Below are 105,975 nucleotides of genomic sequence, written 5' to 3' on the forward strand. Positions count from 1 at the left end.
TTGACAGAATGTTGCCATCGAGTTCGCGCATGTGTTTATACGCAGCAATGAGGATACGACTGCGAAAAGTTATAATAGGGTATTTGACTGTGTTCAGGAAATCATCGTATATTGTTAATTACGTTATTTTATGCTCATAATAAGCTGTTTTTCTTCGTGAATGTAAATATTAACAATAAGAAAAGATCGGTCACGCACCAGGGGGGGGGGGGGGGGCAATTGCCCCCTTTGCCCCCCCCCCCCTTCCCCCAGGATCCACCCCTGGACGAAGGACATGCTTGCTTGAGTATGGGAGGAATTTGAATATCGATGTGATATTGTTCGTGTCGCTGATGGAGGACATATTGAACATCTGTAATCTGAACTTGAGAGGTTCGTAAATATGTGTGTCAAGTTTCTTATTCGTATGTCTTGAAGTTTATTAAATACATGCATTCGAAATACATATATTCTTTTTGAAACACCCTGTATTACTGAAAGTGTGAGGGCCCCGAAGCAGCCCAGTAACAGCGCTGGCATCTTGTAGGTTCCCATTATGTGGCCCATCCAGCCAGTGAGCTCGGCGCTGTTTGCAGCCGTTAGGTTGGCAGCGCGTCCACTTGCTCAGTTATCAGCCGGTGGCGCGACGCTCCAGCAGCCGGCGGCCACTCATCTTCAATTGACGTCTGGCAGGCGAACGGGAGAGCAGTGTTCCCAGTGGCAGGCAGTGCGAGCGACGCAGCAACAGCAGCCGTGACATGGCGACAGCTAAGAAGGTCTTCAATTTCGGAGCCGGGCCGGCCAAACTGCCGCGAGAGGTGAGTTTGTGGCGCTCCCTGAGCGAGGCCTCGCGCCGGAGGAGAATGGGTTGCGTCCTTAGCGTGTGAGCGTAGGTCAAGTCACGCCCAAGGTCAAGGTCAGGTGTGTCGCCTGTCGCTAACGGGAGCTTGTTTACTCGTCCACCGGGCGGCAAACGGAGGCTCCTTCAATGATCCAACGCAGCAACAAATAACGAGCCGCACGTTTTTGAGTCTTATTAGTTTCCGTGTAGTTCGCGTCCATTTTTACGGTTCCGTACCTCAGTGGATAAAAACGGAACCCTTGTAGGTAGGTATCACAAGCTGCGACGTAGTCGCGAATAAACTGAGCCAGAAAGTGTACATTTTTTTTTTTAACTCCACAAAATCTCTAGGTCCTTACGGGTTTCTGCCAGCGATCACCATCTTCAGCAGAACACGGGTAAAATACAAATACAACTAGTGGATTGTTTACATCTTAAAACAATAAAGAATGCCATAATGAAAAGTGTTACTGACATGCTGTGGAAAACATACGTTTAAAATATTAAGAGGCACAGCTGTTTTAAAAACATGTTCAAGTATAGCGAAGCCGCGTCAATTCGAATTGGTGCTGCTCGAAAACCGAGAAGATTGTATTCAGACATGCAGCCGCGAAAAACTCCGAGGACACATAATGAATGAAGTCATAGTGGTATCGTCAAAAGAGAAACGCAAGATCATCGTCGCACATATTTAAAATATGGCATAAATTATGCCACAGTGTCGGCTGAATCGTCTTGTTAACAGCGTTACTGTTCATAACAAACTGCAGTACAGTAGCCACAAGAATGTGCGTGTCGTTAGCTCCGTGGATGCCGCTACTGTAGGCCTACACATATTCAGTGTACAAAATACAATAAAAAGAACAATACACTATGTAAATTCTGTAGTGGGCGTACCAGGTGTATAAGTTATTACAGTGATAAATTGCAGTAAATTAAAAAGACGACTAAAGTTAAATTTAAATTGTTAAGAAGTTTGATGTAAAGAACAGCCAAAGCAAAACAACACGCTGAAAGTCCAAGCAAAGGAACATGTTGCAGCCGGCCGCTGTGGCCGAGCGGTTCTAGGCGCTTCAGTCCGGAACCGCGCTGCTGCTACGGTCGCATGTTCGAATCCTGCCTGGGGCATGGATGCGTGTGATGTCCTCAGGTTAGTTAGGTTTAAGTAGTTCTAAGTCTAGGGGACTGATGACAGATGTTAAGTCCCATAGTGCTTGGAGCCATTTGATTTGAACATGTTGTATTAATTCACGTTCAGGATCAATTGTCAGCACCATTCATCAGTTCTCTGCAGGCGATTCTGTAAATCGATACTGTCTTCTGGCGTTGCTACTTTGTTATAGACAATCGCGAACCGCATCGTCCGCGAACGGTTTTCAAGAGCATCTGACACGTTCTGCTAGAGCATTTAGTATGTACTTCTGAAACGGGCTTGTGGCGGTTTTAGGTAAAAATATAACGACATACGCAAGAACAAGCTTACAGAGCCAACAGAATAATGTAAACACAATAAAATAAATAGGGAAAGGAGCCAAATGAATAAAATAATAAATAAGACTGTGGTAAGTAATCACGCCCTCTGTTGGCGTCGCATGGCAACTCCCAGAGGGCCTCTCGTACCGTCTGACATTCCGTTCCAAGAAAACAGTGATAAAACACAGTAACAATCAACTAAAAGGATTATCTAGTTGATGAAATGTATTATATAAACGCAGAAGGTACAAATAAACACGAGAGTAATCCGCTCAATATGATAAAGCGAAGCAAAAATGTAATGCGCTCTATACTAGGTAAAGACAAAGGCATGGCGCACATAATAAAGGCGTTCAATAATTGATGTAGGTCATGCGAAATAAAGGAAAGTAGGCATTGGGTGCAGATTCACTCTGTCTAGTATTCTTGTTGGCCCTTGCCCTTTTTCACTTTATAAATGTAAGCTCTTCTGATAACTTTATAGGATGACGCTTTTGCTTGCTGTGAATAATATGCGTGCTATTCTGAATCCTCCCTGTTATTACGACCACCATCTGATAAATTCAATTCCAAAGCAGTTTCTTACGCGGCTGTGAATGCTCTTTAAACGTTATGTAACAGAGCGGCCGGCTTGGCCGATATAATATTTGTCACATTATTACAATTAATTCTGTATACTCCAGAGGTATCACATTTGTCATGCGCACCTTTTCAATTTATGTTTTACTCGAAGCTTTAGCTTCTTATTAACTCGAAAGCCACGCCTAACATACGATTTTCTGAAACTTTTCTCTGCTGCTACATATTGCCGAGAAATTTCACTGGCACGGCTATCATACTTTTCTTTATTAGTACTGTTTTCTGGGCGAGTGTGCGTTTACTTGCTGTTTGCTTTTCAATTCTTTAGCCCAGGACATGGGCAACCTTTGGTGACCCGCGCGCCTGATTCAATACGATTTAATTAGGCAACGGCCATACAAGCATGTTTCTCACGAGCGTTTACGCCGCGATTCAAGCAACACGTGCGGCTCTGTGCTGGGCATACGGGCGCTTTTCTCAGGCAGCATCAAGCCTAGGAAAATCCTTGTCAGCAAGTGCATCGCTACAAACTACGGTGACATTCACTGTGCGCACTTATTGTCACTGTCAGCTATGAGCGGAACTTCGTTAAATAAGAATGCTGTGCTTCCGCTGTGTCATGTCCAAAGGCGTCGGTTAATCTCTAAAAACAGGTGCAGTTTTTAATTAACGGGCGATCTTTACATACAGTTTCGCTACTAACTCTGTGTAAATATCGATGACTGACTAAAATTTGCGCCCGTTTTCATACCTTACAGTAAAGAGAACAGGACAATGCAGCACCCCACACTTGGAAAACATCACGAACGAATGACATGGCACACAGAAAACGCACTTGAAAATGGGAATAATTTCCCGAAAAGCGTCGTGCAATATGGAAATAAAAAGAAAATCTGCAGACTTTCGCCAACGATTTCCGATGGATCAAGTCAAATTTTACAGGTATCTAGGGACTGGTAATTAGATGCATACTCTACATTTTGAGTTTCTTCTCAACCGATCTACGATAGGTGACATTAGTAGAGGTACATGCACGTTCATATGGCAGATGATAAAAGGGAACTATACGTAACCACCGACTACAGAAGGGCGGAAGAATATCAGCGACCAAGTAGAGAAGACAGCAAACTTCCCTCACTGATTTTGATGTTGCTGAGCAACAGTCATACAATATTTTTTAAAGGAACTCACCACCGTTTGACTGTTTTGATGTTTATTTAAGTGCGATCCAGGTTTCAGCCTTTTATGCCATTTTGAGGTATTTAATTTTATGTCTTTAATACACTCCTGGAAATTGAAATAAGAACACCGTGAATTCATTGTCCCAGGAAGGGGGTCAGATACATCACATGATCACACTGACAGAACCACAGGCACATAGACACAGGCAACAGAGCATGCACAATGTCGGCACTAGTACAGTGTATATCCACCTTTCGCAGCAATGCAGGCTGCTATTCTCCCATGGAGACGATCGTAGAGATGCTGGATGCAGTCCTGTGGAACGGCTTGCCATGCCATTTCCACCTGGCGCCTCAGTTGGACCAGCGTTCGTGCTGGACGTGCAGACCGCGTGAGACGACGCTTCATCCAGTCCCAAACATGCTCAATGGGGGACAGATCCGGAGATCTTGCTGGCCAGGGTAGTTGACTTACACCTTCTAGAGCACGTTGGGTGGCACGGGATACATGCGGATGTGCATTGTCCTGTTGGAACAGCATGTTCCCTTGCCGGTCTAGGAATGGTAGAACGATGGGTTCGATGACGGTTTGGATGTACCGTGCACTATTCAGTGTCCCCTCGACGATCACCAGTGATGTACGGCCAGTGTAGGAGATCGCTCCCCACACCATGATGCCGGGTGTTGGCCCTGTGTGCCTCGGTCGTATGCAGTCCTGATTGTGGCGCTCACCTGCACGGCGCCAAACACGCATACGACCATCATTGGCACCAAGGCAGAAGCGACTCTCATCGCTGAAGACGACATGTCTCCATTCATCCCTCCATTCACGCCTGTCGCGACACCACTGGAGGCGGGCTGCAAGATGTTGGGGCGTGAGCGGAAGACGGCCTAACGGTGTGCGGGACCGTAGCCCAGCTTCATGGAGACGGTTGCGAATGGTCCTCGCCGATACCCCAGGAGCAACAGTGTCCCTAATTTGCTGGGAAGTGGCGGTGCGGTCCCCTACGGCACTGCGTAGGATCCTACGGTCTTGGCGTGCATCCGTGCGTCGCTGCGGTCCGGTCCCAGGTCGACGGGCACGTGCACCTTCCGCCGACCAATGGCGACAACATCGATGTACTGTGGAGACCTCACGCCCCACGTGTTGAGCAATTCGGCGGTACGTCCACCCGGCCTCCCGCATGCCCACTATACGCCCTCGCTCAAAGTCCGTCAACTGCACATACGGTTCACGTCCACGCTGTCGCGGCATGCTACCAGTGTTAAAGACTGCGATGGAGCTCCGTATGCCACGGCAAACTGGCTGACACTGACGGCGGCGGTGCACAAATGCTGCGCAGCTAGCGCCATTCGACGGCCAACACCGCGGTTCCTGGTGTGTCCGCTGTGCCGTGCGTGTGATCATTGCTTGTACAGCCCTCTCGCAGTGTCCGGAGCAAGTATGGTGGGTCTGACACACCGGTGTCAATGTGTTCTTTTTTCCATTTCCAGGAGTGTATATACTGCAGGACACTTAACATGTTGTCAGGGTCAAAGTTGGTAATAAATTTAAAAAAAAATATTGGCTCCCCACGAAATGCCAGATGTGAAATCACAATCGTGTAACAGATCACTAAGTAATCCCTCATTGTGTGGGATCCATAGATGGAAACCTCGTAAGAAGCACTAAACCATGAAGATCAGGCAGCAAACATTGTAATTAGAGAGAGTAATTTTCCGTTGTACTAACGACAATAGCAGACAGAAGTTATTGTTTCAGATTTAGACGTAGGGGCGTATGGTAATCAAGGAGACTGTAATGTATTCAAAGCAACAGAATTAGGTAAAACGTTTACAATCGCACTTTGAATTTACCAGATCCAGCATCACTTTCAAACGATCCTTATGGACTGAAAATCCCTTACATGTTTGCGGCTGACGGGGCTTTTTTTGTGAGTGACAACTTAATGAGACCATTTGCGGCAAAGAACTTGATAAATAAACAAAAAGTGTTGAACTACGTGTTATCACAAGCACGGCGTTACGTAGAATGTGCATGGCGCATTTTATGTAGTAAATGGAGTATTTTCCATCGTCCAATCGATATTAATGTGGGTGTAGCGGATACTGTGATACAAGCATGTTGCACACTTCACAGTTCTGGGAGGCAATGTGACGGCTACAGTTTTGATGATACGCTGACATGCGTAATGGAAAGTATTCCTGCACATGGGGCAAGAGGAACTAAAGGTATGTCGACACGATGCCTTTTTTGTATTCAACTTTGCGCATGCGCGTAAATTTCCAACAGCGCAACATGCGTAATTTCCTGTAAATGGAGGCCGTAAGTAAAGCGCATTGTTTCCCGCCATCGGTGGGAATCTTTGCACTTTTCAGGAGATGATAGGCAGCTGGAGCCCTTATGTGATTGTGTAGTGTGTTGAAGTTATACTGTAAATCGATTTATGTGCAATGATGTCTACTGACTCCAAAGGATGCACACATAAGCTTATAGATGATTGCAGACTAAGAAGTTTGTTTGAATAAAAGTTCGAGATGTTGCCCTGAGCGTCACGTATTAGATAAAAAGTCTCCGTTCATATTTCTGTAAAGAATAAGATACTGTAAGTTTCGTAATAGGAAAGCTGAGAAGAATAAGCCAAAATTTATGAAACGTGTATATGAAAAGTGTGGACGAATATTCGTGCTATGGTTAAAAGCACAACTGAGAAGCCTGACATCAGAACAAAAGAAGTGATGGGGTATGTGTAGCTCCTGAACAGACTACTAAAAGTAGAAATGGAGCACACTGATGATGCAAAATGTACGAAAGTGAATAACAGAACTTCCGTTCTAGTGGATTCTGGCGTCTATGATTTCCAAATTTGTCGAGTCCGAGGATGTTAATCCTCATGTCGTATTTCATGATTAAATACAAATCACGCACTGAAAGTCAAATTAACATTCACACAACTACTAAGAACCTTCCTTAAGTACTTCTCAGTTTAAGGAATAATCAATTTTATTTTTGTTCCTGTATTCGTGTTCCGTTGTTAGAGTATGCAAGAGAATTGCATGAATATGTAACAAGTCATAATTATACACGAGAACAATATAGATGTTAATAGATATAAATTTTAATATTGTATGGGAACAAAATACGCTAATAATTACGGACTTAGGTATTTCCTACACTGAAACGAGGTAGAAAACAGTCAAATAACAAATTACAATTTTCCACATTACAAATTTGATAAAACTGAAATGCTCTATTTTGAAATGAGGAATAAATAATTCAAACGAGTATACAGGGTGGTCCATTGATCGTGACCGGGCCAAATATCCCACGAAATAAGGGTCAAACGAATAAACTACAAAGAACGAAACTTGACGGTTCAAAAATGGTTCAAATGGCTCTGAGCACTATGGGACTTAACATCTGAGGTCAACAGTCCCCTAGAACTTAGAACTACTTAAACCTAACTAACCTAAGGACATCACACACATCCATGCCCGAGGCAGGATCTAGCCTGAAGGGGGAAACCAGATGGCGCTATGGTTGGCCCGCTAGATGGCGCTGCCATAGGTCAAATGGATATCAAATGCATTTTTTAAATAGGAACCCCCATTTTTATTGCATATTCGTGTAGTACGTAAAGAAATATGAATGTTTTAGTTGGACCACTTTTTTCTCTTTGTGATACATGACGCTGTAATAGTCACAAACATATGGCTCACAATTTTAGACGAACAGTTGGTAACAGGTAGGTTTTTTAAATTAAAATACAGAACGTAGGTACGTTAGAACATTTTATTTCGGTTGTTCCAATGTGGTACATGTACCTTTGTGAACATATCATTTCTGAAAACGCATGCTGTTACAGCGTGATTACCTGTAAATACAACATTAATGCAATAAATGCTCAAAATGATGTCTGTCAACCTCAATGCATTTGGCAATACGTGTAACGACATTTCTCTCAACAGCGAGTAGTTCGCCTTCCGTAATGTTCGCACATGCATTGACAATGCGCTGACGCATGTTGTCAGGCCTTGTCGGTGGATCACGATAGCAAATATCCTTCAACTTTCCCCACAGAAAGAAATCCGGGGACGTCAGATCCGGTGAACGTGCGTGCCATGGTATGGTGCTTCGACGACCAATCCACCTGTCATGAAATATGCTATTCAATACCGCTTCAACCGCACGCGAGCTATGTGCCGGACATCCATCATGTTGGAAGTACATGCCATTCTGTCATGCAGTGAAACATCTTGGAATAACATCGGTAGAACATTACGTAGGAAATCAGCATACAATGCACCATTTAGATTGTCATCGATAAAGTGGGGGCCAATTATCCTTCCTCCCATAATGCCGCACCATATTTTAACCCGCCAAGGTCGCTGATGTTCCACTTGTCGCAGCCATCGTGGATTTTCCGTTGCCCAATAGTGCATATTATGCCAGTTTACGTTACCACTGTTAGCGAATGACGCTTCGCCGCTAAATAGAACGCGTGCAAAAAATCTGTCATCGTCCCGTAATTTCTCTTGTGCTCAGTGGATGAACTGTACACGACGTTCAAAGTCGTCGCCATGCAATTCCTGGTGCATAGAAATATGGTACGGGTGCAATCGATGTTGATGAAGCATTCTCAACACCGACGTTTCTGAGATTCCCGATTCTCGCGCAATTTGTGTGCTACTGATGTGCGGATTAGCCGCGACAACAGCTAAAACACCTACTTGGGCATCATCAATTGTTGTAGGTCATGGTTGACGTTTCGCACGTGGCTTAACACTTCCTGTTTCCTTAAATAACGTTAACTATCCGGCGAACGGTCCGGACACTTGGATGATGTCCAGGATACCGAGCAGCATACATAGCACACGCCCGTTGGGCATTTTGATCACATTAGCCATACATCAACACGATATCGACCTTTTCCGCAATTGATAAACGGTCAATTTTAACACAGGTAATGTATTACGTATTTATACGTTTGTGACTATTACAGCACCATCCATCACAAAGCGAAAAAAGTGGTCCAACTAAAACATTCATATTTCTTTACGTACTACACGAATATGTAATAAAAAATGGGGGTTCCTATTTAAAGAAACGCGGATGATATCCGATTGACCTACGGCAGCGCCATCTAGCGGGCCAACCATAGTGCCACCTGGTTTCCCCCTTCAAGCTAGACGAGTTTCGTTCTTTGTAGTTTTTTCGCTTGACGCTTATTTCGTGAGATGTTTGGCCCAGTCACTATCCATGGACCACCCCGGATAAGTCACCAGTTACTAGCTAACAAAATTTTATTGCCAGCCTTATCGCTGCATTTTCCCAAGCAGAAAATCCAAAATCCCGTCATGACCTTCTCCTGAAATTTACAGACCCAACGCTGTCATATCTTTACATTTCTCGTACCTTTGTTGCTTATATACTAGTTTACCTACAGTAGCTTTTTTTTTGTTTTTCTGTCGCATTTTCATCACAATAAACACAACACAAGTTCCTAGGCAAAGAACGAGATTCACAGCAGACTTGCGGAATGAGGCAACGTGTGGACACGAGAACACCCATGAATACAGGCGTTCTTTTCAGAAATTTGTGTGCGCGCCATTTTATTCGCGTGCGTCTGGGATTGCTCACGACGAAAGAGGCATCACGTGGGTATTCATTAATAGTGGCAACAGTATCAGAGATCAGTTTACTGATACCTTCTGTTACTTTCAAGGATCTGTACCATGGTTCGAAAGAGGACTAGTTTTTTTAGTCTAAAAACTGGCTCGTTGACTATTTATGAATGCATTTTAGTGTACACTGTTTATAACTATTAATGAAATATTTACTTTCATTGCTCACCAAAATCTGATTTCTGCTTGTCATCCGTTCCATCCCCATTTTTCTCCCTGAATGCCCGCTGTAACTCAACGCCACATTCTCACTTTTTATCTCTGTTTTTATACTCTTCGTCCCATGTGTTGCAGAGCCATGGTTGTATCTGCACTTCCGTAATCATTACTTCGTTGTCCAGACGCACCATTTTCATATTTTGTAAGATAAGCAAGACGGCTACAATGACAACAGTGCGAGAGTGGTACAATCTATCTTCAAACTGAGCAGCAAGCTCCAGGCCCAGCTACGTCATAAGTGATACATACACACAGACTGCTCTCCACAAAGTTAAGGCCAGCACAAATCTGTCCCGGCCGTGTCAGGACCGAACGCCTGGTTGACCAGTGATGGCTGTGCTCCTGCCTGTACCTCTACGAACCGAGGCTCGCCAGCTTTCCCGTTGTAAGTACACTACTGGCCATTAAAATTGCTACACCAAGAAGAAATGCAGATGATAAACGGGTATTCATTGGACAAATATATTATACTAGGACTGACATGTGATTACATTTACACGCAATTTGGGTGCATAGATCCTGAGACATCAGTACCCAGAACAACCACCTCTGGCCGTAATAACGGCCTTGATACGCCTGGGCATTGAGTCAAACAGAGCTTGGATGGCGTGTACAGGTACAGCTGCCCGTGCAGCTTCAACACGGTACCACAGTTCATCAAAAGTAGTGACTGGCGCATTGTGACGAGCCAGTTGCTCGGCCACCATTGACCAGACGTTTTCAGTTGGTGGGAGATCTGGAGAATGTGCTGGCCAGTGCAGCAGTCGAACATTTTCTGTATCCATAAATGCCCGTACAGGAACTGCAACATGCGGTCGTGCATTATCCTCCTTAAATGTAGGGTTTCGCAGGGATCGTATGAAGGGTAGAGCCACGGATGGTAACACATCTGAAATGTAGCGTCCACTGTTCAAAGTGCCGTCAATGCGAACAAGAGGTGACCGAGACGTCTAACCAATGGCACCCCATACCATCACGCCAGGTGATACGCCAGTATGGCCATGACGAATACACGCTTCCAATGTGCGTCCACCGCGATGTCGACAAACACGGATGGGACCATCATGATGCTGTAAACAGAACATGAATTGATCCGAAAAAATGACGTTTTGCCATTCGTGCACGCAGGTTCGTCGTTGTGTACACCATCGTAGGTGCTCCTGTCTGTGACGCAGCGTCAAGGGTAACCGCAGCCATGGTCTCCGAGCTGATAGTCCGTGCTGCTGCAAACGTCGTCGACCTGTTCGTGCAGATGGTTGTTGTCTTGCAAACGTTGCCATCGGTTGACCCAGGGATCGAGACGTGGTTGCACGACCCGTTACAGCCATGCGGATGAGATGCCTGTCATCTCGACTGCTAGTGATACGAGGCCGTTGGGATCCAGGACGGCGTTCCGTATTACCCTCCTGAACCCACCGATTCCATATTCTGCTAACAGTCACTGGATCTCGACCGACGCGAGCAGCAACGTCGCGATACGATAAACCGCAATCGCGATAGGCCACAATCCGACGTTTATCAAAGTCGGAAACGTGATGGTACGCATTTCTCCTCCTTACACGAGGCATCACAACAACGTTTCACCAGGCAACGCCGGTCAACTGCTGTTTGTGTATGCGAAATCGGTTGGAAACTTTCCTCATGTCAGCACGTTGTAGGTGTCGCCACCGGCGCCAACCTGGTGCGAATGCTCTGAAAAGCTAATCATTTGCATATCACAACATCTTCTTCCTGTCGGTTAAATTTCGCGTCTGTTGCGCGTCATCGTCGTGGTGTAGCAATTTTAATGGCCAGTAGTGTATGTTCGCTAATTTCCGTAATAGAGGGTGGAGCAAATAAAAGTGGTGCAGAGAAAAGAGTTCCAGGGTACTAAAAAAACTAAACATAGGAAAGAAAATACAGTAGTAACCCGATTATAGCAGGTGTTGAAAGTGACCACTATTCGTCTCTTGGCACTTCTGGGTCCCGGACAGCAAGTTGCTGAAGGCAGATCGAAACTGGACTGCTGGAATTGCTGCACTCTCATCCTAAATGTTCTGCTGCAGTTGTTGAAGACTATGAGGGTTGTTGCGATACACCTCCCCACGCCGAGTAATCGCACACTGGCAGATCGGGTGACCTGGGTGGCCAGCTAGAGCCGTGACCAGACTCACCTCTGCTAACAACTCTGTCAGGCGTGAAGACTGGGATCCAAGATGCGGACGGCTCCATCCTGTCGGTAGTAACTGTAGGTCTCTTTTTTTTCCTCCGTTGCCACAAATTCACGACCAATCTATCCATTCATCCGGCCCACTTTTATTTGCCCCACCCTGTAGCACTTGCTTTAGAGGAAGAAGAAAATGAAGCAAGGTCATAAAAAAGAAGAAATATGTGAATCCACAGTGCCTAGAAAACATGATCAGCACAGGGAGAGTTTCGAACATTATTTCCTCATCTCATGGATGATGAGCTAAAGTTTTATGAGTATTTTAAGATGACGCAGTACAGGTGTCAGCTCTTAAACAAACTAGAACCTAGAATGAGATTTTCACTCTGCAGCGGAGTGTGCGCTGATACGAAACTTCCTGGCAGATTAAAATTGTGTGCCGGACCGAGAGTCGAACTCGGGACCTTTGCCTTTCGCGGGCAAGTGCTCTACCAACTGAACTACCCAAGCACGACTCACGCCCCGCCCTGGCAGAAGTAAAGCTGTGAGGATGGGGTGTGAGTCGTGCTTGGGTAGCTCAGTTGGTAGAGCACTTGCCCGCGAAAGGCAAAAGTCTCGAGTTCGAGTCTCGGTCCGGCACACAGTTTTAATCTGCTAGGAAGTTTGAAACTAGAACCTAAGTTGAAAATAAATACAATTGCTGGAGACTAACAATTGCAGCCATAAAACGCCTGTTTATTTTTTTAGGTAGGTTCAAAAAGGAGTAAACAGAACTTAATCAAGAAAGAAGTTACGAAAAACTTCGTGTATTAGTCCTTCCACATCCTTTTTGTACACAGGTCTTGCACAGTTGCACAGCCTACAAAATAATTCTACCGGCGCGTCGTCGGTAACAGAACAAATTCCGCCCGGCACGGTCTTAGCTCCTTAACATTATTCGAGAACTGCCCTGTCATGTCCCGAACGCTACATTTATATTAATGTCATATTCCGTCCTAGCCAGCGGCCTTGTCGCAGTGGTAATACCTGTTCCTGTCAGATCACCGAAGTTAAGGGCTGTCGGGCTTGGCTAGCACTTGGGTGGGTGACCGTCCGGTCTGCGAACGCGAACCTTGTCGCAGTGGTAATACCTGTTCCTGTCAGATCACCGAAGTTAAGGGCTGTCGGGCTTGGCTAGCACTTGGATGGGTGACCGTCCGGTCTGCGAACGCTATTGGCTAGCGTGGTTCACTTAACCCTTTCATGGATAAAAGTCATTTTTTACAGATTTTTAAAATATTAAGGTGATAACAGTTTCTTTTCAGTTCCATTATTATATTTTCACCACTAAAATATTTTTTAAGTTCTCCATTTTTTTTTACGACGGTAAGTGGGACACACATGTCCCATGAACCAACGCAAGATACCTTTTCTGCTGACTGACTGATTTTGTAATTTTATTTTTGCAGCCATAAACAGGATTTTGCAGAGAATAAAATAACTACAAATTATACATGCATGTAATCTTTTTATTTGTTTAGAGCCAGTGTAAAAAAATATTCATTACATTTCAGTTTTCATGATACATGATCAATACTTACAAAACTTTACATGCCATGAAACTTGGAAAAACATGGTGTGGCACAGAGTGGTACACCAAAAGCAGTGCAAACAGCTTTTGTTCTCTTCTCTTTAGAGTTTGTGCTGCAGAATCTGCATCGCTTCCTAGTGCTACTGTCTTTCGGTACACGTTTGACTAAGTTCACGAGCCAGACGTCATCTGGCACACTAGAGACTCCTCTCTTTGCTGGAAAGAAAGTGGGCGTTGATCCCCTCTTTTTCCTGGATGAATACCCATTAATCAATTGTATTACTAATCTTTACAAATAATGTCTGCTGGGACACATGTGCCCCACTAATTTTATTTCGGTTATAAGATAGTAGAGTCACTGTGAAGTACATTCCACACTGTATTTGTACTAAAAAATGATTATTAAGTTAATAATAAGATGAATTACTTACTTCAGACATCGCTGGAAAGTGAGAAATGATGAAAACTGAAGAATGACACAAGTAAGTGGCGTTGCAGCGGCCATATATACACGCCAGTCAACAAAAGTAGTCACCGCTTCTCTATTGCCTTTGCAGTGCAGTCCCGATTTTTTTTTTTAGGTTCAGTACAGTCGTCCCTAGATGGCAGCACCGTGCAGAGCTGGGTGACATATATCCCGACACTCGAAGTGGCGCTCAAAGTTAGTGGGACATATATGACCCATCAACCACGAAAGGGTTAACCATTGCGAAGTACACTGAGGAGCTACGTGACTGAGAAGTAGCGGCTCCGGTCATGAAAACTGACAACGGCCAGGAGAGCGGTGTGCTGACCACATGCTCCTCCAATCCGCATCCGACGAAGCCTGTGGGCTGAGGATGACACGGTGGTCGGTCGGTGCCGTTGGGCCTTCAACGCCTGTTCGGATGGAGTTAAGTTTTTTTTTTATATAGTTCGTCCTCGAACGTGTCTCCTCACGGACATGGCCCGGACATGTGTGATGATGCCCTTATACAGACTCAGCGGCAGCGGTTTTGTCAAATCAGTGAAGACGCACTGCACAGACACATCTGGAGAGTGTTAATTTTTCACTAAACACTTTACGCTATATGAAATACAGTAACTAGTAACTAACGTAAATAATCATGTAAACTGATTCTTTCGTCGATTCTTGGTAAACAACAGTATAATAAATGAAAAGCAGTATATTGAGTTAATCCGTTTTTCGCTTACAAGGCCACCATCAGACTTTAAAGTTATACTGTTTCCAAATAAAACTGAATAGTCGCGTCACATTCATTTAGTTACAATAGTAGAGTCTTATTTAGAATTCTTGAGAGTATTTTCGTACTGTCGTTGCAACTACAAAAACTACATGTTTTTTTCACTAGACACGTTTCACTTTATTGAGGTAAAGCATCATCAGTGGTGATGATTTCCTGTTGATTTCTCGCCTACATCGGGAAATGCCGTCTGCTAGCACAATGTTGATGTTTTTTCTTCTGTAGTCACAGATAGTTTCGGTCTTATTTTCTCGATGTAGGCGAGAAATCAAGCGGAAATCACTACCACCGACGATACTTTATCTCAATTGATGAAAAAAAAACACACACACACATTTTTTGTAGTTGCAACGACAGAACGGAAATACCTCAAGAATTGTAAGCCAAATGCAGACAATATGGCCACACAAGTGACATATTTAGAATGTTTCAGGAGATTGATATGGACAAATAGATAAATAAATAAACACCAACAGGAGATACTGAACATGTGCAAAGAACGGTAGCACCAATGAATGGTCACGGGTTTGTTTGACCGACGGTGGGTGCGTCGATGAGATGTTAACAATGTTACAAGTACTACTGAACACTAAGAAATGTAGGTATTACACTATCTGATCAAAAGTATGCGGACACCCCCAAAAACATACGTTTTTCATATTAGGTGTATTGTGCTGCTACCTACTGCCAGGTACTCCTGACCTCAGTAGTCATTACACATCGTGGGAGAGCAGAATGGGGCGCTCCCCGAAACTCAAGGACTTCGAACCTGGTCAGGTGATTGGGTGCCACTTGTCTCAGACGTCTGTACGCGAGATTTCCTCACTCTTAAACATCCCTAGGTCCACTGTTTCCAATGAGATAGTGAATTGGAAATGTGAAGGGACACTTGCAGTACAAGAGCTTACAGGCCGACTTTGTCTGTTGAAGAGGGTCGTAATGTGTAATCTATCCAGACCATCACACAGGAATTCCAGATTGCATCAGGGTCCACTGCAGGTACCATGACAGTCAGGCGGTTGGTGAGAAAACTTAGATTTCATGATCGAGCGGCTGCTCATAATCCATACATCACGCCGGTAAAAGCCAAATGACGCCTCGCTTGGTGTAAAGCCCGGTCCACACGCAACGATCTGTCTGCGCAGACATCGGCGCAGATGTCTGTACACGCAAAAGATCGCTGCAAATGTGGTGTGTTCACACGACACAAATCTACTACTCGCCCGCTATCTGTCGGTGTAGAAAAAAAAATCAGTGGAAACGACTACGCTCTCTGTAAACGTCAAAAATTTAATTCAGTTATTTTGTAATATAGAAATGGAGGAAGTTCTGTTGTGGTCTGTGTTGCAAAAAACATTCAGACCAACCGCAGGAAACAGAGAAAGCGGTCAAAATGGTGTAGACAGTGGCTGCTAAAGCGAAAGCAGTTTTCTCACGTACATTTACTGCGAGAGTTGCAGGACGAACCTGTTTTGTTTTACTTACATTATCTCGTGTTCCATTTCCTGGCACATTGACACTCCAATTTCATCTTCAATTGTACTCCTGTTTGGTCTTGGCGTTTCTTGATCACTAAGAAAGCCAAGCAAATCAAAATACCATAACGTTGTATACTTGATCTACTCTTACACCAGATCTTCTAGATTTCTGAACGTTGGATAACTCATTTCGGTAAACAGTTCACTGACAGACTTAATTTACTTGACTTGCCTTCATGAACTCATCCTTCAGGACAGCGTAAATAGCTTCACATGTGTTGGGTATTGACTCAACGCTTGTTTCGATATTGCAGTTGAAAATTCCAAATCCTTGTAGCTCCTTCCTGTTGCTAGGAATCTTAATGTTACCGCCAGCCGTTCATTAGGAGAAATTGCCCTTCTCATACAAGTATTTTTTCTCATAATATGATGGGTTACAAACTTTAAGAGATAATTATAAGTTTCGACATCCATCCGCAAATAATTTCGCCAGTTCGCAACGAATTTTTTTAAAATTTTTTTTTTATTACCGTTACTCTGTTTGCCGAGGCGTCAACTGCCCGCAATTTTTCAATTAGAGCATTGTATGCTGCTGTCGTTTTGTCTCGGTCACTATATTCTTTACTTTTAATCTTCCACAAACATGGGTGGTTTCTATACATTTCAATGAATTCGCTTACAAACTCTAGAGAACACCGACGAGTATCAGCCATTTTAATGCCCTGTGCGCACAAATACAAACACTAGACTGAGCAAACAGCTGTTTCGCGCCAGATTTGCGGCGATCGCCTGCCCACATGCTCCAACTTGTCTGCGCAGATGTGGTTTGAACCCACAGATTTGAGAGTTTTCGCTCAAACCTCCAACTCCAACTTCCAGGTTTGCACACACCTCAGGTTCGTGCAGATCTTCTGTCCACACGCAACGATCTGTCTGCGCAGATGTGATGTGCGCAGACATTTGCGCAGACAGATCGTTGCGTGTGGACGGCTCTTAAGGAGCGTGACTGAACAGTGAAAAAACGTTGTATGGAGTAACGAATCACGGTACACATTGTGGCGATCCGATGGCAGGGTGTGGGTATGGCGAATGCCCGGTGAACGTCATCTGCCAGCGTGTGTAGTGCCAACAGTAAAATTCGGAGGCGGTGGTGTTATGGTGTGGTCGTGTTTTTCATGGAGGGGCCTTGCACCCCTTGTTGTTTTGCGTGACACTGTCACAGCACAGGCCTACATTGATATTTTAAGCACCTTCTTGCTTCCCACTGTTGAAGAGCAATTCGGGAATGGCGATTGCATCTTTCAACACGATCGAGCACCTGTTCATAATGCATGGCCTGTGGCGGAGTGGTTACACGACAGTCCCTGTAATGGACTGGCCTGCACATAGTCCTGACCTGAATTCTATAGAACACCTTTGGGATGTTTTGGAACGCCGACTTGGTGCCAGGCCTCACCGACCTACATCGGTACCTCCCTCAGTGCAGAACGGGATGCCATTCCCCAAGAAACCTTCCAGCACCTGATTGAACGTATGCCTGCGAGGGTGGAAGCTGTCATCAAGGCTACGGGTGGGTCAACACCGTATTGAATTCCAGCATTACCGATGGATGGCGCCAGGAACTTGTAAGTAATTTTCAGCCAAGTGTCCGGATACTTTTGATGACATAGTGTACTACAGCCTACGCGCCCCATATACGAGAATGGAGGAACGAAATGACGTGGTGTATAATGAGAAGGGTTTTTGTGATAACTCCAGACACTACATTTTGTGTATACATCTTTATTCAGAAGAACCAATCCAATGCATCCGTTACATATTTTGTGCGAAATGTATGTGGTGAAAGGGGGGGGGGGGGGTTTGTGTGGATGGAAGGAATTCACGAGTCCTTCCAAAGGTGAAGGACGACTGCTCTCAAAGGCGCCATCACATACACGTAGAAGTCCTGTTGACGCGAATGTAGGTCTCACAGCAGTTGTGGCTGCGAAAACAATTCGTACAACGCACCTATACAGAAGAACTAACTGATACCGTAATTTACATCATTTAATTCAACATTTGCGTAGTTGCACATTTTAAACATCAAATATGTGTAAAAAAACGTTCGTATGTACGTTAAATAGTATTAGCTTTTCGTACTTTCTTAGTGTACATACAGATGCGTACGATATGCTTAGTAAACGGAAATCAAAACATAGATTGAGCGTAACACATTTTGTACTAACGAAATATGTCGTATCCTAACCTAAAGAGGGAAGACAGCAACGCCATTGCCGTTTAAGCAGCATCGCATGCAATACGTTCAGAAATCAATTGTTTCTGATCATCAACTAGGGCGCTAAACAAAAAGGAACACAAGTAACTTCAGCTGTAGAGTACAAATAGCCGGTGTGTGTGTGTGTGTGTGTGTGTGTGTGTGTGTGTGTGTGTGTGAGTGGAGGCGGGGGATTTGGGGGGAGAGGGTTAGAAGAAAAAAGGATATCACGGTGGTTCAATGTGTGATAAGATGTCTGAGGTTTCTGTGTGTTTAGGAGGGGGGGGGGGGAGAGGTATAAGGGGTCATAGTAAGAATATACACTCCTGGAAATGGAAAAAAGAACACATTGACACCGGTGTGTCAGACCCACCATACTTGCTCCGGACACTGCGAGAGGGCTGTACAAGCAATGATCACACGCACGGCACAGCGGACACACCAGGAACCGCGGTGTTGGCCGTCGAATGGCGCTAGCTGCGCAGCATTTGTGCACCGCCGCCGTCAGTGTCAGCCAGTTTGCCAAGGCATACGGAGCTCCATCGCAGTCTTTAACACTGGTAGCATGCCGCGACAGCGTGGACGTGAACCGTATGTGCAGTTGACGGACTTTGAGCGAGGGCGTATAGTGGGCATGCGGGAGGCCAGGTGGACGTACCGCCGAATTGCTCAACACGTGGGGCGTGAGGTCTCCACAGTACATCGATGTTGTCGCCAGTGGTCGGCGGAAGGTGCACGTGCCCGTCGACCTGGGACCGGACCGCAGCGACGCACGGATGCACGCCAAGACCGTAGGATCCTACGCAGTGCCGTAGGGGACCGCACCGCCACTTCCCAGCAAATTAGGGACACTGTTGCTCCTGGGGTATCGGCGAGGACCATTCGCAACCGTCTCCATGAAGCTGGGCTACGGTCCCGCACACCGTTAGGCCGTCTTCCGCTCACGCCCCAACATCGTGCAGCCCGCCTCCAGTGGTGTCGCGACAGGCGTGAATGGAGGGACGAATGGAGACGTGTCGTCTTCAGCGATGAGAGTCGCTTCTGCCTCGGTGCCAATGATGGTCGTATACGTGTTTGGCGCCGTGCAGGTGAGCGCCACAATCAGGACTGCATACGACCGAGGCACTCAGGGCCAACACCCGGCATCATGGTGTGGAGAGCGATCTCCTACACTGGCCGTACACCACTGGTGATCGTCGAGGGGACACTGAATAGTGCACGGTACATCCAAACCGTCATCGAACCCATCGTTCTACCATTCCTAGACCGGCAAGGGAACTTGCTGTTCCAACAGGACAATGCACGTCCGCATGTATCCCGTGCCACCCAACGTGCTCTAGAAGGTGTAAGTCAACTACCCTGGCCAGCAAGATCTCCGGATCTGTCCCCCATTGAGCATGTTTGGGACTGGATGAAGCGTCGTCTCACGCGGTCTGCACGTCCAGCACGAACGCTGGTCCAACTGAGGCGCCAGGTGGAAATGGCATGGCAAGCCGTTCCACAGGACTACATCCAGCATCTCTACGATCGTCTCCATGGGTGAATAGCAGCCTGCATTGCTGCGAAAGGTGGATATACACTGTACTAGTGCCGACATTGTGCATGCTCTGTTGCCTGTGTCTATGTGCCTGTGTCTATGTGCCTGTGATCATGTGATGTATCTGACCCCAGGAATGTGTCAATAAAGTTTCCCCTTCCTGGGACAATGAATTCACGGTGTTCTTATTTCAATTTCCAGGAGTGTAAAATGTGTGATGAACATGTCTAAAGAGCACAGAAGAGTTCAACACTAATTCGGTGGTTGTGTAATCGGGTGTAAGTAGTGAACTGCCAAAACTGAAATAAGTAATGAGGACATCATTTTAAACGATATCCTGCGTCTTAATTACATCACTTGCTAGATCGTACGATATCATTGTGGGGTTCGTTTTCGCTCTGTAACTGATGGTACTAAGTTATTAGATATTACTACACGTGTTGTTTATTAGTGGCAAACGCGAATACGTCACACCAGCATGAGAGGCCTAACAAACACGCGGGCATCCGTGTTCTGAACGATGTGGGAGAAGGGAAGATCAAGGTCATGGAGTTGATAACGGCTCGTGTTATTCAAGAATGGATATAATATCTAACAAACAAAATATTACTTCATGTACAGATGTCATCACTCACGCTGATAATTGATACCGTTGGACCGATTACTGGAAGCATCGGTGGTTCAGTGGTAGAATGCTCGCCTGCCACGCGGGCGGCCCGGGTTCGGTTCCCGGCCGATGCAAATGTTTTAATTACGTAATTTCGTTTCCATGAAGTGTAAAATCCGTAACGATGAAGGTAGTGATGTCACCCACTAGGGCTACATAACTAACCGCTTTGACGCTATCGATTCGAGCTTCCCAGCGTGTGTCACTTACATTTTTCAGGGTGTATATCTTCAAATGGTCGGTCAAAATTTTGATGCCGCATCCTTTACTGCTTGCTCAATATACAGATTGTATAATATCGGGGAGAGGCTACAACCCTGTCTCACTCCCTTCCCAACCGCTGCTTCCCTTTCATGGCCCTCGACTCTTATAACTGCCATCTGGTTTCTGTACAAATTGTAAATAGCCTTTCGCTCCCTGTATTTTACCCCTGCCACCTTTAGAAATTGAAAGAGAGTATTCCAGTCAACGTTGTCAAAAGCTTTCCCTAAGTCTACAAATGCTAGAAACGTAGGTCTGCCTTTCCTTAATCTTTCTTCTAAGATAAGTCGTAAGGCCAGTATTGCCTCACGTGTTCCAGTATTTCTACGGAATCCAAACTGATATGTTTGTTATGTACGAGAATGTTTGTTATGTAGTATGTTATACTACGGTAACTACGAGAATGTATCATACATTGCACAAATGACTGAAGCTCTGGTACATTTTGTTAGTTTTGTCAGACTGATAATTGTTATCAAACTCTCCAAAGGGTAAAGCAGTTTATCTGTTTGTTCTGGCCATTTGCAGTAGCACTTCTTCTGTTCAATACGGTTCACTATGGCACCCTCATCGTTCACCAAAGTCCCAGTTCAGGAGGAGACTCCGTTGTCGTATAAATCTGTAGAATACTACCCAGCTGCTGATTTATCTTTAGACATTTTGTAGTGCTGGATATTGTCGTGCACAGCAGAGAAACATTCAGAGTCATCATCAGATTCTAGAACCACTGCATCGTTATTTTGGGGTTACTTTGACCCGGGCAAAGGTAATCCCATATTTTGTAAAAATGTGCACAATTTTACAAAAATGTTAAATATATTACTTAAACTGAATTTCATAGTTTCTCACCTTGTTGTCTAATCCTGCCAGAATGCAAAATTACACTCACCAATTTTTAGCTCAACTGATGTGAATCCAGCATATAGATATTTTTGGTGGGCGTGACAGCTGTCAAAATATTTACGATGAACATAGAGTTCAGAGCTGCCAAAGCAATATTACTTCATGGAAGTCACAATCTTCTAGATCATTCTCCACACACTGTAAATGCATGCTACCTTTTTTGCTCCATGCGAATGATGTAATTTAAGTGGGGAAAAAGATTTAAAACTTACGGTAATTTTACTGATGAAAAAAGACGTTCCACTGCGGCACCAGAATGAGGGAGGCTTAAGACATTCCTCACAAACTGCTATAAAAGAAGAAAGACTGCCTTAGAGCCCCGTACGTTATACGCTTAATCCTATCATAAAAGTATTGCGCACTACAATAAAATGGAACATCACTGTTGCGTATCGAACATCGAACGCCACTCCATATCAATGTGTTGAAGTCGTTCTGACTTTTACCAACTTGTGGAATGCAGTCACAAGAGGCAAAATAGATTTAAATGACTATATTTTTGTGGCTTCTAGCATTTCTCTATCTTTTATTACTTTTCCTTGAAAATCAAATACCTGGAGAATTTGCCCGACAGATTCAACGTGAATCTCCAGACACCTCGTTTTGAAAATGTTTAAGGTTTCTTCTGTTAGCTCTAATGGCAGCAGTGAAGCCTCTGTTTTTGCATCAAAGTATGAGAGCATGCTGAAAACTAATGCCTCCGAATTTTTTATTCTGTTCTCTATATTGGTTGAGGTATTACATGTCATGCATATTATTCGATCAATTTACCCGCTTCACTGACTCCCTTTACAGGTTTCAGATAGTAGCGTGTAACATAGCTGTGTGTAATCGATTATGCCGGCGCTGGTGGCCGAGCGGTTCTAGGCGCTTCAGTCCGGAACCGCGCTGCTGCTACGGTCGCAGTTTCGAATCCTGCCTCGGGCATGGATGTGTGACGTCCTTAGGTTAGTTAGGTTTAAGTAGTTCTAAGTCTAGGGGACTGATGACCTCAGATGTTAAGTCCCATAGTGCTCAGAGCCATTTGAACCATACAGTCCCGACTTGGCGCCATTCGATTTTCACCTGTCTGCAGAACTTAAAGAACACTTTGGAGACTTCACTTTGATAGTGATGAAGCAGTGCAAGCAGAGATGAGGCGGTGGCTGCATCAACGAAGTCAAACATTCTGCAGTGACAGTACCAAGAAACCGGTCTCTCGTTGCGGGAAATGTGTTTGTTGCCAGGGTGACTATGCTGAGAAATAAATGGCATGAAGATAAAAAATGTAGAATGTTAAGAGCCAAATGTGAATGTGAAGAGCCAAAGAAACCGATACACTTGCCTAATATCGTGTAGGTCCCCCGCGAGCATGCATAAGTGCCGCGACACGACGTGGCATTCACTCGAATAATGTCTGAAGTAGCGCTGGAGGGAGATGAAACTATGAATACTGCAAGGCTGTCCATAAATCCGTAAGAGCGCAAGGGGGTGGAGATCTCTTCTGAACAGAACGTTGCAAGCCATCCCAGATATGCTCAATAATGTTAGTGTCTGTGGACTTTGGTGGCCAGCGGAAGTGTTTAAACTCCACAAGAGTGTTCCTGGAGCCATTCTGTAGGAATTCTGGCCTGTGGAGTGTCGCATTGTCCTTCTGGAATTGCCCAAGTCCGACGGAATTCACAAGGGACATGAATGGATGCAGGTGATCAGACAGGATGCTTACGTACGTGTCATCTTTCAGAATCGTATCTAGACCTATCAGGGGCCCCATATCAATCCAATTGCACACGCCCCATACCATTACAGAGTGAGTTTGAACGTGGTGTTATAGTCGGCGCACGAGCGATAAGAAACTGCACCTCCGAGGTGGCAATGGAGTGGGGATTTTCCCGTGCAACCATTTCACGAATGGTTCAAATGGCTCTGAGCACTATGGGACTCAACTACTGTGGTCATAAGTCCCCTAGAACTTAGTACTACTTAAACCTAACTAACCTAAGGACAGCACACAACACCCATCCATCACGAGGCAGAGAAAATCCCTGACCCCGCCGGGAATCGAACCCGGGAACCCGGGCGTGGGAAGCGAGAACGCTACCGCACGACCACGAGATGCGGGCACCATTTCACGAGTGTACAGTGAATATCAAGAATCGGGTAAAACATCAGATCTCCGACATCGCTGCGGCAGGAAAGAGATCCTGCAACATCGAAACAAACGACGACTGAAGAGAATCGTTCAACGTGAAAGAAGCGCAGCCTTTCCGCAAACTGCTGCAGATTTCAATTCTGGGCCATCAACAAGTGTCAGCGTGCGAACCAATCAACGAAATATCATCGATATGGTCTTTCGGAGCCGAAAGCCCCCTCGTGTACCCTTGATGACTGCACGACACAAAGCTTCACGCTTCGCCTGGGCCTGTCAACACCGACATTGGACTGTTGATGACTGGAAACATGTTGCCTGGTCGGACGAGTCCCGCTTCAAATTGTTTCGAGCGGATAGACGTGTACAGGTATCGAGATAGCCTCGTGAATCCATGGATCCTGCATGTCAGGAGAGTACTATTGAAGCTGGTGGACGCTCTGTAATGGTGTGGGTCGTGTGCAGTTGGAGTGATATGGGACCCCTGATACGTCTAGATACGATGCTGACGGGTGACACGTACGTAAGCATCCTGTCTGATCACCTGCATACATTCATGTCCGTTGTGCATTCCAGCGGGACAATGCGACACCCCACACGTCCAGAATTGCTGCAGGGAGGCTCGACGAACCCTTTTCTGAGTTTAAACACTTCTGCTGGCTACCAAATTTCACAGACACGAATATCATTGAAAAAATCTGGAATGCTGCCGGCCGCTGTGGCCGAGTGGTTCTAGGCGCTTCAGTCCGGAACCGCGCGACTGCTACGGTCGCAGGTTGGAGTCCTTCCTCGGACATGGATGTGTGTGATGTCCTTAGGTTTAAGTACTTCTAAGTTCTAGGGGACTGATGACCTCAGATGTTATGTCCCACAGTGCTCAGAGCCATTTGAACCATTTGGGATGCTTTGCAACGCGCTGTGTTGAAGGTATCTCCACCCCCTTGTACTCTTACCGATTTACGGACAGTCCTGGAGGATTCATGGAGTCAGTTCCCTCCAGCACTACTTCAGACATTAGTCGAGTCCACGCCACGTCATGTTGCGGCACTTCTGCGTGCTCGCGGGTGCCCTCCACGATATTACGCAGGTGTACCAGTTTCTTTGGCTCATCAGTGTAAATGTCTGATCAGATAGTGTAGCAGCAAAATCAGTAAATAGCGGTGTGCTAAATCTGCGTAGATAAATGTTTTAATTGAAATTGTCTCGGTTGCAAAAATTAGAACCATCCTGTTTCTTACAGAATAGCGTGTCACAGTGATGGTTCTGGGTCATGATTATCACAGTGCTAGTGTTGGAGCCGGGACTGGGGTCCTAAGATGGTTCAATGGTTAAGGCGGGCTGGTAGTTTAAAGTGGGAAACCTGGCTTCGATTGTATGTCTGGTATAAATTTTCAATTATTTCGACATACTCGTCATACGAACGGTAGAAGCTTCCCATTTTAATATCGACAAACAAGTCCACAAGTGGGGCCTGTGTGTTACTGTATTCTGTCTGTTATCAACGTGAAGAGGAAATCGACAGCGATTTCATAACGCTTTGTGTAACAAACAGCCCATCGCTGGAGCGTGAATATCAGCTGTTATCTCTGACGCCAGCTGGTGTTACAAAAGCGGCAGCTCATCCCTACTTCGCCGGCCGCTGAGGCCGAGCGGTTCTAGGCGCTTCAGTCTGAAACCGCGTGACTGCTACGGTCGCGGGTTCGAATCCTGCCTCGGGCATGGATGTGTGTGATGTCCCTAGGTTAGTTAGGTTTAAGTAGTTCTAAACTCTAGCGGACTGATGACCTCAGATGTCAAGTCCCATAGTGCTCAGACCTATTTGAACCATTCATCCCTCCTTCAACGCACAACACTACTCAGCCTGTCATTGCATCATAGCTCATATCCACGTCTTAGACCTGCTCCTCTGTCAGAACCTACCGTGCCAAAAATACCCACAGAACATGTGCCTTTTCTGTTATTGTGGCCATTGCATAATTTCTTCAAGCTAGAAACGTTCGTCTTAACTTTACAAGGTCACCGTGACCCGAGAGCGACAAATTAGTGCATGCGTAGTGGAAGGCGCTTGTTATTTATTGTTTCCTAAAATGTTGAAAATGACACATTGGACGTAAAATATGAGTTGGGTCAATAAGACCGGACATTGTAGAGCATGTCTTGGCATTTCACGTAGCGACCGAAGTGCTGCAATATTCTAGATTGACGGAGACGATTCTATATACCTTTGTACTAGACATCACTCATGCATGAAAGACAGCCAAATTTCCCGTGATCTGTTTCTGAAAAAGCTCAAAAAGGTGATATCTTTTGATCTATGTCAAAACTAACAGCACTTGTAGCAGGTATGATTCCGTTTAAAATAGTTTGATTGCCTCATCTGCGAAAGTATATTCTTTCCGAAATATTCCGCACCTGACGTCGGCACGTTTGCGACTAGTGCTGACTATCGGCAAATTACCAAACTACGCTGTATATATGAAAAAAAAAAACTTTCAGGGTTTCTCTTCTAAATGACATATGTATCATATCTGTACAGTGTTTGGTTCTTGTGCAATAAATAATTGAAAGTGTTCCCCGACTTTATGTACACCCTGTACTTTCTTCGTTATACTTTGTTCATATCCGGGATTCATCATTTCATGAAGCAGTGAGAAACTTGAAGGTCAGACAGTCACTCTATTTGAAGCAGTTGATTGTGTTAGTAAGTTGAAAACTACGAGGGTCACTCCAAAAGAAATGGACACTATTTTTGTAAAAATCCATCTTTTATTCTACATGTTTGAAAGTTTTACAGTGTGTAGATACATCCTTTAGGAACAATATTTTCATTTCTCCACATAATTTCCATCCCTCTAAACTGCCTTACGCCATCTTGGAACCAGCGCCTGTATACCCGCACGGTAAAATTCTGGAGCAAACTGTTGGAGCCCCTGTTTGGCAGCGTGCACAAGGGAGTCATCATCTTCAAACCTTGTTCTTCAGTGTCGTCACATATGCATCAGAATTTATGGTGGTTCCACTTGGCACGATGTCCACAAGCAAGAGTCCTTCGGAATCGAAAAACACCGTAGCCATTTTTCCAGCAGAAGGTGTGGTTTTGAATTTTTTTTTTTTTTCGTGGATGAAATTGCATGATACCACTCCATTGATTGCCTCTTCGTCTGTGGTGAAAAATGATGGAGCCATGTTTCATCACCTGTCACAATTCTCACAAGAAATTCATCTCCACCATTCTCGTACTGTTCCAACAGTTCGCTGCATACCATTTTTCTTGTTTCTTTGTGAGCCACTGTCAACATCCTGGGAACCCACCTGGCACAAACCTTTTTTAACGCCAACACTTTCAGTATTCTGCAAACACTTCCTTCCCCTATCCCAACGTACCATGATATTCGTTCACTGTGATGTGTCTGTCAGCAGTCACCAGTTCGTTAACTCTCTGCACACTGTCTGGAGTGTGTGCAGTATGAGGCCTGCCGCTGCGAGGACAATCCTCAATATTACCGTGCCTGCTTTCATCACGTAACCCGCTTGCCCACCAACTAACTGTACTGCGATCGACAGCAGCATCTCTATACACCTTTTACAACTTCTTGCGGTTGTTTCCCACTGTCTCGTTTTCACAGCACAGACATTCTATGACAGCACGTTGCTTCTGCCGAACGTGAAGTGTAGCAGACATGCTGTGACTGCGCCACTGACGGCAACAGGTTGAACTAAGTTTGAAAACAAGCGGGAAGGATGTATCTACACACTGTAAAACTTTCACATATGCAAAATGACCCCCCCATGAACCATGGACCTTGCCGCTGGTGGGGAGGCTTGCGTGCCTCAGCTATACAGATGGCCGTACCGTAGGTGCAACCACAACGGAGGGGTATCTGTTGAGAGGCCAGACAAACATGTGGTTCCTGAAGAGGGGCAGCAGCCTTTTCAGTAGTTGCAGGGGCAACAGTCTGGATGATTGACTGATCTGGCCTTGTAACATTAACCAAAACGGCCTTGCTGTGCTGGTACTGCGAACGGCTGAAAGCAAGGGGAAACTACAGCCGTAATTTTTCCCGAGGACATGCAGCTCTACTGTATGATTAAATGATGATGGCGTCCTCTTGGGTAAAATATTCCGGAGGTAAAATAGTCCCCCATTCGGATCTCCGGGCGGGGACTACTCAGGAGGACGTCGTTATCAGGAGAAAGAAAACGGGCGTTCTACGGATCGGAGCGTGGAATGTCAGATCCCTTAATCGGGTAGGTAGGTTAGAAAATTTAAAAATGGAAATGGATAGGTTAAAGTTAGATATAGTGGGAATTAGTGAAGTTCGGTGGCAGGAGGAACAAGACTTTTGGTCAGGTGATTACAGGGTTATAAATACCAAATCAAATAGGGGTAATGCAGGAGTAGGTTTAATAATGAATAAAAAAATAGGAGTGCGGGTTAGCTACTACAAACAGCATAGTGAACGCATTATTGTGGCCAAGATAGACACAAAGCCCATGCCTACTACAGTAGTACAAGTTTATATGCCAACTACCTCTGCAGATGATGAAGAAATAGATGAAATGTATGACGAGATAAAAGAAATTATTCAGGTAGTGAAAGGAGACGAAAATTTAATAGTCATGGGTGACTGGAATTCGTCAGTAGGAAAAGGGAGAGAAGGAAACATAGTAGGTGAATATGGATTGGGGGGAAGGAATGAAAGAGGAAGCCGCCTTGTAGAATTTTGCACAGAGCATAACTTAATCATAGCCAACACTTGGTTCAAGAATCATAAAAGAAGGTTGCATACCTGGAAGAATCCTGGAGATACTAGTAGGTATCAGATAGATTATATAATGGTAAGACAGAGATTTAGGAACCAGGTTTTAAATTGTAAGACATTTCCTGGGGCAGATGTGGATTCTGACCACAATCTATTGGTTATGAACTGCAGATTGAAACTGAAGAAACTGCAAAAAGGTGGAAATTTAAGGAGATGGGACATGGATAAACTGAAAGAACCAGAGGTTGTAGAGAGTTTCAGGGAGAGCATAAGGGAACAATTGACAGGAATGGGGGAAAGAAATACAGTAGAAGAAGAATGGGTAGCTCTGAGGGATGAAGTAGTGAAGGCAGCAGAGGATCAAGTAGGTAAAAAGACGAGGGCTAATAGAAATCCTTGGGTAACAGAAGAAATATTGAATTTAATTGATGAAAGGAGAAAATACAAAAATGCAGTAAATGAAGCAGGCAAAAAGGAATACAGACGTCTCAAAAATGATATCGACAGGAAGTGCAAAATGGCTAAGCAGGGGTGGCTAGAGGACAAATGTAAGGATGTAGAGGCTTGTCTCACTAGGGGTAAGATAGATACTGCCTACAGGAAAATTAAAGAGACCTTTGGAGAGAAGAGAACCACTTGTATGAATATCAAGAGCTCAGATGGCAACCCAGTTCTAAGCAAAGAAGGGAAGGCAGAAAGGTGGAAGGAGTATATAGAGGGTTTATACAAGGGCGATGTACTTGAGGACAATATTATGGAAATGGAAGAGGATGTAGATGAAGACGAAATGGGAGATAAGATACTGCGTGAAGAGTTTGACAGAGCACTGAAAGACCTGAGTCGAAACAAGGCCCCGGGAGTAGACAACATTCCATTTGAACTACTGATGGCCTCAGGAGAGCCAGTCATGACAAAACTCTACCATCTGGTGAGCACGATGTATGAGACAGGCGAAATACCCTCAGACTTCAAGAAAAATATAATAATTCCAATCCCAAAGAAAGCAGGTGTTGACAGATGTGAAAATTACCGAACTATCAGTTTAATAAGTCACAGCTGCAAAATACTAACGCGAATTATTTACAGACGAATAGAAAAACTGGTAGAAGCCGACCTCGGGGAAGATCAGTTTGGATTCCGTAGAAATGTTGGAACACGTGAGGCAATACTGACCTTACGACTTATCTTAGAAGAAAGATTAAGAAAAGGCAAACCTACGTTTCTAGCATTTGTAGATTTAGAGAAAGCTTTTGACAATATTGACTGGAATACACTCTTTCACATTCTAAAGGTGGCAGGGGTAAAATACAGGGAGCGAAAGGCTATTTACAGTTTGTACAGAAACCAGATGGCAGTTATAAGAGTCGAGGGGCATGAAAGGGAAGCAGTGGTTGGGAAAGGAGTAAGACAGGGTTGTAGCCTCTCCCCGATGTTATTCAATCTGTATATTGAGCAAGCAGTGAAGGAAACAAAAGAAAAATTCGGAGTAGGTATTAAAATTCATGGAGAAGAAGTAAAAACTTTGAGGTTCGCCGATGACATTGTAATTCTGTCAGAGACAGCAAAGGACTTGGAAGAGCAGTTGAACGGAATGGACAGTGTCTTCAAAGGAGGATATAAGATGAACATCAACAAAAGCAAAACGAGGATAATGGAATGTAGTCAAATTAAGTCGGGTGATGCTGAGGGAATTAGATTAGGAAATGAGACACTTCGAGTAGTAAAGGAGTTTTGCTATTTAGGGAGTAAAATAACCGATGATGGTCGAAGTAGAGAGGATATAAAATGTAGACTGGCAATGGCAAGGAAAGCGTTTCTCAAGAAGAGGAATTTGTTAACATCGAGTATAGATTTAAGTGTCAGGAAGTCGTTTCTGAAAGTATTTGTATGGAGTGTAGCCATGTATGGAAGTGAAACATGGACGATAACTAGTTTGGACAAGAAGAGAATAGAAGCTTTCGAAATGTGGTGCTACAGAAGAATGCTGAAGATAAGGTGGGTAGATCACGTAACTAATGAGGAGGTATTGAATAGGATTGGGGAGAAGAGAAGTTTGTGGCACAACTTGACTAGAAGAAGGGATCGGTTGGTAGGACATGTTTTGAGGCATCAAGGGATCACAAATTTAGCATTGGAGGGCAGTGTGGAGGGTAAAAATCGTAGAGGGAGACCAAGAGATGAATACACTAAGCAGATTCAGAAGGATGTAGGTTGCAGTAGATACTGGGAGATGAAGAAGCTTGCACAGGATAGAGTAGCATGGAGAGCTGCATCAAACCAGTCTCAGGACTGAAGACCACAACAACAACAACATGCAAAATGAAAACTGTATTTTTACAAAAATAGTGTGTATTTCTTTTGGAGTGACCCTCGTACCTTGGAGTCGAAAATTGGAGAGAAATTTCTTGCTGGAGGTGTTAACACAGTTCTCGAAAAGCTTGAACTGGGGAAGGCCTGCTTCCGTCATTTCTAACAGCACTTCGCCAACTCAAATCTTAAAATGCCTAGAGCACGTGTGGGATGCGTTGGGGAGGCATACTGCACCACGCCCACATGGACCAACGACCACCCAGCAATTGTCAACCGCTCTGGTGGAAGAACGGAAAGCCCTGCCACAAGAACGCCATACCAAACCTTGGGCCAACATGGGACAACATATCAGAGCATGCACTACCGTCCGTGGTAATCACACACAATATTATAAACCGTGTCCCACCTACTGTAATGTCCAGGAGATTGTCCTGTATCGCGGTGACTTTAGAGTAATTATTGTCTTTAACAGAAGTGCCATTTCTGTTCGTCTCATTGCGTATTTCATTCAGTTACCTTCTGTACTATACTGTAGTAGTTCTTTCTGTGTATGGTCCAAATTTCATCGAGCTTTGTTACTTGTTCGTCAAACATCAGGTGAAACTCACTTCCGTCCTTAAGTTTTGGACACCAATATACAATATATGAAAGCCATTTTTGAGAGGCGTTGTTTTTATGCTGCCTATGTACATTTAGAAACTGATACATGCAAAAATCGGTATGCTTATAGCAAAATGCTCTTTGTGAGGGTTGGATCATGACCCCCAGCCCTTGCAATTAGTCTTTAGAACTGCTTCATATTCCAGGCGCTAAAACTAAGAAGGATGTTTGTAGGATGAATAAATTGCAGAAACAAAACGTAATAATGGAAGTGGTGTTGTTGTTGTGGTCTTCAGTCCTGAGACTAGTTTGATGCAGCTCTCTATGCTACTCTATCCTGTACAAGCTTCTTCATCTCTTCTCCCCAATTCTGTTCAATAACTCCACATTAGTTATGTGATCTACCCATCTAATCTTCAGCATTCTTCTGTAGCACCACATTTCGAAAGCTTCTATTCTCTTCTTGTCTAAACTATTTATCGTCCACGTTTCACTTCCGTACATGCCTACACTCCATACAAATACTTTCAGAATCGACTTCCTGACACTTAAATCTATACTCGATGTTAACAAACTTCTCTTCTTCGGAAATGCTTTTCTTGGCGTTGCCAGTCTACATTTTATATCCTCTCTACTTCGACTATCATCAGTGATTTTGCTCCCCAAACAACAAAACTCATTTACTACTTTAAGCGTCTCATTTCCTAATCTAATTCCCTCAGCATCACCCGATTTAATTCGACTACAGAAACCAGATGGCAATTATAAGAGTCGAGGGGCATGAAAGGGAAGCAGTAGTTGGGAAGGGAGTGAGACAGGGTTGTAGCCTCTCCCCGATGTTATTCAATCTGTATATTGAACAAGCAGTAAAGGAAACAAAAGAAAAATTTGGAGTAGGTATTAAAATCCATGGAGAAGAAATAAAAACCTTGAGGTTCGCCGATGACATTGTAATTCTGTCAGAGACAGCAAAGGACTTGCAAGAGCACTTCAACGGATGGACAGTGTCTTGAAAGGAGGATATAAGATCCACATCAACAAAAGCAAAACGAGGATAATGGAATGTAGTCGAATTAAGTCGTATGATGCTGAGGGAATTAGATTAGGAAATGAGACACTTAAAGTAGTAAAGGAGTTTTGCTATTTGGGGAGGAAAATAACTGATGATGGTCGAAGTAGAGTGTATATAAAATGTAGACTAGCAACGCCAAGGAAAGTGTTTCCGAAGAAGAGAAATTTGTTAACATCGAGTATAGATTTAAGTGTCAGGAAGTCATTTCCGAAAGTGTTTGTATGGAGTGTAGCCATGTATGGAAGTGAAACATGGACGATAAATAGTTTGGACGAGAAGAGAATAGAAGCTTTCGAAATGTGGTGCTACAGAAGAATGCTGAATATTAGATGGGTAGATAACATAACTATTGAGAAGGTATTGAATAAAATTGGGGAGAAGAGGAGCTTGTGGCACAACTTGACAAGAAGAAGGTACAGGTTGGTAGGACATGTTCTGAGGCATCAAGGGATCACAAATTTAGCATTGGAGGGCAGCGTGGAGGGTAAAAATCGTAGAGGGAGACCAAGAGATGAATACACAAAGCAGATTCAGAAGGCTGTAGGTTGCAGTAAGTGCTGGGGGATGAAGAAGCTTGCACAGGATAGAGTAGCATGGAGAGCTGCATCAAATCAGTCTCAGGACTGAAGACCACGACAACGACATTCCATTATCCTCGTTTTGCTTTTGTTGATGTTCATCTTATGTTCTACTTTCAAGACACTGTCCATTCCGTTCAGCTGCTCTTCCAAGTCTTTTGCTGTCTCTGACAGAATTACAATTTCATCGGCGACCCTCAAAGTATTTATTTCTTCTTCGTGGATTTTAATACCAACTCCGAATTTTTCTTTTGTTTCCTTTACTGCTTGCTCAATATACAGATTGAATAACATACAGAAAATGTTCGACTGCTGCCCTGGCCAGCACATTCTCCAGATCTCTCCCCAATTGAAAACGTGTGGTCAATGGTGGCTGAGCAACTGGCTCGTCCCAACACGCCAGTCAGTACTCTTGATGAACTGTGGTATCGTGTTGAAGCTGCATGGGCAGCTGTACCTGTACACGCCATCCAAGCTCTGTTTGACTCAATGCCCAGGCGTATCAAGGCCGTTATTACGGCTAGAGGTGGTTGTTCTGGGTATTGATTTCTCAGGTCCCGTACAGGACCTGCAACATGCGGTCGTACATTATCCTGCTGAAATGTAGGGTTTCGCAGGGATCGAATGAAGGGTAGAGCAACGGGTCGTAACACATCTGAAATGTAACGTCCACTGTTCAAAGTGCCGTCAATGCGAACAAGAGGTGACCGAGACGTGTAACCAGTGGCACCCCATACCGTCACGCCAGGTGATACGCCAGCATGGCGATGACGAATACACGCTTCCAATGTGCGTTCACCGCGTTGTCGCCAAACATGGATGCGACCATCATGATGCTGTAAACAGAACCTGGATTCATCCGAAAAAATAACTTTTTGCCATTCGCGCACCCAGGTTCGTCGTTGAGTACACCATCGCAGGCGCTCCTGTCTGTCATGCAGCGTCGAGGGTAACCGCAGCCATAGTGTCCGATCTGATAGTCCATGCTGCTGCAATCGTCATCGAACTGTTCGTGCAGGTGGTTGTTGTCGTGCAAACGTCCCCATATGTTGACTCAGGGATCGAGACGTGGCTGCACGATCCGTTACAGCCATGCGGATAAGATGCCTGTCATCTCGACTGTTAGTGATACGAGGCCGTTGGGATCCAGCACGGCGCTCCGTATTACCCTCCTGAACCCACCGATTCCATATTCTGCTAACAGTCATTGGATCTCGACCAACGCGAGCAGCAATGTCGCGATACGATAAACCGCAATCGCGATAGACAACAATCCGACCTTTATGGAAGTCAGAAACACATTTCTCCTCCTTACACGAGGCATCACAACAACTTTTCACCAGGTAACGCCGGTCAGCTGCTGTTTGTGTTTGAGAAATCGGTTGGAAACTTTCCTCATGTCAGCACATTGTGAATGCTCTGAAAAGCTAATCATTTGCATATCACAGCATCTTCTTCCTGTCGGTTAAATTTCGCATCTGTAGCACGTCATCTTCGTGGTGTAGCAATTTTAATGGCCAGTAGTGTATTTTGTTCCTCGTAACTACAGCGTTTTAAGGAGTGTATTCTAGTCTGCATCGCCAAAATATACAAATACTATAAATGAGTAATAACTTTTTGATAATCTGGGGCCACAGTCATAATGTATTTCTTTAAAGTCAGTACCGCCATTAGACTGTTGTTTATTTACAGATTTACATTTACACAATCATGATTTCGGCTTCAAAGTGCCATTATCAAATGTTTTAAGTGTTATAAATTGCCTAAGATGGCACACTGTCGTATTAAAATACGCTATTAGACACATTGTCTAAGAGTCAATGTATCGACTCTTGCCTGGCTTGCTTCTACATTTTTCCAGAACCCAAACTCATCTTCCTCTAAGTCTACATCACTCGCTCGATTCCTCTCTAGATGATACGTGTCTGTTTTTTGCAATCATGACTTGTTAACCTGATGTGAGATACGGCAGTGAAAAATAAAACACTTGAGAGCAAAATACGAAATGTAATTTAACAACACATTAGTACTGCAGATAATAAGCAACTGCACAAATATGATAACAGAAAAACGCGGATCTTTTCTAATTATGTTAGGGGAAAGCAACCTGATATCAACACTAATAAATTATATAAGTAGAGAGACTAAAATAAAAAAGTACACGCGAGACAGTCATATCTCGTTGCAAACAGAGAGAAAAAGTGTGGTGCAAAAGTGATGATCATTGAGAACGAAACCGTGACATCAGGTTCTATACTTCTAAACCGCCATCCCGGAACCAAAAACTAGTTACAGGTTACCTATTTAACGGTTTGCAGGGGTGACAAATAATTTTATTTTCAACATTTCGCTTAAATATGGAGCGATTTTCTCTGGTGAGTTCATCAGCCCGATTCCGATGAATTTCGTCGGTTGCCGGTACGACGGGAGCTCTGCCACACACGTTGGGTTAGCACCACCATTTCATCCAATGTTTTACGCGAAAACTCTTAAAGCTTTTTTAAATAAAACAAACGTTATCAACATTCTCCATTTTTCTTCTTCATTTCTACATATTTATTTCTCAACATAGTCTACCAAAGAGAGTCCAGTTTGTTGATACCTTCACTGTAGAATTTATGACTGTTGACGGAGCCACAATCTCACCTCTGCTTGCGCCGTTTCATCGCTATCAGAGTGACATCGTCAAAGATGTTCTTTAAGGGGAGGTTTACTATCTTTTGGTTCAAAAAATCGATTTTTTTAATTACATTTTTGGATCCATAAAAGTGTTTAGAATCCACCCCTGAAACGGTTTTTCCGAATACGGAACGGAAATGTTTGTTATTCGCTGTTGAACAAAAAAATACAACTGCCTTAAATCGGCCTTTTTCATGCACCAGTTTTTTTCGGGAATTTCGACTTTGTAGTCGCGAAAAATTATTCTATGTGCTTGCCCATGACTAAAACTGATAAAGTGATCAAGGAGATTACGACGTACTATGGCTTGGCAATCCGAAGGCATTCCAATTCGGTGGATCAGATGAAGGCAATTTGGACAACGTATTTCCACACGTGTTCGACGGATGACCACCCACAACACCGAAATTGTCCGGCTGGGGAAACCAGTTGGCGCAAGTGGCGCATTGCAGAGGCTACCGGACATCTGGGCGAATATCAACACGACCAGTCGCTCTCCAAAGAAGTTCAAGAAGTGATTCATCCGATCTACGAGGCCCTTTCAGAGGACGAGCTGTTGTACCGGTACTTGAGAGGAAACACACAAAATTCAAATGAAAGTTTGAACGCGTATGTTTGGAAGTTAGCCCCCAAGCATTTGCATTCTGGTGTGGAGACTGTGGAGATTGAGACTTTCCTGGCAGTGACCAGCTTCAACGACGGGTACTCAGCAATTCTGAAGACCGTGACGACGATGCACGTCGCCCTGGGACACTATTCGACGCAGTTCGTCAAGCATTCGGACGACCACCGGATTCAAGCGGCCGAAAACCACTTGTCACCGGCCGTGCGAGCGGCTCTGGAGCAGCGCAGGATGGCCCATATCGAGCATAACGCCCTCTATGAGGAAGAGGAAGGACTAGTTTATCGATCCGGAATAGCAGATTGAACATAAGGTGCATAATATTGCATTTATATGTAATCAAAACTTCACACGCGTTTTTCTCGAAATGACTTTTTTTTATCGCGCGGTTTGGTAACTTCAAATCTACTGAACCGATTGGCATGATTCTTTGTTTCCGACGAAGCTAACTAAATTGTCTAGGAGTTGTACCACTTTTATTCCGATCCATCATCGTCATCATCATCATCATCATCATTTAAGACTGATTATGCCTTTCAGCGTTCAGTCTGGAGCATAGCCCCCCTTATACAGTTCCTCCATGATCCCCTATTCAGTGCTAACATTGGTGCCTCTTCTGATGTTAAGCCTATTACTTCAAAATCATTCTTAACCGAATCCAGGTACCTTCTCCTCGGTCTGCCCCGACTCCTCCTACCCTCTACTGCTGAACCCATGAGTCTCTTGGGTAACCTTGCTTCTCCCATGCGTGTAACATGACCCCACCATCTAAGCCTGTTCGCCCTGACTGCTACATCTATCGAGTTCATTCCCAGTTTTTCTTTGATTTCCTCATTGTGGACACCCTCCTTCCATTGTTCCCATCTACTAGTACCTGCAATCATCCTAGCTACTTTCATATCCGTAACCTCAACCTTGTTGATAAGGTAACCTGAATCCACCCAGCTTTCGCTCCCATACAACAAAGTTGGTCGAAAGATTGAACGGTGCACAGATAACTTAGTCTTGGTATTGACTTCCTTCTTGCAGAAGAGAGTAGATCGTAGCTGAGCGCTCACTGCATTAGCTTTGCTACACCTCGCTTCCAGTTCCTTCACTATGTTGCCATCATGTGAGAATATGCATCCTAAGTACTTGAAACCGTCCACCTGTTCTAACTTTGTTCCTCCTATTTGGCACTCAATCCGTTTATATTTCTTTCCCACTGACATTACTTTCGTTTTGGAGATGCTAATCTTCATACTATAGTCCTTACATTTCTGATCTAGCTCTGAAATATTACTTTGCAAACTTTCAATCGAATCTGTCATCACAACTAAGTCATCCGCATATGCAAGACTGCTTATTTTGTGTTCACATATCTTAATCTCACCCAGCCAGTCTATTGTTTTCAACATATGATCCATAAATAATATGAACAACAGTGGAGACAGATTGCAGCCTTGTCTTACCCCTGAAACTACTCTGAACCATGAACTCAATTTACCGTCAACTCTAACTGCTGCCTGACTATCCAAAGACCTTTAATTGCTTGCAAAAGTTTGCCTCCTATTCCATAATCTTGTAGAACAGACAATAACTTCCTCCTAGGAATGATGCTGGCAACAATCAGAGCAAAATGCTTCGGATCCATCAACTATAAATATTTTTACTTGGCCGACGAAGTCGGAAAATGGATGAAAAAAAAAACCTATTTTTTTTAAATGGCCACCATTTTGTTTCCTATGCTCCAAATACCTAAGCGAGTTACAACTCCTAAAGAATACTATATACTTCGCTAACGTCAACTCAGTTTTGATTTCAGACGAGCCGGCTGACCTGTGACATACTGCGCATGGAGGTCTACATCGAAATTTTGTTTCGTTCCGACGGTACTTCCGCCTTTCCTCTTCGACATTTCCAGTCGAAAAAATTCCAGTTTGTAGAGGAAATATCAATAAACATATTAATCAAATCTGAGATTGATATCTATAACACATCCCGAGAAAAAAAAAAAAGTTCTCAAAGAACATGCATTTTTCGGGCCAAAGATAGTAAACCTCCCCTTAAGTTTTGGAAACAGATGAAAATGCGATGGTGCCAAGTCAGAGATGTATGGAGGATGATCGGTAACAGTGAACCCCAGGCATCCGATTATCACAGATGTCGCGGCGCTCGTGTGTGGTGTGGCATTGTTGTGCTGAAGGTGGGGGTGTTCCGTGTGCAGACGAACTCTTTGTATCCATGCTTTCAGTTTCCTGAGGGTCTCCCAGTACCTTTCAGAGGTTATGGTGGTGCCTTTAGGCGTGAATTCCAAAGGTACCACACCTTGAACCTGTGAGTATGGTTTCGCCTGATTGAAGGCATGACCTTGAATTTTTTTTGCGCATGACCTTGAATTTTTTTTTGCCACAGTAATCCTTTGTGGTGGAACTCTATTGGTGCTGTCTTGTTTTCGGGATCAAATGGTGATCCCATACGTCCAATTACCTTTGTTTCAGGTCAGGAGTGAGCATTCGAGGCTCACGTGAGGAACGAACATTCAGTGCGTGCACCGTGCACACGAGTCTTCTGTATCTTAGTTCTGCAATGATGGCCAGTACACGCTCTCCTGATTTGCCACACACAACCTGAGAGCTGTGGCAGCGTTATCCAACGATTTTCTCTGACGAGTTCATAAACCTCATTCCGATGAGTCTCCTCAGTTGCCATATGCTGTCGTCCACTCAGAGCTCTGCCAGACAGTTTGAGGTTAGGACCAAACATTACGAGCACAAACAACACGATGTCACACATTAATGATGTCAATACAGTCATTACCATACACGACTTCCATTTTTTTATGGACTTCAATTGGAGGCACATTTTCTACTGTTAGAAACACAATTAAAGCACGCACTGATGTACTTATATTAAACACTGTCACATTACATGCTACAGTTCGGAGCCCCCTAGCGACAGAGGGTTGCAACTTGTGTCAGCAAAGCAGGAAAGTTGACTGTGTAATATGCTTAACATGTAATACCGTGACCGATACTGAGAACACAATACAAAATTCAGAGGCATTACTTTTCAGTATGTAGGTAGTGGAGAGCAGGCGTGGTAATTACGACGATAAATAATCACTCGCACTTCTGTCACTCACTACGAATACTTTTATTCTTGCAGCATATAAACAGTGCGTGTAGCATAGAGCGCGTACTACAGAGAACTGATCTGGCATGCGATATTATTGGGGGATAGAGCCCGTGGTTCTACGTCCCCACAAGTACATTCTCATACACAACAATGACAGCCAGCTGATGGTTGGCTACATCTATACTGCTGTGCATAGCATAGCACCTCATATCATAACCATCATTGTTGCATGGGCTGCAATGAGACAATTTTTCATCATAGTTGTCTGCATGCGTGTGGTATGTGTTTTACGAGCATTGAAGCCTGTGTTATACAGCAAAGTCCTTTAAAGGAACCGCATACTGAATCACAGAACCATTACTGGTAGTTAGTGGCTAGCGTTGCTGCCTCTGGATCACAGGGTCCCAGGTTCGATTCCCAGCTGGGTTGGGGAATTTCTCTGCCCAGGGACTGGATGTTTGTGTTTTCCTCATCATTTCATCATCATAATCATCATTATCATCATTCTTGACAGTGGCTAGATTAGATCATGAAAAAAGTGGACTGTGTAAAAATTGGGACTTTGTACAGGCGCTGATGACGGCGCAGTTGAGCGCCCCACAAATCAAATACCAAACATCATTACTGGCAGCTCTTGCTTTATGCATATACATTCTAAGACTAAAAAACAAAAACAATGCACCAAGAAATATGAAATTGGTTACCAACTGATATTCATACAAGTATCGACGGAAAATGCAAAATTGTAGGCTTTGGCAATCGTCGTATGAATGTGTGATGCTGCAGTGCAGTTTCACCATGCAACTGGCAATGATACTAAATAGGGGACATGTCAATACCAGGGCATAAAGTGATTGTGAATATTGTTCCGTAACTGTGCCTCGCAGACAGGCATGTGAACAATATACGCATATGTCAGCATTTGAGAGAGGAAGAGTGATAGGGCTCAAAGAAACTGATTGAAGTAACTGGAAAATTGCTCAGCATTTGAATAGGAGCAATGCCACTATTCATCACTGTTGGCAGCAATGGGTGAACCATGGCCAAACACAGTGACCTGGATAGACAACAGAATGTGATGGACAAGCAGTCATCAAGAGAGGCATTCAGGGCCCTGGATTCATCATTGTCATCGATCCGACGTGCAACTGGTGCTTCAGTGACCACAAGAACTGTAAACGGGCAGCTCAGAGAAAGGGGGCTCGGCACACAGCACCCACTGTGCCAACTACCGGTGAGCTCATTGCACCAGCAAGCTTGTTTTCAGTGGTGTCAGGCACATTCAGCCTGGAATCTCATTGCCTGGGGTAGAACTGTCGCCGGTGATTATTCCAGCTTCAAACTGAGCCCTCATGACCATTATACTTCTTTTGATGATGTATCAAAAAATATCTTTAGTATATTTATGTACTCAGTGTTTTCAACACACACATGGTTTCCAGATTTTGTTGCAGCTGATTGATCATGTCCTTGAAGCTACCTATGTTAGTTTTCTCCACTTCAGCAGTGATTGGAGAGGAAAAGTATGTCGTTTTGGGTTTGCAGATGGAACTACCTTGGTTTTTTTTAATATATAAAAAAAATAAGAACTGTGACTCCAGGCATCTTGAAAGGTAGCTTTTCTTTTATTAGACTGTTAGCAGTGGTATTGAAATTGTACACATGCCAATCCGTACCCAGAACAACCATACACATAATGTGGTTGCTCAGAACCTGATGACAGTGTGATGGTAAGGTTATGGTTTCAAGTTTTCTCAATTCCTTTTTTGATGGTATCAAAATGTAACTGTGTCCACTGATTAAGGAGCAGGGTAGTGAGCTACTTTGTTGAAAACTAACAATAAATGTCTACCACAAGCAGTAGATGTTCACATTTGGCAAAACTTGTTTTTCTGCATGTCGAGCTTAGAAAATTTCACAGTTCTGTTTTCAAGATTAAACAGGCAAATACAAGGTGTGTATAACACATTTTTTTCTGGGAGCAGGTAGGTTTTATTCAGGATTCCAATACATCATATTATTCCCCACTGCTTTGACTACAAAACCCTATTTTTCAATGTAATATTTGTTCAATGTGACCGCCTTAATGCCACATTACTGGAAAAGCCTGTATGCCCACAAGGTACCACTCTACTGGCCAATATCAAAGCCAATGTCTTGATTGTTTTTCAATTTTCTGGTGGGTAGCGCAATACACTTCAGAGTTGATTATAGCACCATGAAGGGAAGGAGATCGAACAGAATACCCTCTTCAGAGTCCCAGAAAGACTGTCACCATGACTTTAGTGACGGAGGTTGCGACCTTGAACTTTTTCTTGGGAGGAGAGGTGGTATGGTACCACTCTATGGATTGCCATTTTGTTTTTGGTTTAAAGTGATGAACACATTTTCATTGCCTGTGATGATCGTAAAAAAATTGTCACAATCAGCCTCATAAGGTGCAGGCAGTTCCTCGCAGATTGTCCTTTGTTGCTCTTAACAGTTCTCTGTTGGGCGGCGGGAAACCCGGCAGGCACATACTTTTGAGTATTCCATCCGGTGGCCGAGTGTGTCAGCACAACCAACAGAGATGTCCAGTTGTGTTGTGAGGTGTTCGATTGTGACCCGTCGATCATCTCGAATAAGAGTACCTGCATGTTGTGCAGCATCGCAGGAGTTGCAGCTGTGTGCAGCAGGCTAGCACGTGGCAGATCGGCTGAGTTCGCTCGACCTTATTGCGACGATGACAGATGGCTCTACCGATGACTCACCGTGCTTTTGTTCACTGCCAAGTCCCTGTAAAAATTCTGCAGGCACCTAAGAACATCTGTGATGCTCCAGTTTTCTGGCAAAAGAAACTCAATGTCAGCTGTCTGCTTGGAATGAATCTCAATTACAGACACCATTTTGAAGACTACACATAGTGGCCAAGAAAAAACAATTGTTGGATTACTTATTGAATGCTCAGAGCAGTAAGTTTTCATGAAATCTATGTACAGCCATGGATTCATCTCATTTAGAAGTACACGAATGCAAGTACAGTGTAACTCATTTTTTGAAATTTTATGGTTTTTTAGTTTTTTTGAAATTTGTCCTCAATCGTTGTGGTAACAGTTCGGCCTGGACCTAGTGGTAAAGCCATTATGGCCAAATCGCTAGCTTGTGAGACAGGAAGGATAACCAGACTTGGGCGAATCCACATGGCAGATTAATGATCACGTCTGTTACAGACTGAGAGTGCCTAGTAGGCAGACACCAACACTTATTTAGGTAAATGCTGGGCTGGTCCTCAATTCTCACATCAGAAAATGCGGTACACAAACATCTGAAGTGGCATCAGATGCTAGACAAAGTTTATACAGCTCCAGTAGATTTTGGGCATTCAGTCACATAAATTCCACTTCTTCTCCTTCTTCTTCTTCCAATATTTTGACTGAGCAACTCTAATATTAGAAGAAGAAGAAGAAGAAGAAGAAGAAGAAGATGTGCAATGCATGTTGCTGCACACCTGAAATTTAATGGTAATTGGTAGTCACTGCTTCACAAAAATGTGAAGATGTGCAAAATTTATACAATTCACAGACAGCACAAGACTTCCTTCATTTATTTAACTAACGATTGCAGCAACAAGAAGCCCATCCAGCCATGAAGTTAATAAAATGAATTTGCTAAATTCTGAGTTAGTGGATCCCACACTAGGCAGGATTACCAGTAAAAAGAGGATGAAGGAGAACAAATTGAAGTGTAGTGCAGCTTGATGTCTACGTTCGTGCCATATCTAACACAGTTTGCCATATATAACACTTTTTGCTGTGACGACTGAACCTGACAAGTAAATACAGAAAATCTATATTAAATAATGGACAAATCTCCAATAAGAACGTTTATGCATATTACATACATCAACACGATTGAAAGTTTTATATTGATCTTGTATTGCTCCTTTGATCTACCTTTTTTGTTTAGCTGTATTTGTAACTAGTTGGGATGTTTACTGCAACCAGCTACCAGGTTAATGGCACTTAATGCTTTAGATACATGCATTTCACAAATTTAAGCATATTTATGTTTGGGGTGCAGATATATGAACAACATTTCAGAAGTTTGTGTCTTTCTTCCAGATATTGCTTCAGGCTCAACGTGAGCTCTTGGACTACGACAACACTGGCATGAGCATCATGGAGATGAGCCACCGGTCTGCCAAATACACAGAACTCAACAACAGAGTCCAGCAGGACATGCGAGACCTCTTGTGAGTTTTGCTTTGTGATCCTACTGGGAAAGGAAATTGCTGATTATAATTTAAGTAACTTACTTCTGTTCAGTTTTATGTCAAAAGCACAATATTTAAACAAGAGGAATTGTTGGAAAGTTGAACAGGCATAAATTAGAAATCGGGTTTTAATCTGTAGCCCAAAGAGTTAGAAGAAATGGGAGGTAAGTAACGATGAAACAGATGTGACAACATTGAAGTAGCACGAGACTAAAATTCCAGAATCATCATCATCATCATATATGACAGGACTTCAAGCAGTAAGATATATGTCATTATGCGAGGCCAAGTAACTTTTATTAAATGCTGCACTACACGTCAAAGTGCCATATATGCATGATAGAAATTTTCAACATAGTCACTAAGTAGCTCAGTCTACATCTACATCTACATCTACATTTATACTCCGCAAGCCACCCAACGGTGTGTGGCGGAGGGCACTTCACGTGCCACTGTCATTACCTCCCTTTCCTGTTCCAGTCGCGTATGGTTCGCGGGAAGAACGACTGTCTGAAAGCCTCTGTGCGCGCTCTAATCTCTCTAATTTTACATTCGTGATCTCCTCGGGAGGTATAAGTAGGGGGAAGCAATATATTCGATACCTCATCCAGAAACGCACCCTCTCGAAACCTGGCGAGCAAGCTACACTGCAATGCAGAGCGCCTCTCTTGCAGAGTCTGCCACTTGAGTTTGTTAAACATCTCCGTAACGCTATCACGGTTACCAAATAACCCTGTGACGAAACGCGCCGCTCTTCTTTGGATCTTCTCTATCTCCTCCGTCAACCCGATCTGGTACGGATCCCACACTGATGGAGCCATTCAAGAACTGCTGTCCTGAATTACCTGATCAGTGGAAATTGCACCCCCCCCCCCCACCCCACCCCCTCAGATGTTCCTTCAGCCTGCCAAAAAGATGGATGTCATGCAATGAAAGATCTGGGCTTCCCAGTCAGTATCACCCATGTCTAAGTGGCCTTGGTCAAATTGTTGGCACCATTTCACTACTGATGGATGCGACATTGAATATCGTCCACACACTGCCTGATTTAGCAGCAAATCTGTGTGAAATTTAGATTTTTTGCCTACAACAATCGTTCGTGCCCCACATACTTCAACTTTGGAGCACATTTTAAGATGCAGCACCACCTAAGTCACACACAATGTTGCACTTATTTTACACTACAGAACCAGACCAGGTGATTGAGGATGTTTTTCATGGCTTTCCACAGATTATGCAAACAGATCACCTAAAAGACAGCTCAAGAACCTCAGGTGAAACGTGCAGACACGGGCAAGGATGGACTCCTTCTGGTGGTCATTGTGACAGACAACTCCACCATTCGGAAGTTGCTACTGAGGAGGACTCGAAGTGATTGTGTGGGTCACTGCAGTGCTTCAGACGTCTGCTTGTCAAGCGTATAGCCTGCCACTGCTCAATGCCCCACATCTGTGTGAAGTATGCTGGTGGCCATCCGAGCCAACAGTGCGCCCCAAAGAGAGAAGATGAGCCAATTTGTACAAACTGTGAAGGGATACACGTGGCAGATTATCACAGTTCGAATCTCTGTTAGCTTGCCGACACTGAATACCCGACAGGATGCCACAGAATTTCACAGCAGTATGCTCTGACTGCCACCCGTGCTCCCGGCCTAGGATGAGAGCCAGCAACACGAGAACATTTGCACGCACATCCCAGAGTGTGAGCAGGATGGCAGATTTCGCCGGTGCATTGCAGATATATACACTGGCCGCTGACACAGTAGCCGTAGCCACTCCGCACAATCGGAAACTGACATGCGTGCACCAAAATGTACATCTTGCAGCCACAGATGGGCAGCCCGCGAGAGCTGGACGTGCGGAGTGGTCCGTACGTAGCAGTGAATACAGGCTCCGTCCTCACTGCGCAGAAGAAGACTGGGGAGAAGTTGACGCCACAGAAGGCACTGGCGGTGGCCACGCTGTAGTCACTGACCTCATCTCAGCACCACTGAGCAACTGTTCCGATGCTGCAGGAAATGGCAACATTGTCGTGCTCACAAATGTGTCCAGTTATGAGCACAGTTCAGCAAAAGACGCAGCTGATGGGTGCTCTTATGAAGATAGCTACAGAAGCAGCCATGCCATCAGGTGGCAAATCCCAGATACTAAAATATAACTTACTATCTATATTTTATCTTAGAAGAAAGATTAAGGAAAGGCAAACCTACGTTTCTAGCATTTGTAGACTTAGAGAAAGCTTTTGACAATGTTGACTGGAATACTCTCTTTCAAATTCTAAAGGTGGCAGGGGTAAAATACAGGGAGTGAAAGGCTATTTACAATTTGTACAGAAACCAGGTGGCAGTTATAAGAGTCGAGGGACATGAAAGGCAAGCAGTGGTTGGGAAGGGAGTGAGACAGGGTTGTAGCCTCTCCCCGATGTTATTCTATCTGTATATTGAGCAAGCAGTAAAGGAAACAAAAGAAAAATTTGGAGTAGGTATTAAAATCCATGGAGAAGAAATAAAAACCTTGAGGTTTTCCGATGACATTGTAATTCTGTCAGAGACAGCAAAGGACCTGGAAGAGCATTTGAACGGAATGGACAGTGTCTTGAAAGGAGGATATAAGATGAACATCAACAAAAGCAAAACGAGGATAATGGAATGTAGTCTAATTAAGTCGGGTGATGCTGAGGGAATTAGATTAGGAAATGAGACACTTAAAGTAGTAAAGGAGTTTTGCTATTTGGGGAGCAAAATAACTGATGATGGTCGAAGTAGAGAGGATATAAAATGTAGACTGGCAATGGCAAGGAAAGCGTTTCTGAAGAAGACAAATTTGTTAACATCGAGTATAGATTTAAGTGTCAGGAAGTCATTACTGAAAGTATTTGTATGGAGTGTAGCCATGTATGGAAGTGAAACATGGACGGTAAATAGTTTGGACAAGAAGAGAATAGAATCTTTCGAAATGTGGTGCTACAGAAGAATGCTGAAGATTAGATGGGTAGATCACATAACTAATGAGGAAGTATTGAATAGGATTGGGGAGAAGAGAAGTTTGTGGCACAACTTGACCAGAAGAAGGGATTGGTTGGTAGGACATGTTCTGAGGCATCAAGGGATCACCAATTTAATATTGGAGGGCAGCGTGGAGGGTAAAAATCGTAGGGGGAGACCAAGAGATGAATACACTAAGCAGATTCAGAAGGATGTAGGTTGCAGTAGGTATTGGGAGATGAAGAAGCTTGCACAGGATAGAGTAGCATGGAGAGCTGCATCAAACCAGTCTCAGGACTGAAGACCACAACAACAACAATCTATATTTTACTTGAAAGAATGTTAAATCTTGTTAAATAGAGAGAATATTTTATAATTGAGATGACTTCTATTGACAATAAATAGTAATTTTTATAAGTTAAGTTAGTAACATTCAGTGGTAAATATATTGTTTTTTGGCTGGTATACCGGCTAGCTTTTAAAGAGCAGGGTAAAACTTTCCTACAAAAAATATTTTTTTGTATTAGTGTCCAGAAGTGGGGTCAACTAACGATGAAATATAGAATATCTGAGACTCTGGAAATCTAAGTAATAAATAATTTTGTGTGAAAACCATCCCATTTTTATTTTACAGTAATTCAGATTATTATTTAGAAAAATTGTTTCGTACATTTACAAGTTTCATGGCAGACATCTTCTGCAAAGAAAACACAATGGAATTTGCCAACTTACAGCGAAAATTAGTTATCGTTTACAAAGTTTAGTCCTGTTTAGAAATAAGATTGCTCATCAGCAGAAGAAATCATAGTGGAAAATAATAATATTGCAGTAATTGCAATGCATGATATGTCATAAGACCGCTAAAGTGGAGTTATTGAACGCAGTTTTCCGAAATTCCTTCACCAGGGAAGATGAATGGAATATTCCAGAATTTGAAACACGAACAGCTGCTAGCATGAGTTTCTTAGAAGTAGATACCTTAGGGGTTGTGAAGCAACTCAAATCGCTTGATATGGGCAAGTCTTCAGGTCCAGATTCTATATCGATAAGGTTTCTTTCAGATTACGCTGATACAATAGCTCCCTACTTAGCACTCATATACAACTGCTCGCTCATCGATAGATCTGTACCTACGGATTGGAAAATTGCGCAGGTCGCACCAGTGTTTAAGAAGGGTAGTAGGAGTAATCCATCAAACTACAGACCTATATCATTGACGTCGGTTTGAAGTAGGGTTTTGGAGCATATACTGTATTCAAACATTATGAATCACCTCGAAGGGAATGGTCTATTGATACGTAATCAGCATGATTTCAGAAAACATCGTTCTTGTGCAACGCAGCTAGCTCTTTATTCGCACGAAGTAATGGCCGCTATCAACAGGGGATCTCAAGTTGATTCCGTATTTCTAGATTTCCAGAAAGCTTTTGACACCGTTCCTCATAAGCGACTTCTAATCAAGCTGCGGGCCTACGGGGTATCGTCTCAGTTGTGCGACTGGATTCGTGATTTCTTGTCAGGAAGGTCGCAGTTCATAGTAATAGACCGAGTAAAACTGAAGTGATATCAGGTGTTCCTCAGGGAAGCGTCCTGGGACCTCTGCTGCTTCTGATCTATATAAATGACCTGGGTGACAATCTGAGCAATTCTCTTAGGTTGTTCGCAGATGATGCTGTAATTTACCGTCTAGTAAGGTCATCCGAAGACCAGTATCAGTTGCAAAGTGATTTAGAAAAGATTGCTGTATGGTGTGGCAGGTGGCAGTTCACGCTAAATAATGAAAAGTGTGAGGTGATCCACATGAGTTCCAAAAGAAATCCGTTGGAATTTGATTATTCGACAAATAGTACAATTCTCAAGGCTGTCAATTCAACTAAGTACCTGGGTGTTAAAATTACAAACAACTTCAGTTGGAAAGATCACATAGGTAATATTGTGGGGAAGGTGAGCCAAAGGTTGCGTTTCATTGGCACGACACTTAGAAGATGCAACAAGTCCTCTAAAGAGACAGCTTACACTACACCCGTTCGTCTTCTGTTAGAATATTGCTGCGTGATGTGGGATCCTTACCAGGTGGGATTGACGGAGGACATCGAAAGGGTGCAAAAAAGGGCAGCTCGTTTTGTATTATCACGTAGTAGGGGAGAGAGTGTGGCAGATATGATACACGAATTGGGATGGAAGTCATTACAGCAAAGACGTTTTTCGTCGCGGCAAGATCTATTTACGAAATTTCAGTCACCAACTTTCTCTTCCGAATGCGAAAATATTTTGTTGAGCCCAACCTACATAGGTAGGAATGACCATCAAAATAAAATAAGAGAAATCAGAGCTTGAACAGAAAGGTTTAGGTGATCGTTTTTCCCGCGCGCTGTTCGGGAGTGGAATGGTAGAGAGATAGTATGATTGTGGTTCGACGAACCCTCTGCCAAGCACTTAAATGTGAATTGCAGAGTAGTCATGTAGATGTAGATGTAGATTACAATATTAAGAAATAGAACTCACCAGAACTAAAATGTCTGACAAGATAGAATCTGATAGTTCGTGAGGCTCACAGAGAGGCGCTAGAACAATAGACAGCACAAAATCGGTCACCCATTGTAATTTATAGTAGTAACAGAGATGTTAATGCCGCGCCGATCACAGTATGCTTGGCATTAACACTCAGACAATCAGCGTTACATGATCACTGCAGTTAATGCAAAATATGTCTTTCCTCAGACATAAATAATTAATTATTTCTACCGGGTCATGGGAGGTGTTATTTCACAGCACTCTGTGCACCGAGGTGCACAAGCAGTTTGATTACTTGGCCCACCGAATATCTCCATGCCACTGCGCCGGAACTGGCAGATCACCCTCTGAAAAGGGATCAAATGAAGGCAAACACAACCACAATCAGTCACACACGTGGAAAGCAAAGGACCTCAGAGTTCCTAAACTCCACCAATCCCGGAGGCAGGAGGTGATCTCTATGAAGACAACCAAAGTTGTAGTCACAGCAGAACCGTGTACAGGGAACTGGAACATATGCTCTTCTTCTTCTTCTTTTCCCCAATGCACCACTCTAGTTGAGCAATGGCTTTAATATAGAACAACATATGTAACTTGCATTCTGACGTCCTACATAAATGTGTAAGAATACAAAGTGCTTTATACTCTGGGCAGCCATGGCCATGGAAATAACATCTTGATAAATGAAGAACCATGACAACTGTTAAACAACTGTGGAAACAACTGATTCACAGCTTATAGCTACATCCTCAGGTACACATCTGAGTAGAGAAATGGGGGAAAAATAAGATAAACAATTTTGTCTATTTCCCAAGTTAAAAGGTCTAGTAAATAATGGATGAGAGTTTCACAATGAGTTCAAATAAAATCCATAGCAAGGTTAAATGGACAACACAACATTCTCAATCAAATAAAAATAAAATGTCTGTTGAACAATAATAGTCAGGTAATAAAATCAGCAGAATGATGGAGTCAACTACCCAGATAGCCAGGAATCCTACAATAAAAAACGTGAAGAGAACTGGTTGGATCTAAAATTAAAAGGTTGAAAATGTGGAATTAAAATTAAACATTTTCTTGCCATGCTCTGTCCAGTGGCATTACCTCATAAACAGCACAAATCTTTCTGGCTGGCTTCACTGCTGTCACCCACTTATTGAACTCAAACAGAAGAATATGTTGGAATTGTCTACATTTTTGCACTTGGCACTGTTTTCAAACATGTACAGCTATAGTCATTGTCTCCAAATGACAATAAATAAATTCAGATAGCAGCAGTGAACTACAAATAAAAAATGACAATTGATAAATAAACCCATAGCAGCCAGAATACCGACACTTAAGCCTCCCCCCCCCCCCCCCCCCCCCGCCCCGCCCCCTCACACACACACACACACACACACACACGCACACCTTTGCAGCTACATCAAACCAGCTGAACACAAAGTACCTGAAAATAGAATTCTTCTTTTAAACTAATGGAGAAGATCATGAGGAAAAGTTCCACCCCATGCCTGCTCTGTTACACCCTCAACATGTATTTTTTTTTTTTTTTTTTTTTTTTTTTTACTATATGACAATGTGTAATTACATTAGTTAGTTCAAGTGTAGGACAATGGAACAAAACATTAAGGTTTTAGAGTGGCTTGATTTTTCGCTTGGGAAAATTCTCAGATTGTTGCTTGTTATGACTTCACATTTAAGACCACCTTTTTCTTGTTCTTCAACTGTTTCTTTTTCCTAAAGGCTTGTAATTGTTTACAATTACTGGAATTCTGTCTTCTTCCACACATTTAAGATGTTTCCTCCATTTCTCCCTATATTCTTACAATTTGTTATTAAGTTAAATATTTCTAGTTCTTCTTGTATATTCTGATTTCTTGTAAGAGCCGTCCTTGACAGACCTTAAAGAGATCTGTGAGCTGCTTTTATTATTCTTTTGCTCAATTCAAGATTCACTGCAATAGAGCAAGACAGGTACAGTCATTTCTTTGTAAACCTACTTTTGGGTCTTTCCTCATCTTGTTCTTTAAGGATTTATGTATAGCTCCACATACGTGCTGAAATTTAGGGATTTTATTCCACACATCATTATCATTACATATGTTGATATCACACCACAAGTATGTAAAACTAGAGGCTTGTTCTAGTGCTCTGTCTTCAGTAATAATTTTTGATCAGACTGGGTGTTTTCCATAGTGACTCACAAAGGTTGTGAGGGCCTCCCAGAAAGTAAAGAATGTTTTGCAACAACAAGACATTTTTTAACCCTCAAGCAGGTGTTCCACTCTTTATAACATGAGCGAGTGTGTGGTGTACTTTGTACACACGTAAGGAATGATTGTCTTCTGGCATCAGTGCAGGCAGTTCCTACATCAGTGTAAGAGGCACAGCTGTCACTGCAGGAAGAGCGTGCATCATCGTGGGAGGAGGACATGACTAGGCACATGCTTCAGGAGAGTAGGCACATACATTAGTGCAGGAGGTGCCTGGTGGCATACGAGTTGGAGCAGAAGGCATCTGTGTCAGTGTGAGAGGCAGCTGTGTCATTACAGGAGATGTCTGCGTCACAGTGGGAGGCACTCCTGCCGGCACAGGAGGCATCTGTGTCAGTACAAGAGGTGTCTGCATCGGGGTGGAAGGCATCTGTGTCATGCAGGAGGAGTCTGCATACGGGTCTGAGCCATCCGAGTTGGCAGCACCCGATGTGATGCAGATACCTCCTTCAGAGACACGGGCACCTTCCACCCTGACACAGACACCTCCTGCACTGATGCAGGTGCCTCCTGAACTGACACGGATGCCTCTGGGAACCTTTTGCACTGATGTGGGTGCCCGGTATCTCGATGCAGGTGCCTCCTGTGATGAAGCTGGCTCTCCCACACTGATGCGGGCACTTCCTGCAGTGACGCTTGTGCCTCCTACACTGATGTAGGCACCACCTGCACTGATGTAGGCACCGCCTTCACTGACACCGGTGCCTGCCGCCCTCCTGCCGGTGTCACCTATCTTCCCTTCGGACACCGTAGCTCCCCACCTCACTGCACCCGGAGACTCGTCCGGCGTCGACCTGGCCCCTGCCTACACGGTGCCGAGGTCATCTCCCAGCTTTCCTAAAGGGAGAGGAAAGCACAGGTCCGCACTCACAGCACTTCTGCCCTCACTCACCGGTTAGCATCGACACGGAACTGTGCACACCCAGGACAACTCCTTCAGCCACTACACGTGTGTCACCTGCGGGCACAGTGTGGAGGAACAGGCATCTGGTTGCTTTGCCCCCAGGATATGAGGGGTGTAGTAAATCGTACGTTATCACACCTTCTCTGCCAATACTGCATTGCGTGTCACACAGTTTGAGCAAACCGCCATTCAGCTGCATCGGGGCACTGAGCACATGTTGCTGATTGTGGCCCAGTCCATTAAGGTGAGAGGCGCAGGAGGCATATGTATCAAGGTAGGAGGCCCCCGTGTCGATGCAGGAAGCACCTCCATCAGAGTAGGAGGTGCCCGTGTCACTGCAAGAAACATCTGCATCAGGGTGAGAGGTACCACAGTCGGTGCAGGAGGAGTTTGCATCAGGGTGGGAGGCCCGTGAGTCAGTGCATGAGGTACCTGTGTCAGGGTGGGTGGTGCCCTTGTCGGTGCAGAGGGCATCTGTGTCTGGGTAGGAGGCACCTGCGTCATTGCAGGAGACGTATGCGCCAGAATGAGAGGTGCCCAAGTCAGTGCAGGAGGCATCTGCATCAGGATGGGAGGTGTCCAACTCAGTGCAGGAGGCATCTGCATCAGGATGGGAGGTGTCCAAGCCAGTGCAGAAGGCATCTGCGTCAAGATGGAAATGACCGAGTTGGTGCTGGACGCATCTGCATCAGGATGGGAGGTGTCCGAGTCAGTGCAGAAGGCATCTGCATAAAGGTGAAAATGCCTGAGTTGGTGCAGGAGGCATCTGCATCAGGACAGGGGGCACCCATGTCAGTGCAGAAGGTGACTGTGTCAGGGTGTGAAGTAGCTGAGTCGGTGCAGGGTAGGAGGCCCCTACATCAGTGGTGCATGCGTTTCTGGACGAAGCATATGCGTCAAGTTGAGAGGTGGCCCGTTGCCAGCTGCATCCCTCGATATACACTCTTGCTCATAAATTAAGGATAATGCTGATACATGGTGAAACAATGATCCGGTGGGCGGTTTGCATCAGTGCAAGATGTGTGTGCCTCGGAGTAGGAAGCCCCTGCGTTGGTGCAGGGGCATCTGTGTGTGGGTAGGAGACACCTGTGTCATTGCAGGAGACATATGCGTCAGAATGGGAGGTGCCCAAGTCAGTGCAGAAGGCATCTGCATCAGGATGGGAGGTGTCCAAGTCAGTGCAGAAGGCATCTGCGTCAAGATGGAAATACCCCAGTTGGTGCCGGAGGCATCTGCATCAGGATGGAAGGTGTCCGAGTCAGTGCAGAAGGCATCTGCATAAAGGTGAAAATGCCTGAGTTGGTGCAGGAGGCATCTGCATCAGGACAGGGGGCACCCATGTCAGTGCAGAAGGTGACTGTGTCAGGGTGTGAAGTAGCTGAGTCGGTGCAGGGTAGGAGGCCCCTACATCAGTGGTGCATGCGTTTCTGGACGAAGCATATGCGTCAAGTTGAGAGGTGGCCCGTTGCCAGCTGCATCCCTCGATATACACTCTTGCTCATAAATTAAGGATAATGCTGATACATGGTGAAACAATGATCTAGTGGGCGGTTTGCATCAGTGCAAGATGTTTGTGCATCGGAGTAGGAAGCCCCTGCGTTGGTGCAGGGGCATCTGTGTATGGGTAGGAGACACCTGTGTCATTGCAGGAGACGTATGCGTCAGAATGGGAGGTGTCCAAGTCAGTGCAGAAGGCATCTGCATCAGGATGGGAGGTGTCCAAGTCAGTGCAGAAGGCATCTGCGTCAAGATGGAAATACCCCAGTTGGTGCCGGAGGCATCTGCATCAGGATGGAAGGTGTTCGAGTCAGTGCAGAAGGCATCTGCATAAAGGTGAAAATGCCTGAGTTGGTGCAGGAGGCATCTGCATCAGGACAGGGGGCACCCATGTCAGTGCAGAAGGTGACTGCGTCAGGGTGTGAAGTAGCTGAGTCGGTGCAGGGTAGGAGGCCCCTACATCAGTGGTGCATGCGTTTCTGGACGAAGCATATGCGTCAAGTTGAGAGGTGGCCCGTTGCCAGCTGCATCCCTCGATATACACTCTTGCTCATAAATTAAGGATAATGCTGATACATGGTGAAACAATGATCCGGTGGGCGGTTTGCATCAGTGCAAGATGTATGTGCATCGGAGTAGGAAGCCCCTGCGTTGGTGCAGGGGCATCTGTGTGTGGGTAGGAGACACCTGTGTCATTGCAGGAGACGTATGCGTCAGAATGGGAGGTGTCCAAGTCAGTGCAGAAGGCATCTGCATCAGGATGGGAGGTGTCCAAGTCAGTGCAGGAGGCATCTGCATCAGGATGGGAGATGTCCAAGTCAGTGCAGAAGGCATCTGCGTCAAGGTGGGAGATGCCCAAGTTGGTGCAGGAGACATCTGCATCAGGATGGGAGGTGTCTGAGTCAGTGTAGAAGGCATCTGCGTCGAGGTGGGAGGCGCCCGAGTTTGTGCAGGAGGCATCTGCATCAGGATGGGAGGTGTCCAAGTCAGTGCAGAAGGCATCTGCATCAAGGTGGGAGGCACCCGAGTTGGTGCAAGAGGCATCTGCATCAGAATGGGAGATGTCCAAGTCAGTGCAGAAGGCAACTGCATCAAGATGGGAGGTGCCCAAGTTGGTGCAGGAGACATCTGCATCAGGATGGGAGGTGTCCAAGTCAGTGCAGCAGGCATCTGTATCAGGATGGGAGGTGTCCAAGTCAGTGCAGGAGGCATCTGCATCAGGATGGGAGGTGTCCAAGTCAGTGCAGAAGGCATCTGCATCAAGGTGGGAGGCACCCGAGTTGGTGCAAGAGGCATCTGCATCAGAATGGGAGATGTCCAAGTCAGTGCAGAAGGCATCTGCATCAAGATGGGAGGTGCCCAAGTTGGTGCAGGAGACATCTGCATCAGGATGGGAGGTGTCCAAATCAGTGCAGAAGGCATCTGCATCATGGTGGGAGGTGTCCAAGTCAGTGCAGGAGGCATCTGCATCAGGATGGGAGGTGTCCAAGTCAGTGCAGAAGGCATCTGCATCAAGATGGGAGGTGCCCAAGTTGTTGCAGGAGACATCTGCATCAGGATGGGAGGTGTCTGAGTCTGTGTAGAAGGCATCTGCGTCGAGGTGGGAGGCACCCGAGTTTGTGCAGGAGACATCTGCATCAGGATGGGAGGTGTCCAAGTCAGTGCAGGAGGCATCTGCATCAGGATGGGAGATGTCCAAGTCAGTGCAGAAGGCATCTGCGTCAAGGTGGGAGGTGCCCAAGTTGGTGCAGGAGACATCTGCATCAGGATGGGAGGTGTCTGAGTCAGTGTAGAAGGCATCTGCGTCGAGGTGGGAGGCGCCCGAGTTTGTGCAGGAGGCATCTGCATCAGGATGGGAGGTGTCCAAGTCAATGCAGAAGGCATCTGCATCAAGGTGGGAGGCACCCGAGTTGGTGCAAGAGGCATCTGCATCAGAATGGGAGATGTCCAAGTCAGTGCAGAAGGCATCTGCATCAAGATGGGAGGTGCCCAAGTTGGTGCAGGAGACATCTGCATCAGGATGGGAGGTGTCCAAGTCAGTGCAGCAGGCATCTGTATCAGGATGGGAGGTGTCCAAATCAGTGCAGAAGGCATCTGCATCATGGTGGGAGGTGTCCAAGTCAGTGCAGGAGGCATCTGCATCAGGATGGGAGGTGTCCAAGTCAGTGCAGAAGGCATCTGCATCAAATTGGGAGGTGCCCAAGTTGTTGCAGGAGACATCTGCATCAGGATGGGAGGTGTCTGAGTCTGTGTAGAAGGCATCTGCGTCGAGGTGGGAGGCACCCGAGTTTGTGCAGGAGGCATCTGCATCAGGATGGGAGGTGTCCAAGTCAGTGCAGGAGGCATCTGCATCAGGATGGGAGATGTCCAAGTCAGTGCAGAAGGCATCTGCGTCAAGGTGGGAGGTGCCCAAGTTGGTGCAGGAGACATCTGCATCAGGATGGGAGGTGTCTGAGTCAGTGTAGAAGGCATCTGCGTCGAGGTGGGAGGCGCCCGAGTTTGTGCAGGAGGCATCTGCATCAGGATGGGAGGTGTCCAAGTCAGTGCAGAAGGCATCTGCATCAGGATGGGAGGTGTCCAAGTCAGTGCAGGAGGCATCTGCATCAGGATGGGAGGTGTCTGAGTCAGTGTAGAAGGCATCTGCGTCGAGGTGGGAGGCGCCCGAGTTTGTGCAGGAGGCATCTGCATCAGGATGGGAGGTGTCCAAGTCAGTGCAGAAGGCATCTGCATCAAGGTGGGAGGCACCCGAGTTGGTGCAAGAGGCATCTGCATCAGAATGGGAGATGTCCAAGTCAGTGCAGAAGGCAACTGCATCAAGATGGGAGGTGCCCAAGTTGGTGCAGGAGACATCTGCATCAGGATGGGAGGTGTCCAAGTCAGTGCAGCAGGCATCTGTATCAGGATGGGAGGTGTCCAAGTCAGTGCAGGAGGCATCTGCATCAGGATGGGAGGTGTCCAAGTCAGTGCAGAAGGCATCTGCATCAAGGTGGGAGGCACCCGAGTTGGTGCAAGAGGCATCTGCATCAGAATGGGAGATGTCCAAGTCAGTGCAGAAGGCATCTGCATCAAGATGGGAGGTGCCCAAGTTGGTGCAGGAGACATCTGCATCAGGATGGGAGGTGTCCAAATCAGTGCAGAAGGCATCTGCATCATGGTGGGAGGTGTCCAAGTCAGTGCAGGAGGCATCTGCATCAGGATGGGAGGTGTCCAAGTCAGTGCAGAAGGCATCTGCATCAAGATGGGAGGTGCCCAAGTTGTTGCAGGAGACATCTGCATCAGGATGGGAGGTGTCTGAGTCTGTGTAGAAGGCATCTGCGTCGAGGTGGGAGGCACCCGAGTTTGTGCAGGAGGCATCTGCATCAGGATGGGAGGTGTCCAAGTCAGTGCAGGAGGCATCTGCATCAGGATGGGAGATGTCCAAGTCAGTGCAGAAGGCATCTGCGTCAAGGTGGGAGGTGCCCAAGTTGGTGCAGGAGACATCTGCATCAGGATGGGAGGTGTCTGAGTCAGTGTAGAAGGCATCTGCGTCGAGGTGGGAGGCGCCCGAGTTTGTGCAGGAGGCATCTGCATCAGGATGGGAGGTGTCCAAGTCAGTGCAGAAGGCATCTGCATCAAGGTGGGAGGCACCCGAGTTGGTGCAAGAGGCATCTGCATCAGAATGGGAGATGTCCAAGTCAGTGCAGAAGGCATCTGCATCAAGATGGGAGGTGCCCAAGTTGGTGCAGGAGACATCTGCATCAGGATGGGAGGTGTCCAAGTCAGTGCAGCAGGCATCTGTATCAGGATGGGAGGTGTCCAAATCAGTGCAGAAGGCATCTGCATCATGGTGGGAGGTGTCCAAGTCAGTGCAGGAGGCATCTGCATCAGGATGGGAGGTGTCCAAGTCAGTGCAGAAGGCATCTGCATCAAGATGGGAGGTGCCCAAGTTGTTGCAGGAGACATCTGCATCAGGATGGGAGGTGTCTGAGTCTGTGTAGAAGGCATCTGCGTCGAGGTGGGAGGCACCCGAGTTTGTGCAGGAGGCATCTGCATCAGGATGGGAGGTGTCCAAGTCAGTGCAGGAGGCATCTGCATCAGGATGGGAGATGTCCAAGTCAGTGCAGAAGGCATCTGCGTCAAGGTGGGAGGTGCCCAAGTTGGTGCAGGAGACATCTGCATCAGGATGGGAGGTGTCTGAGTCAGTGTAGAAGGCATCTGCGTCGAGGTGGGAGGCGCCCGAGTTTGTGCAGGAGGCATCTGCATCAGGATGGGAGGTGTCCAAGTCAGTGCAGAAGGCATCTGCATCAAGGTGGGAGGCACCCGAGTTGGTGCAAGAGGCATCTGCATCAGAATGGGAGATGTCCAAGTCAGTGCAGAAGGCATCTGCATCAAGATGGGAGGTGCCCAAGTTGGTGCAGGATACATCTGCATCAGGATGGGAGGTGTCCAAGTCAGTGCAGCAGGCATCTGTATCAGGATGGGAGGTGTCCAAATCAGTGCAGAAGGCATCTGCATCATGGTGGGAGGTGTCCAAGTCAGTGCAGGAGGCATCTGCATCAGGATGGGAGGTGTCCAAGTCAGTGCAGAAGGCATCTGCATCAAGATGGGAGGTGCCCAAGTTGTTGCAGGAGACATCTGCATCAGGATGGGAGGTGTCTGAGTCTGGGTATAAGGCATCTGCGTCGAGGTGGGAGGCACCCGAGTTTGTGCAGGAGGCATCTGCATCAGGATGGGAGGTGTCCAAGTCAGTGCAGAAGGCATCTGCATCAGGATGGGAGGTGTCCAAGTCAGTGCAGGAGGCATCTGCATCAGGATGGGAGGTGTCTGAGTCAGTGTAGAAGGCATCTGCGTCGAGGTGGGAAGTGCCCGAGTTTGTGCAGGAGGCATCTGCATCAGGATGGGAGGTGTCCAAGTCAGTGCAGAAGGCATCTGCATCAAGGTGGGAGGCACCCGAGTTGGTGCAGGAGGCATCTGAATCAGGATGAGAGATGTCCAAGTCAGTGCAGAAGGCATCTGCATCAAGATGGGAGGTGCTCAAGTTGGTGCAGGAGACATCTGCATCAGGATGGGAGGTGTCCAAGTCAGTGCAGAAGGCATTTTCATCAAGTTGGGAGGCTTCTGAGTGGGTGCAGGAGGCATTTGTCAGGGCGGGAGGCACCCGTGTCGGTACAGGAGGTGTCTGTGTCGATGGAAGGCACCCTTGTCGGTGCAGGAGGCTCTGCCTCAGGGTGGGACACGTCTGTGTCAGTGCAGTAGGCATATTCAGCAGGGTAAGGGGTGCCCGTGTTCAAAATTGCCGTTCTATCAGTTTCTCTTCAATTTTGGTGCAAGTCTTCTGACTCTTCCTAGCAACCACAGACTGACATACCAACTTCTGTCTCATTACCAGTTACCATAGGAACTGCGTCAATAATCTAAATCTCCTACACTCCATCTGTCATCCAAAAACATTAGCATAGCAAATTACTCACATCACTCTTCTTTGCTTCACTCACTCTACTGTATGGTGATTTAAATTGATAGTCCTTTTTTATTTTATTTTGCCTCTTTTGGCTTCCTCTTGAATTACCACCTACAGCAGTTTCTTCCTCCATCAACAAAAGAGCTGTTCTCTTACAAACAACTCACAAGTGAAAGATAACTGACATTATTGAACATGTAGCATTGTCGAGAAAAATGCACTCTTTGACAGTACAATCAGCTCAGCAAAGAAACTAATCAGCTTTGTGAACAGTAAATGTTGGACACAACACAACTTGAAACACACACTATGCAGGGCTGAGTACAATTTGAAAAAAAAAAAAGAACAAAAACAAAAAACTGCAGTTTTCAGCAGCTATTTACTCTGTGAATATGATTTGTTACAATCTGATTTCACAGCATGGAAACCACTTTGGAAACTATACAAAAAAGTATTGAAGTTAGTTTTGTTCATTGATAGATATAATATTTTTGAAATGATATTCCTCATTTGTTGCAGTGGTTTTATTGTACCATAATTTTTTATTGTTCTTTACTGATTACATTAATTCTAGTGTTGAACATTGAACATAATGTACATGGAAGGTAGAGTGTTCCCTATAAAATGTTGAAAAACTTAAATCAGTTGGAAAGAGACAACACCAGAGTAAATGTAATCGACAAAGAACAATATAATGAACTTAAATGAACAAAATAAGAAAATAAATACATTTCCGATAAATTAACTACAGAAACAAAAGTAATATATTAGTAGAGAATAGGAAAGAGATGCCTTGTGATTATGTTCAGTTTTCTTAATTGCATTGATAATGTGTATTACTAGGATGATGTTTTGTTTCTTTGCAGAAAAGTACCAGATAATTACAAAATACTTTTCCTGCAAGGTGGCGCAACAGGTATATTTTCAGCAGTTCCAATGAACCTCATGCCATCCGGTGGAAGTGCTGATTACATTGTGACTGGTAAGTTAGAAGAATAGTATTGTGTAATGTGACATGAACATTCCAAATTCAGAACTTATTTCCTTATTTATATTTCACTGTAGCACTATCACCAGTCTCATAGTCAAAAGGAGTCATGAACTTTACAAGTATTACATCCATGAAAGTCTATTACTCTGATGGAATATTGTCAGGAATTGTTAATATTTGAGATACATTTTTTCCATGTATTAATGTATGTGGTATTATTACACAAGGTTGTAGGTTTACTGTACAATATTCAAACCTCCACGAGCAGCTTTCAGTGTATAAATTAAGATACAACATGTGTTGTCAAAATCAGGCTAGTGAGAAAAGGTGATGGTTTTCCCCACTGTGTCATATATGCAATAACATATGAACGATGTGTTGCTTACAAATGTTAGGATTTATGATATTATGTGCTGTGATCTGATTATCTCAGACTGATGATACAGAGAGGTGGAGGAGTTGTCTTAGACAAATGTATCATTACATTTATTAGTCCCTCTCTAATTTATTGGCAAAGAATATTGTCATTCATTCATCGGTTCAATCATTCATTGTATTTTCAAGGTCGTACTAAGAAGCGGAACCTTCAGTTACGTGGAATGGGCAAGTCATACAGTAACAAAAGAAGCATGACAGTATTAACAATACACAATCACTCTACTTCTTATCACTATTTGTGCTTATACCATTTAATTTGTATATATTATAAGAATAGATGTACTTATGTATGTATGTAAGTATGTATTTTTGTTCTACATCTCCTAAACCAATAGACCAATTCCAACCAAACTTGATATACATATAACTTACTGTCTGGAAAGAATTTGTGTGGGGTTGAGAACCACTTACGTATCAAATGTGCAGGGTTGAAAAGGCAGCATAGCCCATGACATGTGAATGTGATGATGATGATGATGGTGATGATGATGTTCTAGATTGTGGAGCACATAACTGCGTGGTCATCAGTGCCCGTACGAAGTCCCAATTTTTACACAGTCCAATTTTTTTTCAGTCCAGTGTAGCCACTGCCACAGATGATGATGATGATGATGATGAAATGATATGATGAGGACAACATATACACCCAGTCCCTGGGAAGAGAAAATCCCCAACCCGGACAGAAATCGAACCTGGGACCGCGTGATCCAGAGGTGGCAAAACTAGCCACTATACCACAAGCTGCAGACGTGACTTACTTTAGACATTCAGTATTTGAGAATGAGAGCACAAACTTTCCACATAATGTAAAGCCTCTACAAAACTGACAACCCCCAAAAAATGAAAAAAGGAAAAAGATGTGTTGCTTACTACATTTTAGCTATTCATGCAGTAGAACTGTTGCATGAAGCATGCTGCTTTAGTTTATTACTTCTTTACTACTCACTCATGTTTACTATGCTACAGATATAGCACCATTCTTATCCATCATCTATCAGAGATCATTGGAACAGCGGAAGGTTACACAGACTGGAAGAAGGCCCAGGTCATAGCAATCTATAAAAAGGGTAGAAAATCAGGTGCACATAATTCCTGGCCAATTTCACTGACATCGATTTGTTGTAGAATCATGGGACATATTTTGTGTTCAGACATAATGACCTTCCTAGACTCTGAGAAGTTAATCTGCTGAAACCAGCACGGTTTTAGGAAACAGCAGTCATGAGAGACACAGCTGGCTCTCTTTGTGATATACAACATGCTCTAGATACCGGCTGCCAGGTTGATGCCATATTTCTCGACTTTTGAAAGGCGTTCAACTCAGTTCTGCACTATCAATTGGTCCAAAAAGTGCTCGCTTACTGTCTATCTGATGACATATGTGGTTAGATAGAAAGTTTTCTAACTGACAGGGAGCATTATGTCTTCCTGAAAGGAGTGACTTCAACATAAACAAGTGTAACTTCAGTGTGCCCCAGGACAGTATAATAGATCCACTGCTTTTTACGATTTACATAAACGATCTGGTTGATGGTATTGACAGCAGCATTAGATTTTTTGCCAATGATGCTGTAGTCTACAGGAAAGTAGTATGACATGAAAGTTGTGAAAAAATCAATGAGGATTTGCAGAAAATAAATGCGTGGTGTAATGACTGGCAGTTATCTCTCAATATTAGTAAGTGTAACCTACTGCGTATAACAAGATGAAGATCCACATTAATGTACGAGTACAAAATCAATGCACAGTCTTTGGAAGCGGTTATTGTTGTTGTTGTTGTTGTGGTCTTCAGTCCTGAGACTGGTTTGATGCAGCTCTCCATGCTACTCTATCCTGTACAACCTTCTTCATCTCCCAGTACTTACTGCAACCTACATCCTTCTGAATCTGCTTAGTGTATTCATCTCTTGGTCTCCCTCTACAATTTTTACCTTCCACGCTGCCCTCCAATGCTAAATTTGTGATCCCTTGATGCCTCAGAACATGTCCTACCAACTGGTCCCTTCTTCTTGTAAAATTGTGCCACAAACTCCTTTTCTCCCCAAGGCGAACTCTAGATTGTGGTTTTTTGGTAGAATCCTAACGTGATGCAGTCCTTCAACAAAGGAAATTGCTTACAATACATTAGTTCATCCAGTATTAGAGTACTGTTCGTCTGTATGGGACACTTACCAGTTGGGTCTGATTTAAGAGATTGAGAAGGTCCAAAGAAGAGTGGCAAGATTGGTGACTGATACATTTAGCCATCATGAGAGTGTTACAAATCTCATAGAAAGTTTGAAGTGGGACACACTTGCAGATAGACAACACGCTAAACGGAAGGGGCTGCTCACTAAATTCCGAAATCCGATCTTTGCCGAGGATGTATTATTACCACCTACTTTCAAATCATGCAATGATCACCATTCAAAGGTAAGGGAAATTAGAGCTTGTACTGAGGCGTTCAGACAATTGTTTTTCCCTTTTGCGATCTGTGAGTGGAACAGAGGAGGGGAAATACGACTTTGCTGCAAACTGTGCACTCCACAAAACATCGCTTGGGGGCTACAGAGTATATATGTAGATGTAGATGTAGACTGTATTCATGACTCATTTTGCAGATAGTATTCAAATATACCACTGAATGAATGAGTAAAATTTATCATTGTACAACTCATATTTCTGAATGTATTATGTCATAAATTCTGAGATGCCTGAGAAACTGCCACATCGTGTGTGACGCATAAATGTATTACTACTTTGCTACTAACTCTATTTAAAATATGTTTTGCAGCAGTATCCATATATGTTGTTGGAAGAAGTTACAAAAATATATCAACATACGATACACGGTTCAGGAGATATATATAAAATACCGAGATGCCTGAAAAACTGCTGCATTATACATTATGTTTGAATTTATGACTATTTTGCTTCTTACTCTAGTTGCAACACATTTCACAGACAGTAGCCACATATACCACAGGATGTACCTGCAAAATTATATCATTGTACAGCACATAATTTAGAAAATGTGATGCCACAAACGTTCAGCAGCATGAAAGTGAAACTGCAGGCAAAATTCGCTAGAGATATAGGTGAAATGTATGTACAAATATGAGTGAAATATGTGTGAATTATGTTTGAAATTTGCATGTGAAGGCAAAGCCATGGGTGAAAATCACATCCTAAATGCTTGGAGTGATTTCAATCAAATTTGCTACATATGTTAGTTACAATTTGGGAAGAAATGCTATCAGAGCAAGAATCACCAGCTTCCTAATATGCTGAGGGTGATAATGTGGAAGAGGGAAGGGGGAGGAGGAGAACAACAGAGAGAATGGGAAGGGAGTGGAGGAAATGGACAGAGACAGAGGGGAGAAGAGGAGGTGGACAGAGAAAGGAAAGAGGAGGAGAGGGACAGAAATGGAGTTGGGGGGGGGGGGGGAAGATAGGCAGAGAGGGGGAAGGAGCAGATGAATGGAGATGGAAGAGCAGATGGACAGAGAGAGGAGGGAAGACCAGATGACCAGAGAGAGGGATAGGAGGAGATGGAGAGAGAGTGGGGGATGGAGGAGGTAGACAGAGTGAGGAGTGGAGGAGATGGACAGAGAGGGGCTGATGGAGAAGATGGCCTGGTAGAAGGTTGCAGTATATACATGTCCAGGCAATGCTGGAAATTAGTTGAATGCAATATTAATGTACTTGGAAGTGAGAGCACTATGATCAACTTATTCTGAGATTTTATCTTGACATTTCACGAGTATGCGCTGAAATACTTAATAGAATGAGAGTTGATCCAGAAATAAAGTACCCTTCATTTTTACAAATAGACAACATTCTTTATTCACATAGAAATTGACATAATTGGAAGGAAGAAACTTAGCTCTATTTTTCTACATAATCATCATCTTTCTCTATGCGTTTTTGTAAGATGGCCCTTCAATTTCTGTATCCCCGTGTCATAGAACTCCACCGCCAACCTGCTGAGGAATTGTTTCACCTCTTCCTTGACTTCATTGCTGCTCTGGGAGCATTGGCCACTCGAGTGTTCCTTTGACTTGGGGAACAAGTGATAATCACTATGTGTGAGGTCTGGACTGTAAGGTGGTAGGGGCATGACAGTACAACCAAAATTTGTCAAAACTTCCTAGGTTTGGCTTGAGACATGAGGTGGAGTGTTACTGTGAAGTAGCATTAGACCTTCTGTCAGTCTTCTCTGGCAACTCTGGAGAGCTCATTTGAGTTTTTGTAGTGTTTCACAATGACTGTCTGAGAGGTTGTTGTCCCAGGGTCCATGAAATCAAACACTATTGTCCCCTATGATCCCAAAACATAGTGGCCATGACATTGTCAGCAGAAGGAGTTTGTTTGAACTTCTTTGTGACTGATGACCCTGAGTGATGCCATTGTTTAGATTTTTCTTGTATTTTGGGAGTGAAATGAAACACCCAAATTTCGTCTCTTGTAATAATGGAGTCCAAAAACCCTTCCTTATCTTCTTGACAATCTTGAAGAAACTGGTGAGCAGAGTGAAAGCATTTCTCCTTGTGTTCTGCTGTCAGCATGCACGGTACCCATCAAGGTGATACCCCAATTTTTCTGTCAAAGCTCTTTCAACTGTACTGTAAGAACTCTCAGGAATCTGAGCAACAGACTCACAGGTGGTGATCCTCCTGTTTTGAAGCACTTCACATTGGACCATCTTGATAACCGCCTCCAAAACTGAAGGTCTTCCACTCCATTCCTCATCATGGACCGCTTTTTGACTGGCACTAAATTCCTTACATAATTTTTGGACTTGTTGAACAGACATAAACTTGTTGCCATACACATGTGTCAACAGACAGTGAATATCCATGAGTGGAGCTCCTTTTACTTGCAAAAACCAAATTATGGACTGAATCTCGCCCTTGGCGTGTTCAAAAATGGGCACCTCCATCAACGGACACTTGCTGAGCCAATACTGAACAGAGCAGCAAAGCGCGGCCATGCGGAATCGAGAGTGGGGGAACAGCTGCGCACAGCAATGTTGACGGATTTCTGTAACAACTTCCCATGCAGTTGGAGCTCTTTGGGAATCTTACTTTTGGATCAACCCTCGTACATGCACAGCTACCTTTAAATCATTCACACTGCAATGCATTTTCCTTAGTTAAGACTGTACTTGTTTACTGTAATGTGACCGTGTGTTTCTGACAATGACCACAGGAGGACAAGTGAATAATATCATGGTTGGATAGTATTCATAGACATTTTAACGAAGGATGCCTGTATGCGTGTGCATTATGTTCCACATCTCCTCGTAAACAGCTGAACCGATTTCAGTGAAACTTGGTACACATAGCCATTACTGTCAAGCAGCAATTGGTGTGATGGTAAGAACCACCTACTTATTTTAGTTCAGGAGATGTGACATCATTAGCAATGAGATGCATGAGAAACTACTGAATTGTGCATGATGTTTAAATTTATCACTTATTGCTATTAACTCTATTTGCAACACATATTGCAGACAGTATCCATACATGCCACTGAAGGTACCTAAAATATTTTGTCATTGTATGACACAAAGATCAGGAGATATGAGTCATAAACATTGAGATGTGTGAACAAATGCCACATGATGCATGAAGTTTCAATATAATTATTCTCTACTACTAGGGCACTACTAGAGTTGAGTAAACTTAAGGAAATCCATGACACCTGATGGTACTTTTGACCGCTCTTAACTGCAAAGTGCAAATGGCTGCAGGCAAAAACAATAAAACAATAGCTGTCTTCAGAGCTATGAAGAGGGGTTGCTATGGCAGCGATTACAAAAGTGTGTTGGAGACAAGCGAAGCAGCTGTGCACAGCATACAGAAATTGTTTCAAAATTTAGAATGAGTTTACATGAAATGAAATGAAATTTTTCAGTATTATACTACAAACATAGCTTATTTTTCATTTCTAATATAAAGTTGGCGAAATGAATACCTGCTGGGCAATGGTGGGGATGTCAGCTAGAGAAAGAGATAGATAGATAGATAGAGAGTGAGTGAGTGTTACTCAATTACATATGGTATTGTTCTAAGAAGACAGTTACCAGCATCTGTACCAACGGATGCTTGTTTACAGTACATCTTATTTGCCATTTATTCATTGTGTTTTGTAGTTCCAGCAAGAAGGAAAACTGTCAGGGATGTGGAATGAGTCAAGGTCTACATTAACAAAAGACAAAGATGTCACAGAAACTTAGCCTGTATACCATATTAACAGAAAACAATAAATATATTGTTTAATGCAATTTGTGTTTACATCTGCTAAATGTGAGTAAAATCAAAAGAAAGCTTCAGCCTCCTCAATTATACTATATTGACTGGTTTTGCTAAATGAGGACAAACTGCAAGAAACAATCAGTGGGTAAGGTCATATGGACAAAGACCAAAAATGCTTTTGAAGAGAGGTACAACCACTTGAAAATGAAGGTAAAAGATAGTTGCCAATGTTGCTTTCAGTGACTTAAAGCACACATGAGAACACACCAGGCAACTAGGAATGTTCTGTCTGTACCAGTGTTTTAGGTATCGCTACTGCATGCTATGCTCTTAGAATTCTGACTGCAGTGTGTGATACTACATGTGTCAGATCTGTATATTTTTCTTATAGCCACTCTGTTATTACCTATGGAATAGTATTTTGGGGAGTCAACTGTAAAAAATATTCAAATAGTTTTCAAATTACAGAAAAGAGCAATTCGTATAATAACCAAGAATGGCAGTAGGGCTCACTGCCCTGAACATTTCCAAAAGCTGGAAATCCTAACTGTCCCCTGTGAATACATTTTTCAAAGTATTATGTATGTAAAAAAAAAAAAAAAAAAAAAAAAAAAAAAAAAAAAAAAAAAAAAAAAAAAAAAAAAAAAAAAATTGACTGCTATGTTAAAAATTCTTTAGTACACAGCTATGAAACTTGAAACCAATACAATTTGCACCTAGAGAGGGAAAATAAAGTTAAAACTCAGCAGAGCATGTTTACAATGCCATTAAATTATATAATAAATTACCCCAAAATATAAAAGATATTGACACAATTGGAAAGTTCAAAACAAAACTAAAAAAAATTTTATTAAATAAAAGTTATTACACAGTAATGGACTAACTGAATTAAAACATGTAGTGTGATTAAAGTAGCCTGCATTGTAATACACAAGGAAAAAATTATAATATGAAATCCAGAATTGTTCAGTACTATAAGGAAATTACATAAGGATATAAAACTAATGTAAGATACCTTAAAATGTGTGTAAATATTAATTTTATGTGTATAAATTATAGGTATATTGTATTGTATACGATTTTGCTGACGAAATCCACACAATGTAAATTGTTACATGGATTAATAAAGAAATCAATCAATCAATCAATCAATCAGGTCCTTGCTCAAGAGGTAAGTAATGTCCAGGATGGCAACACACATATCAGTGCAAGGGGGTGAAATGGATGCCCCCATGGACATGCGGCTGTGACAGGACTGCCTATTGATTACTGAGAGCCATTGCCTGGGTAGATGGAAGTGGGGAGGGGTTAGGGAAGGCTGCATGAGGCATGTTGGGTGTACCAGCGTATAGTGAGAGGCAGATCTTTTGACAGATGACTCAGTGACTGCACAACAACAGAAAAGGAGTTCAGACGGTAGACACATAAGAGATAGAGGGAGGGAGTGGGGGAGTGAGGGAAGGGAAGGATAGGGAGGTGGAAATGAAGGGATGGACATGGGAGAAAGAGAAAAGAGGAGGGTGGAAAAAGGGGGAGGGAGAGAGAGAGAGAGAGAGAGAGAGAGAGAGAGAGAGAGAGAGAATGCCAGTCTGGACAGGGAAGGAGCGAACTGCGAGATTGCAAGATATGCTGGAGCAACAATTCTGACCAACGTAGTCCAGAGAAACTTGTGCTGGAAGGGAGTATCCAGATGGCCCGCATAGTGAAGCAGCTATTGAAGTTATTGCTGTTGTGGTGCACAGAATTTTCGGCAACTGGACATTGAAGTTTGCAGTTGCCACAACTTGGCGTTGGCCATTCATTCAGGTAGTAGTTGTTTACAGTAAAAGATTCAATTTCTGTAATTTCCTTATCTTTTGTTAGTATATTCCATGACTCATTCCACATCCCTGAAGTTTCCATTCTTGATGAGACCTACAGAATATGATGAGTGAATGTATATCATTTCTCTGCATAGCCCTCTATCTTTACAGAGGAAAGAACTAACAGCTACGATTAGTTTTTGTTGCAAATTGTTTTTCTTTTGATCTTTGTTTGAGGATTAAAAAAGTAATGGAAAATACATTTTGAATCAATTTTGTAGGGCAAAAGTTTGGGCATTGTGCTTAATAATTCTGATTTGAAACAAATGTATCTTTCTTTTCTCTTGTGCAGGAAGCTGGTCAAGCAAAGCAGCTAAAGAGGCAGCCAAGTATGGAAAGGTGAATATGGTATTGCCAAAGATGGATGCGTACAACGACATCCCTAACCAATCTACGTGGAAGCTCAGTCCAGATGCATCATATGTTTATTATTGTGCCAATGAGACAATACATGGTTAGTGTGAGATGAAAATTTAATTATTGGAAAAGTATCATCAGTTTAGAAACTGTAGCCATACTCTTTAAGTTTCTAATTAATGAGTGAAATCTGTAGTTTGCATTCATTTTTGTAACTATTGTATCTGCCATTTTTAGAAGTGTTGATATTCTTCCAAATTTATTTATTTCTTCCATTATTAAATTTATACAGACTACACTATTATAAGCTTACTGTCAACAAACAGAATAAAGTAATATGCCTTTGAGACTCCCGTATCTTAGCCTGCAAAATTACACATTCTACAGCATTCCTACCTCTGGTGTGTCTAATGTGTGAAACATAGTTCAGCTGAGGAAAGAAAATCTACAAGATACCGGCTTTGCTGTGTTCTGCTTCATTTTGGAAATATGCCACTGTTACTGTGAAGAGAAGAGGATACCCGTTAAAATTTACAACTGGGCCTCATATTTTAGAACATGCATATAAAGGTATTATGTATGCAAGTCTTCAGAGCCAATGGCTCCTTCATCTGGCAGAAGGGGAAGGAAGAGGGGTGACGTAAAAGGACTGGTGAGCTTTAGGAAAAGTGGTAGAATTTGGAAAACTCACCCAGCACCCGGGATCAGGGGAGACATACTGGATGAGATGAGAAGTTATTTATTTATCCAAGGTTTTTTTTAACAACCACTAAACCACAATATGACTCTAAAACTATAGTCTAAAATTATTGATTGTGAGAATTTCATGCTTTGTGAGTCCAATGTTCAGTAGTCAGACTGGCACTATTGTTTGCTGCAAACAAGTCTTCCATATCACAGGCTTTGCTCAGATTACTGAAAACCAAATGTTGAGAGTCCTGCCTTGCCCCACATTCACAAAGCTCAGCATCATTGACACCCCACTTCTTCAAATTAGTCTTTCATCTTTTCACCCCTGTTCTCAATCTGCTGAAGGTCCACCAAGTCTCATATTGGAGATGGCAACCTGAGCATTGCTTCTATTTACACACATCGAAAAAAAGTTTCGCATCACCTCGGTTCCGAGAATTCTAACCTGTGCTGGAAATTGGAATAAAGATCAACATAAACATCATTTCTGCCTGTTCTATTCTTCATGAAAACCACACATTGCATCCTCTACCACTATACAGCAACACCTTCAGAGGGAGTGGTCCAGATTACTGTACACACCGGTACCTATAATACTCTGACGTACGTCCTCTTGCATTCATACATGCCTGTATTCGTCGTGGCATACTATCCACAAGTTCATCAAGTTTGTCCAGATTGCCCCACTCCTCAACAGTGATTTGGCATGGATCCCTTAGAGTGGTTGGTGGGTCACATCATCCATAAACAGCCCTGTTCAATCTGTGTTTGATAGGGTTCGTGTCTGGAGAACATGCTGGCCACTCTAGTTGAGTAATGTTGTTATCCTGAAGGAAGTCATTCACAAGATATGCATGATGGGGGTGCGAATTGTCATCCATGAAGACGAATGCCTCGCCAGTATGGTTGCACTATTGGCCAGAGGATGGCATTCATGTATCGTACAGCCACTATGGCACCCTTTTTTTTTACCACCAGCGGCGTACGATGGCCCCACATAATGCCACCCCAAAACTGCAGGGAACCTCCACTTTGCTGCACTTGCTCGACATTGTGTCTAAGGCATTCAGCCCCACCGTGTTGCCTCCAAACATGTCTCCGAAAGTTGTCTGGTTGAAGGCATATGTGACACTCATCATTAAAGAGAATGTGATGCTAATCCTGAGCGATCCAGTTGGCATATTGTTGGGCCCATCTGTACCGTGCTGCATGGTGTCATGGTTACAAAGATGGACCTCACCATGGACGTCTGGAGTGAAGTTGCGCATTGTGCAGCCTATTGTGCTCATTCTGAGTCATAACATGATGTCCTGTGGCTTCACAAAAAGAGTTATTCAACATGGCATTGCTGTCAGGGTTCCTCCGAGCCATAACGTAGGTAGAGGTCATTCACTGCAGTAGTAGCCCTTGGGCGGCCTGAGCGAGGCATGTGATTGACAGTTCCTGTCTCTCTGTATCTCCTCCATGTCTGAATAACATCACTTTGGTTCACTCCAAGACACCAGGACACGTCCATTGTTGAGAGCCCTTCCTGGCACAAAGTAACAATGCGGAGGTGATCAAACCGTTGTATTGACCGCCTAGGCGTGGTTGAACAACAGACAACACGAGCCATGTACCTCCTTCCTGGTGGAATGACTGGAACTGATCGGCTGTCGGACCCCCTCCGTACATTGTTGTACATGGTTGTTTACATCTTTGGGCAGGTTTAGTGACATCTCTGAACAGTCAAAGGGACTGTGTCTATGATACAATATCCACAGTCAATGTCTAACTTCAGGAGCTCTGGAAACTGGGGTGATGCAAAACTTTTTTTGATGTGTGTAGAAGTGAAACACATTTCAAATAATGGAAAATCCAGGTTGGAATAATGACAATACTATGAAAAGGATAGTTGCTACTCATCGTATAGTGGAGATGCTGAGTTGCAGATAAGCAGAACAAAAAGGCAGTCAGATGAACCTCCCGGCTAAACAGGCCTTTATCAGAATTAGACAACACACACACACTCATGCAAATGCGACTCACACACATGTGACAACAGTCTCTGGCTGCCAAGTGTGAATGTGGTGCTCCAAGGAGACGCCACACACCCAAATTGGAAGAAGCTGCACTAAATCATGTTGAAGAAAACCCGCCAATAAGTACAGGAGCAATTTTTTTGGCTGTTGGTGAGTGGAATAGTAAAACAAGTAATGTACTGGATCATGCCTAATCAATTACTTGTAAAAGTGGTTGTGTTACCAACATGGTTTCAAATGGCTGTAGCACAGAAAAGTTACATTTCTGGACATGGGCTCCAATTCAAAATATTATATACTCATTCCTCTCTACAACTCCCAGAAGTTTGTATGGGAATTTCTGAACACCCTGTATGTGAAGACCAAAGCCAGTCATGGAGTTACATGAAGTATGTATCAGCAACTGGAGCGGCCTTTCATTAATTAAATATGTGTATGTTTAGCCCAAATTCATTGAATGGAAACAAAACAGAATGGCAAAACATGAAACTGTGACAATGCACAATGGAAATACCAATTAAAACTATAACAATATATTAGAATTTGTTAAGGGATTGTCATAGTGTTAGCTCCAAGTCATTTAGATAGACCATAGAAATACAAAATCTTGGTGGCTGGACAGAGATTTGAACCTGGATTACTCCAGATTTGAGTGCAATCTAAACCACAGCCCCATCTTGCTCAGTCATTGTGCTTCATTCCCAATTATTTATATTTTACTTGCAGTCTATTACAGCTGCATTTCTGCCTAATTTTAGTACTTTTGTTGGTCTTATCATTTTTTGTACAACCATAATTTTTTACAATAAACTTTATTACTTAACCGTCTCTTTCCTTGGCTTTCAGGTGTCGAATTCAGGTACATTCCAGACACAAAAGGTGTCCCACTTGTCTGTGATATGTCTTCAAACTTCCTTTCAGAAGAATTTGATGTGTCTAAGGTAAAAAAATGATAAATGATTGTGAAATATGTTTTCATATGATGGTGTAACATGTCAAATGAATGCGTACGAATGGCAATGACTGACAGAAACATTATTATTATCCATGTAGGAACTTTCTCATAGTGAGAATTAATTATGAACTTAATAACCACAGAATAAAAATTAAGTAATATTTTAAACTACTATTTTTGTGTTTGCAACAGTTTGGGGTGGTATTTGCCTGTGCCCAGAAGAATGTTGGAACATCAGGAGTAACAGTGGTGATAATCCGTGAAGATCTCATAGGAAAGGCACAGCCAATAGTGCCAACAATCCTGGACTTCAAAATCAATGCACAGGACAATTCAGTGCACAATACTCCCCCAATGTATCCGTAAGTTTATATTTATTGAATATAATAGAGGGAAACATTCCACGTGGGAAAAATATATATATAAAACAAAGATGCTTTAACTTACCAAATGAGAAAGTGCTGGTATGTTGATAGACACAATAAAATAAAAAACACACAAACACATACACAAATATTCAAGCTTTCGCAACCCATGGTTGCTTCATCAGGAAAGAGGGAAGGAGAGGGAAAGACGAAAGGATGTGGCTTTTAAGGGAGAGGGTAAGGAGTCATTCCAATCCTGGGAGCGGGAAGACTTACCTTAGGGGGAAAAAAGGACAAGTATACACTCGCACACACACACATCCATCCGCACATATACAGACACAGGCAGACATATGTAAATGCAAAGAGGTTGAGCAGAGATGTCAGTTGAGGTGGAAGTACAGAGGCAGAGATGTTGTTGAATGACAGGTGAGGTACGAGGGGCGGCAACTTGAAATTAGCGGAGGTTGAAGCCTGGTGGGTAACGGGAGGAGGGAATATATTGAAGGGCAAGTTCCCATCTCCGGAATTCTGATAGGTTGGTGTCAGTGGGAAGTATCCAGATAACCCAGACGGTGTAACACTGTGCTAAGATGTGCCGGCCGTGCACCAAGGCATGTTTAGCCACAGGGTGATCCTCATTACCAACAAACACTGTATGCCTGTGTCCATTCATGAAAATGGACAGTTTGTGCTGGTCATTCCCACATAGAAGGCTTCACAGTGTAGGCATGTCAGTTACTTGGCACAGTGTTACACCGTCCGGGTTATCTGGATACTTCCCACTGACACCGACCAATCAGAACTCTGGAGATAGGAACTTGCCCTTCAATATATTCTCTCTTCCCATTACCCACCAGGCCTCAACCTCCGCTAATTTCAAGTTGCCGCCCCTCGTACCTCACCTGTCATTCAACAACATCTTTGCCTCTGTGCTTCCGCCTCAACTGACATGTCAACCTCTTTGCATTTAGATATGTGTGCCTGTGTCTGTATATGTGTGGATGGATGTGTGTGTGTGTGTGTGTGCGAGTGTATACTTGTCCTTTTTTCCCCCTAAGGTAAGTCTTTCCGCTCCCGGAATTGGAATGACTCCTTACCCTCTTCCTTAAAACCCACATCCTTTCGTCTTTCCCTCTCCTTCCCTCTTTCCTGATGAAGCAACCATGGGTCGCGAAAGCTTGAATATTTGTGTGTGTGTTTTTTTATTTTATTGTGTCTGTCAACATACCAGTGCTTTCTCATTTGGTAAATTAAAGCATCTTTATTTTTTATATATAAGTTTATATTTATTGATATATCATCCTTCTGGGAATGGGAGCATTTATTGTTTGAGTTTTAAATAAGTATTAATTTTAGTAGCATTCCAGCATATGTATAACTGTTCAAAAACACAGATATAAAGCTTGTTGACAGGGCAGAAATTTGCTGTTATGATACCAGAGTTAAAGCAGATTTGGTTACAGTAAAGCACAGGCTGGCAATAATGGGAAACTCATAAAATAAATACAAGGGGTGTTCAGTTTCCTGAAAGCAGCATGGTTTTATTCAGGGTTCCAGCACACCACAATACTCCCCGCTCTTTTGGTTACAAAATCCTATTTTACAACATAATCTCTGTGTAATTTGATGGCTTTACACTACGTTACTAGGAGGGCCTGCATACCCGTATATACCAATCTACTGGTCAGTGTCAGAGCTGACATCTTGCTACATCAGTAACCTCCTCAGCAGACTTTCAATGGGGATGCTTTCTTGATGTTTTGAAGTATTCCAAAGTTAGACCTCTGTTCAAGAAAGGATCAAAGGATGATGTGGGAAACTATAGGCCTATTTCTATTCTTCCAGTCCTGTCAAAAGTGGTAGAGAAAGTAGCTGCAATCAGATCAGAAACTTCATTGTAAAATATGATATTAGTATAAGTAACCAATTTGGATTTCAGCAAGGAAAAACACTGTGGATGCAGTGAATAAATTTATTGAAAAGATAGGCAAATCATTGGATTAGAGGAGTAAAGTTGCAGGTATCTCCTGTGATCTCACAAAAGCATTTGACTCTGTGAACCACGACTTGCTTATCTACGAGTTAGACAAATTGGCTAACATCATACTTACACAACGCAAAATGAAGGGTATCTGTCACATCAGATGCAGTGAATTATTATTCTAAATGGAGTATAGTATCACAAAGTGTGCTTCAAGGCTCCATTTTGGGGCCAATCCTGTTCCTATTGTATGTAAATGACTTATCTATAAATATAAATTCCCTATCAATTCTGTTTGCAGATTATACTTCTGTTTTAATTGGAGATGATGATTCAGAAAAAATTCTGAGCTCCATCGTAAGCACACTGGATACCTTAGAAAACTGGTTCCAGTTAAATGGGTTGAAACTGAACACTACAAAAATCCATATAGTACATTTCAAAACCAAACATTCAAAATGTGTAGAACTTAAAATACAACATAACAAATGGAGACCTACAATGAGGCCCCTTTCAAACTCTGTTGGGTTGTGGTAATGCTGTCTCTTGTGAACAAGAGACATCTGTGTGCTCTTCAGAGTGATCATTGAATGTCTAATGCTGTTCAGGTCCCTTGTATCCCCCACTAGGCATGGTAACAACTCTACATATGAATAACACGAGTGAATTTTGGTAGCAGTTCCACCTGCCACACAGAATTGAAAGAAGAAAAGGATGTGTTAGATGACAGCCAGTTTGGCTTGAGGAAACCTAAAGGCACCAGAGGGGCAATTTTGATGTTGCAGATGATAATGGAAGCAAGACTAAAGAAAAATGAAGACTTGTTCACAAGATTTGTCAACCTGGAAAAAGCGTTCCACAGTGTGAAATGGTGCAAGATGTTTGAAATTCTGAGAAAAATTGAGGTAAACTACAGGGAAATATGGGTAATATACAATATGTACAAGAACTGAGAGGCAATAATAAGAGTGAACGACCAAGAACAAAGTGCTCGGTTTAAAAGGGTGTAAGACAGGGATGTAGTCTTTTGCTCCTATTGTTCAGTCAGTACATCGAAGAAGCAACGATGGAAATAAAAGAAAGCTTCAGGAGTGGGATTAAAATTCAAGGTGAAACAATATAAATGATGTGATTCGCTGATGACATTGCTATCGTGAGTGAAAGTGAAGAAGAATTAGATGATCTGCTGAATGGAATGAACGGTCTAATAAGTACAGAATATGAATTTGGAGTAAATCAAAGAAAGACGAAAGTAATGAGAAGTAGTAGAAATGAGAACAGTGAGAAACCTAACATCACCATTGATGGTCATGAAGTAGATGAAGTTAAGGAACTGTACTACCTATGCAGCAAAATAACCAGTGAAGACAGGGCAAGGAGGACGTCAAAGGCAGACTAGCACTGGCAGAAAGGGCATTTCTGGCCAAGAGAAGTCTACTAGTATCAAACATAGGCCTTAATTTCAGGAAGAAATTTGTGAGAATGTACATTTGGCGCACAGCGTTGTATGGTAGTGAAACATGGATTGCGGGAAAACTGGAACAGTAGAGAATCAAAGCATTGTGATGTGATGCTACAGATGAATGTTGAAAATTAGGTGGACTTATAAGAGAAGGAATGGGGAGGTTCTGCATAGAATCAGAAAGGAAATGAATATGTGGAAGGAGAAGGGACAAGGTGATAGGACATCTGTTAAGACATCAAGGAATGACTTCCATGGTACTAAAGGGAGCTGTAGAGAGCCAAAACTGTAGAGGAAGACAGAGATTGCAATACATCCAGCAAATAATTGAGGACCCGCTGATGGTGTGTATATGCACAAAGTTTCATTGATACCTGACTATGTATAATGGGTTCTTTACTTTTTTGTCAGGCAGCATATACATGTTACCATCAACCCACATTTTCTGTGGGTAAAAATTAGGAGACTGGGCAAGTCAGCCAATGATTAATCCATTCATCAGTGCATTTGTGATGGGAGCTGTCATGTGGGGAGGGGTCTTGCATTATACTGGTGGAATATGCCATTTGATATGCTAGTCATGAGGTATACAACAGGTTTACCATTTCCACAACATGCTGGCAAGCACTAAGTCTTCCTTGAACAATTACTATATCTTTGTTGTTGTCATATTCAAGAGCTGCCAACACCGTGACTCCAGAAATTGGAGAGGAGCGGATCTCAAAAACTGCTACTCGCTGTCATCTTTCACGAAATCCGCATCGAGCTGACAACCACGGACATTAGTGAGGACCATTGCTGAACACCACAGAATACCACTTGATGTCGCAGCTGTCTCTGGTTCTATGCCACATGAGTGTCTGTTGGCTGTTGTACAGTGTCAGCCATAAACAACACACGGCAACGTGAGATCCCAACCCAGCTCCAGTGATCCGTTCCGTAAGGTTTGTGGTGGCACTACATCTATACTGTACTCCACAAACTATCTACTGCTGTGTGGCAGATGATACTTCTGATACAACTCACTGATTCCCCCTTCCCTGTTCTATTCACAAATGTCACACGCAAAGGATGATTGTTAGTAAGCCTCTGTATTAGCTCATTATCTTTAATTTCTTGAATTTTCTTGTTCTGGTCATTTTGGGAAATGTATGTGGGTGGAAGTAATGTGTTGCCTCAAACTTCAATAGTAAACCTCCCCATGATGCATAACTTCACTGTTGTAGTGTCTGCCACTGGTATTTGTTGGACATCTCTGTAACACTCTCACGCTGACAAAACGATCCCATAACAAAATGTGCCACTCTTCAGTGGATCTTCTCTATCTCTTCTATCAGTCTTACCTCGTAATGATCCGAGATTGATGACAAATTTTCAAGACCTGGTTATGCAAGCACATCGTTAGCCATTTCGTTTGTGCCTGAGTTGCATACCCTTAAGATTCTACCTATGAATCTCAGGCTGGCATCTGCCTTTCCTACTATTTGTTTTATGCATTCATTCCACTTAAGATTGTTCTGGATAGTTACTCCTAGATATTTTACAATTTCCAGCAATTTGTCATCAATAGTGTAGTTGTACAGTAAGTGATTCCTTTTCCTAAGTATGAGCAATATGTTACATTTATTTACTTTCAGGGTTGACTGCCACATTCTATACTATTCATCAGTCCTCTGCAGGTCATTCTGCGGATTAGTACCACCTTCTGGCATTGCTACTTTCATACACACAACCGCATCTGTGAACGGTCTTAAAGAGCAGCTGATGGTTTCTACTAGGTCATTTATACTGATCACCCACAACATTATGACTACCAACCTACTATCAATATAAACCCATCCAGGCAATAGCATCATCACCTGGGGAGGAATGACTTCTAGCAAGGCACATGCTCAGTGCATGTAGCATCAGTGAACATGTTGTCCATGTGTAGACTGGGGAAAGTACATGATATATCCAAGTTTGGCAAAGGCTTGGCATGAGCATTTTGGAAACACCAACTCGCCAGATCTCAACCAGAAACTACCTTTACAGCTGTCGATCTTGTTCCTTTAAGAGCAAATTGTTAAGTTCTATCTGCAGGCCAACCTTGAATCCAGTTGAAAATCTGCTCCAACACTCAGTAAGCTGGTATTTTCTTCACTAAAGAGCAGTGCGGGACAGTGTCACATGCCTTCCTGATGTTTCATAACACAGCATCAATCTGAGTGCCCTTGTCTACAGTGCTATGCATCTCACAGAGGAACAGAGTGAGCTGAGTTTTGGAAGATCTCTATTTGAAGAATCCTTGTTGAATTTTACAGGGGAGATTTTTGTCCTCTAAAAAGTCATAATTCTTGAGCATAAGACATGTTCCATAATTCTGCAACAGATCACCATCAATGATATAGGCCTGTAATTATGTGCACCTGTCCTATGGATGTTCTTAAAAATGGGAATGACCTGTGCTTTTTTCTATTTGCTAGGTACCCTTCATTGCTCCAGCGATCTCTGCCTGTAACCGCTGCCCAGATTTCAGCCGCTTCATCTGTTTATTTGTATGAGCCAATTGAGCAATCCTATGATCTCCTCATGGTCTCATGGTCTTGGAATGACCTGTGCCTTCTCATCTTTCCACACTGTATTCCTGAGTCCATCTCATCACCACTGATTCTGCAATAATTGCACTACAACCAACTGTTTGTTCAGTCTGTCCAGATGCCACTCCTAAATCCTTTGTACCAAGGATTCCAACTGTATCAAAGTCTGGAAGATAGACATAAGCTGCATGTGCACTTCCTCTGAACATATTGTGTAGCAGAGCAGACACCCCCTGAACACTAACAAGAAGAAGGGATAGGACAGAGGACATATGGTAAAACATCAGAGAATAACTTCCTTGGTAGTGGAGAGAGCTGTAGAGTGTAAAAACTGTAGAGGAAGACAGAGAATGGAATACATTCAGCAAATTATTGAGGATGTCGGTTGAAATTGGTACTCTGAGATGAAGAGGTTGCCGTAAGAGAAGAATTTGTGACGGGTCACCTCAAACGAGTCATAAGACTGTTAAGTTGTAAAGGGAATGAGACAGGTCATCTGAACCTCAGGTTGAGTGTGAAAAATCTGTTTAAGGTCAACCGGAGACAAAGATGAAGGAATTGGCATCACAGACTTCGACAGATGAGTACGGGACAGTGAATGGTCAATAAAAAATAATGCTGCTGGTAAGAGACAGGAATTTCTAGACACAGTTACAATGTGGAAGTGAGGCAAGGCTCAAGATGAAAGCAAGAATTGACAGGTAAAATTTGCATTAGTGTGCATGAACAGTACAAGAAAAAGAATAATCAGAAAGGCAGTTTATTGTACGATGTGTGATTGAAAACTGACAGGATTATTTTAATTTCAAAGACTTTATACATCCAATTTTCGTAATCTTTTATCTTTTTGGTACACATGTTTATGGTGTACATTTGCATTTTCAATGGTTTTGTTGCATTTTCAGCTGTTTTGAATATTTTGTTTATTGTTGACAGTTGAAAAGATTATATGTGTTTTTGAGTGCTTGGCAGATATTTACTTTGAAAGGAGATGGGTCAAAGAATCTACATTAAATTTTGCGTGAAAAATGGAATAAAGTGCAGCACTGTATTTGAAATATTGACTGCAGCTTTTGGTGAATCTACTATGAGTAAGACAAGAATTTACGAGCGGTTTGAATGTTTCAAAGAGGGTTGAGAAGATATTAAAGATGATGACCACCCTGCACACCCTAGCACATCAATTACTGATGACAATGTGGAAGAAGTAAAGAAACTGGTTCTGAAAAATCACCATCAGACGGTCCGCCCCCGGTAGCTGAGTGGTGAGCGCGACAAACTGTCGTACCAATGGGCCTGGGTTCGATGCCCAGCTGGGTCAAACATTTTCTCTGCTCAGGGACTGGGTGTTGTGTTGTCCTTATCATCATCATCATCATCATCATCATCTCATCCCCATTGACAAACAAGTTGCCGCAGTGGCATCAACTCAGAAGACTTGCACCAGGCGACTGGTCTACGCGACGGGCATTTATTTACCATGATTATAATGGGATATTGCATCATGAGTTCCTGTATTATAGTTGGACAGTCAATAAGAACCACTACCTGGAAGTTATGCCCAATTTGCATGAAGCAATCCAAAGAAAACAATCAGAATTGTGTCAAACAACTCATGGAAATTGCTCATGGTCCTGCTCAAAACACAATGCATGGTTTTTTGTTTTTTTCCCCCCAGAAAACAAAACTGTTGTGTTGTCTCAGCCACCATATTTGCCGGACATGGCTCCCTCTGACTTCTTTGTATTTCTGAGGCTGAAGAGGACCAAGGAAGGGAGTTGTTTTTCCACCAATGATTAGATAAAAACAGAATTGCTGAAGGAGCTGAACACCATAACAAAATGTGAGTTTCAGAAATGCTTCCAAGTTGGAAAAAGCAGTGGAACAAGTGTATTATATTTGAGGGGCATAACACTAAAGGGGACAAAGTTGTTGATGGTTAATAAATAAAGATTCTTTAAGAAAAAAAATTCTCAGTATGTGATCATACATCATATGAGGCACTGAGAACCATAAAGGGCAAAGCACAGACACAAATATTTGAGAAAAATAGATGTTTGTGGAAATCAAATTTGCAGGCAAACAACCACTCTCATGGGTTTGACTTGTTTTAACCAGATCTCAGCAGACAAATAAACTACTCATTTTTTGAAATGAAATTTTAATTAATATATGGAATTATTATTATTATTATTATTATTATTATTATTAATGTTAATTCACAAAATTTTCATGCATAGACTAATGACAGTAGCGTTGATTTTGATAGTTGTAACATTTGTAATTAATGTGAAATAAGAACAGAAGATAAAGGATAGGTATTAAATGTATTACATACTCACAATTATGACCTATTCCTGAATTTCATGGCCCTCATTACCATCACTTTCATTAAACACATTCTGTGCCTTGAGGTTCAGATAAAACTGCCAATCTATCCTCACATATGTGGTACTACTGCTGTGTACACCATGTAGGCACTAAATTATGTTGGCAACCGTAGATTCATTGGAAGAATCCTAAGGAAATGCAATCCGAAAACAAAGGAAGTAGGTTACAGTACGCTTGTTCGCCCACTGCTTGAATACTGCTCAGCAGTGTGGGATCCGTACCAGATAGGGTTGATACAAGACATAGAGAAGATCCAACGGAGAGCAGCGCGCTTCGTTACAGGATCATTTAGTAATCGCGAAAGCGTTACGGAGATGATAGATAAACTCCAGTGGAAGACTCTGCAGGAGAGACGCTCAGTAGCTCGGTACGGGCTTTTGTCAAAGTTTCGAGAACATACCTTCACCGAAGAGTCAAGCAGTATATTGCTCCCTCCTACGTATATCTTGCGAAGAGACCATGAGGATAAAATCAGAGAGATTAGAGCCCACACAGAGGCATACCGACAATCCTTCTTTCCACGAACAATACGAGACTGGAATAGAAGGGAGAACCGATAGAGGTACTGAAGGTACCCTCCACCACACACCGTCAGGTGGCTTGCGGAGTATGGATGTAGATGTAGATGTAGATGTAGATAACAAACATGGAAAATCTGGGATGGAATGTAACAATATAATGAAAAGTATAATTGCCACTCACCATATAGCAGAGATGCTGAGTTGCAGCACACACACACACACACACACACACACACACAACTCAACAAAGGCCTTGTTGGCCAAAAGCTAACTTTCCAACAATTTTTTTGTTGTGCCTTTCTGCGACTCAGCATCTCAGCTATATGATGAGTAGCTTCTATCCTTTCCATTATATTGTTACAGCCCTAGATAACAGTTGAGCAGCATAGAGAAACAAAATTATGCTTTGTGCTTATATGGAAGCGAATATTATAGAAATTGGTGAGACAGCTTTTCGTGAATTTTCATATGTGCAATGCGGACTAACAACACAGGTAAAGCTGGTTTGCCACAAGATCAAAAGATTTCAGGAGCTGCATATGTACTAGAATCTCAAAATTTATGATGGTATGCTTTAGGCCCTTATGGTTTGCAGTGCCTCATATAAAATGGAAAAAGATATAGAAGTGTGGGCAAGTACTTACACAGGATGCTTCAAAAATAATATACATATTTCTAATGCATATATTTATTAAACTTTAAGACATAGAAATATGAAACTTGACACACATATTTACGATCCTCTCAAGTTCAGATTACAGATGTTCAATATGTCCTCCATTAGTGACACGAACAATATCACTTCGATACTCAAATTCCTCCCATACTCAGGCAAGCATGTCCTTCATCACTGATGTTATTGCAGTACGGATCTGGTTCTTGAACTCTTCCAGGTTCTGTGGGAGTGGTGGTACGTAAACGTTGTCTTTAACGGAAACCCACAGGAAGAAGTCAGAGGGTGTCAAACCCGGTGACCCTGGAGCCCAGATGAGACATGCTAAGTTGCCAGTTCCTTGACGATCAGTCCAACAGTTCGGATAGAGTTTCATTCAGATATTCATGCACTTGGCAACTCCAATGAGGGGGTGCCCCATCTTGTTGAAAAATAAAGTTGTCTTTGTGCAGCCTCAGAAACAACCAATTTTGTAACATAGCAAGATACTGCTGACTGTTAATCATGTTTCCATCAAAGAAGAATGGGCTGTAAACAGATGATCAGGATACCGCACAAAACACATTGACTTTGGGTGAATGCCGTACATGTTCAATGGCTGCATGTGGGTTCTGTAGGCCCCAAATTCAAACATTGTGTTTGTTTACCTGACCACTAACGTGGATAGTTGCTTCATCACTGAATTCAATTTGCTGTGTGAAAGTGTTATCATTGTCAATAGCATCAAGAATCTCATTACAAAAGCCACACATTTGTGTTTGTCTTCAGGACACAGAGCTTGTAACAGCTGTATCCTGTACAGCATCATAACCAACCAATGTCTCAAAACACACCAAATTGTTGTTGTAGGCAGTTGTAACTCCTGACTGGCATGACAAGTTGATTTTGAAGGACTATGTTGGAAAGCAGTTTGAATTCGTGCAACATTTTCTTCAGGAACATGAGAGCAGCCACGTCTCTTTCCTTTACATACACATCCTGTTTCTAGAAACTGTCTTTGCACTGTAATCATGGAATTGCACTTCGCAAACTCAAGAACACAAAATGATTTCTGCTCCGGAGTAATCATTTTTGACATATGGTGGTTACCAAGCAAAACAGAAGATAACTGACATCTAGTGGCTACTAATATAAACTAGACTGTGTATTCGTTTCTCCAATAGCTGAGCCAATGTGCAGTGATCAATATTTTGGACAAAATAATACTTTGTAATATGTATATTCTTTTTGAAACACCCTGTATTTAGGAAGCACAATTGTAGTTTTGCCAATAGAAGCATTTACAGCAGAAAAAGTACTAGTAACTTTCAGAACTATATATTCTTTAGAACAACTGGTGGATTGCTGTCAACCTGCAATAGGGGTAACTGCCCCCAGTTTCAAACCTCCTCCCCCAACCTCCAGCCTGAAAAAAAAAATTCTAAAAGCTAGGAGTAAAATCATCTTCTTTTAAGTGTTTCCACCAACAATAGTGGTCACTGAGTATCGTGAGCACTTATCATTCCTGATATAATTTTATTTTCTGTCTAGTATTTTGACTAATAGTATTTACAGAAATGAACAAAGAAACAATACATACATTGGTAAATTTCAATTGTGTTACAGAATTTACATTATGGGACTCTACCTACAATGGATTAAGAAGCAAGGAGGGGCAGCAGCAATGGGTCAGCAAGCCCAGCAGAAGAGTCGCCGCGTCTACGAGGTCGTCAACAGCTCTGCTGGCTTCTACAGTCTGCCTGTTGCTGAACACTGCAGGTAAGGCTGGCAGTCTGTTCATTCATTCATTGCGTTCTGTAAATTCCATCATGAAGGAGAGTCCTCATGGACGAGGAACAAGTCCAGTTTTGGATTAAATACTAACATCTTTGATTGCCATACAGTTACAAGGAAATTCATTATAAACTGCCACTCTTTTTCTAACAACTTTATTTCAGAAGTTTACAATTTCAAACGTTCATTACCTTTGATATATCCTCCACCATATGTCATTTTATCGTTGTTATTATTAAAAGCTTATGCATTTGTAGCATATTATAAGTGAGGGCAGTGACAAGTTATATTTGAGAGGGCGGAATGGGGGGTAGTAACAGACTGCTGGACTCTGACCCAACTCCTACATTCTATGCAGTTTATTGTCTTTCATTTCTGAAGATAATCCTCCACAGGCAGAGATGAGACAATTTTGTCTATAAATTTACAGCGTCTCAGCCCAAAAGTTTTAAGAGAAGCATCTTGATATTGAACTGACAATAGGCTAACAACCTGAAACTTCTTCATATAGAAATAATCTTTGAAAGTCATAGAAAAGATAATGTTGGTGTAATAATTCCAATTTTTCTGTTTACAGAAGCCGCATGAATGTGCCATTTAGAATAGCTGGTGGAGATGCAGCTTTGGAGAAGAAATTCCTGGAAGGTGCTGAGAAGAGAGGCATGCAACAACTGAAGGGCCACAGGTGAAGAGTCTATTATCATAGTAGTTTTAGCACAATGATGCATTATCTATTCTTCCACTTCTGGACTTTACTCAGTATATTTTAAGTTTGTTCTGTGTTTTCTAATTATCTTTCCATGTTTTCTACTGGTCTGCATATAAATTAAAGCTTATTTGGAGCCAAAGTGATGTCCATTCTCAGTTTTTGCCCATGCAAACATAATTATTCTTTATTGCTTTCTTTCAATAGCCAGCTCTTGCCGCACTGATGTATTTTCTATGTGTTCTGCTGTATAGTAGTTTGTAATTCTTCTGTTTAAACAGCTGTTATTTCAATTACTTGGACATTAATTCTTCTGAAGAACTGCTGGTGGAGGCACAGTATTATGGCATTTTACTTGTTATGTTGTTGTTGTTGTTCTGACCTTCAGTCTGAGGACTGGTTTGATGCAACTCTCCGTGCTACTCTATCCTGTGCAAGGCTCTTTATCTCCAAATAACTGCTGCAGCCTACGTCCTTCTCATACATGAAATGTGTTTGTGATTGCAAATAAGGACAACCATCAGCTGTAGAATGGAATGACGACAATGAAAATTTGTGCCGGACTGGTACTCAAACCCAGATTTCTTGCTTATAGTGAGTGGATGCCTTTGGCTATCTGTGCAAAACTCATGACCAGAAGCAAACTTCCATATGTCGTCAACTGTGTGTCTATGATCTGTACTCGTGTATCCATTACGTATATTTCCATATAGGTTAGACGGTTGCCTAGTATCGGCAGAACATCCTTCTCAGTCTGCTTACCGTATTCATCTCATGGTCTCCTGCTGGTATGTTTACCTCCACACTACCCTCCAGTACTAAACTGGTGAGTCCTTGATGTCTCAGAATATGTTCTATTAGATGACACCTTCTTTTAGTCAAGAGGTGATTTCTTTTCTCCGCAGTTCTATTCAGCATCTCCTCATTGGTTACATGCCCTATCCCTCTGATCTTCAGCATTCTTCTGTAGCACCACATTTCAAAAGCGTCTATTCTCTTTGTGTCTGAACTGTTTATCATCAACATTTTACTTCCATCCTAGGCTACGCTCTATACAAATACCTTTAGAAAAGACTTCCTGACCCTTAAATGTACATTCAAGGCTAACAAATTTTTCTACTTCAGAAATGCTTTCTTTGCTGTTGCTAGTCCACATTTTATATTCTCCCTACTTCAGCCATCATCAGCCATTTTACTGCCCAAATAGCAAAACTCATCTACCGCTTTTAGTGTCTCAATTCCTAATCTGATTCCTTCAACAGCAACTGATTTAATTCGACTACATTCCATTATCCTCTTTTTCTTTTTGTTGATGTTCATCTTGTAACCTCTTTTCAAGACACTGCCCATCCCATTCAGTTGCTCTTCCAAGTCCTTTGCTGACTCTGACAGAATCATAATGTCATCATTAAAGCTAATTTTTTTTATTTCTTGTCCCTGAACTGTAATTCCTCCTACAAATTTTTCTTTGATTGCCTTTACTGGTTGCTCAATGAACACACTGAATAACATTAGGGATAGGGTACAACCCTGTCTCATTCCCTTCTTAACCATCGCTTCCCTTTCGTGACCCTCAACCCTTACAACTACTACATGGTTTCTGTACAAGTTGTATATAACCTTTTCCCCCCTGTATTTTACCCCTGCTATCTTCCGAATTTCAGAGATAGTATTCCAGTGGACATTGTCCAAAGTTTTATCCAAATCTACAAAAGTTATAAATGTAATTTCTCTTTCTTTAAACTATCTTACAAGATAAGTCGTAGGTTCATTATTGCTTTGTGTGTTCCTACATTTCCCCAAAATCCAAACTGATCTTCGCCAAGGTTGGCTTCTACCAGTTTTTCCATTCATCTATAAATAATCTGTGTTAGTATATTTGCAACCATGGCTTATTAAACTGACAATTTGTAATATTCATCCCTGTGAGCATCTTCTTTCTTTGGAATGGGAATTATTACATTCTTCTTTAAGTATGATGGCATTTCCCTCATCTCACACTTCTTGCACACCAGGTGGAATAGTTTTGACAGGGCTGGTGCTCCCAAGGATATCATCTACTCCATGTTTCAACTTCTCACTGTATTCCTATCTCATCTTAATCTACATCCTCTTCTCTTTCTATAATCCATACATATTATAAAAATGGATATATGGATTTATATGTGTGTGTGTGGGGGGGGGGAGGGGGAGGGGGGGGGTGTTCACATCTTCTACTAAACAACTGGCCTGATTTCAGCCAAACTTCGTATATAAATACATAATTGTCAGGCAACAATTGATGTGGGGGTAAGAAACATCTACCTGTCACAGTTCAGACAATACGACGTCATGAACAATGAGATGCATGAAAAACTGCCACATCATGCATGACATTTAAATGTATCACTTCTATGCTACTAACTGTTTCACAATAAATTTCACAGATGGTACCACATTTCTCCTAAATGTACTTACAAAGCTATTCATGATGCCACACGTAAAAGTGCCGCATTGTACATGACATTTAAATTTATTACTTCTTGCTGTTAACTCTGTTCACAACATATTTCACAGGCAGTATCCACATATGTCGTTGAAGGTCATTATTCACAGTGTTGTAAATGGCTGTGATGTGTGGTCTGAGTGGGGTACAGTCAAATGGGGGGTGCCCCAGGGATCAGTGTTGGGACCAGTCCTTTTCCTTATTTATATAAATGATAATCCCTGTAGTATTACGGGGAACTCTAAAATATTTCTGTTTGCTGATGACACTTGCTTGGTAGTAAAAGATGTTGTGTGGAAAACCCAACATTTTAATTTCACAGAATGGGCATATGATTAGTGAAACTGAACATTTCAAATTTCTAGGTGTTCAGATAGATAGTAAACTGTTGTGGAAAGCCCACATTCAGCATCTTGTTCAAAGACTTAATGCTGCCATTTTTACTGTTCGAATGGTATTGGAAATAAGTGATCGTTTGACATGAAAATTAGTCTACTTTGCTTATTTTCATTTGCTTATGTCATATGGTATTGTATTATGGATATTTTTGGCTCAGAAGGAGACAGTTCGGGCAATAAGTTGTGTAAGTTTGTGAACCTCTTGTCGACCCCTGTTCACTAGTCTGGGTATTTTGACATTGGCCTCTCAATATATATATTTCTTGTTAACATTATCAGCTTATTCCCAAGAATAAGCAGTGTTCACTCAGTTAATACACAGTAGAAATCAAACCTGAATTTGGCTCAGACTTCCTTAACTCTTGTGCAGAAAGGTGTGCAGTGTACTGCTGCATCCATTTTTGGTAAGCTACCACAAGAATTCATAAATCTTACCAGTAATCCACATGCTTTCAAATCAAAACTGAAGAGTCTTCTCATGGGCCACTCCTTCTACTCTTTTGAGAAGTTCCTTGAAAAATTAAGCTGATTCTTATGTTGTATTGTTGATTGCTTTTACTTAAACTCATGACTTGACTTTTTTCGGGTTCATTAACATTTTATTTTTATCTGTTATTACTTTTACATTGTAATTTCATGTACTGACATTCTGTTCAGTGACCTTGAAACTTTGCTCCTCAGTTTGGTCCTACAGAACTTGATGTATAAATAAAATAAAATACACACATGTATCATTGCGTGACAAATAATTCAAGAGATGTGACATCATAAATTCTGAGATACACAAAAAAATGCCTCGTCGTATGTGAAGTTTTAGCACATTCATTTTTTACTACTAAAACACTTGTACGGTTGAGTCAACTTAAGGAAATCCCTGACACCTGGCAGCGCTTTTGTCAGCTTCCAATAGTGAAGTGCAAATGGCTGTAGGGAAAAACGATAGCCATCTATAGAGCTATGAAGAGGCATTTCTATAGACACATTTACAAAATCATATTGTAGACACATGATGTAGCTGTATTTACATTTGTACAGTATGTATGTTTATTTGTATGAGTGCTTTTTAATTTGAAAGGTGTTTTCGTGAATACATTTTTGACACTTTACTACAAACACAGCTTTTTTTTGTATTTTTTTCCTGATAGAAAATTGGGAAAATGAGTTCATGGGCAATGCTGGTTTTGTTAGCTAGTGTTTCTATACATTTACTTGCATATTTTCTTGCTTTGTCTATTATGAATCATGAATCACAATTACCACAGTCAGCAAGTTCCTCATGTAGAGCTTTATTTCTTTTTAGAATAATGTTCCAAAATTCTCTACAGACATGTTTTGCAAACCATAGCATACTGCATCATACATGACAGAAGATACTTTCTATTGTACCACTTATTAAGGTTTCTTCCTTTTCCATTCTCATATGGAGCAATAGAAGAATGACATGTTAAATAGCTGTGTACACTGGGTAATTAGTCTAATCTGGTATTTGTGGTCTCTGCGGGAGGTACGTGTAGGGGGCCGTAGTATATTTCTATATTCATCACAGGTAATGCTGTTTCTTTAAACATTTTGAGTATGGTAGTTGGTGTGTATTGTCAAGTGACTGCCAGTTCAGGTTGTTTGGCATTTCTGTGACACTCTCCCATGTGCCAAACCAACCCGTCACCATTTGTGTTATCTTCCTTTGTATACATTCAGTATCCTTTGTTGGTCTTCTTATGTGGGTCTCACACATTTAAGCAATGTTCAATATCATGTTGTCCTCAGTGATTTTAGTTCCAAATGAATCTTCTCCCCGGAACACAATCAATTAAGTCTTACCTTTAGAGACATCAGTATCATATTGTTTACATCGTCAGTTCAATGGTTGACAACTACACTGTTCAGAAGAATTAGGGGAACACGTGAAGCAATGTCTGGTACATTAAATCTATTTTGATACAGGCAGTACCTGTGGTCTTATTGAATGTCTTGAGATCTTCACTTTTAATGTGTAGAACAATTAAAATCATTTGCCTTCTGTCAGCTGTGTCATGGATTACAGTGTCAAGGGACCCTTCAGGAGAAAGTGAGTACTGGTGTCCCAGTGTTTTCTTGTGAAGTACACAGATTACAGTTGTCATTTGTGGATATTGTACTCAGAAAAGCACATGCAATTTGACATCTTAATGCAGTGCAAGTTGCAATGGCGCTCTGTTTGATACGAAAAGGATGGGATTTTGCTCATGTAGCTGCAAATGCCCATGCTCCTCCATGTGTCATCCACAGGTTGAAGACAAGCTACAGGGAGACAGGTCAGTACACGGGACAAGTTGGACAGTGTTGACAATGCATTACAACCCTACATGAAGGCAGATATCTGGCCATCTCTGCATTGTGGCAGCATATGGCTACCGCCAGAGCACTGTAAGACAATCTCAGAAGGACCATCAGAGCCACTGTGTCCGATCAGATTGTAATGAATAGGTTACAAGAGAGGACCGTATGACCCAGATGTCACGTTTGAGTACCACGCTTGACACGACATCGTCTTGCCGGCTAACCTCAGTTCAGCCATTCACACGTCAACAGGCAACTTCCTCACTGGTGAAACGTGTTATTCGTAGCCGAGTCCAGATATCTTCTGATGCGAGATGATGGCCAGGAGACCTGTAGTGAGTGGTAACTCCCAAATGTCATCCAGGAAATTGTCAGGTTTCCAAGATTCTGTGATGGTGTGGAAAGGCTTCAGTGTTGAAAGCCGTACAGATCTTATCGTTGTCTGTGATCACCCTACTGCTAGACAGTGCACTGAACAAATTCTGTTGCACTATGTGGTGGATGCTGCATACAGTGCTGGTCCTCAGTCCCAACTGATGCAAGGCCCTATGTGGCGGCCGTTAGAAGGGATGTCTTGGGAAGCCTTGACACTGAAGTAATGGAGTAGCTGGTGGTGGGCCCCTAACTAAGCCCCATCATACGAATGTGGGACATGCTCGACAGACGTGTTCGTCGTCGTCCTGTTCCACTGCAGACTCTCCAAGTATTCTCGTGGGCTCTCGTTGAAGAATGTGAATGGATGCCACCAGTTTTCCTTTGTAGATTTATATGGAGCATGCCACATTGGTGCCAGGCAATGGTAAACACTTACAGAGGGCATACACGTTATTGAAGCTCTCAAAGTCCAATGGAAAGAAGGTGACAGGATGAGTGCTTGTTTCCTCTTTGTTTTTAATATCTGTTGGACAGTTCAGTTCTTTCTTATGTTAACGACTGCCAATGTAAGGATGTTTTGTTGTGTACTTAATTTGTGAAGGATAAAGCTATATAATTTGATAACACATCCAGTCCTCAATTATTGCTCAATGGAGTATGGCGGTTGCCCAAAGTCATGTTCTCCTACCTCTTTTGAGCAGTGTAAATTTTTTCTGTTGGTGTATTAAGATATTGTCTGTATAAATAAAAATACTTAAAAATTTATCTTAATTTTTTTTTTTTTTTTTTGGTGTAAATGTTATGTCAAATTTTGCCTAGTCATTCACGTCCGTTAGAGATAAAATGGTCGCAGACACTTCCTGCTGAAGGTAGTATTCTTTTTGTATCAGCTTGTGTAGAATTTCCACTGCAGACCCTCAGCTATAGTGGCACCTCACTGTCAAAGTAAATTTTTCGACCTAACAAGTGGTAGGTGTAACAATTTTGGTAGAAATTCCTTCAGATATTACAGAGATATTCTGTTATTAAACCCCTCCCCCCTGCACCCTCCCACAACTCTGGCTGAATCATCATCATGATTGTTACCAAGAAGTCTCGCAACCCCGAAAACTATGGATTTCATTATTGAGTATTTGATGTAATGTCTTCTCACCTCATCCCCTCTCCTTGGGGTGGTTGGGGTATATCGCGATCATGATCATGATCATGATCATCATCATCATCATCATCATCATCATCACCACCACCACCCTCCTCCTCCTGCTTTGTCTTAGAGCCATCCCATTGGAGTGGGGTCTGATTTTTGGCTGAATGCTCACCGTTTCTTAAAATGTAACACTTCTAATGAATTTAGGCTTCTTAATGTCAGATCTGTGTTTATTTATAATTTAGGTTTTCCACATTGTCTTTGGCCTTTGATTGTGAGATGATAGGCTGAGCCAATGACTAATGTAGGTGGTGCCCATATCATGTGTCCATACCACTGAAGTCTCCATTCTTGCATCTTTTAGCTGATTGGAGCCACTCAGCTGGTTGTTTGATCACTGTATTGTCGACTTGGTTGAATGATCCCCACAATATTTTCGTACAAATAATGAGTTATGTAATATTCAAAATGTGATTTAAATTGCTCCAGATGTTGCTGGTTAAGCTTCTATGTCATCCCCAATCTTATGATTACTAGGTGCTTCTTAACCCTACAGAAGCGAACATGGGATGTTCACAACTCACCAACATTTCATTGTAATCAGATGAACAGTATAAAAATGCATAGGAAACTTACAAACGAATATTCATTTTTATATATTAGATTACTACACTTCTATTACAGTACTGTGCATCTACAAAGCCTCTCTGCACTGGCGAGCTGGTTTGATGCAGCTCTCCATCCTACTCTATCCTGTGCAAGCCTCTTCATCTCCCAGTACCTACTGCAGCCTACAGCCTTCTGAATCTGCTTAGCGTATTCATCTCTTGGTCTCCCTCTCGCCTTGTGGGGTGCGTAAGGTTGGCTGCATGTTACGTCTCACCAGTGTGTGTTCCATGGTAGGGTGCAGGTAGTAATGTTGTATGTGCATTGTAGCTGTTAATTGTCGGCTAGTCCTTGTGTAAAAAAGGCTGATTGTAGTGAGAATGCTTACTATTGCAGAGAGAGCATATTTAGTGGAAGAGGTTTTCTGTGCTGGAGGAAACTTTACGGAGCATACGAGGCGACAATTTAGATTGCGGTTTCCTATTTTGAGGTGTCCGCATCGTGACACTGTACATTATTTAATTCACAAATTCCAGACAAAAGGTTCAGTTCGTGATTCCCTCGAAATGGTAGGCCCACAATTTTAATAGAACAGAAGCTTAATGACATCACTTTGCAGAGCCTGAAAATATCAGTGAGGAGATTATCAGGGAGGCTGAAGTCTCTCGTACAACAGCAAATAAGGCTGTAACCAAAAAGGACTGGGGATGTATCCATATAAAATTACTGCTGTGCAACAGTTACATTGTATGGACCATGTGAAACAAATAGCTTATTGTGAATGATTTCAGTGATTTGTTAACTAACATGGAGTTGGTGTTTTAGATCAAACCTTTTTGACTGATGAGACACGATTTCACCTATCTGGCTTCATTAATTCCCAAAATGCACAAATTTGGTCATCAGAAAATCCAAATGCTTCAAGAGAAAGACCATTGCATGCAGAGAAAATTGGAGTGCGGGTTGCCATAATGCGAGCACAAATTATAGGGCCGATCTTTTTCGATACTACTGTCACTTTCAATGTCTGTTGTTCCCAGATAATGTATCCATTTATTGCTCTGCTGAATGAAAAAGAGCTCAGTCATTTTCCAACAAGACAACGCTACTACTCATACGGCACACCAGTCTCTATGACTTCTATATGAAATCTTTGGAGACAGAATAATTACAAAAGGTCTCTGGCCCCTGCGCTCACCAGATCTGTCTCCGCCTGACTATTTTCTTTGAGGTGTGACTCAAACATTTGTGTATGTAAATAACCCAAAGACAGTAGATGAACTGGAGACAGCAGTAATTGATTATCTGCATTCGATTACAACTGTAAATGTGTTGGACTATGCCTCAAAGAAAGAGGAAAATATTTCCAGCACCTACTGTGATACTGGTGAGTTTAGTATATTTAATTGTGATTAATAAATTTCATTGTTTTAATTGTAATAATATTGAATCCCGTCTCCCAACATAACTGCAGTCACTGGCAGTGAATCCGAAACCCTAGGTTATACAGCGACGTAAATGTGCTGCCAACATTACGCACCCCACAAGGCGAGACACGCAGAGCTCGCCACTTTGGAGAGACTTCGCGGATACACTGTAGTACACTTCCTTTTTTTTTTTTTTTAATTTAATTGCAGTGCTATTTCAATTAATTATGGAGAGATAATAATGACCTCCTGTTGTATGCTTTATCTGACATAGACAATGGGGAGTTGTATTAAGGAGTGTAGTGGTATTTTATTGTTAATACAGACTAGAGAATAATTTCTACAAATCGCTTCTTTTTTGTTAATGTACTCCTTCACTCTAGCCACATCCCTAAAGGTTCTCCTTCTCGGTGCAATCAGTGGAACACGGTGGATGAGAGAATGAACACAATCCTCCCCATTTTTATTTTTCTGTTATTCTTATTAATCTTTCCTTCCTGAGGAAAAAGCCAAAAGTTTTAAAAATGAGATTAGTTTTCTGTACTTTTCTTGTGTGTCTACAGGGAGCCATTTTATCTACCTGTAAGTTTTTAGGTCCATAAAAATAAGGTCAATTTTCTCAAGATGTTCCTGTTGTTTCACCTATTCACATGCTCTTTTTACAGGTCTGTGGGTGGCATCCGGGCATCACTGTATAACGCGATCACCATGGATGAAGTAGAAGCCTTGATAAAGTACATGACTGACTTCCAGAAGGAGCATGCAAAAAAGTGAAAGCTACTCGAGACAGCTGACTGATACTATATGAAATGTGTGCACAATACCTTCCGATTTCATGCTGCGATATTTATATTTGAGATGGTGAAAGTTGCATCCAGATGTAACAAGGGCAGCTACAAGACTCATTTACGAAGTAAACGTGTTTGTGACGATCCATTACTTCCCACTCTCTCTTATCCTTGAACCAAGTAACTGGTAATTTCAGCTCATTCCTTTGACTTTGTACAAGACAAGTGCATCAAACTTTTGTATTTTTATTTGCATAGTCTGCAAGACAATAAAGAGAACATGTTACACTTATCTAGATTATTTCTGTTCATTTATCTCAGATTCCAACTGATAGTGGATAGCTAACACTTGTATTTTGGATACAAGGGATGATTAAAAACCTTCGATTTGAGGGCACTTTTGCAGCTTATGCACTGCAATGTATTGTGACTTCGTTGTGTATATATAAGCAGTGACTTGAAGGCAAGGGATTAGTGTGCATTTGTGTCTTTGCATCGTGTACGCGGTAAATGTGGAAACATGAACTATGGCGAAGTTATTATTTTCTTGGCTGCTGAAGGACAACAACCGGTAGGCTTCCATCAGAGAATGAAGAATGTGTGTGCAATGAAGATCAAACTTCAGGGAAAACTATTTTGCCTGATTGGCATACCGAATCTGGACTGTAGGCATTCGAACAGCAACTTTTTGATTGCCCCTTATACTAAATTATCCTTAAGTTTTATGCAAGCATTTATTTATTTATTCTTTGGAATGACTTTCCTGTTTCCGACTTGGAAATTAATCTAGGCTATACACCACACTCTGCAGCGACTGATGATTGGGTCTATAAGAATGAATCAGTAGTCTGCTGTGCCGAATTAACTTGAGGAAACTGTAAATTATAAAATTTTAAATGGTGGCTATTGGTACCTGAAGGTAAGTATGACCAGCCATTCTGTCCCTTTGTGAGAAATCAGTAGCTTTCCATATCATATTAATGTTTGTATAAATATTATTATTTCTTGATTTTGGACAGTTGGGTTGAGGGGATGAGGGAAGATTGATAGGGATTCCAACATGGTGACCTTATGCACTGGTCCTCCCTGATTTCCTTCATATTTACAGGACCTAGACTTCAGTTTCCTAAAGTAGTATGCCAAAACTGTCAAAAACAGCTTGGAAAAAAATCACCTCTGAACATCAGAAGACTTCCAAGCACTGTTAAGTACAAAACAATTTTAGTAAATTCATTGGTACCTTAGCGTGTAGCAAAATTTTACTGTGATCATTAACACATTGTGCACAAAACCTGGTCTCGGACAGCAACAGTTAGGTAGATGGCACCTGAGTATTGCTCGTGCTGTGCGTAAAAATTTGTAGCAACCGCTGCACTTCCTGCTGTCTGTATGCATGTAGCCTGTACGAGGAAGGTTCTCTGCATTGTGCTGCCATATTGTGTTAGAATTCTGAACTGCCTGTAGTCCACAACAGCACTATGCATGCTGCCACTCTGTGTCAGCCATTGTACTGCTTTTGTCTGCAACCCGTATCTTTGTTGGCACACTGCTCACATTCTACATTATTTTATATGGCAAATTTCAATGACTGCAATATTTTCAACTGTCCTGGATGAAATAATCAATGATTCTGGCTCAGGAAGAGATGCTAATCTTTCATGAATGCATTTGTGCTGTATAAGGAGATGTGGAATAATGGTGAAAGAAAAAAGTGCACTCTCTCCCAGTTGCTTGTACAGTTAGGGAATTCTTTAGCAGCATTAGGTGATGTGCATCAAGAGATTAATTTTTCTCCAGTTTTTGGACCAAGGAGACAATGTGCAAATATTTGCCAAAAGGATACCACCTAATTGAGAAAAAATTGCAAACTTGTTAGCAAAGTGTGTTTGAAGAAAAAATGCTGAAAAGAAATGCGCTACTGGTGTCCAAATTATAATGTAGCTGTCAGTATGTTTGAGTGTTTCAAAACATACCACACTCAGACTACAATGGTGTGTACATGTTTTTTTTGTCTTTTTAATAAAAACTTGATCGATTAAAACATTATTACCTCTGCTAATTTTAATGTTTCATAGTAGGATTTTTAATAGATAAAACAGGTTATATTGTTTCAAGTGAAACTTCACACAAATTTATTGCATTCACAGTTAAAAGCTACTGTGTTAGAAACAGCAGTCCATCTACCCCATCCAGTGTGACATGTGGTCAATCTCATCAAATGTGTCAAATTGCTGGAACCATAATCTTCTTACTTTTTAAAAAGTTTCATACTAATTACCAAATGGAAATGTTAATTAAAAAATGTGGAATCACTTATAATAAAAATAACATCTTTTTATTTTAACCATTATTCACACAAAAATGTATTCACAATAAATTAAAATGTGATACAAAATGTGAAACATTAAATAGAAATTCAAACACTTTTTTCATTTCTAGCAATTCAATAGTGTTATTGATGTGAATAATTTTTTCCATTTAACAAAGAGGTATCTCGCATGTCTGTATCAAATTGTAATTTATTTTCATGTTGTTGTTGTTGTTGTTGTGGACTTCAGTCCTGAGACTGGTTTGATGCAGCTCTCCATGCTACTCTATCCTGTGCAAGCCTCTTCATCTCCCAGTACCTACTGCAGCCTACAGCCTTCTGAATCTGCTTAGCGTATTCATCTCTTGGTCTCCCTCTACGATTTTTACCCTCCACGCTGCCCTCCAGTACTAAATTGGTGATCCCTTGATGTCTCAGAACATGTCCTACCAACCGATCCCTTCTTCTAGTCAAGTTGTTCCACAAACTCCTCTTCTTCCCAATTCTATTCAATACCTCCTCATTAGTTATGTGATCTACCCGTCTAATTTCAGCATACTTCTGTAGCACCACATTTCGAAAGCTTCTATTCTCTTCTTGTCTAAACAATTTATCGTCCATGTTTCACTTCCATACATGGCTACACTCCATACAAATACTTTCAGAAACGACTTCCTGACACTTAAATCTATACTCGATGTTCACAAATTTCTCTTCTTCAGAAACGCTTTCCTTGCCATTGCCAGTCTACCTTTTATATCCTCTCTACTTCGACCATCATCAGTTATTTTGCTCCCCAAACAGCAAAACTGCTTTACTACTTTAAGTGTCTCATTTCCTAATCTAATTCCCTCAGCATCACCCAACTTAATTCTACTACATTCCATTATCCTCGTTTTGCTTTTGTTGATGTTCATCTTATACCCTACTTTCAAGACACTGTCCATTCCGTTCAACTGCTCTTCCAAGTCCTTTGCTGTCTCTGACAGAATTACAATGTCATCGGCGAACCTCAAAGTTTTCATTTCTTCTCCATGGATTTTAATACCTACTCTGAACTTTTCTTTAGTTTCCTTTACTGCTTGCTCAATATACAGTTTGAATAGCACCGGGGAGAGGCTACAACCCTTTCTCACTCCCTTCCGAACCACTGCTTCCCTTTCATGTCCCTCGGCTCTTATAACTGCCATCTGCTTTCTGTACAAATTGTAAATAGCCTTTCGCTCCCTGTATTTTACCTCTGCCACCTTCAGAATTTGAAAGAGAGTATTCCAGTCAACTTTGTCAAAAGCTTTCTCTAAGTCTACAAATGCTAGAAACGTAGGTTTGCCTTTCCTTGATCTTTCTTCTAAGATAAGTCGTAGGGTCAGTATTGCCTCATGTGTTCCAACATTTCTACGCAATCCAAACAGATCTTCCCCGAGGTCAGCTTCTACTAGTTTTTCCACTCGTCTGTAAAGAATTCGCGTAAGTATTTTGCAGCTGTGACTTATTAAACTGATAGTTTGGTAATTTTCGCATCTGTCAACACCTGCTTTCTTTGGAATTGGAATTATTATATTCTTTCTGAAGTCTGAGGGAAATTCGCCTGTCTCATACATCTTGCTCACCAGATGGTAGAGTTTTGTCAGGACTGGCTCTCCCAAGGCTGTCAGTAGTTCTAATGGAATGTTGTCTACTCCCGGGGCCTTGTTTTGACTTAGGTCTTTCAGTGCTCTGTCAAACTCTTCATGCATCATATCTCCCATTTCATCTTCATCTACGTCCTCTTCCATTTCCATAATATTGTCCTCAAGAACATCGCCCCTGTATAGACCCTCTATATACTCCTTCCACCTTTCAACTTTCTCTTCTTTGCTTAGAACTTGGTTTCCATCTGAGCTCTTGATATTCATGCAAGTGGTTCTCTTTTCTCCAAAGGTCTCTTTAATTTTCCTGTAGGCAGTATCTATCTTACACCTCATGAGATAAGCCTCTACATCCTTACATTTGTCCTCTAGCCATCCCTGCTTAGCCATTTTGCACTTCCTGTCGATCTGATTTTTGAGACGTTTGTATTCCTTTTTGCCTGGTTCACTTGCTGCATTTTTGTATTTTCTCCTTTCATCAATTAAATTCTGTATCTCTTCTGTTACCCAAGGATTTCTACTAGCCCTCGTCTTTTTACCTACTTGATCCTCTGCTGCCTTCACTATTTCATTCCTCAAAGCTACCCATTCTTCTTCTACTGTATTTCTTTCCCCCATTCCTGTCAATTGTTCCCTTATGCTCTCCCTGAAACTCCGTACAACCTCTGGTTCTTTCAGTTTATCCAGGTCCCATCTCCTTAAATTCCCACCTTTTTGCAGTTTCTTCAGTTTTAATCTACAGTTCATAACCAATAGATTGTGGTCAGTAATTAAAAATTTTTATTTAAAAATATGCTTCCATATTAATTGATTAACATTTCCAATTGATATTATGTGTGCGTTTAAGAAAAGGTAGCAAGGATCGAACCAGTGACTTTATGATTACAATCAGATTATGCTACGCTATGAATTACAATGTGAGCAGAATGACATGGCCAGCGGATGTGCAGTTGGCAAGGCAAGCATGGGGAAGAATGATCTGTGGTGGTGGTGGTGGTGGTGGTGGGTATTACAGTCAAGCTCTGTATCGAAAATGCCGAGTGCTAGAGGAGAAGTACCATTCTGAGCTGAAGCCTACACTCATTTTTTGTAAATATTAAGTGGAATCCCTTCACACTCATACTTGCATGATAACCATCCAGAAAGATCTACTGTCACATCTGCTTTGCTTAGTATTTAGAAATGATTCCACTGAAAATTTCACAAAAGAAGAGATTTATATTTGCCTGGCTTGTTAACCATTTGGAACATTCAGAAGAGCATCATGAGTGGTGAATTTTGAGTAAAAGGTACTTTTCTCATGTTACCATGTTAAAATTTGCTTCTGTAGCCTATACACAGCTGAGTTTACACAGTGTCATCTCAGTAACGTGTTATGCCGACACAATGGTGAGAGAATTCTGAAGCTGTGGTTTACTAAGTGAAGAACACATGAAAAGCAAGGTCAATAGCTAATGATAAAGCACATCCTGGCATAAAAATAAACATGTAATGTGTTCACTTATGCTGTTCCAGAACTGCCAGGATTTCTGATTTAATTAGCTACTGATGGCCCTAAAATTACTTTCTATCATTGAAAAGGACTGTGTTTAGCAGAGTAACACAGTAATAAAGAAGTTTTGCATAATAATCATATGGCAAAACACTCTCCTCTTTGCACGCTGTTATTCGCTAAAATCTCATTTCGGTATCTCAAACTGATTATACAAACATGAGGAATGTTATGGATATTTTATTCTGGCTTTATAGCAATTGTAAATGAGTGAGCTACATACAATCAATTTTGTTGAAACTGGTGACAGACACCTACACCCAAGGCTAAAGAAAAATTCAATATGTTAACTAAATTTCATATGCAGCAACATATTACGTAACAGGCACCAAATGCAAAATCATAGCAACTCCTATTTTTCAATGCAAACTTCTTCGAATTTCGTGCAATGTCTTACTTAAATGCAAATATCACAATAACAATGACAATGACCATTAATGAAATGGCCACTTCATCATGAAGCTGACATATAAAGCTATAAGTAATTGCACCCTGTTCTGTCATCACAGCGCCATTACCAAATGGCTGGTAGGAGGCAGACAGTGTCAGTCTCCCATTCCAAACAAGTGAATTAACTCGCCCAGCACTTCGGAAAAAACTGGTCATTGCGCAGTGACCACCATAACCTGCGCGGATTCAACCAATGAATTCATTAATAGACGAGAGATGCTACGTATTTTCTTCCCAGTGTTGTGTACCTGCAACACAAAGCTTGTGTTAAATGGTATTCACAAGCTCGCTCTCACATGCACAATGACTTTTGCATAATAAGTTCATTTTTATTACACTTTGCCAAGTTAAACTTCGTGTTGCGTGTATGCAACTCGGGTAAGAAACGGGTTAATATTACTCAGCAAAAGTGATGTTTTTGCGAATAATGTTCTATGAAGAAAATCACAAATACTCCTCCATAATTGTAATTGAGGGAGAGAGAGAGAGAGAGAGAGAGAGAGAGAGAGAGAGAGGTAAATAATAATTTACGTATTAAAAAGACGTTGTTCTAAATTTAGTACCCATTTACAGCAAATTCAAGAACAGGATATTACCTTATTTCAGCTGCACATGACACTTCACTGGCAACATCTCTCTATCCCCCCTCCCTCTCTTTCCCCCATACCGATGCCATACACTTAATCGGCTATGTCTACTCATCTGTTATTTGTTGTTTCAGTCTCAAACAAGAAAGATGACACTGCTTAAATACACGCTGACTGATATTGTATATTTGGTTTCGGTATTTACTAAAGCCTCTCCCCTCTAGTAATTGCACACTATTAAAAAATAATGCAGAATATTCCTTCAGTCTGATTTTCACCCATGCCACAGAATGAAATGCTTGACACATTAAATTCAGGGACCTTAATCTTTGCAAGATTTCACGTCAGTTCTGTAGAAGGGAGGAGGATTAATGACCCATCAATTATGAGGTCTTTAAGAATCAGAGTTCTATGGAGTGTAGGTGTTGATGACAGGTCATTCAGTGGTACATTAATTATTTTTCATACAAAAAGAATGGAATAAACAGCAGAATGTCGCCAATGCCAAAATGTTTGGTTTTTCTTCAATCTGGCTCATCATTGCTGTCAAGTAAAAATGTAGTAAAATTTTTTGTTAGTTAGTTAAAGGAAGATGGTTTATTCTCCTGCTTGCTATCTCACAAGTGGCTGACTATTTCTTTGATTATTTAAACAATGGAAACACCAGGTACGAATGTCAACAATGTAGGAAAATATAGATAGCTACTTGCTGTAGAGAAGACACAAGTTGCAGACAGGCACAATTGTGTGTGAGGTGTGCTTGCTTGTGTGTGTCTCTCCCTTTTACTGACTAAGGTTGTGGCTGAAAGCTATGTAAGTGTCTTTTAATTGTGCTTGTCTGCTACTTGACATGTCTTCTTCACGATAAGTAGCGATCTGTCTTTTCCTACATCTTTGATGATTTAAATTAAGAAAATAACAAAGTACCAAATTAATGCACATAACTGCATATTTGTTCTACTCCATGGTGTATAATGGAGTTTCAGTATACTCTCACATACCTTAGTTTGTTAATATAATACAGAAGTTCAAACAGGGACATTTTAGAACTTGTGTGTGTGTGTGTGTGTGTGTGTGTGTGTGTGTGTGTGTGTGTGTGTGTGTAGTATAGGATAGTGTGTGATGCACATTGAAAAATTTTTTGAGCAGGTGTGCTATTCTCAAATGGTATTTCAGTTTAGTGACAATTATATCCTCATTAAATCTCAGTTTGACTTTCAGAAGAGTTTCTCTATTGAGAATACAATTTACATGTCCACTCACCCAACTTTACAAGCATTAAATAATAAAATAGCACCCATTGATATTTCCTGTGACCTATCTGAGATATTTGATTGTGTTAATCACAGTATTCTCCTAAATAAGTTGAAGTTTTAGGGGGTTGATGGTATAGCCCACTAATGGCAAATGCCATATCTGACCGAAAGAGTGCAGAAAGTTGTCCTTAGTAATTCAACCAAAATAGTTTGGGGACATAATTTTAACTGGCAAGAAATCATGTATGGTGTTCCAAAGGCTCAATCTTAGGTCCACTATTATTACTCATATATGTAAACAATCTTTTGTCTAATATACAACAAGCAGAATTAGTTCTTTTTGCAGACGACACTAGTATTGCAATTAATCCAAGCATACATACAGAAACAGAATAAGTGGTAAACAATGTTCTAATGAAGTATCATTAACTAGTTTTCTGTGAATGGTCTCATCCTCAATATTAAAAAGACACAACATACTGAGTTCTGCACATCTACGGATACCATACCAATGATAAACATAACACATGGCGAGGAACTAATAAATGGGGTGGAAACTTCAAAATTCCTAGGTGTCCATACTAATGAGAATTTAAACTGGAAAAAGCACATTTTCAAACTCTTAAACTTAGTTTGGCCACATTTGCATTTAGAATCATTGCAGATCCATGGTAGGGAGAAATCAGTAAGCTGACATCTTGAATATTTTCATTCAACAATGCCATATGAAATAACAATATGGGTAACTCATCTTTAAGAAAGAAAATCTTCAATGTTCAAAAACATGCTGTACGAGTAATATGTGATACTCACCCATGATCATCTTGTAGACACCTCATGATGTCTGTTGTAAATAATCCTCCACAGTTCAAAAGAAACAGAGGTGTACACATTTACAATAATTACAGAAGGAAAAATTACATTCATTACTCACAACATGGTTGTTTTTAGCACAAAAGGGATGCAAAATGCTGCAACTAAAATTTTTGATCACTTATCCAGTGTTGCAAAATGTGAGAGAGGGAAGTAAAATTTGAGAACAAGCTGAAAAAGTGTCTCCTTGACAACTCCTTCCATTCTGTAGAAGAAATTCTATCATTGTAATGTGTACAGGAGATGGGTAGGAACTAATAACTCACATCTGTATTATCTAAAAAAATACATTACAAATGCTTAGCATGTAACCCTATTTACAGATTAATTTGTGGTGTGAATGTAAATGAGTCATGCAAAATGATCAATGGAATACGAAACTAACTAGGAAAATGACTTAATATTTCTCCATATGTACCCTCATCTTATTCTCATTAACTATGCACATGATAAACTATGGGCACAGTAAATTTATTGGACAGTGTACTTCACATACTGCTTTTCTAAATTGATGCCAACACATTTTGTGAAAACATCAACTCCTTCAGCTCAGAAGTTCCTATTTAAGACCGCTGAGTAACCATCTTACAATTTTGTGTGGGCTATATTGACCTATTACAATCCTGGTTGCAAATCTCCAATTTAAGATGCAACACGCTTCTCCAGAATCACCAAAACAAATTTAAACCTTAAATTTGAATTTCCTGTTATTGGTGTTACATCTTTCTGCATTTTAATACTGCTTCATAGTATTAACTTCAGGTATTTATGACACCACTGATCAGATACTTGTACTGAAAGAAGCCATGAAACAGTGGCAATATTGTTTGTCAAGTTTCAGAAAGCCTATAATAGCATAAGCAGAGAAAAGCTGTGGAGAAACTGCAGAAGTTTGAAACACCAAAGAAAGCTACAAATCCTGTTGAAATTAGACTGGAAGGCTTAAAAGGGATAGTGGAAATGGATGGACAATATTCTACAGCTTTTTATTTAAAAACAGAAGTCAGGCAAGGAGATTGGATATCACCACTCTTGTACAAAATAATAATACAGAAAGCACTGGATGCATCGAGGGAAGCAGGGGAGGGAATTAGGATAGGAATAAAAATGAATGTACAGGCCTTTTTGGATGACGTAGCATTAACTGCTGTATATGTAGGTGAATTGAAAATACTGGCAAGAAAGCAATTTCAGAAAGTAAAAGAAATTGGATTAGAGGTAAATGACTAGAAAACAAAATTTGTGATGGTAGAAAGAAATTACAAGACAAAAAGGTGGGAAACCATACAGATTTATGACCAAATGTTTGAAGAAGAGGTTAAATATCTGGGTTTGAGTAAATAACAGAAATAATGATAAACAAGAAAAGCAGCATCCAGAGTGTCACATTCATTGAACAAACTACTATCAACCAAAATTTTATCAAGAGGAACCAAAATAAGGATATATAAAACTATAATCAGACCAGTGTTACTACATGGGCCAGAAATACTGAGAACAGACAAGATTTTGCCCACCACACCTAGAATAGCTTCTCGTCACTCTCCCGATCTCCACAATTTCCTTGCGAGACCCTATGCACCTTCTGCACTCATCTCCCCACCCTATGGTTCCTATCCCTGTGACTGTCCCCACTGCAAGACTTTTCCTATGCACCCTCCTTTCAGCATCTATTCCAGCCCTGTAACTGGCAAAACATATACTATCAAAGCAAGAGCCACCTGTGAAACGTGTCGTGTACCAGCTGCTATGTAAACACTGTTCTGCCTTTTACATCGGCACGACTAGCACCCAGTTCTCAGTCAGGATGAATGGGCATAGGCAGAGGGTGTATAGAGGAAAACCACAATATCCTGTTGCAGAGCATGCTGTAAAAAATGACAGTCATTATCTCGGTGCCTGTTTCACCACGTGCGACATCTGGATTCATCACACAGAACTCTGCAGTGGGAACTAGCGCAACAAGTCTTTGGTTCTCGCCACCTACCTGGCCTTATTTATGTTAATTCCTTATGTC

General features: G+C 42.4%; 1 protein-coding gene and 1 non-coding gene across 2 annotated transcripts; both read left to right on the forward strand.

Moving 5' to 3' along the window:
• Positions 1-599: 599 nt before the first annotated feature.
• Positions 600-95,596, forward strand: LOC126109906 (phosphoserine aminotransferase-like). The gene is made up of 9 exons (XM_049914994.1): positions 600-797; positions 43,987-44,117; positions 60,619-60,734; positions 69,575-69,736; positions 73,197-73,291; positions 73,498-73,667; positions 84,886-85,038; positions 85,631-85,738; positions 95,182-95,596. The coding sequence occupies exons 1-9, from the start codon at positions 738-740 to the stop codon at positions 95,288-95,290; spliced, it is 1,104 nt and encodes a 367-aa protein (XP_049770951.1). The 5' UTR covers positions 600-737; the 3' UTR covers positions 95,291-95,596.
• On the forward strand, positions 20,857-20,927 carry Trnag-gcc (transfer RNA glycine (anticodon GCC)). Its single transcript has one exon. It is a non-coding gene; the product is annotated as a tRNA-Gly (tRNA).
• Positions 95,597-105,975: the final 10,379 nt, after the last annotated feature.

The sequence above is a fragment of the Schistocerca cancellata genome, chromosome 12 (assembly GCF_023864275.1).
Source record: "Schistocerca cancellata isolate TAMUIC-IGC-003103 chromosome 12, iqSchCanc2.1, whole genome shotgun sequence".
Taxonomy (NCBI): domain Eukaryota; kingdom Metazoa; phylum Arthropoda; class Insecta; order Orthoptera; family Acrididae; genus Schistocerca; species Schistocerca cancellata.

Coding starts and splice junctions, on each gene's coding strand:
- LOC126109906 (XM_049914994.1), top strand. CDS start 738: ATGGCGACAGCTAAGAAGGTCTTCAATTTCGGAGCCGGGCCGGCCAAA. Junction 73,292..73,497: donor AAGAATTTGATGTGTCTAAG/GTAAAAAAATGA, acceptor TGTTTGCAACAG/TTTGGGGTGGTATTTGCCTG. Junction 85,739..95,181: donor CAACAACTGAAGGGCCACAG/GTGAAGAGTCTA, acceptor CTCTTTTTACAG/GTCTGTGGGTGGCATCCGGG.